Raw genomic sequence first — 144179 nt, forward strand, 5'->3', positions numbered from 1 at the left:
AGATAACATCAAACACTGTATGAATCCTATATTCATTACTTAAAGAACACTAGAGGAAAAATGTGTTTTATACAAGGCAGAATACCATTGAAATAGAGAAAAAAACACGTTCGGCAGCTATGGAAAGCTTTACACTTCACTGAAATGTAGTACTACACTCTATAACACAGTTGAGAGAAAATGTTCCCGAGCTGCCTCAGTTCATAACAGTGTGTAGGAAGTTGTTTGATAAAGTGGGCAAAGCTTATACTTGGACCAGAAGGCAGAATATAGGAAACTACATGAAAACATGATTAATTCAGTGAAAATGACTGTAAACAGATGAGAACTTGCTTAGAACAGCTGAAAGAGAATCTCCAAGTCAGTTCTTAGTGTAGAAAAGGTAGCTAAGATAAGGGAAATCCTTAATTCTATTTAAAATAACATCAAACACTGTATGAATCCTATATTCATTACTTAAAGGAGACTAGAGTGGTAAATGTGTGTTATACAAGGCAGAATACCATTGAAATAGAGAAAGAAACACGTTCGGCAGCTTTGGAAAGCCTTACACTACACTGAAATGTAGTACTACACTCTATAACACAGTTGAGAGACAATGTTCCCGAGCTGCCTCAGTTCATAACAGTGTGTAGGAATTAGTTTGATAAAGTGGGCAAGGCTTATACTTGGACCAGAAGGCAGAATATAGGAAACTACATGAAAACATGATTAATTCAGTGAAAATGACTGTCAACAGATGAGAACTTGTTTAGAACAGCTGAAAGAGATTCTCCAAGTCAGTTCTCAGTGTAGAAAAGGTAGCTAAGATACGGGAAATCCTTAATTCGAGTTAAGATCACATGAAACACTGTATGAATCCTATATTCTTTACTTAAAGGAGACTAGAGTGGTTATGTGTGTTATACAAGGCAGAATACCATTGAAATAGAGAAAGAAACACGTTCGGCAGCTTTGGAAAGCCTTACACTTCACTGAAATGTAGTACTACACTCTATAACACAGTTGAGAGACAATGTTCCCGAGCTGCCTCAGTTCATAACAGTGTGTAGGAAGTTGTTTGATAAAGTGGGCAAAGCTTATACTTGGACCAGAAGGCAGAATATAGGAAACTACATGAAAACATGATTAATTCAGTGAAAATGACTGTAAACAGATGAGAACTTGCTTAGAACAGCTGAAAGAGAATCTCCAAGTCAGTTCTTAGTGTAGAAAAGGTAGCTAAGATAAGGGAAATCCTTAATTCTATTTAAGATAACATCAAACACTGTATGAATCCTATATTCATTACTTAAAGGAGACTAGAGTGGTAAATGTGTGTTATACAAGGCAGAATACCATTGAAATAGAGAAAGAAACACGTTCGGCAGCTTTGGAAAGCCTTACACTTCACTGAAATGTAGTACTACACTCTATAACACAGTTGAGAGACAATGTTCCCGAGCTGCCTCAGTTCATAACAGTGTGTAGGAAGTTGTTTGATAAAGTGGGCAAAGCTTATACTTGGACCAGAAGGCAGAATATAGGAAACTACATGAAAACATGAATAATTCAGTGAAAATGACTGTATACAGATGAGAACTTGTTTAGAACAGCTGAAAGAGAATCTCCAAGTCAGTTATTAGTGTAGAAAAGGTAGCTAAGATAAGGGAAATCCTTAATGAGAGTTAAGATAACATCAAACACTGTATGAATCCTATATTCATGTCTTAAAGGAGACTAGAGTGGTAAATGTGTGTTATACAAGGCAGAATACCATTGAAATAGAGAAATAAACACGTTCGGCAGCTTTGGAAAGCCTTACACTACACTGAAATGTAGTACTACACTCTATAACACAGTTGAGAGACAATGTTCCTGAGCTGCCTCATTTCATAACAGTGTGTAGGAAGTTGTTTGATAAAGTGGGCAAAGCTTATACTTGGACCAGAAGGCAGAATATAGGAAACTACATGAAAACATGGATAATTCAGAGAAAATGACTGTAAACAGATGAGAACTTGTTTAGAACAGCTGAAAGAGATTCTCCAAGTCAGTTCTTAGTGTAGAAAAGGTAGCTAAGATCCGGGAAATCCTTAATTTAAGTTAAGATGACATGAAACACTGTATGAATCCTATCTCCTTTACTTAAAGGAGACTAGAGTGGTAAATGTGTGTTATACAAGGCAGAATAACATTGAAAAAGAGAAAGAAACACGTTCGGCAGCTTTGAAAGCCTTACACTTCACTGAAATGTAGTACTACACTCTATAACACAGTTGAGAGACAATGTTCCCGAGCTGCCTCAGTTCATAACAGTGTGTAGGAAGTTGTTTGATAACGTGGGCAAAGCTTATACTTGTGCCAGAAAGAAGAATATAGGAAACTACATGAAAACATGACTAATTCAGTGAAAATGACTTTATACAGATGAGAACTTGTTTAGAACAGCTGAAAGAGAATCTCCAAGTCACTTCTAAGAGTAGAAAAGGTAGCTAAGATAAGGGAAATCCTTAATTCGAGTTAAGATAACATCAAACACTGTATGAATCCTATATTCATTACTTAAAGAACACTAGAGTGATAAATGTGTGTTATACAAGGCAGAATACCATTGAAATAGAGAAAAAAACACGTTCGGCAGCTTTGGAAAGCTTTACACTTCACTGAAATGTAGTACTACACTCTATAACACAGTTGAGAGACAATGTTCCCGAGCTGCCTCAGTTCATAACAGTGTGTAGGAAGTTGTTTGATAAAGTGGGCAAAGCTTATACTTGGACCAGAAGGCAGAATATAGGAAACTACATGAAAACATGAATAATTCAGTGAAAATGACTGTAAACAGATGAGAACTTGCTTAGAACAGCTGAAAGAGAATCTCCAAATCAGTTCTTAGTGTAGAAAAGGTAGCTAAGATAAGGGAAATCCTTAATTCTAGTTAAGATAACATCAAACACTGTATGAATCCTATATTCATTACTTAAAGGAGACTAGATTGGTAAATGTGTGTTACACAAGGCAGAATACCATTGAAATAGAAAAAGAAACAAGTTCGGCAGCTTTGAAAAGCCTTACTCTTCACTGAAATGTAGTACTACACTCTATAACACAGTTGAGAGACAATGTTCCCGAGCTGCGTCAGTTCATAACAGTGTGTAGGAAGTTGTTTGATAAAGTGGGCAAAGCTTATACTTGGACCAGAAGGCAGAATATAGGAAACTACATGAAAACATGAATAATTCAGTGAAAATGACTGTAAACAGATGAGAACTTGCTTAGAACAGCTGAAAGAGAATCTCCAAGTCAGTTCTTAGTGTAGAAAAGGTAGCTAAGATAAGGGAAATCCTTAATTCTATTTAAGATAACATCAAACACTGTATGAATCCTATATTCATTACTTAAAGGAGACTAGAGTGGTAAATGTGTGTTATACAAGGCAGAATACCATTGAAATAGAGAAAGAAACACGTTCGGCAGCTTTGGAAAGCCTTACACTTCACTGAAATGTAGTACTACACTCTATAACACAGTTGAGAGACAATGTTCCCGAGCTGCCTCAGTTCATAACAGTGTGTAGGAAGTTGTTTGATAAAGTGGGCAAAGCTTATACTTGGACCAGAAGGCAGAATATAGGAAACTACATGAAAACATGATTAATTCAGTGAAAATGACTGTAAACAGATGAGAACTTGTTTAGAACAGCTGAAAGAGATTCTCCAAGTCAGTTCTCAGTGTAGAAAAGGTAGCTAAGATAAGGGAAATCCTTAATTCGAGTTAAGATAACATCAAACACTGTATGAATCCTATATTCATGTCTTAAAGGAGACTAGAGTGGTAAATGTGTGTTATACAAGGCAGAATACCATTGAAATAGAGAAATAAACACGTTTGGCAGCTTTGGAAAGCCTTACACTACACTGAAATGTAGTACTACACTCTATAACACAGTTGAGAGACAATGTTCCCGAGCTGCCTCAGTTCATAACAGTGTGTAGGAATTAGTTTGATAAAGTGGGCAAGGCTTATACTTGGACCAGAAGGCAGAATATAGGAAACTACATGAAAACATGATTAATTCAGTGAAAATGACTGTAAACAGATGAGAACTTGTTTAGAACAGCTGAAAGAGATTCTCCAAGTCAGTTCTCAGTGTAGAAAAGGTAGCTAAGATCCGGGAAATCCTTAATTCGAGTTAAGATCACATGAAACACTGTATGAATCCTATATTCTTTACTTAAAGGAGACTAGAGTGGTAAATGTGTGTTATACAAGGCAGAATACCATTGAAATAGAGAAAGAAACACGTTCGGCAGCTTTGGAAAGCCTTACACTTCACTGAAATGTAGTACTACACTCTATAACACAGTTGAGAGACAATGTTCCCGAGCTGCCTCAGTTCATAACAGTGTGTAGGAAGTTGTTTGATAAAGTGGGCAAAGCTTATACTTGGACCTAAACGCAAAATATAGGAAACTACATGAAAACATGATTAATTCAGTGAAAATGACTGTAAACAGATGAGAACTTGCTTAGAACAGCTGAAAGAAAATCTCCAGGTCAGTTCTTAGTGTAGAAAAGGTAGCTAAGATAAGGGAAATCCTTAATTCTATTTAAGATAACATCAAACACTGTATGAATCCTATATTCATTACTTAAAGGAGACTAGAGTGGTAAATGTGTGTTATACAAGGCAGAATACCATTGAAATAGAGAAAGAAACACGTTCGGCAGCTTTGGAAAGCCTTACACTTCACTGAAATGTAGTACTACACTCTATAACACAGTTGAGAGACAATGTTCCCGAGCTGCCTCAGTTCATAACAGTGTGTAGGAAGTTGTTTGATAAAGTGGGCAAAGCTTATACTTGCACCAGAAGGCAGAATATAGGAAACTACATGAAAACATGAATAATTCAGTGAAAATGACTGTATACAGATGAGAACTTGTTTAGAACAGCTGAAAGAGAATCTCCAAGTCATTTATTACTGTAGAAAAGGTAGCTAAGATAAGAGAAATCCTTAATGAGAGTTAAGATAACATCAAACACTGTATGAATCCTATATTCATGTCTTAAAGGAGACTAGAGTGGTAAATATGTGTTATACAAGGCAGAATACCATTGAAATAGAGAAATAAACACGTTCGGCAGCTTTGGAAAGCCTTACACTACACTGAAATGTAGTACTACACTCTATAACACAGTTGAGAGACAATGTTCCTGAGCTGCCTCATTTCATAACAGTGTGTAGGAAGTTGTTTGATAAAGTGGGCAAAGCTTATACTTAGACCAGAAGGCAGAATATAGGAAACTACATGAAAACATGGATAATTCAGAGAAAATGACTGTAAACAGATGAGAACTTGTTTAGAACAGCTGAAAGAGATTCTCCAAGTCAGTTCTTAGTGTAGAAAAGGTAGCTAAGATCCGGGAAATCCTTAATTTAAGTTAAGATGACATGAAACACTGTATGAATCCTATCTTCTTTACTTAAAGGAGACTAGAGTGGTAAATGTGTGTTATACAAGGCAGAATACCATTGAAATAGAGAAAGAAACACGTTCGGCAGCTTTGAAAGCCTTACACTTCACTGAAATGTAGTACTACACTCTATAACACAGTTGATAGACAATGTTCCCGAGCTGCCTCAGTTCATAACAGTGTGTAGGAAGTTGTTTGATAAAGTGGGCAAAGCTTATACTTGGACCAGAAGGCAGAATATAGGAAACTACATGAAAACATGAATAATTTAGTGAAAATAACTGTAAACAGATGAGAACTTTTTTAGAACAGCTGAAAGAGAATCTCCAAATCAGTTCTTAGTGTAGAAAAGGTAGCTAAGATAAGGGAAATCCTTAATTCTAGTTAAGATAACATCAAACACTGTATGAATCCTATATTCATTACTTAAAGGAGACTAGATTGGTAAATGTGTGTTATACAAGGCAGAATACCATTGAAATAGAAAAAGAAACACGTTCGGCAGCTTTGAAAAGCCTTACACTTCACTGAAATGTAGTACTACACTCTATAACACAGTTGAGAGACAATGTTCCCGAGCTGCCTCAGTTCATAAAAGTGTGTAGGAAGTTGTTTGATAAAGTGGGCAAAGCTTATACTTGGACCAGAAGGCAGAATATAGGAAACTACATGAAAACATGAATAATTCAGTGAAAATGACTGTAAACAGATGAGAACTTGCTTAGAACAGCTGAAAGACAATCTCCAAGTCAGTTCTTAGTGTAGAAAAGGTAGCTATTATAAGGGAAATCCTTAATTCTATTTAAGATAACATCAAACACTGTATGAATCCTATATTCATTACTTAAAGGAGACTAGAGTGGTAAATGTGTGTTATACAAGGCAGAATACCATTGAAATAGAGAAAGAAACACGTTCGGCAGCTTTGGAAAGCCTTACACTTCACTGAAATGTAGTACTACACTCTATAACACAGTTGAGAGACAATGTTCCCGAGCTGCCTCAGTTCATAACAGTGTGTAGGAAGTTGTTTGATAAAGTGGGCAAAGCTTATACTTGGACCAGAAGGCAGAATATAGGAAACTACATGAAAACATGATTAATTCAGTGAAAATGACTGTAAACAGATGAGAACTTGTTTAGAACAGCTGAAAGAGATTCTCCAAGTCAGTTCTCAGTGTAGAAGAGGTAGCTAAGATAAGGGAAATCCTTAATTTGAGTTAAGATAACATCAAACACTGTATGAATCCTATATTCATGTCTTAAAGGAGACTAGAGTGGTAAATGTGTCTTATACAAGGCAGAATACCATTGAAATAGAATAATAAACACGTTTGGCAGCTTTGGAAAGCTTTACACTACACTGAAATGTAGTACTACACTCTATAACACAGTTGAGAGACAATGTTCCCGAGCTGCCTCAGTTCATAACAGTGTGTACGAATTAGTTTGATAAAGTGGGCAAGGCTTATACTTGGACCAGAAGGCAGAATATAGGAAACTACATGAAAACATGATTAATTCAGTGAAAATGACTGTAAACAGATGAGAACTTGTTTAGAACAGCTGAAAGAGATTCTCCAAGTCAGTTCTCAGTGTAGAAAAGGTAGCTAAGATCCGGGAAATCCTTAATTCGAGTTAAGATCACATGAAACACTGTATGAATCCTATATTCTTTACTTAAAGGAGACTAGAGTGGTAAATGTGTGTTATACAAGGCAGAATACCATTGAAATAGAGAAAGAAACACGTTCGGCAGCTTTGGAAAGCCTTACACTTCACTGAAATGTAGTACTACACTCTATATCACAGTTGAGAGACAATGTTCCCGAGCTGCCTCAGTTCATAACAGTGTGTAGGAAGTTGTTTGATAAAGTGGGCAAAGCTTATACTTGGACCTAAAGGCAAAATATAGGAAACTACATGAAAACATGATTAATTCAGTGAAAATGACTGTAAACAGATGAGAACTTGCTTAGAACAGCTGAAAGAGAATCTCCAAGTCAGTTCTTAGTGTAGAAAAGGTAGCTAAGATAAGGGAAATTCTTAATTCGACTTATTATTACATGAAACACTGTATGAATCCTATATTCATTACTTAAAGGAGACTAGAGTGGTAAATGTGTGTTATACAAGGCAGAATACCATTGAAATAGAGAAAGAAACACGTTCGGCAGCTTTGGAAAGCCTTACACTTCACTGAAATGTAGTACTACACTCTATAACACAGTTGAGAGACAATGTTCCCGAGCTGCCTCAGTTCATAACAGTGTGTAGGAAGTTGTTTGATAAAGTGGGCAAAGCTTATACTTGCACCAGAAGGCAGAATATACGAAACTACATGAAAACATGAATAATTCAGTGAAAATGACTGTATACAGATGAGAACTTGTTTAGAACAGCTGAAAGAGAATCTCCAAGTCAGTTATTAGTGTAGAAAAGGTAGCTAAGATAAGGGAAATCCTTAATGAGAGTTAAGATAACATCAAACACTGTATGAATCCTATATTCATGTCTTAAAGGAGACTAGAGTGGTAAATGTGTGTTATACAAGGCAGAATACCATTGAAATAGAGAAATAAACACGTTCGGCAGCTTTCGAAAGCCTTACACTACACTGAAATGTAGTACTACACTCTATAACACAGTTGAGAGACAATGTTCCTGAGCTGCCTCATTACATAACAGTGTGTAGGAAGTTGTTTGATAAAGTGGGCAAAGCTTATACTTGGACCAGAAGGGAGAATATAGGAAACTACATGAAAACATGGATAATTCAGAGAAAATGACTGTAAACAGATGAGAACTTGTTTAGAACAGCTGAAAGAGATTCTCCAAGTCAGTTCTCAGTGTAGAAAAGGTAGCTAAGATCCGGGAAATCCTTAATTTAAGTTAAGATGACATGAAACACTGTATGAATCCTATCTTCTTTACTTAAAGGAGACTAGAGTGGTAAATGTGTGTTATACAAGGCAGAATACCATTGAAATAGAGAAAGAAACACGTTCGGCAGCTTTGAAAGCCTTACACTTCACTGAAATGTAGTACTACACTCTATAACACAGTTGAGAGACAATGTTCCCGAGCTGCCTCAGTTCATAACAGTGTGTAGGAAGTTGTTTGATAAAGTGGGCAAAGCTTATACTTGGACCAGAAAGCAGAATATAGGAAACTACATGAAAACATGAAAAATTCAGTGAAAATGACTGTATACAGATGAGAACTTGTTTAGAACAGCTGAAAGAGAATCTCCAAGTCAGTTCTAAGTGTAGAAAAGGTAGCTAAGATAAGGGAAATCCTTAATTCTAGTTAAGATAACATCAAACACTGTATGAATCCTATATTCATGTCTTAAAGGACACTAGAGTGGTAAATGTGTGTTATACAAGGCAGAATACCATTGAAATAGAAAAAGAAAAACGTTCGGCAGCTTTGAAAAGCCTTACACTTCACTGAAATGTAGTACTACACTCTATAACACAGTTGAGAGACAATGTTCCCGAGCTGCCTCAGTTCATAACAGTGTGTAGGAAGTTGTTTGATAAAGTGGGCAAAGCTTATACTTGGACCAGAAGGCAGAATATAGGAAACTACATGAAAACATGAATAATTCAGTGAAAATGACTAAACAGATGAGAACTTGTTTAGAACAGCTAAAAGAGAATCTCCAAGTCAGTTCTTAGTATAGAAAAGGTAGCTAAGATAAGGGAAATCCTTAATTCGAGTTAAGATAACATCAAACACTGTATGAATCCTATATTCATTACTTAAAGGAGACTAGATTGGTAAATGTGTGTTATACAAGGCAGAATACCATTGAAATAGAGAAGGAAACACGTTCCGCAGCTTTGAAAAGCCTTACTCTTCACTGAAATGTAGTACTACACTCTATAACACAGTTGAGAGACAATGTTCCCGAGCTGCCTCAGTTCATAACAGTGTGTAGGAAGTTGTTTGATAAAGTGGGCAAAGCTTATACTTGGACCAGAAGGCAGAATATAGGAAACTACATGAAAACATGATTAATTCAGTGAAAATGACTGTAAACAGATGAGAACTTGTTTAGAACAGCTGAAAGAGATTCTCCAAGTCAGTTCTCAGTGTAGAAGAGGTAGCTAAGATAAGGGAAATCCTTAATTTGAGTTAAGATAACATCAAACACTGTATGAATCCTATATTCATGTCTTAAAGGAGACTAGAGTGGTAAATGTGTCTTATACAAGGCAGAATACCATTGAAATAGATTAATAAACACGTTTGGCAGCTTTGGAAAGCTTTACACTACACTGAAATGTAGTACTACACTCTATAACACAGTTGAGAGACAATGTTCCCGAGCTGCCTCAGTTCATAACAGTGTGTAGGAATTAGTTTGATAAAGTGGGCAAGGCTTATACTTGGACCAGAAGGCAGAATATAGGAAACTACATGAAAACATGATTAATTCAGTGAAAATGACTGTAAACAGATGAGAACTTGTTTAGAATAGCTGAAAGAGATTCTCCAAGTCAGTTCTCAGTGTAGAAAAGGTAGCTAAGATCCGGGAAATCCTTAATTCGAGTTAAGATCACATGAAACACTGTATGAATCCTATATTCTTTACTTAAAGGAGACTAGAGTGGTAAATGTGTGTTATACAAGGCAGAATACCATTGAAATAGAGAAAGAAACACGTTCGGCAGCTTTGGAAAGCCTTACACTTCACTGAAATGTAGTACTACACTCTATAACACAGTTGAGAGACAATGTTCCCGAGCTGCCTCAGTTCATAACAGTGTGTAGGAAGTTGTTTGATAAAGTGGGCAAAGCTTATACTTGGACCTAAAGGCAAAATATAGGAAACTACATGAAAACATGATTAATTCAGTGAAAATGACTGTAAACAGATGAGAACTTGCTTAGAACAGCTGAAAGAGAATCTCCAAGTCAGTTCTTAGTGTAGAAAAGGTAATAAGATAAGGGAAATTCTTAATTCGACTTATTATTACATGAAACACTGTATGAATCCTATATTCATTACTTAAAGGAGACTAGAGTGGTAAATGTGTGTTATACAAGGCAGAATACCATTGAAATAGAGAAAGAAACACGTTCGGCAGCTTTGGAAAGCCTTACACTTCACTGAAATGTAGTACTACACTCTATAACACAATTGAGAGACAATGTTCCCGAGCTGCCTCAGTTCATAACAGTGTGTAGGAAGTTGTTTGATAAAGTGGGCAAAGCTTATACTTGCACCAGAAGGCAGAATATACGAAACTACATGAAAACATGAATAATTCAGTGAAAATGACTGTATACAGATGAGAACTTGTTTAGAACAGCTGAAAGAGAATCTCCAAGTCAGTTATTAGTGTAGAAAAGGTAGCTAAGATAAGGGAAATCCTTAATGAGAGTTAAGATAACATCAAACACTGTATGAATCCTATATTCATGTCTTAAAGGAGACTAGAGTGGTAAATGTGTGTTATACAAGGCAGAATACCATTGAAATAGAGAAATAAACACGTTCGGCAGCTTTCCAAAGCCTTACACTACACTGAAATGTAGTACTACACTCTATAACACAGTTGAGAGACAATGTTCCTGAGCTGCCTCATTACATAACAGTGTGTAGGAAGTTGTTTGATAAAGTGGGCAAAGCTTATACTTGGACCAGAAGGGAGAATATAGGAAACTACATGAAAACATGGATAATTCAGAGAAAATGACTGTAAACAGATGAGAACTTGTTTAGAACAGCTGAAAGAGATTCTCCAAGTCAGTTCTCAGTGTAGAAAAGGTAGCTAAGATCCGGGAAATCCTTAATTTAAGTTAAGATGACATGAAACACTGTATGAATCCTATCTTCTTTACTTAAAGGAGACTAGAGTGGTAAATGTGTGTTATACAAGGCAGAATACCATTGAAATAGAGAAAGAAACACGTTCGGCAGCTTTGAAAGCCTTACACTTCACTGAAATGTAGTACTACACTCTATAACACAGTTGAGAGACAATGTTCCCGAGCTGCCTCAGTTCATAACAGTGTGTAGGAAGTTGTTTGATAAAGTGGGCAAAGCTTATACTTGGACCAGAAAGCAGAATATAGGAAACTACATGAAAACATGAAAAATTCAGTGAAAATGACTGTATACAGATGAGAACTTGTTTAGAACAGCTGAAAGAGAATCTCCAAGTCAGTTCTAAGTGTAGAAAAGGTAGCTAAGATAAGGGAAATCCTTAATTCTAGTTAAGATAACATCAAACACTGTATGAATCCTATATTCATGTCTTAAAGGACACTAGAGTGGTAAATGTGTGTTATACAAGGCAGAATACCATTGAAATAGAAAAAGAAAAACGTTCGGCAGCTTTGAAAAGCCTTACACTTCACTGAAATGTAGTACTACACTCTATAACACAGTTGAGAGACAATGTTCCCGAGCTGCCTCAGTTCATAACAGTGTGTAGGAAGTTGTTTGATAAAGTGGGCAAAGCTTATACTTGGACCAGAAGGCAGAATATAGGAAACTACATGAAAACATGAATAATTCAGTGAAAATGACTAAACAGATGAGAACTTGTTTAGAACAGCTAAAAGAGAATCTCCAAGTCAGTTCTTAGTATAGAAAAGGTAGCTAAGATAAGGGAAATCCTTAATTCGAGTTAAGATAACATCAAACACTGTATGAATCCTATATTCATTACTTAAAGGAGACTAGATTGGTAAATGTGTGTTATACAAGGCAGAATACCATTGAAATAGAGAAGGAAACACGTTCCGCAGCTTTGAAAAGCCTTACACTTCACTGAAATGTAATACTACACTCTATAACACAGTTGAGAAACAATGTTCCCGAGCTGCCTCAGTTCATAACAGTGTGTAGGAAGTTGTTTGATAAAGTGGGCAAAGCTTATACTTGGACCAGAAGGCAGAATATAGGAAACTACATGAAAACATGATTAATTCAGTGAAAATGACTGTATACAGATGAGAACTTGTTTAGAACAGCTGAAAGAGAATCTCCAAGTCAGTTCTAAGTGTAGAAAAGGTAGCTAAGATAAGGGAAATCCTTAATTCTAGTTAAGATAACATCAAACACTGTATGAATCCTATATTCATGTCTTAAAGGACACTAGAGTGGTAAATGTGTGTTATACAAGGCAGAATACCATTGAAATAGAAGAGGAAAAACGTTCGGCAGCTTTGAAAAGCCTTACACTTCACTGAAATGTAGTACTACACTCTATAACACAGTTGAGAGACAATGTTCCCGAGCTGCCTCAGTTCATAACAGTGTGTAGGAAGTTGTTTGATAAAGTGGGCAAAGCTTATACTTGGACCAGAAGGCAGAATATAGGAAACTACATGAAAACATGAATAATTCAGTGAAAATGACTAAACAGATGAGAACTTGTTTAGAACAGCTAAAAGAGAATCTCCAAGTCAGTTCTTAGTATAGAAAAGGTAGCTAAGATAAGGGAAATCCTTAATTCGAGTTAAGATAACATCAAACACTGTATGAATCCTATATTCATTACTTAAAGGAGACTAGATTGGTAAATGTGTGTTATACAAGGCAGAATACCATTGAAATAGAGAAGGAAACACGTTCCGCAGCTTTGAAAAGCCTTACACTTCACTGAAATGTAATACTACACTCTATAACACAGTTGAGAAACACTGTTCCCGAGCTGCCTCAGTTCATAACAGTGTGTAGGAAGTTGTTTGATAAAGTGGGCAAAGCTTATACTTGGACCAGAAGGCAGAATATAGGAAACTACATGAAAACATGATTAATTCAGTGAAAATGACTGTAAACAGATGAGAACTTGCTTAGAACAGCTGAAAGAGAATCTCCAAGTCAGTTCTTAGTGTAGAAAAGGTAGCTAAGATAAGGGAAATTCTTAATTCGAGTTAATATTACATGAAACACTGTATGAATCCTATATTCATTACTTAAAGGAGACTAGAGTGGTAAATGTGTGTTATACAAGGCAGAATACCATTGTAATAGAGAAAGAAACACGTTCGGCAGCTTTGGAAAGCCTTACACTTCACTGAAATGTAGTACTACACTCTATAACACAGTTGAGAGACAATGTTCCCGAGCTGCCTCAGTTCATAACAGTGTGTAGGAAGTTGTTTGATAAAGTGGGCAAAGCTTATACTTGCACCAGAAGGCAGAATATAGGAAACTACATGAAAACATGGATAATTCAGAGAAAATGACTATAAACAGATGAGAACTTGTTTAGAACAGCTGAAAGAGAATGTCCAAGTCAGTTCTTAGTGTAGAAAAGGTAGCTAAGATCCGGGAAATCCTTAATTTAAGTTAAGATAACATCAAACACTGTATGAATCCTATATTCATTACTTAAAGAACACTAGAGTGATAAATGTGTGTCATACAAGGCAGAATACCATTGAAATAGAGAAAAAAACACGTTCGGCAGCTTTGGAAAGCTTTACACTTCACTGAAATGTAGTACTACACTCTAAAACACAGTTGAGAGACAATGTTCCCGAGCTGCCTCAGTTCATAACAGTGTGTAGGAAGTTGTTTGATAAAGTGGGCAAAGCTTATACTTGGACCAGAAGGCAGAATATAGGAAACTACATGAAAACATGAATAATTTAGTGAAAATAACTGTAAACAGATGAGAACTTTTTTAGAACAGCTGAAAGAGAATCTCCAAATCAGTTCTTAGTGTAGAAAAGGTAGCTAAGATAAGGGAAATCCTTAATTCTAGTTAAGATAACATCAAACACTGTATGAATCCTATATTCATGTCTTAAAGGACACTAGAGTGGTAAATGTGTGTTATACAAGGCAGAATACCATTGAAATAGAAAAAGAAACACGTGCGGCAGCTTTGAAAAGCCTTACACTTCACTGAAATGTAGTACTACACTCTATAACACAGTTGAGAGACAATGTTCCCGAGCTGCCTCAGTTCATAACAGTGTGTAGGAAGTTGTTTGATAAAGTGGGCAAAGCTTATACTTGGACCAGAAGGCAGAACATAGGAAACTACATGAAAACATGAATAATTCAGTGAAAATGACTAAACAGATGAGAACTTGTTTAGAACAGCTAAAAGAGAATCTCCAAGTCAGTTCTTAGTATAGAAAAGGTAGCTAAGATAAGGGAAATCCTTAATTCGAGTTAAGATAACATCAAACACTGTATGAATCCTATATTCATTACTTAAAGGAGACTAGATTGGTAAATGTGTGTTATACAAGGCAGAATACCATTGAAATAGAGAAGGAAACACGTTCCGCAGCTTTGAAAAGCCTTACTCTTCACTGAAATGTAGTACTACACTCTATAACACAGTTGAGAGACAATGTTCCCGAGCTGCCTCAGTTCATAACAGTGTGTAGGAAGTTGTTTGATAAAGTGGGCAAAGCTTATACTTGGACCAGAAGGCAGAATATAGGAAACTACATGAAAACATGATTAATTCAGTGAAAATGACTGTAAACAGATGAGAACTTGTTTAGAACAGCTGAAAGAGATTCTCCAAGTCAGTTCTCAGTGTAGAAGAGGTAGCTAAGATAAGGGAAATCCTTAATTTGAGTTAAGATAACATCAAACACTGTATGAATCCTATATTCATGTCTTAAAGGAGACTAGAGTGGTAAATGTGTCTTATACAAGGCAGAATACCATTGAAATAGATTAATAAACACGTTTGGCAGCTTTGGAAAGCTTTACACTACACTGAAATGTAGTACTACACTCTATAACACAGTTGAGAGACAATGTTCCCGAGCTGCCTCAGTTCATAACAGTGTGTAGGAATTAGTTTGATAAAGTGGGCAAGGCTTATACTTGGACCAGAAGGCAGAATATAGGAAACTACATGAAAACATGATTAATTCAGTGAAAATGACTGTAAACAGATGAGAACTTGTTTAGAATAGCTGAAAGAGATTCTCCAAGTCAGTTCTCAGTGTAGAAAAGGTAGCTAAGATCCGGGAAATCCTTAATTCGAGTTAAGATCACATGAAACACTGTATGAATCCTATATTCTTTACTTAAAGGAGACTAGAGTGGTAAATGTGTGTTATACAAGGCAGAATACCATTGAAATAGAGAAAGAAACACGTTCGGCAGCTTTGGAAAGCCTTACACTTCACTGAAATGTAGTACTACACTCTATAACACAGTTGAGAGACAATGTTCCCGAGCTGCCTCAGTTCATAACAGTGTGTAGGAAGTTGTTTGATAAAGTGGGCAAAGCTTATACTTGGACCTAAAGGCAAAATATAGGAAACTACATGAAAACATGATTAATTCAGTGAAAATGACTGTAAACAGATGAGAACTTGCTTAGAACAGCTGAAAGAGAATCTCCAAGTCAGTTCTTAGTGTAGAAAAGGTAATAAGATAAGGGAAATTCTTAATTCGACTTATTATTACATGAAACACTGTATGAATCCTATATTCATTACTTAAAGGAGACTAGAGTGGTAAATGTGTGTTATACAAGGCAGAATACCATTGAAATAGAGAAAGAAACACGTTCGGCAGCTTTGGAAAGCCTTACACTTCACTGAAATGTAGTACTACACTCTATAACACAATTGAGAGACAATGTTCCCGAGCTGCCTCAGTTCATAACAGTGTGTAGGAAGTTGTTTGATAAAGTGGGCAAAGCTTATACTTGCACCAGAAGGCAGAATATACGAAACTACATGAAAACATGAATAATTCAGTGAAAATGACTGTATACAGATGAGAACTTGTTTAGAACAGCTGAAAGAGAATCTCCAAGTCAGTTATTAGTGTAGAAAAGGTAGCTAAGATAAGGGAAATCCTTAATGAGAGTTAAGATAACATCAAACACTGTATGAATCCTATATTCATGTCTTAAAGGAGACTAGAGTGGTAAATGTGTGTTATACAAGGCAGAATACCATTGAAATAGAGAAATAAACACGTTCGGCAGCTTTCGAAAGCCTTACACTACACTGAAATGTAGTACTACACTCTATAACACAGTTGAGAGACAATGTTCCTGAGCTGCCTCATTACATAACAGTGTGTAGGAAGTTGTTTGATAAAGTGGGCAAAGCTTATACTTGGACCAGAAGGGAGAATATAGGAAACTACATGAAAACATGGATAATTCAGAGAAAATGACTGTAAACAGATGAGAACTTGTTTAGAACAGCTGAAAGAGATTCTCCAAGTCAGTTCTCAGTGTAGAAAAGGTAGCTAAGATCCGGGAAATCCTTAATTTAAGTTAAGATGACATGAAACACTGTATGAATCCTATCTTCTTTACTTAAAGGAGACTAGAGTGGTAAATGTGTGTTATACAAGGCAGAATACCATTGAAATAGAGAAAGAAACACGTTCGGCAGCTTTGAAAGCCTTACACTTCACTGAAATGTAGTACTACACTCTATAACACAGTTGAGAGACAATGTTCCCGAGCTGCCTCAGTTCATAACAGTGTGTAGGAAGTTGTTTGATAAAGTGGGCAAAGCTTATACTTGGACCAGAAAGCAGAATATAGGAAACTACATGAAAACATGAAAAATTCAGTGAAAATGACTGTATACAGATGAGAACTTGTTTAGAACAGCTGAAAGAGAATCTCCAAGTCAGTTCTAAGTGTAGAAAAGGTAGCTAAGATAAGGGAAATCCTTAATTCTAGTTAAGATAACATCAAACACTGTATGAATCCTATATTCATGTCTTAAAGGACACTAGAGTGGTAAATGTGTGTTATACAAGGCAGAATACCATTGAAATAGAAAAAGAAAAACGTTCGGCAGCTTTGAAAAGCCTTACACTTCACTGAAATGTAGTACTACACTCTATAACACAGTTGAGAGACAATGTTCCCGAGCTGCCTCAGTTCATAACAGTGTGTAGGAAGTTGTTTGATAAAGTGGGCAAAGCTTATACTTGGACCAGAAGGCAGAATATAGGAAACTACATGAAAACATGAATAATTCAGTGAAAATGACTAAACAGATGAGAACTTGTTTAGAACAGCTAAAAGAGAATCTCCAAGTCAGTTCTTAGTATAGAAAAGGTAGCTAAGATAAGGGAAATCCTTAATTCGAGTTAAGATAACATCAAACACTGTATGAATCCTATATTCATTACTTAAAGGAGACTAGATTGGTAAATGTGTGTTATACAAGGCAGAATACCATTGAAATAGAGAAGGAAACACGTTCCGCAGCTTTGAAAAGCCTTACACTTCACTGAAATGTAATACTACACTCTATAACACAGTTGAGAAACAATGTTCCCGAGCTGCCTCAGTTCATAACAGTGTGTAGGAAGTTGTTTGATAAAGTGGGCAAAGCTTATACTTGGACCAGAAGGCAGAATATAGGAAACTACATGAAAACATGATTAATTCAGTGAAAATGACTGTATACAGATGAGAACTTGTTTAGAACAGCTGAAAGAGAATCTCCAAGTCAGTTCTAAGTGTAGAAAAGGTAGCTAAGATAAGGGAAATCCTTAATTCTAGTTAAGATAACATCAAACACTGTATGAATCCTATATTCATGTCTTAAAGGACACTAGAGTGGTAAATGTGTGTTATACAAGGCAGAATACCATTGAAATAGAAAAAGAAAAACGTTCGGCAGCTTTGAAAAGCCTTACACTTCACTGAAATGTAGTACTACACTCTATAACACAGTTGAGAGACAATGTTCCCGAGCTGCCTCAGTTCATAACAGTGTGTAGGAAGTTGTTTGATAAAGTGGGCAAAGCTTATACTTGGACCAGAAGGCAGAATATAGGAAACTACATGAAAACATGAATAATTCAGTGAAAATGACTAAACAGATGAGAACTTGTTTAGAACAGCTAAAAGAGAATCTCCAAGTCAGTTCTTAGTATAGAAAAGGTAGCTAAGATAAGGGAAATCCTTAATTCGAGTTAAGATAACATCAAACACTGTATGAATCCTATATTCATTACTTAAAGGAGACTAGATTGGTAAATGTGTGTTATACAAGGCAGAATACCATTGAAATAGAGAAGGAAACACGTTCCGCAGCTTTGAAAAGCCTTACACTTCACTGAAATGTAATACTACACTCTATAACACAGTTGAGAAACACTGTTCCCGAGCTGCCTCAGTTCATAACAGTGTGTAGGAAGTTGTTTGATAAAGTGGGCAAAGCTTATACTTGGACCAGAAGGCAGAATATAGGAAACTACATGAAAACATGATTAATTCAGTGAAAATGACTGTAAACAGATGAGAACTTGCTTAGAACAGCTGAAAGAGAATCTCCAAGTCAGTTCTTAGTGTAGAAAAGGTAGCTAAGATAAGGGAAATTCTTAATTCGAGTTAATATTACATGAAACACTGTATGAATCCTATATTCATTACTTAAAGGAGACTAGAGTGGTAAATGTGTGTTATACAAGGCAGAATACCATTGTAATAGAGAAAGAAACACGTTCGGCAGCTTTGGAAAGCCTTACACTTCACTGAAATGTAGTACTACACTCTATAACACAGTTGAGAGACAATGTTCCCGAGCTGCCTCAGTTCATAACAGTGTGTAGGAAGTTGTTTGATAAAGTGGGCAAAGCTTATACTTGCACCAGAAGGCAGAATATAGGAAACTACATGAAAACATGGATAATTCAGAGAAAATGACTATAAACAGATGAGAACTTGTTTAGAACAGCTGAAAGAGAATGTCCAAGTCAGTTCTTAGTGTAGAAAAGGTAGCTAAGATCCGGGAAATCCTTAATTTAAGTTAAGATAACATCAAACACTGTATGAATCCTATATTCATTACTTAAAGAACACTAGAGTGATAAATGTGTGTCATACAAGGCAGAATACCATTGAAATAGAGAAAAAAACACGTTCGGCAGCTTTGGAAAGCTTTACACTTCACTGAAATGTAGTACTACACTCTAAAACACAGTTGAGAGACAATGTTCCCGAGCTGCCTCAGTTCATAACAGTGTGTAGGAAGTTGTTTGATAAAGTGGGCAAAGCTTATACTTGGACCAGAAGGCAGAATATAGGAAACTACATGAAAACATGAATAATTTAGTGAAAATAACTGTAAACAGATGAGAACTTTTTTAGAACAGCTGAAAGAGAATCTCCAAATCAGTTCTTAGTGTAGAAAAGGTAGCTAAGATAAGGGAAATCCTTAATTCTAGTTAAGATAACATCAAACACTGTATGAATCCTATATTCATGTCTTAAAGGACACTAGAGTGGTAAATGTGTGTTATACAAGGCAGAATACCATTGAAATAGAAAAAGAAACACGTGCGGCAGCTTTGAAAAGCCTTACACTTCACTGAAATGTAGTACTACACTCTATAACACAGTTGAGAGACAATGTTCCCGAGCTGCCTCAGTTCATAACAGTGTGTAGGAAGTTGTTTGATAAAGTGGGCAAAGCTTATACTTGGACCAGAAGGCAGAACATAGGAAACTACATGAAAACATGAATAATTCAGTGAAAATGACTAAACAGATGAGAACTTGTTTAGAACAGCTAAAAGAGAATCTCCAAGTCAGTTCTTAGTATAGAAAAGGTAGCTAAGATAAGGGAAATCCTTAATTCGAGTTAAGATAACATCAAACACTGTATGAATCCTATATTCATTACTTAAAGGAGACTAGATTGGTAAATGTGTGTTATACAAGGCAGAATACCATTGAAATAGAGAAGGAAACACGTTCCGCAGCTTTGAAAAGCCTTACTCTTCACTGAAATGTAGTACTACACTCTATAACACAGTTGAGAGACAATGTTCCCGAGCTGCCTCAGTTCATAACAGTGTGTAGGAAGTTGTTTGATAAAGTGGGCAAAGCTTATACTTGGACCAGAAGGCAGAATATAGGAAACTACATGAAAACATGATTAATTCAGTGAAAATGACTGTAAACAGATGAGAACTTGTTTAGAACAGCTGAAAGAGATTCTCCAAGTCAGTTCTCAGTGTAGAAGAGGTAGCTAAGATAAGGGAAATCCTTAATTTGAGTTAAGATAACATCAAACACTGTATGAATCCTATATTCATGTCTTAAAGGAGACTAGAGTGGTAAATGTGTCTTATACAAGGCAGAATACCATTGAAATAGAATAATAAACACGTTTGGCAGCTTTGGAAAGCTTTACACTACACTGAAATGTAGTACTACACTCTATAACACAGTTGAGAGACAATGTTCCCGAGCTGCCTCAGTTCATAACAGTGTGTAGGAATTAGTTTGATAAAGTGGGCAAGGCTTATACTTGGACCAGAAGGCAGAATATAGGAAACTACATGAAAACATGATTAATTCAGTGAAAATGACTGTAAACAGATGAGAACTTGTTTAGAATAGCTGAAAGAGATTCTCCAAGTCAGTTCTCAGTGTAGAAAAGGTAGCTAAGATCCGGGAAATCCTTAATTCGAGTTAAGATCACATGAAACACTGTATGAATCCTATATTCTTTACTTAAAGGAGACTAGAGTGGTAAATGTGTGTTATACAAGGCAGAATACCATTGAAATAGAGAAAGAAACACGTTCGGCAGCTTTGGAAAGCCTTACACTTCACTGAAATGTAGTACTACACTCTATAACACAGTTGAGAGACAATGTTCCCGAGCTGCCTCAGTTCATAACAGTGTGTAGGAAGTTGTTTGATAAAGTGGGCAAAGCTTATACTTGGACCTAAAGGCAAAATATAGGAAACTACATGAAAACATGATTAATTCAGTGAAAATGACTGTAAACAGATGAGAACTTGCTTAGAACAGCTGAAAGAGAATCTCCAAGTCAGTTCTTAGTGTAGAAAAGGTAATAAGATAAGGGAAATTCTTAATTCGACTTATTATTACATGAAACACTGTATGAATCCTATATTCATTACTTAAAGGAGACTAGAGTGGTAAATGTGTGTTATACAAGGCAGAATACCATTGAAATAGAGAAAGAAACACGTTCGGCAGCTTTGGAAAGCCTTACACTTCACTGAAATGTAGTACTACACTCTATAACACAATTGAGAGACAATGTTCCCGAGCTGCCTCAGTTCATAACAGTGTGTAGGAAGTTGTTTGATAAAGTGGGCAAAGCTTATACTTGCACCAGAAGGCAGAATATACGAAACTACATGAAAACATGAATAATTCAGTGAAAATGACTGTATACAGATGAGAACTTGTTTAGAACAGCTGAAAGAGAATCTCCAAGTCAGTTATTAGTGTAGAAAAGGTAGCTAAGATAAGGGAAATCCTTAATGAGAGTTAAGATAACATCAAACACTGTATGAATCCTATATTCATGTCTTAAAGGAGACTAGAGTGGTAAATGTGTGTTATACAAGGCAGAATACCATTGAAATAGAGAAATAAACACGTTCGGCAGCTTTCGAAAGCCTTACACTACACTGAAATGTAGTACTACACTCTATAACACAGTTGAGAGACAATGTTCCTGAGCTGCCTCATTACATAACAGTGTGTAGGAAGTTGTTTGATAAAGTGGGCAAAGCTTATACTTGGACCAGAAGGGAGAATATAGGAAACTACATGAAAACATGGATAATTCAGAGAAAATGACTGTAAACAGATGAGAACTTGTTTAGAACAGCTGAAAGAGATTCTCCAAGTCAGTTCTCAGTGTAGAAAAGGTAGCTAAGATCCGGGAAATCCTTAATTTAAGTTAAGATGACATGAAACACTGTATGAATCCTATCTTCTTTACTTAAAGGAGACTAGAGTGGTAAATGTGTGTTATACAAGGCAGAATACCATTGAAATAGAGAAAGAAACACGTTCGGCAGCTTTGAAAGCCTTACACTTCACTGAAATGTAGTACTACACTCTATAACACAGTTGAGAGACAATGTTCCCGAGCTGCCTCAGTTCATAACAGTGTGTAGGAAGTTGTTTGATAAAGTGGGCAAAGCTTATACTTGGACCAGAAAGCAGAATATAGGAAACTACATGAAAACATGAAAAATTCAGTGAAAATGAATGTATACAGATGAGAACTTGTTTAGAACAGCTGAAAGAGAATCTCCAAGTCAGTTCTAAGTGTAGAAAAGGTAGCTAAGATAAGGGAAATCCTTAATTCTAGTTAAGATAACATCAAACACTGTATGAATCCTATATTCATGTCTTAAAGGACACTAGAGTGGTAAATGTGTGTTATACAAGGCAGAATACCATTGAAATAGAAAAAGAAAAACGTTCGGCAGCTTTGAAAAGCCTTACACTTCACTGAAATGTAGTACTACACTCTATAACACAGTTGAGAGACAATGTTCCCGAGCTGCCTCAGTTCATAACAGTGTGTAGGAAGTTGTTTGATAAAGTGGGCAAAGCTTATACTTGGACCAGAAGGCAGAATATAGGAAACTACATGAAAACATGAATAATTCAGTGAAAATGACTAAACAGATGAGAACTTGTTTAGAACAGCTAAAAGAGAATCTCCAAGTCAGTTCTTAGTATAGAAAAGGTAGCTAAGATAAGGGAAATCCTTAATTCGAGTTAAGATAACATCAAACACTGTATGAATCCTATATTCATTACTTAAAGGAGACTAGATTGGTAAATGTGTGTTATACAAGGCAGAATACCATTGAAATAGAGAAGGAAACACGTTCCGCAGCTTTGAAAAGCCTTACACTTCACTGAAATGTAATACTACACTCTATAACACAGTTGAGAAACAATGTTCCCGAGCTGCCTCAGTTCATAACAGTGTGTAGGAAGTTGTTTGATAAAGTGGGCAAAGCTTATACTTGGACCAGAAGGCAGAATATAGGAAACTACATGAAAACATGATTAATTCAGTGAAAATGACTGTATACAGATGAGAACTTGTTTAGAACAGCTGAAAGAGAATCTCCAAGTCAGTTCTAAGTGTAGAAAAGGTAGCTAAGATAAGGGAAATCCTTAATTCTAGTTAAGATAACATCAAACACTGTATGAATCCTATATTCATGTCTTAAAGGACACTAGAGTGGTAAATGTGTGTTATACAAGGCAGAATACCATTGAAATAGAAAAAGAAAAACGTTCGGCAGCTTTGAAAAGCCTTACACTTCACTGAAATGTAGTACTACACTCTATAACACAGTTGAGAGACAATGTTCCCGAGCTGCCTCAGTTCATAACAGTGTGTAGGAAGTTGTTTGATAAAGTGGGCAAAGCTTATACTTGGACCAGAAGGCAGAATATAGGAAACTACATGAAAACATGAATAATTCAGTGAAAATGACTAAACAGATGAGAACTTGTTTAGAACAGCTAAAAGAGAATCTCCAAGTCAGTTCTTAGTATAGAAAAGGTAGCTAAGATAAGGGAAATCCTTAATTCGAGTTAAGATAACATCAAACACTGTATGAATCCTATATTCATTACTTAAAGGAGACTAGATTGGTAAATGTGTGTTATACAAGGCAGAATACCATTGAAATAGAGAAGGAAACACGTTCCGCAGCTTTGAAAAGCCTTACACTTCACTGAAATGTAATACTACACTCTATAACACAGTTGAGAAACACTGTTCCCGAGCTGCCTCAGTTCATAACAGTGTGTAGGAAGTTGTTTGATAAAGTGGGCAAAGCTTATACTTGGACCAGAAGGCAGAATATAGGAAACTACATGAAAACATGATTAATTCAGTGAAAATGACTGTAAACAGATGAGAACTTGCTTAGAACAGCTGAAAGAGAATCTCCAAGTCAGTTCTTAGTGTAGAAAAGGTAGCTAAGATAAGGGAAATTCTTAATTCGAGTTAATATTACATGAAACACTGTATGAATCCTATATTCATTACTTAAAGGAGACTAGAGTGGTAAATGTGTGTTATACAAGGCAGAATACCATTGTAATAGAGAAAGAAACACGTTCGGCAGCTTTGGAAAGCCTTACACTTCACTGAAATGTAGTACTACACTCTATAACACAGTTGAGAGACAATGTTCCCGAGCTGCCTCAGTTCATAACAGTGTGTAGGAAGTTGTTTGATAAAGTGGGCAAAGCTTATACTTGCACCAGAAGGCAGAATATAGGAAACTACATGAAAACATGGATAATTCAGAGAAAATGACTATAAACAGATGAGAACTTGTTTAGAACAGCTGAAAGAGAATGTCCAAGTCAGTTCTTAGTGTAGAAAAGGTAGCTAAGATCCGGGAAATCCTTAATTTAAGTTAAGATAACATCAAACACTGTATGAATCCTATATTCATTACTTAAAGAACACTAGAGTGATAAATGTGTGTCATACAAGGCAGAATACCATTGAAATAGAGAAAAAAACACGTTCGGCAGCTTTGGAAAGCTTTACACTTCACTGAAATGTAGTACTACACTCTAAAACACAGTTGAGAGACAATGTTCCCGAGCTGCCTCAGTTCATAACAGTGTGTAGGAAGTTGTTTGATAAAGTGGGCAAAGCTTATACTTGGACCAGAAGGCAGAATATAGGAAACTACATGAAAACATGAATAATTTAGTGAAAATAACTGTAAACAGATGAGAACTTTTTTAGAACAGCTGAAAGAGAATCTCCAAATCAGTTCTTAGTGTAGAAAAGGTAGCTAAGATAAGGGAAATCCTTAATTCTAGTTAAGATAACATCAAACACTGTATGAATCCTATATTCATGTCTTAAAGGACACTAGAGTGGTAAATGTGTGTTATACAAGGCAGAATACCATTGAAATAGAAAAAGAAACACGTGCGGCAGCTTTGAAAAGCCTTACACTTCACTGAAATGTAGTACTACACTCTATAACACAGTTGAGAGACAATGTTCCCGAGCTGCCTCAGTTCATAACAGTGTGTAGGAAGTTGTTTGATAAAGTGGGCAAAGCTTATACTTGGACCAGAAGGCAGAACATAGGAAACTACATGAAAACATGAATAATTCAGTGAAAATGACTAAACAGATGAGAACTTGTTTAGAACAGCTAAAAGAGAATCTCCAAGTCAGTTCTTAGTATAGAAAAGGTAGCTAAGATAAGGGAAATCCTTAATTCGAGTTAAGATAACATCAAACACTGTATGAATCCTATATTCATTACTTAAAGGAGACTAGAGTGGTAAATGTGTGTTATACAAGGCAGAATACCATTGAAATAGAGAAAGAAACACGTTCGGCAGCTTTGGAAAGCCTTACACTTCACTGAAATGTAGTACTACACTCTATAACACAGTTGAGAGACAATGTTCCCGAGCTGCCTCAGTTCATAACAGTGTGTAGGAAGTTGTTTGATAAAGTGGGCAAAGCTTATACTTGGACCTAAAGGCAAAATATAGGAAACTACATGAAAACATGATTAATTCAGTGAAAATGACTGTAAACAGATGAGAACTTGCTTAGAACAGCTGAAAGAGAATCTCCAAGTCAGTTCTTAGTGTAGAAAAGGTAGCTAAGATAAGGGAAATTCTTAATTCGACTTATTATTACATGAAACACTGTATGAATCCTATATTCATTACTTAAAGGAGACTAGAGTGGTAAATGTGTGTTATACAAGGCAGAATACCATTGAAATAGAGAAAGAAACACGTTCGGCAGCTTTGGAAAGCCTTACACTTCACTGAAATGTAGTACTACACTCTATAACACAGTTGAGAGACAATGTTCCCGAGCTGCCTCAGTTCATAACAGTGTGTAGGAAGTTGTTTGATAAAGTGGGCAAAGCTTATACTTGCACCAGAAGGCAGAATATAGGAAACTACATGAAAACATGAATAATTCAGTGAAAATGACTGTATACAGATGAGAACTTGTTTAGAACAGCTGAAAGAGAATCTCCAAGTCAGTTATTAGTGTAGAAAAGGTAGCTAAGATAAGGGAAATCCTTAATGAGAGTTAAGATAACATCAAACACTGTATGAATCCTATATTCATGTCTTAAAGGAGACTAGAGTGGTAAATGTGTGTTATACAAGGCAGAATACCATTGAAATAGAGAAATAAACACGTTCGGCAGCTTTCGAAAGCCTTACACTACACTGAAATGTAGTACTACACTCTATAACACAGTTGAGAGACAATGTTCCTGAGCTGCCTCATTTCATAACAGTGTGTAGGAAGTTGTTTGATAAAGTGGGCAAAGCTTATACTTGGACCAGAAGGCAGAATATAGGAAACTACATGAAAACATGGATAATTCAGAGAAAATGACTGTAAACAGATGAGAACTTGTTTAGAACAGCTGAAAGAGATTCTCCAAGTCAGTTCTTAGTGTAGAAAAGGTAGCTAAGATCCGGGAAATCCTTAATTTAAGTTAAGATGACATGAAACACTGTATGAATCCTATCTTCTTTACTTAAAGGAGACTAGAGTGGTAAATGTGTGTTATACAAGGCAGAATACCATTGAAATAGAGAAAGAAACACGTTCGGCAGCTTTGAAAGCCTTACACTTCACTGAAATGTAGTACTACACTCTATAACACAGTTGAGAGACAATGTTCCCGAGCTGCCTCAGTTCATAACAGTGTGTAGGAAGTTGTTTGATAAAGTGGGCAAAGCTTATACTTGGACCAGAAAGCAGAATATAGGAAACTACATGAAAACATGAAAAATTCAGTGAAAATGACTGTATACAGATGAGAACTTGTTTAGAACAGCTGAAAGAGAATCTCCAAGTCAGTTCTAAGTGTAGAAAAGGTAGCTAAGATAAGGGAAATCCTTAATTCTAGTTAAGATAACATCAAACACTGTATGAATCCTATATTCATGTCTTAAAGGACACTAGAGTGGTAAATGTGTGTTATACAAGGCAGAATACCATTGAAATAGAAAAAGAAAAACGTTCGGCAGCTTTGAAAAGCCTTACACTTCACTGAAATGTAGTACTACACTCTATAACACAGTTGAGAGACAATGTTCCCGAGCTGCCTCAGTTCATAACAGTGTGTAGGAAGTTGTTTGATAAAGTGGGCAAAGCTTTTACTTTACCAGAAGGCAGAATATAGGAAACTACATGAAAACATGAATAATTCAGTGAAAATGACTAAACAGATGAGAACTTGTTTAGAACAGCTAAAAGAGAATCTCCAAGTCAGTTCTTAGTATAGAAAAGGTAGCTAAGATAAGGGAAATCCTTAATTCGAGTTAAGATAACATCAAACACTGTATGAATCCTATATTCATTACTTAAAGGAGACTAGATTGGTAAATGTGTGTTATACAAGGCAGAATACCATTGAAATAGAGAAGGAAACACGTTCCGCAGCTTTGAAAAGCCTTACACTTCACTGAAATGTAATACTACACTCTATAACACAGTTGAGAAACAATGTTCCCGAGCTGCCTCAGTTCATAACAGTGTGTAGGAAGTTGTTTGATAAAGTGGGCAAAGCTTATACTTGGACCAGAAGGCAGAATATAGGAAACTACATGAAAACATGATTAATTCAGTGAAAATGACTGTAAACAGATGAGAACTTGCTTAGAACAGCTGAAAGAGAATCTCCAAGTCAGTTCTTAGTGTAGAAAAGGTAGCTAAGATAAGGGAAATTCTTAATTCGAGTTAATATTACATGAAACACTGTATGAATCCTATATTCATTACTTAAAGGAGACTAGAGTGGTAAATGTGTGTTATACAAGGCAGAATACCATTGAAATAGAGAAAGAAACACGTTCGGCAGCTTTGGAAAGCCTTACACTTCACTGAAATGTAGTACTACACTCTATAACACAGTTGAGAGACAATGTTCCCGAGCTGCCTCAGTTCATAACAGTGTGTAGGAAGTTGTTTGATAAAGTGGGCAAAGCTTATACTTGCACTAGAAGGCAGAATATAGGAAACTACATGAAAACATGAATAATTCAGTGAAAATGACTGTATACAGATGAGAACTTGTTTAGAACAGCTGAAAGAGAATGTCCAAGTCAGTTATTAGTGTAGAAAAGGTAGCTAAGATAAGGGAAATCCTTAATGAGAGTTAAGATAACATCAAACACTGTATGAATCCTATATTCATGTCTTAAAGGAGACTAGAGTGGTAAATGTGTGTTATACAAGGCAGAATACCATTGAAATAGAGAAAGAAACACGTTCGGCAGCTTTGGAAAGCCTTACACTACACTGAAATGTAGTACTACACTCTATAACACAGTTGAGAGACAATGTTCCTGAGCTGCCTCATTTCATAACAGTGTGTAGGAAGTTGTTTGATAAAGTGGGCAAAGCTTATACTTGGACCAGAAGGCAGAATATAGGAAACTACATGAAAACATGGATAATTCAGAGAAAATGACTGTAAACAGATGAGAACTTGTTTAGAACAGCTGAAAGAGATTCTCCAAGTCACTTCTTAGTGTAGAAAAGGTAGCTAAGATCCGGGAAATCCTTAATTTAAGTTAAGATGACATGAAACACTGTATGAATCCTATCTTCTTTACTTAAAGGAGACTAGAGTGGTAAATGTGTGTTATACAAGGCAGAATACCATTGAAATAGAGAAAGAAACACGTTCGGCAGCTTTGAAAGCCTTACACTTCACTGAAATGTAGTACTACACTCTATAACACAGTTGAGAGACAATGTTCCCGAGCTGCCTCAGTTCATAACAGTGTGTAGGAAGTTGTTTGATAAAGTGGGCAAAGCTTATACTTGGACCAGAAAGCAGAATATAGGAAACTACATGAAAACATGAATAATTCAGTGAAAATGACTGTATACAGATGAGAACTTGTTTAGAACAGCTGAAAGAGAATCTCCAAGTCACTTCTAAGTGTAGAAAAGGTAGCTAAGATAAGGGAAATCCTTAATTCGAGTTAAGATAACATCAAACACTGTATGAATCCTATATTCATTACTTAAAGAACACTAGAGTGATAAATGTGTGTCATACAAGGCAGAATACCATTGAAATAGAGAAAAAAACACGTTCGGCAGCTTTGGAAAGCTTTACACTTCACTGAAATGTAGTACTACACTCTATAACACAGTTGAGAGACAATGTTCCCGAGCTGCCTCAGTTCATAACAGTGTGTAGGAAGTTGTTTGATAAAGTGGGCAAAGCTTATACTTGGACCAGAAGGCAGAATATAGGAAACTACATGAAAACATGAATAATTTAGTGAAAATAACTGTAAACAGATGAGAACTTTTTTAGAACAGCTGAAAGAGAATCTCCAAATCACTTCTTAGTGTAGAAAAGGTAGCTAAGATAAGGGAAATTCTTAATTCTAGTTAAGATAACATCAAACACTGTATGAATCCTATATTCATGTCTTAAAGGACACTAGAGTGGTAAATGTGTGTTATACAAGGCAGAATACCATTGAAATAGAAAAAGAAACACGTTCGGCAGCTTTGAAAAGCCTTACACTTCACTGAAATGTAGTACTACACTCTATAACACAGTTGAGAGACAATGTTCCCGAGCTGCCTCAGTTCATAACAGTGTGTAGGAAGTTGTTTGATAAAGTGGGCAAAGCTTATACTTGGACCAGAAGGCAGAACATAGGAAACTACATGAAAACATGAATAATTCAGTGAAAATGACTAAACAGATGAGAACTTGTTTAGAACAGCTAAAAGAGAATCTCCAAGTCAGTTCTTAGTATAGAAAAGGTAGCTAAGATAAGGGAAATCCTTAATTCGAGTTAAGATAACATCAAACACTGTATGAATCCTATATTCATTACTTAAAGGAGACTAGAGTGGTAAATGTGTGTTATACAAGGCAGAATACCATTGAAATAGAGAAGGAAACACGTTCCGCAGCTTTGAAAAGCCTTACACTTCACTGAAATGTAATACTACACTCTATAACACAGTTGAGAGACAATGTTCCCGAGCTGCCTCAGTTCATAACAGTGTGTAGGAAGTTGTTTGATAAAGTGGGCAAAGCTTATACTTGGACCTAAAGGCAAAATATAGGAAACTACATGAAAACATGATTAATTCAGTGAAAATGACTGTAAACAGATGAGAACTTGCTTAGAACAGCTGAAAGAGAATCTCCCAGTCAGTTCTTAGTGTAGAAAAGGTAGCTAAGATAAGGGAAATTCTTAATTCGACTTATTATTACATGAAACACTGTATGAATCCTATATTCATTACTTAAAGGAGACTAGAGTGGTAAATGTGTGTTATACAAGCCAGAATACCATTGAAATAGAGAAAGAAACACGTTCGGCAGCTTTGGAAAGCCTTACACTTCACTGAAATGTAGTACTACACTCTATAACACAGTTGAGAGACAATGTTCCCGAGCTGCCTCAGTTCATAACAGTGTGTAGGAAGTTGTTTGATAAAGTGGGCAAAGCTTATACTTGCACCAGAAGGCAGAATATAGGAAACTACATGAAAACATGAATAATTCAGTGAAAATGACTGTATACAGATGAGAACTTGTTTAGAACAGCTGAAAGAGAATCTCCAAGTCAGTTATTAGTGTAGAAAAGGTAGCTAAGATAAGGGAAATCCTTAATGAGAGTTAAGATAACATCAAACACTGTATGAATCCTATATTCATGTCTTAAAGGAGACTAGAATGGTAAATGTGTGTTATACAAGGCAGAATACCATTGAAATAGAGAAATAAACACGTTCGGCAGCTTTCGAAAGCCTTACACTACACTGAAATGTAGTACTACACTCTATAACACAGTTGAGAGACAATGTTCCTGAGCTGCCTCATTTCATAACAGTGTGTAGGAAGTTGTTTGATAAAGTGGGCAAAGCTTATACTTGGACCAGAAGGCAGAATATAGGAAACTACATGAAAACATGGATAATTCAGAGAAAATGACTGTAAACAGATGAGAACTTGTTTAGAACAGCTGAAAGAGATTCTCCAAGTCAGTTCTTAGTGTAGAAAAGGTAGCTAAGATCCGGGAAATCCTTAATTTAAGTTAAGATGACATGAAACACTGTATGAATCCTATCTTCTTTACTTAAAGGAGACTAGAGTGGTAAATGTGTGTTATACAAGGCAGAATACCATTGAAATAGAGAAAGAAACACGTTCGGCAGCTTTGAAAGCCTTACACTTCACTGAAATGTAGTACTACACTCTATAACACAGTTGAGAGACAATGTTCCCGAGCTGCCTCAGTTCATAACAGTGTGTAGGAAGTTGTTTGATAAAGTGGGCAAAGCTTATACATGGACCAGAAAGCAGAATATAGGAAACTACATGAAAACATGAAAAATTCAGTGAAAATGACTGTATACAGATGAGAACTTGTTTAGAACAGCTGAAAGAGAATCTCCAAGTCAGTTCTAAGTGTAGAAAAGGTAGCTAAGATAAGGGAAATCCTTAATTCTAGTTAAGATAACATCAAACACTGTATGAATCCTATATTCATGTCTTAAAGGACACTAGAGTGGTAAATGTGTGTTATACAAGGCAGAATACCATTGAAATAGAAAAAGAAAAACGTTCGGCAGCTTTGAAAAGCCTTACACTTCACTGAAATGTAGTACTACACTCTATAACACAGTTGAGAGACAATGTTCCCGAGCTGCCTCAGTTCATAACAGTGTGTAGGAAGTTGTTTGATAAAGTGGGCAAAGCTTATACTTGGACCAGAAGGCAGAATATAGGAAACTACATGAAAACATGAATAATTCAGTGAAAATGACTAAACAGATGAGAACTTGTTTAGAACAGCTAAAAGAGAATCTCCAAGTCAGTTCTTAGTATAGAAAAGGTAGCTAAGATAAGGGAAATCCTTAATTCGAGTTAAGATAACATCAAACACTGTATGAATCCTATATTCATTACTTAAAGGAGACTAGATTGGTAAATGTGTGTTATACAAGGCAGAATACCATTGAAATAGAGAAGGAAACACGTTCCGCAGCTTTGAAAAGCCTTACACTTCACTGAAATGTAATACTACACTCTATAACACAGTTGAGAAACAATGTTCCCGAGCTGCCTCAGTTCATAACAGTGTGTAGGAAGTTGTTTGATAAAGTGGGCAAAGCTTATACTTGGACCAGAAGGCAGAATATAGGAAACTACATGAAAACATGATTAATTCAGTGAAAATGACTGTAAACAGATGAGAACTTGCTTAGAACAGCTGAAAGAGAATCTCCAAGTCAGTTCTTAGTGTAGAAAAGGTAGCTAAGATAAGGGAAATTCTTAATTCGAGTTAATATTACATGAAACACTGTATGAATCCTATATTCATTACTTAAAGGAGACTAGAGTGGTAAATGTGTGTTATACAAGGCAGAATACCATTGAAATAGAGAAAGAAACACGTTCGGCAGCTTTGGAAAGCCTTACACTTCACTGAAATGTAGTACTACACTCTATAACACAGTTGAGAGACAATGTTCCCGAGCTGCCTCAGTTCATAACAGTGTGTAGGAAGTTGTTTGATAAAGTGGGCAAAGCTTATACTTGCACCAGAAGGCAGAATATAGGAAACTACATGAAAACATGAATAATTCAGTGAAAATGACTGTATACAGATGAGAACTTGTTTAGAACAGCTGAAAGAGAATGTCCAAGTCAGTTATTAGTGTAGAAAAGGTAGCTAAGATAAGGGAAATCCTTAATGAGAGTTAAGATAACATCAAACACTGTATGAATCCTATATTCATGTCTTAAAGGAGACTAGAGTGGTAAATGTGTGTTATACAAGGCAGAATACCATTGAAATAGAGAAAGAAACACGTTCGGCAGCTTTGGAAAGCCTTACACTACACTGAAATGTAGTACTACACTCTATAACACAGTTGAGAGACAATGTTCCTGAGCTGCCTCATTTCATAACAGTGTGTAGGAAGTTGTTTGATAAAGTGGGCAAAGCTTATACTTGGACCAGAAGGCAGAATATAGGAAACTACATGAAAACATGGATAATTCAGAGAAAATGACTGTAAACAGATGAGAACTTGTTTAGAACAGCTGAAAGAGATTCTCCAAGTCAGTTCTTAGTGTAGAAAAGGTAGCTAAGATCCGGGAAATCCTTAATTTAAGTTAAGATGACATGAAACACTGTATGAATCCTATCTTCTTTACTTAAAGGAGACTAGAGTGGTAAATGTGTGTTATACAAGGCAGAATACCATTGAAATAGAGAAAGAAACACGTTCGGCAGCTTTGAAAGCCTTACACTTCACTGAAATGTAGTACTACACTCTATAACACAGTTGAGAGACAATGTTCCCGAGCTGCCTCAGTTCATAACAGTGTGTAGGAAGTTGTTTGATAAAGTGGGCAAAGCTTATACTTGGACCAGAAAGCAGAATATAGGAAACTACATGAAAACATGAATAATTCAGTGAAAATGACTGTATACAGATGAGAACTTGTTTAGAACAGCTGAAAGAGAATCTCCAAGTCACTTCTAAGTGTAGAAAAGGTAGCTAAGATAAGGGAAATCCTTAATTCGAGTTAAGATAACATCAAACACTGTATGAATCCTATATTCATTACTTAAAGAACACTAGAGTGATAAATGTGTGTCATACAAGGCAGAATACCATTGAAATAGAGAAAAAAACACGTTCGGCAGCTTTGGAAAGCTTTACACTTCACTGAAATGTAGTACTACACTCTATAACACAGTTGAGAGACAATGTTCCCGAGCTGCCTCAGTTCATAACAGTGTGTAGGAAGTTGTTTGATAAAGTGGGCAAAGCTTATACTTGGACCAGAAGGCAGAATATAGGAAACTACATGAAAACATGAATAATTTAGTGAAAATAACTGTAAACAGATGAGAACTTTTTTAGAACAGCTGAAAGAGAATCTCCAAATCACTTCTTAGTGTAGAAAAGGTAGCTAAGATAAGGGAAATCCTTAATTCTAGTTAAGATAACATCAAACACTGTATGAATCCTATATTCATGTCTTAAAGGACACTAGAGTGGTAAATGTGTGTTATACAAGGCAGAATACCATTGAAATAGAAAAAGAAACACGTTCGGCAGCTTTGAAAAGCCTTACACTTCACTGAAATGTAGTACTACACTCTATAACACAGTTGAGAGACAATGTTCCCGAGCTGCCTCAGTTCATAACAGTGTGTAGGAAGTTGTTTGATAAAGTGGGCAAAGCTTATACTTGGACCAGAAGGCAGAACATAGGAAACTACATGAAAACATGAATAATTCAGTGAAAATGACTAAACAGATGAGAACTTGTTTAGAACAGCTAAAAGAGAATCTCCAAGTCAGTTCTTAGTATAGAAAAGGTAGCTAAGATAAGGGAAATCCTTAATTCGAGTTAAGATAACATCAAACACTGTATGAATCCTATATTCATTACTTAAAGGAGACTAGAGTGGTAAATGTGTGTTATACAAGGCAGAATACCATTGAAATAGAGAAGGAAACACGTTCCGCAGCTTTGAAAAGCCTTACACTTCACTGAAATGTAATACTACACTCTATAACACAGTTGAGAGACAATGTTCCCGAGCTGCCTCAGTTCATAACAGTGTGTAGGAAGTTGTTTGATAAAGTGGGCAAAGCTTATACTTGGACCTAAAGGCAAAATATAGGAAACTACATGAAAACATGATTAATTCAGTGAAAATGACTGTAAACAGATGAGAACTTGCTTAGAACAGCTGAAAGAGAATCTCCAAGTCAGTTCTTAGTGTAGAAAAGGTAGCTAAGATAAGGGAAATTCTTAATTCGAGTTAATATTACATGAAACACTGTATGAATCCTATATTCATTATTTAAAGGAGACTAGAGTGGTAAATGTGTGTTATACAAGGCAGAATACCATTGAAATAGAGAAAGAAACACGTTCGGCAGCTTTGGAAAGCCTTACACTTCACTGAAATGTAGTACTACACTCTATAACACAGTTGAGAGACAATGTTCCCGAGCTGCCTCAGTTCATAACAGTGTGTAGGAAGTTGTTTGATAAAGTGGGCAAAGGTTATACTTGGGCCAGAAAGCAGAATATAGGAAACTACATGAAAACATGAATAATTCAGTGAAAATGACTAAACAGATGAGAACTTGTTTAGAAAAGCTAAAAGAGAATCTCCAAGTCAGTTCTTAGTATAGAAAAGGTAGCTAAGATAAGGGAAATCCTTAATTCGAGTTAAGATAACATCAAACACTGTATGAATCCTATATTCATTACTTAAAGGAGACTAGAGTGGTAAATGTGTGTTATACAAGGCAGAATACCATTGAAATAGAGAAAGAAACACGTTCGGCAGCTTTGAAAAGCCTTACACTTCAGTGAAATGTAGTACTACACTCTATAACACAGTTGAGAGACAATGTTCCCGAGCAGCCTCAGTTCATAACAGTGTGTAGGAAGTTGTTTGATAAAGTGGGCAAAGCTTATACTTGGACCAGAAGGCAGAATATAGGAAACTACATGAAAACATGAATAATTCAGAGAAAATGACTGTAAACAGATGAGAACTCGTTTAGAACAGAAAGAGATTCTCCAAGTCAGTTCTTAGTGTAGAAAAGGTAGCTAAGATCTGGGAAATCCTTAATTCGAGTTAAGATCACATGAAACACTGTTTGAATCCTATATTCATGACTTAAAGGAGACTAGAGTGGTAAATGTGTGTTATACAAGGCAGAATACCATTGAAATAGAGAAAGAAACACGTTCGGCAGCTTTGGAAAGCCTTACACTTCACTGAAATGTAGTACTACACTCTATAACACAGTTGAGAGACAATGTTCCTGAGCTGCCTCAGTTCATAACAGTGTGTAGGAAGTTGTTTGATAAAGTGGGCAAAGCTTATACTTGCACAAGAAGGCAAAATATAGGAAACTACATGAAAACATGAATAATTCAGTGAAAATAACTGTATACAGATGAGAACTTGTTTAGAACAGCTGAAAGAGAATCTCCAAGTCAGTTATTAGTGTAGAAAAGGTAGCAAAGATAAGGGAAATCCTTAATTCGAGTTAAGATAACATCAAACACTGTATGAATCCTATATTCATTACTTAAAGAACACTAGAGTGATAAATGTGTGTTATACAAGGCAGAATACCATTGAAATAGAGAAAAAAACACGTTCGGCAGCTTTGGAAAGCTTTACACTTCACTGAAATGTAGTACTACACTCTATAACACAGTTCAGAGACAATGTTCCCGAGCTGCCTCAGTTCATAACAGTGTGTAGGAAGTTGTTTGATAAAGTGGGCAAAGCTTAAACTTGGACCAGAAGGCAGAATATAGGAAACTACATGAAAACATGAATAATTTAGTGAAAATAACTGTAAACAGATGAGAACTTTTTTAGAACAGCTGAAAGAGAATCTCCAAATCAGTTCTTAGTGTAGAAAAGGTAGCTAAGATAAGGGAAATCCTTAATTCTAGTTAAGATAACATCAAACACAGTATGAATCCTATATTCATTACTTAAAGGAGACTAGATTGGTAAATGTGTGTTATACAAGGCAGAATACCATTGAAATAGAAAAAGAAACACGTTCGGCAGCTTTGAAAAGCCTTACACTTCACTGAAATGTAGTACTACACTCTATAACACAGTTGAGAGACAATGTTCCCGAGCTGCCTCAGTTCATAACAGTGTGTAGGAAGTTGTTTGATAAAGTGGGCAAAGCTTATACTTGGACCAGAAGGCAGAATATAGGAAACTACATGAAAACATGATTAATTCAGTGAAAATGACTGTAAACAGATGAGAACTTGCTTAGAACAGCTGAAAGAGAATCTCCAAATCAGTTCTTAGTGTAGAAAAGGTAGCTAACATAAGGGAAATCCTTAATTCTATTTAAGATAACATCAAACACTGTATGAATCCTATATTCATTATTTAAAGGAGACTAGAGTGGTAAATGTGTGTTATACAAGGCAGAATACCATTGAAATAGAGAAAGAAACACGTTCGGCAGCTTTGGAAAGCCTTACACATCACTGAAATGTAGTACTACACTCTATAACACAGTTGAGAGACAATGTTCCCGAGCTGCCTCAGTTCATAACAGTGTGTAGGAAGTTGTTTGATAACGTGGGCAAAGCTTATACTTGGGCCAGAAAGCAGAATATAGGAAACTACATGAAAACATGAATAATTCAGTCAAAATAACTGTATACAGATGAGAACTTGTTTAAAACAGCTGAAAGAGAATCTCCAAGTCAGTTCTTAGTGTAGAAAAGGTAGCTAAGATAAGGGAAATCCTTAATTCTAGTTAAGATAACATCAAACACTGTATGAATCCTATATTCATTACTTAAAGGAGACTAGAGTGGTAAATGTGTGTTATACAAGCCAGAATACCATTGAAATAGAGAAAGAAACACGTTCGGCAGCTTTGGAAAGCCTTACACTTCACTGAAATGTAGTACTACACTCTATAACACAGTTGAGAGACAATGTTCCCGAGCTGCCTCAGTTCATAACAGTGTGTAGGAATTTGTTTGATAAAGTGGGCAAAGCTTATACTTGGACCAGAAGGCAGAATATAGGAAACTACATGAAAACATGGATAATTCAGTGAAAATAACTGTATACAGATGAGAACTTGTTTAGAACAGCTGAAAGAGAATCTCCAAGTCAGTTATTAGTGTAGAAAAGGTAGCTAAGATAAGGGAAATCCTTAATTCGAGTTAAGATAACATCAAACACTGTATGAATCCTATATTCATTACTTAAAGAACACTAGAGTGGTAAATGTGTGTTATACAAGGCAGAATACCATTGAAATAGAGAAAGAAACACGTTCGGCAGCTTTGAAAAGCCTTACACTTCAGTGAAATGTAGTACTACACTCTATAACACAGTTGAGAGACAATGTTCCCGAGCAGCCTCAGTTCATAACAGTGTGTAGGAAGTTGTTTGATAAAGTGGGCAAAGCTTATACTTGGACCAGAAGGCAGAATATAGGAAACTACATGAAAACATGAATAATTCAGAGAAAATGACTGTAAACAGATGAGAACTCGTTTAGAACAGAAAGAGATTCTCCAAGTCAGTTCTTAGTGTAGAAAAGGTAGCTAAGATCTGGGAAATCCTTAATTCGAGTTAAGATCACATGAAACACTGTTTGAATCCTATATTCATGACTTAAAGGAGACTAGAGTGGTAAATGTGTGTTATACAAGGCAGAATACCATTGAAATAGAGAAAGAAACACGTTCGGCAGCTTTGGAAAGCCTTACACTTCACTGAAATGTAGTACTACACTCTATAACACAGTTGAGAGACAATGTTCCTGAGCTGCCTCAGTTCATAACAGTGTGTAGGAAGTTGTTTGATAAAGTGGGCAAAGCTTATACTTGCACAAGAAGGCAAAATATAGGAAACTACATGAAAACATGAATAATTCAGTGAAAATAACTGTATACAGATGAGAACTTGTTTAGAACAGCTGAAAGAGAATCTCCAAGTCAGTTATTAGTGTAGAAAAGGTAGCAAAGATAAGGGAAATCCTTAATTCGAGTTAAGATAACATCAAACACTGTATGAATCCTATATTCATTACTTAAAGAACACTAGAGTGATAAATGTGTGTTATACAAGGCAGAATACCATTGAAATAGAGAAAAAAACACGTTCGGCAGCTTTGGAAAGCTTTACACTTCACTGAAATGTAGTACTACACTCTATAACACAGTTCAGAGACAATGTTCCCGAGCTGCCTCAGTTCATAACAGTGTGTAGGAAGTTGTTTGATAAAGTGGGCAAAGCTTAAACTTGGACCAGAAGGCAGAATATAGGAAACTACATGAAAACATGAATAATTTAGTGAAAATAACTGTAAACAGATGAGAACTTTTTTAGAACAGCTGAAAGAGAATCTCCAAATCAGTTCTTAGTGTAGAAAAGGTAGCTAAGATAAGGGAAATCCTTAATTCTAGTTAAGATAACATCAAACACAGTATGAATCCTATATTCATTACTTAAAGGAGACTAGATTGGTAAATGTGTGTTATACAAGGCAGAATACCATTGAAATAGAAAAAGAAACACGTTCGGCAGCTTTGAAAAGCCTTACACTTCACTGAAATGTAGTACTACACTCTATAACACAGTTGAGAGACAATGTTCCCGAGCTGCCTCAGTTCATAACAGTGTGTAGGAAGTTGTTTGATAAAGTGGGCAAAGCTTATACTTGGACCAGAAGGCAGAATATAGGAAACTACATGAAAACATGATTAATTCAGTGAAAATGACTGTAAACAGATGAGAACTTGCTTAGAACAGCTGAAAGAGAATCTCCAAATCAGTTCTTAGTGTAGAAAAGGTAGCTAACATAAGGGAAATCCTTAATTCTATTTAAGATAACATCAAACACTGTATGAATCCTATATTCATTATTTAAAGGAGACTAGAGTGGTAAATGTGTGTTATACAAGGCAGAATACCATTGAAATAGAGAAAGAAACACGTTCGGCAGCTTTGGAAAGCCTTACACATCACTGAAATGTAGTACTACACTCTATAACACAGTTGAGAGACAATGTTCCCGAGCTGCCTCAGTTCATAACAGTGTGTAGGAAGTTGTTTGATAACGTGGGCAAAGCTTATACTTGGGCCAGAAAGCAGAATATAGGAAACTACATGAAAACATGAATAATTCAGTCAAAATAACTGTATACAGATGAGAACTTGTTTAAAACAGCTGAAAGAGAATCTCCAAGTCAGTTCTTAGTGTAGAAAAGGTAGCTAAGATAAGGGAAATCCTTAATTCTAGTTAAGATAACATCAAACACTGTATGAATCCTATATTCATTACTTAAAGGAGACTAGAGTGGTAAATGTGTGTTATACAAGCCAGAATACCATTGAAATAGAGAAAGAAACACGTTCGGCAGCTTTGGAAAGCCTTACACTTCACTGAAATGTAGTACTACACTCTATAACACAGTTGAGAGACAATGTTCCCGAGCTGCCTCAGTTCATAACAGTGTGTAGGAATTTGTTTGATAAAGTGGGCAAAGCTTATACTTGGACCAGAAGGCAGAATATAGGAAACTACATGAAAACATGGATAATTCAGTGAAAATAACTGTATACAGATGAGAACTTGTTTAGAACAGCTGAAAGAGAATCTCCAAGTCAGTTATTAGTGTAGAAAAGGTAGCTAAGATAAGGGAAATCCTTAATTCGAGTTAAGATAACATCAAACACTGTATGAATCCTATATTCATTACTTAAAGAACACTAGAGTGATAAATGTGTGTTATACAAGGCAGAATACCATTGAAATAGAGAAAAAAACACGTTCGGCAGCTATGGAAAGCCTTACACATCACTGAAATGTAGTACTACACTCTATAACACAGTTGAGAGACAATGTTCCCGAGCTGCCTCAGTTCATAACAGTGTGTAGGAAGTTGTTTGATAAAGTGGGCAAAGCTTAAACTTGGGCCAGAAAGCAGAATATAGGAAACTACATGAAAACATGAATAATTTGGTGAAAATAACTGTAAACAGATGAGAACTTTTTTAGAACAGCTGAAAGAGAATCTCCAAATCAGTTCTTAGTGTAGAAAAGGTAGCTAAGATAAGGGAAATCATTAATTCGAGTTAATATTACATGAAACACTGTATGAATCCTATATTCATTATTTAAAGGAGACTAGAGTGGTAAATGTGTGTTATACAAGGCAGAATACCATTGAAATAGAGAAAGAAACACGTTCGGCAGCTTTGGAAAGCCTTACACTTCACTGAAATGTAGTACTACACTCTATAACACAGTTGAGAGACAATGTTCCCGAGCTGCCTCAGTTCATAACAGTGTGTAGGAAGTTGTTTGATAAAGTGGGCAAAGGTTATACTTGGGCCAGAAAGCAGAATATAGGAAACTACATGAAAACATGAATAATTCAGTGAAAATGACTAAACAGATGAGAACTTGTTTAGAAAAGCTAAAAGAGAATCTCCAAGTCAGTTCTTAGTATAGAAAAGGTAGCTAAGATAAGGGAAATCCTTAATTCGAGTTAAGATAACATCAACCACTGTATGAATCCTATATTCATGACTTAAAGGAGACTAGAGTGGTAAATGTGTGTTATACAAGGCAGAATACCATTGAAATAGAGAAAGAAACATGTTCGGCAGCTTTGAAAAGCCTTACACTTCACTGAAATGTAGTACTACACTCTATAACACAGTTGAGAGACAATGTTCCCGAGCTGCCTCAGTTCATAACAGTGTGTAGGAAGTTGTTTGATAAAGTGGGCAAAGCTTATACTTGGACCAGAAGGCAGAATATAGGAAACTACATGAAAACATGATTAATTCAGTGAAAATGACTGTAAACAGATGAGAACTTGTTTAGAACAGCTGAAAGAGATTCTCCAAGTCAGTTCTCAGTGTAGAAAAGGTAGCTAAGATCCGGGAAATCCTTAATTCGAGTTAAGATCTCATGAAACACTGTATTAATCCTATATTCTTTACTTAAAGGAGACTAGAGTGGTAAATGTGTGTTATACAAGGCAGAATACCATTGAAATAGAGAAAGAAACACGTTCGGCAGCTTTGGAAAGCCTTACACTTCACTGAAATGTAGTACTACACTCTATAGCACAGTTGAGAGACAATGTTCCCGAGCTGCCTCAGTTCATAACAGTGTGTAGGAAGTTGTTTGATAAAGTGGGCAAAGCTTATACTTGGGCCAGAAAGCAGAATATAGGAAACTACATGAAAACATGAATAATTCAGTGAAAATGACTGTATACAGATGAGAACTTGTTTAAAACAGCTGAAAGAGAATCTCCAACTCAGTTCTTAGTGTAGAAAAGGTAGCTAAGATAAGGGAAATCCTTAATTCTAGTTAAGATAACATCAAACACGGTATGAATCCTATATTCATTACTTATAGGAGACTAGAGTGCTAAATGTGTGTTATACAAGCCAAAATACCATTGAAATAGAGAAAGATACACGTTCGCCAGCTTTGGAAAGCCTTACACTTCACTGAAATGTAGTACTACACTCTATAACACAGTTGAGAGACAATGTTCCCGAGCTGCCTCAGTTCATAACAGTGTGTAGGAAGTTGTTTGATAAAGTGGGCAAAGCTTATACTTGGACCAGAAGGCAGAATATAGGAAACTACATGAAAACATGATTAATTCAGTGAAAATGACTGTAAACAGATGAGAACTTGCTTAGAACAGCTGAAAGAGATTCTCCAAGTCAGTTCTTAGTGTAGAAAAGGTAGCTAAGATCCGGGAAATCCTTAATTTAAGTTAAGATGACATGAAACACTGTATAAATCCTATATTCTTTACTTAAAGGAGACTAGAGTGGTAAATGTGTGTTATACAAGGCAGAATACCATTGAAATTGAGAAAGAAACACGTTCGGCAGCTTTGGAAAGCCTTACACTTCAATGAAATGTAGTACTACACTCTATAACACAGTTGAGAGACAATGTTCCTGAGCTGCCTCAGTTCATAATAGTGTGTAGGAAGTTGTTTGATAACGTAGGCAAAGCTTATACTTGGGCCAGAAAGCAGAATATAGGAAACTACATGAAAACATGAATAATTCAGTGAAAATGACTGTATACAGATGAGAACTTGTTTAGAACAGCTGAAAGAGAATCTCCAAGTCAGTTCTTAGTGTAGAAAAGGTAGCTAAGATAAGGGAAATCCTTAATTCTAGTTAAGATAACATCAAACACTGTATGAATCCTATATTCATTACTTAAAGGAGACTAGAGTGGTAAATGTGTGTTATACAAGCCAGAATACCATTGAAATAGAGAAAGAAACACGTTCGGCAGCTTTGGAAAGCCTTACACTTCACTGAAATGTAGTACTACACTCTATAACACAGTTGAGAGACAATGTTCCCGAGCTGCCTCAGTTCATAACAGTGTGTAGGAAGTTGTTTGATAAAGTGGGCAAAGCTTAAACTTGGACCAGAAGGCAGAATATAGGAAACTACATGAAAACATGAATAATTTAGTGAAAATAACTGTAAACAGATGAGAACTTTTTTAGAACAGCTGAAAGAGAATCTCCAAATCAGTTCTTAGTGTAGAAAAGGTAGCTAAGATAAGGGAAATCCTTAATTCTAGTTAAGATAACATCAAACACAGTACGAATCCTATATTCATTACTTAAAGGAGACTAGATTGGTAAATGTGTGTTATACAAGGCAGAATACCATTGAAATAGAAAAAGAAACACGTTCGGCAGCTTTGAAAAGCCTTACACTTCACTGAAATGTAGTACTACACTCTATAACACAGTTGAGAGACAATGTTCCCGAGCTGCCTCAGTTCATAACAGTGTGTAGGAAGTTGTTTGATAAAGTGGGCAAAGCTTATACTTGGACCAGAAGGCAGAATATAGGAAACTACATGAAAACATGATTAATTCAGTGAAAATGACTGTAAACAGATGAGAACTTGCTTAGAACAGCTGAAAGAGAATCTCCAAATCAGTTCTTAGTGTAGAAAAGGTAGCTAACATAAGGGAAATCCTTAATTCTATTTAAGATAACATCAAACACTGTATGAATCCTATATTCATTATTTAAAGGAGACTAGAGTGGTAAATGTGTGTTATACAAGGCAGAATACCATTGAAATAGAGAAAGAAACACGTTCGGCAGCTTTGGAAAGCCTTACACATCACTGAAATGTAGTACTACACTCTATAACACAGTTGAGAGACAATGTTCCCAAGCTGCCTCAGTTCATAACAGTGTGTAGGAAGTTGTTTGATAACGTGGGCAAAGCTTATACTTGGGCCAGAAAGCAGAATATAGGAAACTACATGAAAACATGAATAATTCAGTCAAAATAACTGTATACAGATGAGAACTTGTTTAAAACAGCTGAAAGAGAATCTCCAAGTCAGTTCTTAGTGTAGAAAAGGTAGCTAAGATAAGGGAAATCCTTAATTCTAGTTAAGATAACATCAAACACTGTATGAATCCTATATTCATTACTTAAAGGAGACTAGAGTGGTAAATGTGTGTTATACAAGCCAGAATACCATTGAAATAGAGAAAGAAACACGTTCGGCAGCTTTGGAAAGCCTTACACTTCACTGAAATGTAGTACTACACTCTATAACACAGTTGAGAGACAATGTTCCCGAGCTGCCTCAGTTCATAACAGTGTGTAGGAATTTGTTTGATAAAGTGGGCAAAGCTTATACTTGGACCAGAAGGCAGAATATAGGAAACTACATGAAAACATGGATAATTCAGTGAAAATAACTGTATACAGATGAGAACTTGTTTAGAACAGCTGAAAGAGAATCTCCAAGTCAGTTATTAGTGTAGAAAAGGTAGCTAAGATAAGGGAAATCCTTAATTCGAGTTAAGATAACATCAAACACTGTATGAATCCTATATTCATTACTTAAAGAACACTAGAGTGATAAATGTGTGTTATACAAGGCAGAATACCATTGAAATAGAGAAAAAAACACGTTCGGCAGCTATGGAAAGCCTTACACATCACTGAAATGTAGTACTACACTCTATAACACAGTTGAGAGACAATGTTCCCGAGCTGCCTCAGTTCATAACAGTGTGTAGGAAGTTGTTTGATAAAGTGGGCAAAGCTTAAACTTGGGCCAGAAAGCAGAATATAGGAAACTACATGAAAACATGAATAATTTGGTGAAAATAACTGTAAACAGATGAGAACTTTTTCAGAACAGCTGAAAGAGAATCTCCAAATCAGTTCTTAGTGTAGAAAAGGTAGCTAAGATAAGGGAAATCATTAATTCGAGTTAATATTACATGAAACACTGTATGAATCCTATATTCATTATTTAAAGGAGACTAGAGTGGTAAATGTGTGTTATACAAGGCAGAATACCATTGAAATAGAGAAAGAAACACGTTCGGCAGCTTTGGAAAGCCTTACACTTCACTGAAATGTAGTACTACACTCTATAACACAGTTGAGAGACAATGTTCCCGAGCTGCCTCAGTTCATAACAGTGTGTAGGAAGTTGTTTGATAAAGTGGGCAAAGGTTATACTTGGGCCAGAAAGCAGAATATAGGAAACTACATGAAAACATGAATAATTCAGTGAAAATGACTAAACAGATGAGAACTTGTTTAGAAAAGCTAAAAGAGAATCTCCAAGTCAGTTCTTAGTATAGAAAAGGTAGCTAAGATAAGGGAAATCCTTAATTCGAGTTAAGATAACATCAACCACTGTATGAATCCTATATTCATGACTTAAAGGAGACTAGAGTGGTAAATGTGTGTTATACAAGGCAGAATACCATTGAAATAGAGAAAGAAACATGTTCGGCAGCTTTGAAAAGCCTTACACTTCACTGAAATGTAGTACTACACTCTATAACACAGTTGAGAGACAATGTTCCCGAGCTGCCTCAGTTCATAACAGTGTGTAGGAAGTTGTTTGATAAAGTGGGCAAAGCTTATACTTGGACCAGAAGGCAGAATATAGGAAACTACATGAAAACATGATTAATTCAGTGAAAATGACTGTAAACAGATGAGAACTTGTTTAGAACAGCTGAAAGAGATTCTCCAAGTCAGTTCTCAGTGTAGAAAAGGTAGCTAAGATCCGGGAAATCCTTAATTCGAGTTAAGATCTCATGAAACACTGTATTAATCCTATATTCTTTACTTAAAGGAGACTAGAGTGGTAAATGTGTGTTATACAAGGCAGAATACCATTGAAATAGAGAAAGAAACACGTTCGGCAGCTTTGGAAAGCCTTACACTTCACTGAAATGTAGTACTACACTCTATAGCACAGTTGAGAGACAATGTTCCCGAGCTGCCTCAGTTCATAACAGTGTGTAGGAAGTTGTTTGATAAAGTGGGCAAAGCTTATACTTGGGCCAGAAAGCAGAATATAGGAAACTACATGAAAACATGAATAATTCAGTGAAAATGACTGTATACAGATGAGAACTTGTTTAAAACAGCTGAAAGAGAATCTCCAACTCAGTTCTTAGTGTAGAAAAGGTAGCTAAGATAAGGGAAATCCTTAATTCTAGTTAAGATAACATCAAACACGGTATGAATCCTATATTCATTACTTATAGGAGACTAGAGTGCTAAATGTGTGTTATACAAGCCAAAATACCATTGAAATAGAGAAAGATACACGTTCGCCAGCTTTGGAAAGCCTTACACTTCACTGAAATGTAGTACTACACTCTATAACACAGTTGAGAGACAATGTTCCCGAGCTGCCTCAGTTCATAACAGTGTGTAGGAAGTTGTTTGATAAAGTGGGCAAAGCTTATACTTGGACCAGAAGGCAGAATATAGGAAACTACATGAAAACATGATTAATTCAGTGAAAATGACTGTAAACAGATGAGAACTTGCTTAGAACAGCTGAAAGAGATTCTCCAAGTCAGTTCTTAGTGTAGAAAAGGTAGCTAAGATCCGGGAAATCCTTAATTTAAGTTAAGATGACATGAAACACTGTATAAATCCTATATTCTTTACTTAAAGGAGACTAGAGTGGTAAATGTGTGTTATACAAGGCAGAATACCATTGAAATTGAGAAAGAAACACGTTCGGCAGCTTTGGAAAGCCTTACACTTCAATGAAATGTAGTACTACACTCTATAACACAGTTGAGAGACAATGTTCCTGAGCTGCCTCAGTTCATAATAGTGTGTAGGAAGTTGTTTGATAACGTAGGCAAAGCTTATACTTGGGCCAGAAAGCAGAATATAGGAAACTACATGAAAACATGAATAATTCAGTGAAAATGACTGTATACAGATGAGAACTTGTTTAGAACAGCTGAAAGAGAATCTCCAAGTCAGTTCTTAGTGTAGAAAAGGTAGCTAAGATAAGGGAAATCCTTAATTCTAGTTAAGATAACATCAAACACTGTATGAATCCTATATTCATTACTTAAAGGAGACTAGAGTGGTAAATGTGTGTTATACAAGCCAGAATACCATTGAAATAGAGAAAGAAACACGTTCGGCAGCTTTGGAAAGCCTTACACTTCACTGAAATGTAGTACTACACTCTATAACACAGTTGAGAGACAATGTTCCCGAGCTGCCTCAGTTCATAACAGTGTGTAGGAAGTTGTTTGATAAAGTGGGCAAAGCTTAAACTTGGACCAGAAGGCAGAATATAGGAAACTACATGAAAACATGAATAATTTAGTGAAAATAACTGTAAACAGATGAGAACTTTTTTAGAACAGCTGAAAGAGAATCTCCAAATCAGTTCTTAGTGTAGAAAAGGTAGCTAAGATAAGGGAAATCCTTAATTCTAGTTAAGATAACATCAAACACAGTACGAATCCTATATTCATTACTTAAAGGAGACTAGATTGGTAAATGTGTGTTATACAAGGCAGAATACCATTGAAATAGAAAAAGAAACACGTTCGGCAGCTTTGAAAAGCCTTACACTTCACTGAAATGTAGTACTACACTCTATAACACAGTTGAGAGACAATGTTCCCGAGCTGCCTCAGTTCATAACAGTGTGTAGGAAGTTGTTTGATAAAGTGGGCAAAGCTTATACTTGGACCAGAAGGCAGAATATAGGAAACTACATGAAAACATGATTAATTCAGTGAAAATGACTGTAAACAGATGAGAACTTGCTTAGAACAGCTGAAAGAGAATCTCCAAATCAGTTCTTAGTGTAGAAAAGGTAGCTAACATAAGGGAAATCCTTAATTCTATTTAAGATAACATCAAACACTGTATGAATCCTATATTCATTATTTAAAGGAGACTAGAGTGGTAAATGTGTGTTATACAAGGCAGAATACCATTGAAATAGAGAAAGAAACACGTTCGGCAGCTTTGGAAAGCCTTACACATCACTGAAATGTAGTACTACACTCTATAACACAGTTGAGAGACAATGTTCCCAAGCTGCCTCAGTTCATAACAGTGTGTAGGAAGTTGTTTGATAACGTGGGCAAAGCTTATACTTGGGCCAGAAAGCAGAATATAGGAAACTACATGAAAACATGAATAATTCAGTCAAAATAACTGTATACAGATGAGAACTTGTTTAAAACAGCTGAAAGAGAATCTCCAAGTCAGTTCTTAGTGTAGAAAAGGTAGCTAAGATAAGGGAAATCCTTAATTCTAGTTAAGATAACATCAAACACTGTATGAATCCTATATTCATTACTTAAAGGAGACTAGAGTGGTAAATGTGTGTTATACAAGCCAGAATACCATTGAAATAGAGAAAGAAACACGTTCGGCAGCTTTGGAAAGCCTTACACTTCACTGAAATGTAGTACTACACTCTATAACACAGTTGAGAGACAATGTTCCCGAGCTGCCTCAGTTCATAACAGTGTGTAGGAATTTGTTTGATAAAGTGGGCAAAGCTTATACTTGGACCAGAAGGCAGAATATAGGAAACTACATAAAAACATGGATAATTCAGTGAAAATAACTGTATACAGATGAGAACTTGTTTAGAACAGCTGAAAGAGAATCTCCAAGTCAGTTATTAGTGTAGAAAAGGTAGCTAAGATAAGGGAAATCCTTAATTCGAGTTAAGATAACATCAAACACTGTATGAATCCTATATTCATTACTTAAAGAACACTAGAGTGATAAATGTGTGTTATACAAGGCAGAATACCATTGAAATAGAGAAAAAAACACGTTCGGCAGCTATGGAAAGCCTTACACATCACTGAAATGTAGTACTACACTCTATAACACAGTTGAGAGACAATGTTCCCGAGCTGCCTCAGTTCATAACAGTGTGTAGGAAGTTGTTTGATAAAGTGGGCAAAGCTTAAACTTGGGCCAGAAAGCAGAATATAGGAAACTACATGAAAACATGAATAATTTAGTGAAAATAACTGTAAACAGATGAGAACTTTTTTAGAACAGCTGAAAGAGAATCTCCAAATCAGTTCTTAGTGTAGAAAAGGTAGCTAAGATAAGGGAAATCATTAATTCGAGTTAATATTACATGAAACACTGTATGAATCCTATATTCATTATTTAAAGGAGACTAGAGTGGTAAATGTGTGTTATACAAGGCAGAATACCTTTGAAATAGAGAAAGAAACACGTTCGGCAGCTTTGGAAAGCCTTACACTTCACTGAAATGTAGTACTACACTCTATAACACAGTTGAGAGACAATGTTCCCGAGCTGCCTCAGTTCATAACAGTGTTTAGGAAGTTGTTTGATAAAGTGGGCAAAGGTTATACTTGGGCCAGAAAGCAGAATATAGGAAACTACATGAAAACATGAATAATTCAGTGAAAATGACTAAACAGATGAGAACTTGTTTAGAAAAGCTAAAAGAGAATCTCCAAGTCAGTTCTTAGTATAGAAAAGGTAGCTAAGATAAGGGAAATCCTTAATTCGAGTTAAGATAACATCAACCACTGTATGAATCCTATATTCATGACTTAAAGGAGACTAGAGTGGTAAATGTGTGTTATACAAGGCAGAATACCATTGAAATAGAGAAAGAAACATGTTCGGCAGCTTTGAAAAGCCTTACACTTCACTGAAATGTAGTACTACACTCTATAACACAGTTGAGAGACAATGTTCCCGAGCTGCCTCAGTTCATAACAGTGTGTAGGAAGTTGTTTGATAAAGTGGGCAAAGCTTATACTTGGACCAGAAGGCAGAATATAGGAAACTACATGAAAACATGATTAATTCAGTGAAAATGACTGTAAACAGATGAGAACTTGTTTAGAACAGCTGAAAGAGATTCTCCAAGTCAGTTCTCAGTGTAGAACAGGTAGCTAAGATCCGGGAAATCCTTAATTCGAGTTAAGATCTCATGAAACACTGTATTAATCCTATATTCTTTACTTAAAGGAGACTAGAGTGGTAAATGTGTGTTATACAAGGCAGAATACCATTGAAATAGAGAAAGAAACACGTTCGGCAGCTTTGGAAAGCCTTACACTTCACTGAAATGTAGTACTACACTCTATAACACAGTTGAGAGACAATGTTCCCGAGCTGCCTCAGTTCATAACAGTGTGTAGGAAGTTGTTTGATAAAGTGGGCAAAGCTTATACTTGGGCCAGAAAGCAGAATATAGGAAACTACATGAAAACATGAATAATTCAGTGAAAATGACTGTATACAGATGAGAACTTGTTTAAAACAGCTGAAAGAGAATCTCCAAGTCAGTTCTTAGTGTAGAAAAGGTAGCTAAGATAAGGGAAATCCTTAATTCTAGTTAAGATAACATCAAACACGGTATGAATCCTATATTCATTACTTATAGGAGACTAGAGTGCTAAATGTGTGTTATACAAGCCAAAATACCATTGAAATAGAGAAAGATACACGTTCGCCAGCTTTGGAAAGCCTTACACTTCACTGAAATGTAGTACTACACTCTATAACACAGTTGAGAGACAATGTTCCCGAGCTGCCTCAGTTCATAACAGTGTGTAGGAAGTTGTTTGATAACGTGGGCAAAGCTTATACTTGGGCCAGAAAGCAGAATATAGGAAACTACATGAAAACATGAATAATTCAGTGAAAATGACTGTATACAGATGAGAACTTGTTTAGAACAGCTGAAAGAGAATCTCCAAGTCAGTTCTTAGTGTAGAAAAGGTAGCTAAGATAAGGGAAATCCTTAATTCGAGTTAAGATAACATCAAACACTGTATGAATCCTATATTCATTACTTAAAGGAGACTAGAGTGGTAAATGTGTGTTATACAAGCCAGAATACCATTGAAATAGAGAAAGAAACACGTTCGGCAGCTTTGGAAAGCCTTACACTTCACTGAAATGTAGTACTACACTCTATAACACAGTTGAGAGACAATGTTCCCGAGCTGCCTCAGTTCATAACAGTGTGTAGGAATTTGTTTGATAAAGTGGGCAAAGCTTATACTTGGACCAGAAGGCAGAATATAGGAAACTACATAAAAACATGGATAATTCAGAGAAAATGACTGTAAACAGATGAGAACTTGTTTAGAACAGCTGAAAGAGATTCTCCAAGTCAGTTCTTAGTGTAGAAAAGGTAGCTAAGATCCGGGAAATCCTTAATTTAAGTTAAGATGACATGAAACACTGTATGAATCCTATATTCTTTACCTAAAGGACACTAGAGTATAAAATGTGTGTTGTACAAGGCAGAATACCATTGAAATAGAGAAAGAAACACGTTCGGCAGCTTTTGTAAGCCTTACACTTCACTGAAATGTGGCACTATTATCTATAACACAGTTGAGAGACAACGTTCCAGAGCTGCCTCAGTTCATAACAGTGTGTAGGAAGTTGTTTGATAAAGTGGGCAAAGCTTATACTTGGAACAGAAGGCAGAATATAGGAAACTACATGAAAACATGAATAATTCAGAGAAAATGACTGTAAACAGATGAGAACTCGTTTAGAACAGAAAGAGATTCTCCAAGTGAGTTCTTAGTGTAGAAAAGGTAGCTAAGATCTGGGAAATCCTTAATTCGAGTTAAGATCACATGAAACACTGTTTGAATCCTATATTCTTTACTTAAAGGAGACTAGAGTGGTAAATGTGTGTTATACAAGGCAGAATACCATTGAAATAGAGAAAGAAACACGTTCGGCAGCTTTGGAAATCCTTACACTTCACTGAAATGTAGTACTACACTCTATAACACAGTTGAGAGACAATGTTCCTGAGCTGCCTCAGTTCATAACAGTGTGTAGGAATTTGTTTGATAAAGTGGGCAAAGCTTATACTTGCACCAGAAGGCAAAATATAGGAAACTACATGAAAACATGAATAATTCAGTGAAAATAACTGTATGCAGATGAGAACTTGTTTAGAACAGCTGAAAGAGAATCTCCAAGTCAGTTATTAGTGTAGAAAAGGTAGCTAAGATAAGGGAAATCCTTAATTCGAGTTAAGATAACATCAAACACTGTATGAATCCTATATTCATTACTTAAAGAACACTAGAGTGATAAATGTGTGTTATACAAGGCAGAATACCATTGAAATAGAGAAAAAAACACGTTCGGAAGCTATGGAAACCTTTACACTTCACTGAAATGTAGTACTACACTCTATAACACAGTTGAGAGACAATGTTCCCGAGCTGCCTCAGTTCATAACAGTGTGTAGGAAGTTGTTTGATAAAGTGGGCAAAGCTTAAACTTGGACCAGAAGGCAGAATATAGGAAACTACATGAAAACATGAATAATTTAGTGAAAATAACTGTAAACAGATGAGAACTTTTTTAGAACAGCTGAAAGAGAATCTCCAAATCAGTTCTTAGTGTAGAAAAGGTAGCTAAGATAAGGGAAATCCTTAATTCGAGTTAATATTACATGAAACACTGTATGAATCCTATATTCATTATTTAAAGGAGACTAGAGTGGTAAATGTGTGTTATACAAGGCAGAATACCTTTGAAATAGAGAAAGAAACACATTCGGCAGCTTTGGAAAGCCTTACACTTCACTGAAATGTAGTACTACACTCTATAACACAGTTGAGAGACAATGTTCCCGAGCTGCCTCAGTTCATAACAGTGTGTAGGAAGTTGTTTGATAAACTGGGCAAAGGTTATACTTGGGCCAGAAAGCAGAATATAGGAAACTACATGAAAACATGAATAATTCAGTGAAAATGACTAAACAGATGAGAACTTGTTTAGAAAAGCTAAAAGAGAATCTCCAAGTCAGTTCTTAGTATAGAAAAGGTAGCTAAGATAAGGGAAATCCTTAATTCGAGGTAAGATAACATCAACCACTGTATGAATCCTATATTCATTACTTAAAGGAGACTAGAGTGTTAAATGTGTGTTATACAAGGCAGAATACCATTGAAATAGAGAAAGAAACACGTTCGGCAGCTTTGAAAAGCCTTACACTTCACTGAAATGTAGTACTACACTCTATAACACAGTTGAGAGACAATGTTCCCGAGCTGCCTCAGTTCATAACAGTGTGTAGGAAGTTGTTTGATAAAGTGGGCAAAGCTTATACTTGGACCAGAAGGCAGAATATAGGAAACTACATGAAAACATGAATAATTTAGTGAAAATGACTAAACACATGAGAACTTGTTTAGAACAGCTAAAAGAGAATCTCCAAGTCAGTTCTTAGTATAGAAAAGGTAGCTAACATAAGGGAAATCCCTAATTCTATTTAAGATAATATCAAACACTGTATGAATCCTATATTCATTACTTAAAGGAGACAAGAGGGGTAAATGTGTGTTATACAAGGCAGAATACCATTGAAATAGAGAAAGAAACACGTTCGGCAGCTTTGGAAAGCCTTACACATCACTGAAATGTAGTACTACACTCTATAACACAGTTGAGAGACAATGTTCCCGAGCTGCCTCAGTTCATAACAGTGTGTAGGAAGTTGTTTGATAACGTGGGCAAAGCTTATACTTGGGCCAGAAAGCAGAATATAGGAAACTACATGAAAACATGAATAATTCAGTCAAAATGACTGTATACAGATGAGAACTTGTTTAAAACAGCTGAAAGAGAATCTCCAAGTCAGTTCTTAGTGTAGAAAAGGTAGCTAAGATAAGGGAAATCCTTAATTCTAGTTAAGATAACATCAAACACTGTATGAATCCTATATTCATTACTTAAAGGAGACTAGAGTGGTAAATGTGTGTTATACATGCCAGAATACCATTGAAATAGAGAAAGAAACACGTTCGGCAGCTTTGGAAAGCCTTACACTTCACTGAAATGTAGTACTACACTCTATAACACAGTTGAGAGACAATGTTCCCGAGCTGCCTCAGTTCATAACAGTGTGTAGAAAGTTGTTTGATAAAGTGGGCAAAGCTTATACTTGGACCAGAAGGCAGAATATAGGAAACTACATGAAAACATGGATAATTCAGAGAAAATGACTGTAAACAGATGAGAACTTGTTTAGAACAGCTGAAAGAGATTCTCCAAGTCAGTTCTTAGTGTAGAAAAGGTAGCTAAGATCCGGGAAATCCTTAATTTAAGTTAAGATGACATGAAACACTGTATAAATCCTATATTCTTTACTTAAAGGAGACTAGAGTGGTAAATGTGTGTTATACAAGGCAGAATACCATTGAAATAGAGAAAGAAACACTTTCGGCAGCTTTGGAAAGCCTTACACTTCAATGAAATGTAGTACTACACTCTATAACACAGTTGAGAGACAATGTTCCTGAGCTGCCTCAGTTCATAACAGTGTGTAGGAAGTTGTTTGATAACGTGGGCAAAGCTTATACTTGGGCCAGAAAGCAGAATATAGGAAACTACATGAAAACATGAATAATTCAGTGAAAATGACTGTATACAGATGAGAACTTGTTTAGAACAGCTGAAAGAGAATCTCCAAGTCAGTTCTTAGTGTAGAAAAGGTAGCTAAGATAAGGGAAATCCTTAATTCTAGTTAAGATAACATCAAACACTGTATGAATCCTATATTCATTACTTAAAGGAGACTAGAGTGGTAAATGTGTGTTATACAAGCCAGAATACCATTGAAATAGAGAAAGAAACACGGTCGGCAGCTTTGGAAAGCCTTACACTTCACTGAAATGTAGTACTACACTCTATAACACAGTTGAGAGACAATGTTCCCGAGCTGCCTCAGTTCATAACAGTGTGTAGGAAGTTGTTTGATAAAGTGGGCAAAGCTTATACTTGGACCTAAAGGCAAAATATAGGAAACTACATGAAAACATGATTAATTCAGTGAAAATGACTGTAAACAGATGAGAACTTGTTTAGAACAGCTGAAAGAGATTCTCCAAGTCAGTTCTTAGTGTAGAAAAGGTAGCTAAGATACAGGAAATCCTCAATTCGAGTTAAGATCACATGAAAGACTGTATGAATCCTATATTCTTTACTTAAAGGAGACTGGAGTGGTAAATGTGTGTTGTAGAAGGCAGAATACAATTGAAATAGAGAAAGAAACACGTTCGGCAGCTTTGGAAAGCCTTACACTTCACTGCAATGTAGTACTACACTCTATAACACAGTTGAGAGACACTGTTCCCAAGCTGCCTCAGTTCATAACAGTGTGTAGGAAGTTGTTTGATAAAGTGGGCAAAGCTTATACTTGGACCAGAAGGCAGAATATAGGAAACTACATGAAAATATGAATAATTCAGAGAAAATGACTGTAAACCCATGAGAACTGGTTTAGAACAGCTCAAAGAGATTCTCCAAGTCAGTTCTTAGTGTAGAAAAGGTAGCTAAGATCGGGGAAATCCTTAATTCGAGTTAAGATCACATGAAACAATTTATGAATCCTACATTCTTTACTTAAAGGAGACTGGAGTGGTAAATGTGTGTTATAGAAGGCAGAATACCATTGAAATTGAGAAAGAAACACGTTCGGCAGCTTTGGAAAGCCTTGCACTTCACTGAAATGTAGTACTACAGTCTATAACACAGTTGAGAGACAATGTTCCCGAGCTGCCTCAGTTCATAACACTGTGTAGGAAGTTGTTTGTATATGTGGGCAAAGCTTATACTTGGAGCAGAAGGCAGAATATAGGAAACTACATGAAAACATGAATAATTCCCAGAAAATGACTGTAAACAGATGAGAACTCTTTTAGAACTGTTGAAAGAGATTCTCCAAGTCAGTTCTTAGTGTAGAAAAGGTAGCTAAGATACAGTAAATCCTCAATTCGAGTTAAGATCACATGAAAGACTGTATGAATCCTATATTCTTTACTTAAAGGAGACTGGAGTGGTAAATGTGTGTTGTAGAAGGCAGAATACAATTGAAATAGAGAAAGAAACACGTTCGGCAGCTTTGGAAAGCCTTACACTTCACTGAAGTGTAGTACTACACTCTGTAACACAGTTGAGAGACAATGTTCCCATCCTGCCTCAGTTCATAACAGTGTGGCGGAAGTTGTTTGAATATGTGGGAAAGCTTATACATGGACCAGAACACAGAATATAGGAAACTACACGAAAACATGAATAATTCAAAGAAAATGACTGTAAACAGATGAGAACTCCTTTAGAACAGCTGAAACAGATTCTCCAAGTCAGTTCTTAGTGTAGAAAAGGAAGCTAACATCCAGGAAATCCTCAATTTGAGTTAAGATCACATGAAACACTGCATGAATCCTATATTCTTTCTTAAAGGAGACTGGAGTGGTAAATGTGTGTTATACAAGGCAGAATACCATTGAAATAGAGAAAGAAACACGTTCGGCAGCTTTGGAAAGCCTTACACTTCACTGCAATATAGTACTACACTCTATAGCACAGTTGAGAGAAAATATACCCGAGCTGCCTCAGTTCATAACAGTGTGTAGGAAGTTGTTTGATAAAGTGGGCAGAGCTTATATTTGTACCAGAAGGCAGAATATAGAAAACTACATGAAAACATGAATAATTCAGAGAAAATGACTGTAAACAGATGAGAACTCGTTTAGAATAGCTGAAAGGGATTCTCCACGTGAGTTCTTAGTGTAAAAAAGGTATCTAAGGTCCGGGAAATCCTTAATTCGAGTTAAGATCACATGAAACACTGTATGAATCCTATATTGTTTACTTAAAGGAAACTAGAGTGGTAAATGTGTGCTATACAAGGCAGAATACCATTGAAATAGACAAAGAAACACTTTCGGAAGCATTGGAAAGCCTTACACTTCACTGAAATGTAGTACTACACTCAATAACACAGTTGAGAGACAATATTCCCTAGCTGCCTCTGTTCATAACAGTGTGTAGGAAGTTGTTTGATAAAGTGGGCAAAGCTTATACTTGTACCAGAAGGCAGAATATAGGGAAATACATGAAAACATGATTAATTCAGTGAAAATGACTGTAAACAGATGAGAACTTACTTAGAACAGATGAAAGAGAATCTCCAAGTCAGTTCTTAGTGTAAAAAAGGTAGCTAAGATAAGGGAAATCCTTAATTCGAGTTAAGATCACATGAAACACTGTATGAATCATACATTCTTTACTTAAAAGACACTAGAGTGGTAAATGTGTGTTATACGAGGCCGGATACCATTGAAATAGAGAAAGAAACACGTTCGGCAGCTTTGGAAAGCCTTACCCTTCACTGAAATGTAGTACTACACTCTATAACACAGTTGAGAGACAATGTTCCCGAGCTGCCTCAGTTCATGACAGTGTGTAGGAAGTTGTTTGATAAAGTGGGCAAAGAGTATACTTGTACCAGAAGGCAGAATATAGGAAACTACATGGAAACATGGATAATTCAGAGAAAATGACTGTAAACAGAAGAGAACTCACTTAGAACAGCTGAAAAAGAATCTCCAAGTCAGTTCTTAGTGTAGAAAAGGTAGCTAATATCCGGGAAATCCTTAATTCTAGTTAAGATCACATGAAACACTGTCTGAATCCTATATTGTTTACTTAAAGGAGACTAGAGTGGTAAATGTGTATTATACAAGGCAGAATACCATTGAAATAGAGAAAGAAACACGTTCTGCAGCTTTGGAAAGCCTACTCCTCACTGAAATATAGTACTACACTCTATAACACAGTTGAGAAACAATGTTCCCGAGCTGCCTCAGTTCATAACAGTGTGTAGTAAGTTGTATGATAAAGTGGGCAAAGATTATATTTGTATCAGAAGGCAGAATATAGGAAACTACATGAAAACATGGATAATTCAGAGAAAATGACTGTAAACAGATGAGAGCTTGTTTAGAACAGCTGAAAGAGATTCTCCAAGTCAGTTCTTAGTTTAGAAAACGTAGCTAAGATACGGGAAATCCTTAGTTCGAGATCTGATCACATGAAACACTGTATGAATCCTATATTCTTTACTTACAGGAGACTAGAGTGGTAACTGTGTGTTATACAAGGCAGAATACCATTGAAATAGAGAAAGAAACACGTTCGGGAGCTTTGGAAAGCCTTACACTTCACTGAAATGTAGTACTACACTCTATAACACAGTTGAGGGACAATGTTCCCGAGCTGCCTCAGTTCATGACAGTGTGTAGGAAGTTGTTTGATAAAGTGGGCAAAGAGTATACTTGTACCAGAAGGCAGAATATAGGAAACTACATGGAAACATGGATAATTCAGAGAAAATGACTGTAAACAGAAGAGAACTCACTTAGAACAGCTGAAAAAGAATCTCCAAGTCAGTTCTTAGTGTAGAAAAGGTAGCTAATATCCGGGAAATCCTTAATTCTAGTTAAGATCACATGAAACACTGTATGAATCCTATATTGTTTACTTAAAGGAGACTAGAGTGGTAAATGTGTATTATACAAGGCAGAATACCATTGAAATAGAGAAAGAAACACGTTCAGCAGCTTTGGAAAGCCTACTCCTCACTGAAATATAGTACTACACTCTATAACACAGTTGAGAAACAATGTTCCCGAGCTGCCTCAGTTCATAACAGTGTGTAGCAAGTTGTTTGATAAAGTGGGCAAAGATTATATTTGTATCAGAAGGCAGAATATAGGAAACTACATGAAAACATGGATAATTCAGAGAAAATGACTGTAAACAGATGAGAAATTGTTTAGAACAGCTGAAAGAGATTCTCCAAATCAGTTCTTAGTGTAAAAAAGGTAGCTAAGATTCTGGAAATCCTTAATTCGAGTGATGATCACATGAAACACTGTATGAATCCTATATTTTTTACTTAAAGGAGACTAGAGTGGTAAATGTGTATTATACAAGGCAGAATACCATTGAAATAGAGAAAGAAACACGTTCGGCAGCTTTGGAAAGCCTTACCCTTCACTGAAATGTAGTACTATACTCTATAACACAGTTGAGCGACAATGTTCCCGAGCAGCCTCAGTTCATGACAGTGTGTGGGAAGTTGTTTGATAAAGTGGGCAAAGCTGATACTTGGACCAGAAGGCAGAATATAGGAAACTACATGAAAACATGGATAATTCAAAGAAAATGACTGTAGACAGATGAGAACTCATTTAGAACAGCTGAAAGAGATTCTCCAAGTCAGTTCTTAGTGTAGAAAAGGTAGTTGAGAGACAATATTCCCGCGCTGCCTCAGTTCATAACAGTGTGTAGGATGTTGTTTGATAAAGTGGGCAAAGATTATACTTGGACCAGAAGGCAGAATATAGGAAACTACATGAAAACATGAATAATTCGGAGAAAATTATTGTAAACTGATGAGAACTCGTTTAGAACAACTGAAAGAGATTCTCCAAGTCAGTTCTTAGTGTAGAAAAGGTAGTTAAGATAAGGGAAATCCTTAATTCGAGTTAAGGTCACATGAAACACTGTATGAATCCTATATTCTTTACTTAAAGGAGACTAGAGTGGTAAATATTTGTTACACAAGGCAAAATACCATTGAAATAGAGAAAAAAACACGTTCGGCAGCTTTGGAAAGCCTTACACTTCACTGCAATGTAGTACTACACTCTATAACACAGTTGAGAGACACTGTTCCCAAGCTGCCTCAGTTCATAACAGTGTGTAGGAAGTTGTTTGATAAAGGGGGCAAAGCTGATACTTGTTCCAGAAGGCAGAATATAGGAAAATACATGTAAACATGAATAATTCAGAGAAAATGACTGTGAAAAGATGAGAACTCGTTTAGAACAGTTGAGATTCTCCAAGTCAACTCTTACTGTAGAAAAGGTAGCTAAGATTAGGGAAATCCTTAATTTGAGGTAAGATCACATGGAACACTGTATGATTCCTATATTCTTTACTTAAAGGAGACTAGAGTGGTAAATGTTTGTTATACAAGGCAGAATACCATTGAAATAAAGAAACACGTTCGCCAGCTTTGGAAAGCCTTACACTTCACTGAAGTGTAGTACTACACTCTGTAACACAGTTGAGAGACAATGTTCCCATCCTCCCTCAGTTCATAACAGTGTGGCGGAAGTTGTTTGAATATGTGGGAAAGCTTATACATGGACCAGAACACAGAATATAGGAAACTACACGAAAACATGAATAATTCAAAGAAAATGACTGTAAACAGATGAGAACTCCTTTAGAACTGCTGAAACAGATTCTCCAAGTCAGTTCTTAGTGTAGAAAAGGAAGCTAATATCCAGGAAATCCTCAATTTGAGTTAAGATCACATGAAAAACTGCATGAATCCTATATTCTTTCTTAAAGGAGACTGGAGTGGTAAATGTGTGTTATACAAGGCAGAATACCATTGAAATAGAGAAAGAAACACGTTCGGCAGCTTTGGAAAGCCTTACACTTCACTGCAATATAGTACTACACTCTATAGCACAGTTGAGAGAAAATATACCCGAGCTGCCTCAGTTCATAACAGTGTGTAGGAAGTTGTTTGATAAAGTGGGCAAAGCTTATATTTGTACCAGAAGGCAGAATATAGAAAACTACATGAAAACATGAATAATTCAGAGAAAATGACTGTAAACAGATGAGAACTCGTTTAGAATAGCTGAAAGGGATTCTCCACGTGAGTTCTTAGTGTAAAAAAGGTATCTAAGGTCCGGGAAATCCTTAATTCGAGTTAAGATCACATGAAACACTGTATGAATCCTATATTGTTTACTTAAAGGAAACTAGAGTGGTAAATGTGTGCTATAAAAGGCAGAATACCATTGAAATAGACAAAGAAACACTTTCGGAAGCATTGGAAAGCCTTACACTTCACTGAAATGTAGTACTACACTCAATAACACAGTTGAGAGACAATATTCCCTAGCTGCCTCTGTTCATAACAGTGTGTAGGAAGTTGTTTGATAAAGTGGGCAAAGCTTATACTTGTACCAGAAGGCAGAATATAGGGAAATACATGAAAACATGATTAATTCATTGAAAATGACTGTAAACAGATGAGAACTTACTTAGAACAGATGAAAGAGAATCTCCAAGTCAGTTCTTAGTGTAAAAAAGGTAGCTAAGATAAGGGAAATCCTTAATTCGAGTTAAGATCACATGAAACACTGTATGAATCATACATTCTTTACTTAAAAGACACTAGAGTGGTAAATGTGTGTTATACATGGCCGAATACCATTGAAATAGAGAAAGGAACACGTTCAGCAGCTTTGGAAAGCCTTACACTTCACTGAAATGTAGTACTACACTCTATAACACAGTTGAGAGACAATGTTCCCGAGCTGCCTCAGTTCATAACAGTGTGTAGGAAGTTGTTTGATATGTGGGCAAAGCTTATACTTGGTCCAGAAGGCAGAATATAGGAAACTACATGAAAACATGATTAATTCAGTGAAAATGACTGTAAACAGAAGAGAACTCCTTTAGAACAGCTGAAAGAGATTCTCCAAGTCAGTTCTTAGTGTAAAAAAGGTAGCTAAGATAAGGGAAATCCTTAATTCAATTTAAGATAACATCAAACACTGTATGAATCCTATATTCATTACTTAAAGGAGACTAGAGTGGTAAATGTGTGTTATACAAGGCAGAATACCATTGAAATAGAGAAAGCAACACGTTCGGCAGCTTTGGAAAGCCTTACACTTCGCTGCAATGTAGTACTACACTCTATAACACAGTTGAGAGAGAATGTTCCTGAGCTGCCAATGTTCATAACAGTGTGTAAAAAGTTTTTGTATATGTGGGCAAAGCTTATAAATGGACAAGAAGGAGGAATAGAGGAAACTACATGAAAACCTGAATAATTCAGACAAACTTACTGTAAAATCATTTAGAACAGCTGAAAGAGATTCTCCAAGTCAGTTCTTAGTGTAGAAAAGTTATGTAAAGTCCGGGAAATCATTAATTCGAGTTAAGATCACATGAAACACTGTATGAATCATATATTCTTTACTTAAAAGACACTAGAGTGGTAAATGTGTGTTATACAAGGCCGGATACCATTGAAATAGAGAAAGAAACACTTTTGGCAGCATTGGAAAGCCTTACATTTCACTGCAATGTAGTACTACACTCAATAACACAGTTGAGAGACAATATTCCCTAGCTGCCTCTGTTCATAACAGTGTGTAGGAAGTTGTTTGATAAAGTGGGCAAAGCTTATACTTGTAGCAGAAGGCAGAATATAGGGAAATACATGAAAACATGAATAATTCAGAGAAAATGACTGTAAACTGATGAAAACTCGTTCAGAACACTTGAAAGAGATTCTACAAGTCAGTTCTTAGTGTAGAAAAGGTAGCTAAGGTCCGGGAAATCCTTAATTCGAGTTAAGATCACATGAAACACTGAATGAATCATACATTCTTTACTTCAAAGACACTAGAGTGGTAAATGTGTGTTATACATGGCCGAATACCATTGAAATAGAGAAAGGAACACGTTCAGCAGCTTTGGAAAGCCTTACACTTCACTGAAATGTAGTACTACACTCTATAACACAGTTGAGAGACAATGGTCCCGAGCTGCGTCAGTTCATAACAGTGTGTAGGAAGTTGTTTGATAAAGTGGGCAAAGCTTATACTTGGACCAGAAGGCAGAATATAGGAAACTACATGAAAACATGGATAATTCAGAGAAAATGACTGTAAACAGATGAGAACTTGTTTAGAACAGCTGAAAGAGATTCTCCAAGTCAGTTCTTAGTGTAGAAAAGGTAGCTAAGATCCGGGAAATCCTTAATTTAAGTTAAGATGACATGAAACACTGTATGAATCCTATTTTCTTTACTTAAAGACCACTAGAGTGGTAAATGTGTGTTATACAAGGCAGAATACCATTGAAATAGAGAAAGAAACATGTTCGTCAGCTTTGGAAAGCATTACACTTCACTGAAATGTAGTACTACACTCTATAACACAGTTGAGAGACAATGTTCCCAAGCTGCCTCAGTTCATAACAGTTTGTAAGAAGTTGTTTGATAAAGTGGGCAAAGGTTATACTTGTACCAGAAGGCAGAATATAGGAAACTACATGAAAACATGAATAATTCAGGGAAAATGACTGAAAACAGATGAGAACTCGTTTAGAACAGCTCAAAGAGATTCTCCAAGTCAGTTCTTAGTGTAGAAAAGGTAGCTAAGATCCGGGACATCCTTAATTCGAGTTAAGATCACATGAAACACTGTATGAATCCTATATTCTTTACTTAAAGGACACTAGAGTAGTAAATGTGTGTTGTACAAGGCAGAATACCATTGAAATAGAGAAAGAAAAACGTTCGGCAGCTTTTGTAAGCCTTACACTTCACTGAAATGTGGCACTACTGTCTATAACACAGTTGAGAGACAACGTTCCAGAGCTGCCTCAGTTCATAACAGTGTGTAGGAAGTTGTTTGATAAAGTGGGCAAAGCTTATACTTGGACGAGAAGGCAGAATATAGGAAACTACATGCAAACATGAATAATTCAGAGAAAATTACTGTAACCAGAAGAGAACTGGTTTAGAACAGCTGAAAGACATTCTCCAAGTCAGTTCTTATGTAGAAAAGGTAGCTAACATAAGGGAAATCCTTAATTCGAGTTAGGATCACATGAAAAACTGTATGAATCCTATATTCTTTACTTAAAGGACACTAGAGTAGTAAATGTGTGTTGTACAAGGCAGAATACCATTGAAATAGAGAAAGAAAAACGTTCGGCAGCTTTTGTAAGCCTTACACTTCACTGAAATGTGGCACTACTGTCTATAACACAGTTGAGAGACAACGTTCCAGAGCTGCCTCAGTTCATAACAGTGTGTAGGAAGTTGTTTGATAAAGTGGGCAAAGCTTATACTTGCACGAGAAGGCAGAATATAGGAAACTACATGAAAACATGAATAATTCAGAGAAAATGACTGTAAAAAGATGAGAACTCGTTTAGAACAGAAAGAGATTCTCCAAGTCAGTTCTTAGTGTAGAAAAGGTAGCTAAGATCTGGGAAATCCTTAATTCGAGTTCAGATCACATGAAACACTGTTTGAATCCTATATTCTTTACTTAAAGGAGACTAGAGTGGTAAATGTGTGTTATACAAGGCAGAATACCATTGAAATAGAGAAAGAAACACGTTCGGCAGCTTTGGAAAGCCTTACACTTCACTGAAATGTAGTACTACACTCTATAACACAGTTGAGAGACAATGTTCCTGAGCTGCCTCAGTTCATAACAGTGTGTAGGAAGTTGTTTGATAAAGTGGGCAAAGCTTATACTTGGAACAGAAGGCAGAATATAGGAAAATACATGAAAACATGGATAATTAAGAGAAAATGACTGTAAACAGATGAGAACTTGTTTAGAACAGCTGAAAAAGATTCTCCAAGTCAGTTCTTAGTGTAGAAAAGGTAGCTGAGATCCGGGAAATCCTTAATTCAAGTTAAGATGACATGAAACACTGTATGAATCCTATATTCATTACTTAAAGGAGACTAGAGTGGTAAATGTGTGTTATACAAGGCAGAATACCATTGAAATAGAGAAAGAAACAGTTTCGGCAGCTTTAGAAAGCCTTACACTTCACTGAAATATAGTATTACACTCTATAAAACAGTTGAGAGACAATGTTCACGAGCTGCCTCAGTTCATAACAGTGGGTAGGAAGTTTTTTGATAAAGTGGGCAAAACTTATACTTGGACCAGTAGGCAGAATATAGGAAACTACATGAAAACATGAATAATTCAGAGAAAATGACTGTAAACAGATGAGAACTCGTTTACGACAGCTGAAAGAGATTCTCCAAGTCAGTTCTTAGTGTAGAAAAGGTAGATAAGATAAGGGAAATCCTTAATTCGAGTTAAGATCACATGAAACACTGTATGAATCCTATATTTTTTACTTAAAGACAACAAGAGTGGTAAATGTGTGTTGTACAAGGCAGAATACCATTGAAATAGAGAAAGAAACACGTTCGGCAGCTTTGGTAAGCCTTACACTTCACTGAAATGTTGCACTACTGTCTATAACACAGTTGAGAGACAACGTTCCAGAGCTGCCTCAGTTCATAACAGTGTGTAGGAAGTTGTTTGATAAAGTTGGCAAAGCTTATACTTGGACCAGAAGGCAGAATATAGGAAACTACATGAAACCATGAATAATTCAGAGAAAATGACTGTAAACAGATGAGAACTCATTTAGGACAGCTGAAAGTGATTCTCCAAGTCAGTTCTTAGCGTAGAAAAGGTAGCTAAGATAAGGGAAATCCTTAATTCGCGTTAAGATCACCTGAAACAATGTATGAATCCTATATTCTTTACTTAAAGGAGACTGGAGTGGTAAATGTGTGTTATACAAGGCAGAATACCATTGAAATAGAGAAAGAAACATGTTCGGCAGCTTTTGAAAGCCTAACACTTCACTGAAATGTAGTACTATACTCTATAACACAGTTGAGAGACAATGTTCCCAAGCTGCCTCAGTTCATAACAGTGTGTAGGAAGTTGTTTGATAAAGTGGGAAAAGGTTATACTTGTACCAGAAGGCAGAATATAGGAAACTACATGAAAACATGAATAATTCAGGGAAAATGACTGAAAACAGATGAGAACTCATTTAGAACAGCTCAAAGAGATTCTCCAGTCAGTTCCTGGTGTAGAAATGGTAGCTAAGATCTGCGAAGTCCTTAATTCGACTTAAGATAACATGAAACACTGTATGAATCCTATATTCTTTACTTAAAGGACAGTAGACTGGTAAATGTGTGTTATACAAGGCAGAATACCATTGAAATAGAGAAAGAAACAAGTTCGACAGCTTTGGAAAGCCTTAAACTTCATTGAAATGTAGCACTACACTCTATTACACAGTTGAGAGACAATGTTCCCGAGCTGCCTCAGTTCATAACTGTGTGTAGGAAGTTGTTCGATAAAGTGGGCAAAGCTTATACTTGGACCAGAAGGCAGAATATAGGAAACTACATGAAAACATGGATAATTCAGAGAAAATGACTGTAAACAGATGAGAACTTGTTTAGAACAGCTCAAAGAGATTCTCCAGTCAGTTCTTAGTGTAGAAAAGGTAGATAAGATCCGGGACATCCTTAATTTGAGTAAAGATCACATGAAACACTGTATGAATCCTATTTTCTTTACTTAAAGGACACTAGAGTGGTAAATGTGTGTTATACAAGGCAGAATACCATTGAAATAGAGAAAGAAACACGTTAGGAAGCTTTGGAAAGCCTTACTCTTCACTGAAATGTAGCACTACACTCTATAACACAGTTGAGGGACAATGTTCGAGAGCTGCCTCAGTTCATAACAGTGTGTAGGAAGTTGTTTGATAAAGTGGACAAAGCTTATACTTGGACCAGAAGGCAGAATATAGGAAACTACATGAAAACATGAATAATTCAGAGAAAATTACTGTAACCAGAAGAGAACTGGTTTAGAACAGCTGAAAGAGATTCTCCAAGTCAGTTCTTATGTAGAAAAGGTAGCTAACATAAGGGCAATCCTTAATTCGAGTTAGGATCACATGAAAAACTGTATGAATCCTATATTCTTTACTTAAAGGACACTAGAGTAGTAAATGTGTGTTGTACAAGGCAGAATACCATTGAAATAGAGAAAGAAACACGTTCGGCAGCTTTTGTAAGCCTTACACTTCACTGAAATGTGGCACTACTGTCTATAACACAGTTGAGAGACAACGTTCCAGAGCTGCCTCAGTTCATAACAGTGTGTAGGAAGTTGTTTGATAAAGTGGGCAAAGCTTATACTTGGACCAGAAGGCAGAATATAGGAAACTACATGAAAACATGAATAATTCAGAGAAAATGACTGTAAACAGATGAGAACTCGTTTAGAACAGAAAGAGATTCTCCAAGTCAGTTCTTAGTATAGAAAAGGTAGCTAAGATCTGGGAAATCCTTAATTCGAGTTAAGATCACATGAAACACTGTTTGAATCCTATATTCTTTACTTAAAGGAGACTAGAGTGGTAAATGTGTGTTATACAAGGCAGAATACCATTGAAATAGAGAAGGAAACACGTTCGGCAGCTTTGGAAAGCCTTACACTTCACTGAAATGTAGTACTACACTCTATAACACAGTTGAGAGACAATGTTCCTGAGCTGCCTCAGTTCATAACAGTGTGTAGGAAGTTGTTTGATAAAGTGGGCAAAGCTTATACTTGGAACAGAAGGCAGAATATAGGAAAATACATGAAAACATGGATAATTAAGAGAAAATGACTGTAAACAGATGAGAACTTGTTTAGAACAGCTGAAAAAGATTCTCCAAGTCAGTTCTTAGTGTAGAAAAGGTAGCTGAGATCCGGGAAATCCTTAATTCAAGTTAAGATGACATGAAACACTGTATGAATCCTATATTCATTACTTAAAGGAGACTAGAGTGGTAAATGTGTGTTATACAAGGCAGAATACCATTGAAATAGAGAAAGAAACAGTTTCGGCAGCTTTAGAAAGCCTTACACTTCACTGAAATATAGTATTACACTCTATAAAACAGTTGAGAGACAATGTTCACGAGCTGCCTCAGTTCATAACAGTGGGTAGGAAGTTTTTTGATAAAGTGGGCAAAACTTATACTTGGACCAGTAGGCAGAATATAGGAAACTACATGAAAACATGAATAATTCAGAGAAAATGACTGTAAACAGATGAGAACTCGTTTACGACAGCTGAAAGAGATTCTCCAAGTCAGTTCTTAGTGTAGAAAAGGTAGATAAGATAAGGGAAATCCTTAATTCGAGTTAAGATCACATGAAACACTGTATGAATCCTATATTTTTTACTTAAAGACAACAAGAGTGGTAAATGTGTGTTGTACAAGGCAGAATACCATTGAAATAGAGAAAGAAACACGTTCGGCAGCTTTGGTAAGCCTTACACTTCACTGAAATGTTGCACTACTGTCTATAACACAGTTGAGAGACAACGTTCCAGAGCTGCCTCAGTTCATAACAGTGTGTAGGAAGTTGTTTGATAAAGTTGGCAAAGCTTATACTTGGACCAGAAGGCAGAATATAGGAAACTACATGAAACCATGAATAATTCAGAGAAAATGACTGTAAACAGATGAGAACTCATTTAGGACAGCTGAAAGTGATTCTCCAAGTCAGTTCTTAGCGTAGAAAAGGTAGCTAAGATAAGGGAAATCCTTAATTCGCGTTAAGATCACCTGAAACAATGTATGAATCCTATATTCTTTACTTAAAGGAGACTGGAGTGGTAAATGTGTGTTATACAAGGCAGAATACCATTGAAATAGAGAAAGAAACATGTTCGGCAGCTTTTGAAAGCCTAACACTTCACTGAAATGTAGTACTATACTCTATAACACAGTTGAGAGACAATGTTCCCAAGCTGCCTCAGTTCATAACAGTGTGTAGGAAGTTGTTTGATAAAGTGGGAAAAGGTTATACTTGTACCAGAAGGCAGAATATAGGAAACTACATGAAAACATGAATAATTCAGGGAAAATGACTGAAAACAGATGAGAACTCATTTAGAACAGCTCAAAGAGATTCTCCAGTCAGTTCCTGGTGTAGAAATGGTAGCTAAGATCTGCGAAGTCCTTAATTCGACTTAAGATAACATGAAACACTGTATGAATCCTATATTCTTTACTTAAAGGACAGTAGACTGGTAAATGTGTGTTATACAAGGCAGAATACCATTGAAATAGAGAAAGAAACAAGTTCGACAGCTTTGGAAAGCCTTAAACTTCATTGAAATGTAGCACTACACTCTATTACACAGTTGAGAGACAATGTTCCCGAGCTGCCTCAGTTCATAACTGTGTGTAGGAAGTTGTTCGATAAAGTGGGCAAAGCTTATACTTGGACCAGAAGGCAGAATATAGGAAACTACATGAAAACATGGATAATTCAGAGAAAATGACTGTAAACAGATGAGAACTTGTTTAGAACAGCTCAAAGAGATTCTCCAGTCAGTTCTTAGTGTAGAAAAGGTAGATAAGATCCGGGACATCCTTAATTTGAGTAAAGATCACATGAAACACTGTATGAATCCTATTTTCTTTACTTAAAGGACACTAGAGTGGTAAATGTGTGTTATACAAGGCAGAATACCATTGAAATAGAGAAAGAAACACGTTAGGAAGCTTTGGAAAGCCTTACTCTTCACTGAAATGTAGCACTACACTCTATAACACAGTTGAGGGACAATGTTCGAGAGCTGCCTCAGTTCATAACAGTGTGTAGGAAGTTGTTTGATAAAGTGGACAAAGCTTATACTTGGACCAGAAGGCAGAATATAGGAAACTACATGAAAACATGAATAATTCAGAGAAAATTACTGTAACCAGAAGAGAACTGGTTTAGAACAGCTGAAAGAGATTCTCCAAGTCAGTTCTTATGTAGAAAAGGTAGCTAACATAAGGGCAATCCTTAATTCGAGTTAGGATCACATGAAAAACTGTATGAATCCTATATTCTTTACTTAAAGGACACTAGAGTAGTAAATGTGTGTTGTACAAGGCAGAATACCATTGAAATAGAGAAAGAAACACGTTCGGCAGCTTTTGTAAGCCTTACACTTCACTGAAATGTGGCACTACTGTCTATAACACAGTTGAGAGACAACGTTCCAGAGCTGCCTCAGTTCATAACAGTGTGTAGGAAGTTGTTTGATAAAGTGGGCAAAGCTTATACTTGGACCAGAAGGCAGAATATAGGAAACTACATGAAAACATGAATAATTCAGAGAAAATGACTGTAAACAGATGAGAACTCGTTTAGAACAGAAAGAGATTCTCCAAGTCAGTTCTTAGTATAGAAAAGGTAGCTAAGATCTGGGAAATCCTTAATTCGAGTTAAGATCACATGAAACACTGTTTGAATCCTATATTCTTTACTTAAAGGAGACTAGAGTGGTAAATGTGTGTTATACAAGGCAGAATACCATTGAAATAGAGAAGGAAACACGTTCGGCAGCTTTGGAAAGCCTTACACTTCACTGAAATGTAGTACTACACTCTATAACACAGTTGAGAGACAATGTTCCTGAGCTGCCTCAGTTCATAACAGTGTGTAGGAAGTTGTTTGATAAAGTGGACAAAGCTTATACTTGGACCAGAAGGCAGAATATAGAAAAATACATGAAAACATGGATAATTAAGAGAAAATGACTGTAAACAGACGAGAACTTGTTTAGAACAGCTGAAAAAGATTCTCCAAGTCAGTTCTTAGTGTAGAAAAGGTAGCTGAGATCCGGGAAATGCTTAATTCAAGTTAAGATGACATGAAACACTGTATGAATCCTATATTCTTTACTTAAAGGAGACTAGAGTGGTAAATGTGTGTTATACAAGGAAGAATACCATTGAAATAGAGAAAGAAACAGGTTCGGCAGCTTTAGAAAACCTTACACTTCACTGAAATATAGTATTACATTCTATAAAACAGTTGAGAGACAATGTTCACGAGCTGCCTCAGTTCATAACAGTGGGTAGGAAGTTTTTTGATAAAGTGGGCAAAACTTATACTTGGACCAGTAGGCAGAATATAGGAAACTACATGAAAAAAAGAATAATTCAGAGAAAATGACTGTAAACAGATGAGAACTCGTTTACGACAGCTGAAAGAGATTCTCCAAGTCAGTTCTTAGTGTAGAAAAGGTAGCTAAGATAAGGGAAATCCTTAATTCGAGTTAAGATCACATGAAACACTGTATGAATCCTATATTCTTTACTTAAAGACCACTAGAGTGGTAAATGTGTATTGTACAAGGCAGAATACAATTGAAATAGAGAAAGAAACACGTTCGGCAGCTTTGGTAAGCCTTACACTTCACTGAAATTTTGCACTACTGTCTATAACACAGTTGAGAGACAACGTTCCAGAGCTGCCTCAGTTCATAACAGTGTGTAGGAAGTTGTTTGATCAAGTGGGCAAAGCTTATACTTGGACCAGAAGGCAGAATATAGGAAACTACATGAAAACATGAATAATTCAGAGAAAATGACGGTAAACAGATGAGAACTCATTTAGGACAGCTGAAAGTGATTCTCCAAGTCAGTTCTTAGCGTAGAAAAGGTAGCTAAGATAAGGGAAATCCTTAATTCGCGTTAAGATCACCTGAAACAATGTATGAATCCTATATTCTTTACTTAAAGGAGACTGGAGTGGTAAATGTGTGTTATACAAGGCAGAATACCATTGAAATAGAGAAAGAAACATGTTCGGCAGCTTTTGAAAGCCTAACACTTCACTGAAATGTAGTACTATACTCTATAACACAGTTGAGAGACAATGTTCCCAAGCTGCCTCAGTTCATAACAGTGTGTAGGAAGTTGTTTGATAAAGTGGGAAAAGGTTATACTTGTACCAGAAGGCAGAATATAGGAAACTACATGAAAACATGAATAATTCAGGGAAAATGACTGAAAACAGATGAGAACTCATTTAGAACAGCTCAAAGAGATTCTCCAGTCAGTTCCTGGTGTAGAAATGGTAGCTAAGATCTGCGAAGTCCTTAATTCGACTTAAGATAACATGAAACACTGTATGAATCCTATATTCTTTACTTAAAGGACAGTAGACTGGTAAATGTGTGTTATACAAGGCAGAATACCATTGAAATAGAGAAAGAAACAAGTTCGACAGCTTTGGAAAGCCTTAAACTTCATTGAAATGTAGCACTACACTCTATTACACAGTTGAGAGACAATGTTCCCGAGCTGCCTCAGTTCATAACTGTGTGTAGGAAGTTGTTCGATAAAGTGGGCAAAGCTTATACTTGGACCAGAAGGCAGAATATAGGAAACTACATGAAAACATGGATAATTCAGAGAAAATGACTGTAAACAGATGAGAACTTGTTTAGAACAGCTCAAAGAGATTCTCCAGTCAGTTCTTAGTGTAGAAAAGGTAGATAAGATCCGGGACATCCTTAATTTGAGTAAAGATCACATGAAACACTGTATGAATCCTATTTTCTTTACTTAAAGGACACTAGAGTGGTAAATGTGTGTTATACAAGGCAGAATACCATTGAAATAGAGAAAGAAACACGTTAGGAAGCTTTGGAAAGCCTTACTCTTCACTGAAATGTAGCACTACACTCTATAACACAGTTGAGGGACAATGTTCGAGAGCTGCCTCAGTTCATAACAGTGTGTAGGAAGTTGTTTGATAAAGTGGACAAAGCTTATACTTGGACCAGAAGGCAGAATATAGGAAACTACATGAAAACATGAATAATTCAGAGAAAATTACTGTAACCAGAAGAGAACTGGTTTAGAACAGCTGAAAGAGATTCTCCAAGTCAGTTCTTATGTAGAAAAGGTAGCTAACATAAGGGCAATCCTTAATTCGAGTTAGGATCACATGAAAAACTGTATGAATCCTATATTCTTTACTTAAAGGACACTAGAGTAGTAAATGTGTGTTGTACAAGGCAGAATACCATTGAAATAGAGAAAGAAACACGTTCGGCAGCTTTTGTAAGCCTTACACTTCACTGAAATGTGGCACTACTGTCTATAACACAGTTGAGAGACAACGTTCCAGAGCTGCCTCAGTTCATAACAGTGTGTAGGAAGTTGTTTGATAAAGTGGGCAAAGCTTATACTTGGACCAGAAGGCAGAATATAGGAAACTACATGAAAACATGAATAATTCAGAGAAAATGACTGTAAACAGATGAGAACTCGTTTAGAACAGAAAGAGATTCTCCAAGTCAGTTCTTAGTATAGAAAAGGTAGCTAAGATCTGGGAAATCCTTAATTCGAGTTAAGATCACATGAAACACTGTTTGAATCCTATATTCTTTACTTAAAGGAGACTAGAGTGGTAAATGTGTGTTATACAAGGCAGAATACCATTGAAATAGAGAAGGAAACACGTTCGGCAGCTTTGGAAAGCCTTACACTTCACTGAAATGTAGTACTACACTCTATAACACAGTTGAGAGACAATGTTCCTGAGCTGCCTCAGTTCATAACAGTGTGTAGGAAGTTGTTTGATAAAGTGGACAAAGCTTATACTTGGACCAGAAGGCAGAATATAGAAAAATACATGAAAACATGGATAATTAAGAGAAAATGACTGTAAACAGACGAGAACTTGTTTAGAACAGCTGAAAAAGATTCTCCAAGTCAGTTCTTAGTGTAGAAAAGGTAGCTGAGATCCGGGAAATGCTTAATTCAAGTTAAGATGACATGAAACACTGTATGAATCCTATATTCTTTACTTAAAGGAGACTAGAGTGGTAAATGTGTGTTATACAAGGCAGAATACCATTGAAATAGAGAAAGAAACAGGTTCGGCAGCTTTAGAAAACCTTACACTTCACTGAAATATAGTATTACATTCTATAAAACAGTTGAGAGACAATGTTCACGAGCTGCCTCAGTTCATAACAGTGGGTAGGAAGTTTTTTGATAAAGTGGGCAAAACTTATACTTGGACCAGTAGGCAGAATATAGGAAACTACATGAAAAAAAGAATAATTCAGAGAAAATGACTGTAAACAGATGAGAACTCGTTTACGACAGCTGAAAGAGATTCTCCAAGTCAGTTCTTAGTGTAGAAAAGGTAGCTAAGATAAGGGAAATCCTTAATTCGAGTTAAGATCACATGAAACACTGTATGAATCCTATATTCTTTACTTAAAGACCACTAGAGTGGTAAATGTGTATTGTACAAGGCAGAATACAATTGAAATAGAGAAAGAAACACGTTCGGCAGCTTTGGTAAGCCTTACACTTCACTAAAATTTTGCACTACTGTCTATAACACAGTTGAGAGACAACGTTCCAGAGCTGCCTCAGTTCATAACAGTGTGTAGGAAGTTGTTTGATCAAGTGGGCAAAGCTTATACTTGGACCAGAAGGCAGAATATAGGAAACTACATGAAAACATGAATAATTCAGAGAAAATGACGGTAAACAGATGAGAACTCATTTAGGACAGCTGAAAGTGATTCTCCAAGTCAGTTCTTAGCTTAGAAAAGGTAGCTAAGATAAGGGAAATCCTTAATTCGAGTTAAGATCACATGAAACAATGTATGAATCCTATATTCTTTACTTAAAGGAGACTAGAGTGGTAAATGTGTGTTATGCAAGGCAGAATACCATTGAAATAGAGACAGAAACATGTTCGGCAGCTTTGGAAAGCCTAACACTTCACTGAAATGAAGTACTACACTCTATAGCACAGTTGAGAGACAATGTTCCCAAGCTGCCTCAGTTCATAACAGTGTGTAGGAAGTTGTTTGATAAAGTGGGAAAAGGTTATACTTGTACCAGAAGGCAGAATATAGGAAAATACCTGAAAACATGGAAAATTCAGAGAAAATGACTGTAAACAGATGAGACCTCGTTTAGAACAGCTGAAAGAGATTCTCCAAGTCAGTTCTTAGTTTAAAAAAGGTAGCTAAGAACCAGGAAATCCTTAATTCGAGTTAAGATCACATGAAACACTCTATGAATCCAATATTCGTTATTTAAAGGAGACTAGAGTGGTAAATGTGTAATACAAGGCAGAATACCATTGAAATAGAGAAAGAAACACGTTCGTCAGCTTTGGAAAGCCTTACACTTCACTGAAATGTAGAGCTACACTCTATAACACAGTTGAGAGACAATGTTCCCGAGCTGCCTCAATTCATAACAGTGTGTAGGAAGTTTTTGATAAAGTGGGCGAAGCCTATACTTGGACCAGAAGGCAGAATATAGGAAGCTACATGAAAACAAGAATAATTCAGTGAAAATGACTGTAAACCGATGAGAACTTTTTTAGAACAGGTGAAAGAGATTCTGCAAGTCAGTTCTTAGCATAGAAAAGCTGGCTAAGATCCGGGAAATCCTTAATTCGAGTTAAAATCACATGAAAAACTGTATGAATCCTATATTCTTTACTTAAAGGAGACTAGAGTGGTAAATGTGTGTTATACAAGACAGAATACCATTGAAATAGAGAAAGAAAAACGTTCAGCAGCTTTGGAAAGCCTTACACTTCACTGAAATGTAGTACTACACTCTATAACACAGTTGAGAGACAATGTTCCGGAGCTGCCTCAGTTCATGACCGTGTGTAGGACGTTGTTTGATAAAGTGGAGAAAGATTATACTTGTACCAGAAGGCAGAATATAGAAAACTACCTGAAAACATGAATAATTCAGTGAAAATGACTGTAAAGAGATGAGAGCTTGTTTAGAACAGCTGAAAGAGATTCTCCAAGTCAGTTCTTAGTATAGAAAAGGTAGCTAAGATCCGGGAAATCCTTAATTCGAGTTAAGATCACATGTAACAATTTATGAATCCTATATTCTTTACTTAAAGGAGACTGGAGTATTAAATGTGTGTTATAGAAGGCAGAATACCATTGAAATAGAGAAAGAAACACGTTCGGCAGCTTTGGAATGCCTTCCACTTCACTGAAATGTAGTACTACACTCTATGACACAGTTGAGAGACAATGTTCCCAAGCTGCCTCAGTTCATAACAGTGTGTAGCAAGTTCTTGATAAAGTGGGAAAAGCTTATACTTGGACCAGAAGGCAGAATATAGGAAACTACATGAAAACATGAATAATTCAGAGAAAATGACTGTAAACAGATGAGAACTCGTTTAGAACAGCTCAAAGAGATTCTCCAAGTCAGCTCTTAGTGTAGAAAAGGTAGCTAAGATCCGGGAAATCCTTAATTCGAGTTCAGATCACATGAAACACTGTATGAATCTTATATTCTTTACTTAAAGGAGACTAGCGTGGTAAATGTGTGTTATACAAGGCAGAATACCATTGAAATAGAAAACTAAACACGTTAAGAAGCTTTGGAAAGCCTTACACTTCACTGAAATGTAGTACTACACTCTATAAAAGAGTTGAGAGAGAATGTTCCCGAGCTGCCTCAGTTTAAAACAGCGTGTAGGAAGTTGTTTGATAAAGTGGGCAAAGCCTATACTTGTACCAGAAGGCAGAATATAGGAAACTACATGAAAACATGGATAATTCAGAGAAAATGACTGTGAACAGATGAGAGCTCGTTTAGAACAGCTGAAAGAGAATCTCCAAGTCAGTTCTTAGTATAGAAAAGGTAGCTAAGATCCGGGAAATCCTCAATTAGAGTTAAGATCACATGAAACACTGTATGAATCCTATATTCTTTACTTAAAGGAGACTGGAGTGTTAAATGTGTGTTATAGAAGGCAGAATACCATTGAAATAGTGAAAGAAACACGTTCGTCAGCTTTGGTATGCCTTGCACTTCACTGAAATGTAGTACTACACTCTATAACACAGTTGAGAGACAATGTTCCCAAGCTGCCTCAGTTCATAACAGTGTGTAGGAAGTTGTTTGATAAACTGGGCAAAGCTTATACTTGGACCAGAAGGCAGAATATAGGAAACTACATGAAAACATGAATAATTCATAGAAAATGACTGTAAACATATAAAAACTCGTTTAGAACTGCTGAAAGAGATTCTCCAAGTCAGTTCTTAGTATAGAAAAGGTAGCTAAGATCGGGGAAATCCTTAATTCGAATTAAGATCACATGAAACAATTTATGAATCCTATATTCTTTACTTAAAGGAGACTGGAGTGGTAAATGTGTGTTATAGAAGGCAGAATACCATTGAAATAGAGAAAGAAACACGTTCGGCAGCTTTGAAAAGCCTTACATTCACTGAAATGTAGTACTACACTCTATAACACAGTTGAGAGACACTGTTCCCAAGCTGCCTCAGTTCATAACAGTGTGTAGGAAGTTGTTTGATAAAGTGGGCAAAGCTGATACTTGTTCCAGAAGGCAGAATATAGGAAACTACATGAAAACATGAATAATTCAGTGAAAATGACTGTAAACAGATGAGAGCTTGTTTAGAACAGCTGAAAGAGATTCTCCAAGTCAGTTCTTAGTATAGAAAACGTAGCTAAGATACAGGAAATCCTTAGTTCGAGATCTGATCACATGAAACACTGTATGAATCCTATATTCTTTACTTACAGGAGACTAGAGTGGTAACTGTGTGTTATACAAGGCAGAATACCATTGAAATAGAGAAAGAAACACGTTCGGCAGCTTTGGAAAGCCTTACCCTTCACTGAAATGTAGTACTACACTCTATAACACAGTTGAGAGACAATGTTCCCGAGCTGCCTCAGTTCATGACAGTGTGTAGGAAGTTGTTTGATAAAGTGGGCAAAGAGTATACTTGTACCAGAAGGCAGAATATAGGAAACTACATGGAAACATAAATAATTCAGAGAAAATGACTGTAAACAGAAGAGAACTCACTTAGAACAGCTGAAAAAGAATCTCCAAGTCAGTTCTTAGTGTAGAAAAGGTAGCTAATATCCGGGAAATCCTTAATTCTAGTTAAGATCACATGAAACACTGTATGAATCCTATATTCTTTACTTAAAGGAGACTAGAGTGGTAAATGTGTGTTATACAAGGCAGAATACCATTGAAATAGAGAAAGAAACAGGTTCGGCAGCTTTAGAAAACCTTACACTTCACTGAAATATAGTATTACATTCTATAAAACAGTTGAGAGACAATGTTCACGAGCTGCCTCAGTTCATAACAGTGGGTAGGAAGTTTTTTGATAAAGTGGGCAAAACTTATACTTGGACCAGTAGGCAGAATATAGGAAACTACATGAAAAAAAGAATAATTCAGAGAAAATGACTGTAAACAGATGAGAACTCGTTTACGACAGCTGAAAGAGATTCTCCAAGTCAGTTCTTAGTGTAGAAAAGGTAGCTAAGATAAGGGAAATCCTTAATTCGAGTTAAGATCACATGAAACACTGTATGAATCCTATATTCTTTACTTAAAGACCACTAGAGTGGTAAATGTGTATTGTACAAGGCAGAATACAATTGAAATAGAGAAAGAAACACGTTCGGCAGCTTTGGTAAGCCTTACACTTCACTGAAATTTTGCACTACTGTCTATAACACAGTTGAGAGACAACGTTCCAGAGCTGCCTCAGTTCATAACAGTGTGTAGGAAGTTGTTTGATCAAGTGGGCAAAGCTTATACTTGGACCAGAAGGCAGAATATAGGAAACTACATGAAAACATGAATAATTCAGAGAAAATGACGGTAAACAGATGAGAACTCATTTAGGACAGCTGAAAGTGATTCTCCAAGTCAGTTCTTAGCGTAGAAAAGGTAGCTAAGATAAGGGAAATCCTTAATTCGAGTTAAGATCACATGAAACAATGTATGAATCCTATATTCTTTACTTAAAGGAGACTAGAGTGGTAAATGTGTGTTATGCAAGGCAGAATACCATTGAAATAGAGACAGAAACATGTTCGGCAGCTTTGGAAAGCCTAACACTTCACTGAAATGTAGTACTACACTCTATAGCACAGTTGAGAGACAATGTTCCCAAGCTTCCTCAGTTCATAACAGTGTGTAGGAAGTTGTTTGATAAAGTGGGAAAAGGTTATACTTGTACCAGAAGGCAGAATATAGGAAAATACATGAAAACAAGAATAATTCAATGAAAATGACTGTAAACAGATGAGAACGTTTTTAGAACAGGTGAAAGAGATTCTGCAAGTCAGTTCTTAGCGTAGAAAAGCTGGCTAAGATCCGGGAAATCCTTAATTCGAGTTAAGATCACATGAAACACTGTATGAATCCTATATTCTTTACTTAAAGGAGACTAGAGTGGTAAATGTGTAATACAAGGCAGAATACCATTGAAATAGAGAAAGAAACACGTTCGGCAGCTTTGGAAAGCCTTACACTTCACTGAAATGTAGTACTACACTCTATAACACAGTTGAGAGACAATGTTCCGGAGCTGCCTCAGTTCATGACCGTGTGTAGGACGTTGTTTGATAAAGTGGAGAAAGATTATACTTGTACCAGAAGGCAAAATATAGAAAACTACCTGAAAACATGGAAAATTCAGAGAAAATGACTGTAAACAGATGAGACCTCGTTTAGAACAGCTGAAAGAGATTCTCCAAGTCAGTTCTTAGTTTAAAAAAGGTAGCTAAGAACCAGGAAATCCTTAATTCGAGTTAAGATCACATGAAACACTCTATGAATCCAATATTCGTTATTTAAAGGAGACTAGAGTGGTAAATGTGTAATACAAGGCAGAATACCATTGAAATAGAGAAAGAAACACGTTCGTCAGCTTTGGAAAGCCTTACACTTCACTGAAATGTAGAGCTACACTCTATAACACAGTTGAGAGACAATGTTCCCGAGCTGCCTCAATTCATAACAGTGTGTAGGAAGTTTTTGATAAAGTGGGCGAAGCCTATACTTGGACCAGAAGGCAGAATATAGGAAGCTACATGAAAACAAGAATAATTCAGTGAAAATGACTGTAAACCGATGAGAACTTTTTTAGAACAGGTGAAAGAGATTCTGCAAGTCAGTTCTTAGCATAGAAAAGCTGGCTAAGATCCGGGAAATCCTTAATTCGAGTTAAAATCACATGAAAAACTGTATGAATCCTATATTCTTTACTTAAAGGAGACTAGAGTGGTAAATGTGTGTTATACAAGACAGAATACCATTGAAATAGAGAAAGAAAAACGTTCAGCAGCTTTGGAAAGCCTTACACTTCACTGAAATGTAGTACTACACTCTATAACACAGTTGAGAGACAATGTTCCGGAGCTGCCTCAGTTCATGACCGTGTGTAGGACGTTGTTTGATAAAGTGGAGAAAGATTATACTTGTACCAGAAGGCAGAATATAGAAAACTACCTGAAAACATGAATAATTCAGTGAAAATGACTGTAAAGAGATGAGAGCTTGTTTAGAACAGCTGAAAGAGATTCTCCAAGTCAGTTCTTAGTATAGAAAAGGTAGCTAAGATCCGGGAAATCCTTAATTCGAGTTAAGATCACATGTAACAATTTATGAATCCTATATTCTTTACTTAAAGGAGACTGGAGTATTAAATGTGTGTTATAGAAGGCAGAATACCATTGAAATAGAGAAAGAAACACGTTCGGCAGCTTTGGAATGCCTTCCACTTTACTGAAATGTAGTACTACACTCTATGACACAGTTGAGAGACAATGTTCCCAAGCTGCCTCAGTTCATAACAGTGTGTAGCAAGTTCTTGATAAAGTGGGAAAAGCTTATACTTGGACCAGAAGGCAGAATATAGGAAACTACATGAAAACATGAATAATTCAGAGAAAATGACTGTAAACAGATGAGAACTCGTTTAGAACAGCTCAAAGAGATTCTCCAAGTCAGCTCTTAGTGTAGAAAAGGTAGCTAAGATCCGGGAAATCCTTAATTCGAGTTCAGATCACATGAAACACTGTATGAATCTTATATTCTTTACTTAAAGGAGACTAGCGTGGTAAATGTGTGTTATACAAGGCAGAATACCATTGAAATAGAAAACTAAACACGTTAAGAAGCTTTGGAAAGCCTTACACTTCACTGAAATGTAGTACTACACTCTATAAAAGAGTTGAGAGAGAATGTTCCCGAGCTGCCTCAGTTTAAAACAGCGTGTAGGAAGTTGTTTGATAAAGTGGGCAAAGCCTATACTTGTACCAGAAGGCAGAATATAGGAAACTACATGAAAACATGGATAATTCAGAGAAAATGACTGTGAACAGATGAGAGCTCGTTTAGAACAGCTGAAAGAGAATCTCCAAGTCAGTTCTTAGTATAGAAAAGGTAGCTAAGATCCGGGAAATCCTCAATTAGAGTTAAGATCACATGAAACACTGTATGAATCCTATATTCTTTACTTAAAGGAGACTGGAGTGTTAAATGTGTGTTATAGAAGGCAGAATACCATTGAAATAGTGAAAGAAACACGTTCGTCAGCTTTGGTATGCCTTGCACTTCACTGAAATGTAGTACTACACTCTATAACACAGTTGAGAGACAATGTTCCCAAGCTTCCTCAGTTCATAACAGTGTGTAGGAAGTTGTTTGATAAAGTGGGAAAAGGTTATACTTGTACCAGAAGGCAGAATATAGGAAAATACATGAAAACAAGAATAATTCAATGAAAATGACTGTAAACAGATGAGAACGTTTTTAGAACAGGTGAAAGAGATTCTGCAAGTCAGTTCTTAGCGTAGAAAAGCTGGCTAAGATCCGGGAAATCCTTAATTCGAGTTAAGATCACATGAAACACTGTATGAATCCTATATTCTTTACTTAAAGGAGACTAGAGTGGTAAATGTGTAATACAAGGCAGAATACCATTGAAATAGAGAAAGAAACACGTTCGGCAGCTTTGGAAAGCCTTACACTTCACTGAAATGTAGTACTACACTCTATAACACAGTTGAGAGACAATGTTCCGGAGCTGCCTCAGTTCATGACCGTGTGTAGGACGTTGTTTGATAAAGTGGAGAAAGATTATACTTGTACCAGAAGGCAAAATATAGAAAACTACCTGAAAACATGGAAAATTCAGAGAAAATGACTGTAAACAGATGAGACCTCGTTTAGAACAGCTGAAAGAGATTCTCCAAGTCAGTTCTTAGTTTAAAAAAGGTAGCTAAGAACCAGGAAATCCTTAATTCGAGTTAAGATCACATGAAACACTCTATGAATCCAATATTCGTTATTTAAAGGAGACTAGAGTGGTAAATGTGTAATACAAGGCAGAATACCATTGAAATAGAGAAAGAAACACGTTCGTCAGCTTTGGAAAGCCTTACACTTCACTGAAATGTAGAGCTACACTCTATAACACAGTTGAGAGACAATGTTCCCGAGCTGCCTCAATTCATAACAGTGTGTAGGAAGTTTTTGATAAAGTGGGCGAAGCCTATACTTGGACCAGAAGGCAGAATATAGGAAGCTACATGAAAACAAGAATAATTCAGTGAAAATGACTGTAAACCGATGAGAACTTTTTTAGAACAGGTGAAAGAGATTCTGCAAGTCAGTTCTTAGCATAGAAAAGCTGGCTAAGATCCGGGAAATCCTTAATTCGAGTTAAAATCACATGAAAAACTGTATGAATCCTATATTCTTTACTTAAAGGAGACTAGAGTGGTAAATGTGTGTTATACAAGACAGAATACCATTGAAATAGAGAAAGAAAAACGTTCAGCAGCTTTGGAAAGCCTTACACTTCACTGAAATGTAGTACTACACTCTATAACACAGTTGAGAGACAATGTTCCGGAGCTGCCTCAGTTCATGACCGTGTGTAGGACGTTGTTTGATAAAGTGGAGAAAGATTATACTTGTACCAGAAGGCAGAATATAGAAAACTACCTGAAAACATGAATAATTCAGTGAAAATGACTGTAAAGAGATGAGAGCTTGTTTAGAACAGCTGAAAGAGATTCTCCAAGTCAGTTCTTAGTATAGAAAAGGTAGCTAAGATCCGGGAAATCCTTAATTCGAGTTAAGATCACATGTAACAATTTATGAATCCTATATTCTTTACTTAAAGGAGACTGGAGTATTAAATGTGTGTTATAGAAGGCAGAATACCATTGAAATAGAGAAAGAAACACGTTCGGCAGCTTTGGAATGCCTTCCACTTTACTGAAATGTAGTACTACACTCTATGACACAGTTGAGAGACAATGTTCCCAAGCTGCCTCAGTTCATAACAGTGTGTAGCAAGTTCTTGATAAAGTGGGAAAAGCTTATACTTGGACCAGAAGGCAGAATATAGGAAACTACATGAAAACATGAATAATTCAGAGAAAATGACTGTAAACAGATGAGAACTCGTTTAGAACAGCTCAAAGAGATTCTCCAAGTCAGCTCTTAGTGTAGAAAAGGTAGCTAAGATCCGGGAAATCCTTAATTCGAGTTCAGATCACATGAAACACTGTATGAATCTTATATTCTTTACTTAAAGGAGACTAGCGTGGTAAATGTGTGTTATACAAGGCAGAATACCATTGAAATAGAAAACTAAACACGTTAAGAAGCTTTGGAAAGCCTTACACTTCACTGAAATGTAGTACTACACTCTATAAAAGAGTTGAGAGAGAATGTTCCCGAGCTGCCTCAGTTTAAAACAGCGTGTAGGAAGTTGTTTGATAAAGTGGGCAAAGCCTATACTTGTACCAGAAGGCAGAATATAGGAAACTACATGAAAACATGGATAATTCAGAGAAAATGACTGTGAACAGATGAGAGCTCGTTTAGAACAGCTGAAAGAGAATCTCCAAGTCAGTTCTTAGTATAGAAAAGGTAGCTAAGATCCGGGAAATCCTCAATTAGAGTTAAGATCACATGAAACACTGTATGAATCCTATATTCTTTACTTAAAGGAGACTGGAGTGTTAAATGTGTGTTATAGAAGGCAGAATACCATTGAAATAGTGAAAGAAACACGTTCGTCAGCTTTGGTATGCCTTGCACTTCACTGAAATGTAGTACTACACTCTATAACACAGTTGAGAGACAATGTTCCCAAGCTGCCTCAGTTCATAACAGTGTGTAGGAAGTTGTTTGATAAACTGGGCAAAGCTTATACTTGGACCAGAAGGCAGAATATAGGAAACTACATGAAAACATGAATAATTCATAGAAAATGACTGTAAACATATAAAAACTCGTTTAGAACTGCTGAAAGAGATTCTCCAAGTCAGTTCTTAGTATAGAAAAGGTAGCTAAGATCGGGGAAATCCTTAATTCGAATTAAGATCACATGAAACAATTTATGAATCCTATATTCTTTACTTAAAGGAGACTGGAGTGGTAAATGTGTGTTATAGAAGGCAGAATACCATTGAAATAGAGAAAGAAACACGTTCGGCAGCTTTGAAAAGCCTTACATTCACTGAAATGTAGTACTACACTCTATAACACAGTTGAGAGACACTGTTCCCAAGCTGCCTCAGTTCATAACAGTGTGTAGGAAGTTGTTTGATAAAGTGGGCAAAGCTGATACTTGTTCCAGAAGGCAGAATATAGGAAACTACATGAAAACATGAATAATTCAGTGAAAATGACTGTAAACAGATGAGAGCTTGTTTAGAACAGCTGAAAGAGATTTTCCAAGTCAGTTCTTAGTATAGAAAACGTAGCTAAGATACAGGAAATCCTTAGTTCGAGATCTGATCACATGAAACACTGTATGAATCCTATATTCTTTACTTACAGGAGACTAGAGTGGTAACTGTGTGTTATACAAGGCAGAATACCATTGAAATAGAGAAAGAAACACGTTCGGCAGCTTTGGAAAGCCTTACCCTTCACTGAAATGTAGTACTACACTCTATAACACAATTGAGAGACAATGTTCCCGAGCTGCCTCAGTTCATGACAGTGTGTAGGAAGTTGTTTGATAAAGTGGGCAAAGAGTATACTTGTACCAGAAGGCAGAATATAGGAAACTACATGGAAACATAAATAATTCAGAGAAAATGACTGTAAACAGAAGAGAACTCACTTAGAACAGCTGAAAAAGAATCTCCAAGTCAGTTCTTAGTGTAGAAAAGGTAGCTAATATCCGGGAAATCCTTAATTCTAGTTAAGATCACATGAAACACTGTATGAATCCTATATTCTTTACTTAAAGGAGACTAGAGTGGTAAATGTGTAATACAAGGCAGAATACCATTGAAATAGAGAAAGAAACACGTTCGGCAGCTTTGGAAAGCCTTACACTTCACTGAAATGTAGTACTACACTCTATAACACAGTTGAGAGACAATGTTCCGGAGCTGCCTCAGTTCATGACCGTGTGTAGGACGTTGTTTGATAAAGTGGAGAAAGATTATACTTGTACCAGAAGGCAAAATATAGAAAACTACCTGAAAACATGGAAAATTCACAGAAAATGACTGTAAACAGATGAGACCTCGTTTAGAACAGCTGAAAGAGATTCTCCAAGTCAGTTCTTAGTTTAAAAAAGGTAGCTAAGAACCAGGAAATCCTTAATTCGAGTTAAGATCACATGAAACACTCTATGAATCCAATATTCGTTATTTAAAGGAGACTAGAGTGGTAAATGTGTAATACAAGGCAGAATACCATTGAAATAGAGAAAGAAACACGTTCGTCAGCATTGGAAAGCCTTACACATCACTGAAATGTAGAGCTACACTCTATAACACAGTTGAGAGACAATGTTCCCGAGCTGCCTCAATTCATAACAGTGTGTAGGAAGTTTTTGATAAAGTGGGCGAAGCCTATACTTGGACCAGAAGGCAGAATATAGGAAGCTACATGAAAACAAGAATAATTCAGTGAAAATGACTGTAAACCGATGAGAACTTTTTTAGAACAGGTGAAAGAGATTCTGCAAGTCAGTTCTTAGCATAGAAAAGCTGGCTAAGATCCGGGAAATCCTTAATTCGAGTTAAAATCACATGAAAAACTGTATGAATCCTATATTCTTTACTTAAAGGAGACTAGAGTGGTAAATGTGTGTTATACAAGACAGAATACCATTGAAATAGAGAAAGAAAAACGTTCAGCAGCTTTGGAAAGCCTTACACTTCACTGAAATGTAGTACTACACTCTATAACACAGTTGAGAGACAATGTTCCGGAGCTGCCTCAGTTCATGACCGTGTGTAGGACGTTGTTTGATAAAGTGGAGAAAGATTATACTTGTACCAGAAGGCAGAATATAGAAAACTACCTGAAAACATGAATAATTCAGTGAAAATGACTGTAAAGAGATGAGAGCTTGTTTAGAACAGCTGAAAGAGATTCTCCAAGTCAGTTCTTAGTATAGAAAAGGTAGCTAAGATCCGGGAAATCCTTAATTCGAGTTAAGATCACATGTAACAATTTATGAATCCTATATTCTTTACTTAAAGGAGACTGGAGTATTAAATGTGTGTTATAGAAGGCAGAATACCATTGAAATAGAGAAAGAAACACGTTCGGCAGCTTTGGAATGCCTTCCACTTTACTGAAATGTAGTACTACACTCTATGACACAGTTGAGAGACAATGTTCCCAAGCTGCCTCAGTTCATAACAGTGTGTAGCAAGTTCTTGATAAAGTGGGAAAAGCTTATACTTGGACCAGAAGGCAGAATATAGGAAACTACATGAAAACATGAATAATTCAGAGAAAATGACTGTAAACAGATGAGAACTCGTTTAGAACAGCTCAAAGAGATTCTCCAAGTCAGCTCTTAGTGTAGAAAAGGTAGCTAAGATCCGGGAAATCCTTAATTCGAGTTCAGATCACATGAAACACTGTATGAATCTTATATTCTTTACTTAAAGGAGACTAGCGTGGTAAATGTGTGTTATACAAGGCAGAATACCATTGAAATAGAAAACTAAACACGTTAAGAAGCTTTGGAAAGCCTTACACTTCACTGAAATGTAGTACTACACTCTATAAAAGAGTTGAGAGAGAATGTTCCCGAGCTGCCTCAGTTTAAAACAGCGTGTAGGAAGTTGTTTGATAAAGTGGGCAAAGCCTATACTTGTACCAGAAGGCAGAATATAGGAAACTACATGAAAACATGGATAATTCAGAGAAAATGACTGTGAACAGATGAGAGCTCGTTTAGAACAGCTGAAAGAGAATCTCCAAGTCAGTTCTTAGTATAGAAAAGGTAGCTAAGATCCGGGAAATCCTCAATTAGAGTTAAGATCACATGAAACACTGTATGAATCCTATATTCTTTACTTAAAGGAGACTGGAGTGTTAAATGTGTGTTATAGAAGGCAGAATACCATTGAAATAGTGAAAGAAACACGTTCGTCAGCTTTGGTATGCCTTGCACTTCACTGAAATGTAGTACTACACTCTATAACACAGTTGAAAGACAATGTTCCCAAGCTGCCTCAGTTCATAACAGTGTGTAGGAAGTTGTTTGATAAACTGGGCAAAGCTTATACTTGGACCAGAAGGCAGAATATAGGAAACTACATGAAAACATGAATAATTCATAGAAAATGACTGTAAACATATAAAAACTCGTTTAGAACTGCTGAAAGAGATTCTCCAAGTCAGTTCTTAGTATAGAAAAGGTAGCTAAGATCGGGGAAATCCTTAATTCGAATTAAGATCACATGAAACAATTTATGAATCCTATATTCTTTACTTAAAGGAGACTGGAGTGGTAAATGTGTGTTATAGAAGGCAGAATACCATTGAAATAGAGAAAGAAACACGTTCGGCAGCTTTGAAAAGCCTTACATTCACTGAAATGTAGTACTACACTCTATAACACAGTTGAGAGACACTGTTCCCAAGCTGCCTCAGTTCATAACAGTGTGTAGGAAGTTGTTTGATAAAGTGGGCAAAGCTGATACTTGTTCCAGAAGGCAGAATATAGGAAACTACATGAAAACATGAATAATTCAGTGAAAATGACTGTAAACAGATGAGAGCTTGTTTAGAACAGCTGAAAGAGATTCTCCAAGTCAGTTCTTAGTATAGAAAACGTAGCTAAGATACAGGAAATCCTTAGTTCGAGATCTGATCACATGAAACACTGTATGAATCCTATATTCTTTACTTACAGGAGACTAGAGTGGTAACTGTGTGTTATACAAGGCAGAATACCATTGAAATAGAGAAAGAAACACGTTCGGCAGCTTTGGAAAGCCTTACACTTCACTGAAATGTAGTACTACACTCTATAACACAGTTGAGAGACAATGTTCCCGAGCTGCCTCAGTTCATGACAGTGTGTAGGAAGTTGTTTGATAAAGTGGGCAAAGAGTATACTTGTACCAGAAGGCAGAATATAGGAAACTACATGGAAACATAAATAATTCAGAGAAAATGACTGTAAACAGAAGAGAACTCACTTAGAACAGCTGAAAAAGAATCTCCAAGTCAGTTCTTAGTGTAGAAAAGGTAGCTAATATCCGGGAAATCCTTAATTCTAGTTAAGATCACATGAAACACTGTATGAATCCTATATTGTTTACTTAAAGGAGACTAGAGTGGTAAATGTGTATTATACAAGGCAGAATACCATTGAAATAGAGAAAGAAACACGTTCTGCAGCTTTGGAAAGCCTACTCCTCACTGAAATATAGTACTACACTCTATAACACAGTTGAGAAACAATGTTCCCGAGCTGCCTCAGTTCATAACAGTGTGTAGCAAGTTGTTTGATAAAGTGGGCAAAGATTATATTTGTATCAGAAGGCAGAATATAGGAAACTACATGAAAACATGGATAATTCAGAGAAAATGACTGTAAAAAGATGAGAAATTGTTTAGAACAGCTGAAAGAGATTCTCCAAATCAGTTCTTAGTGTAAAAAAGGTAGCTAAGATTCTGGAAATCCTTAATTCGAGTGAAGATCACATGAAAAACTGTATGAATCCTATATTTTTTACTTAAAGGAGACTAGAGTGGTAAATGTGTATTATACAAGGCAGAATACCATTGAAATAGAGAAAGAAACACGTTCGGCAGCTTTGGAAAGCCTTACCCTTCACTGAAATGTAGTACTACACTCTATAACACAGTTGAGAGACAATGTTCCCGAGCAGCCTCAGTTCATGACAGTGTGTGGGAAGTTGTTTGATAAAGTGGGCAAAGCTGATACTTGGACCAGAAGGCAGAATATAGGAAACTACATGAAAACATGGATAATTCAAAGAAAATGACTGTAGACAGATGAGAACTCATTTAGAACAGCTGAAAGAGATTCTCCAAGTCAGTTCTTAGTGTAGAAAAGGTAGTTGAGAGACAATATTCCCGCGCTGCCTCAGTTCATAACAGTGTGTAGGATGTTGTTTGATAAAGTGGGCAAAGATTATACTTGGACCAGAAGGCAGAATATAGGAAACTACATGAAAACATGAATAATTCAGAGAAAATTATTGTAAACTGATGAGAACTCGTTTAGAACAGCTGAAAGAGATTCTCCAAGTCAGTTCTTAGTGTAGAAAAGGTAGCTAAGATAAGGGAAATCCTTAATTCGAGTTAAGGTCACATGAAACACTGTATGAATCCTATATTCTTTACTTAAAGGAGACTAGAGTGGTAAATATTTGTTACACAAGGCAAAATACCATTGAAATAGAGAAAGAAACAGGTTCGGCAGCTTTGGAAAGCCTTACACTTCACTGCAATGTAGTACTACACTCTATAACACAGTTGAGAGACAATATTCCCTAGCTGCCTCTGTTCATAACAGTGTGTAGGAAGTTGTTTGATAAAGTGGGCAAAGCTTATACTTGTACCAGAAGGCAGGATATAGGAAAATACATGTAAACATGAATAATTCAGAGAAATTGACTGTGAAAAGATGAGAACTCGTTTAGAACAGTTGAGATTCTCCAAGTCAACTCTTACTGTAGAAAAGGTAGCTAAGATTAGGGAAATCCTTAATTTGAGGTAAGATCACATGAAACACTGTATGATTCCTATATTCTTTACTTAAAGGAGACTAGAGTGGTAAATGTGTGCTATACAAGGCAGAATACCTTGTATAATTCAAAGAAAATGACTGTAGACAGATAAGAACTCATTTAGAACAGCTGAAAGAGATTCTCCAAGTCAGTTCTTAGTGTAGAAAAGGTAGCTAAGGTCCGGGAAATCTTTAATTCGAGTTAAGATCACATGAAACACTGTATGAATCATATATTCTTTACTTAAAAGACACTAGAGTGGTAAATGTGTGTTATACAAGGCCGGATACCATTGAAATAGAGAAAGAAACACTTTTGGCAGCATTGGAAAGCCTTACATTTCACTGCAATGTAGTACTACACTCTATAGCACAGTTGAGAGAAAATATACCCGAGCTGCCTCAGTTCATAACAATGTGTAGGAAGTTTTTTGATAAAGTGGGCAAAGCTTATACTTGGACCAGAAGGCAGAATATAGGAAACTACATGAAACCATGAATAATTCAGAGAAAATGACTGTAAACAGATGAGAACTCCTGTAGAACAGCTGAAAGAGATTCTCCAAGTCAGTTCTTAGTGTAGAAAAGGTAGCTAAGGTCCGGGAAATCCTTAATTCGAATTAAGATCACATGAAACACTGTATGAATCCTATATTGTTTACTTAAAGGAAACTAGAGTGGTAAATGTGTGCTATAAAAGGCAGAATACCATTGAAATGGACAAAGAAACACTTTCGGAAGCATTGGAAAGCCTTACACTTCACTGAAATGTAGTACTACACTCAATAACACAGTTGAGAGACAATATTCCCTAGCTGCCTCTGTTCATAACAGTGTGTAGGAAGTTGTTTGATAAAGTGGGCAAAGCTTATACTTGTACCAGAAGGCAGAATATAGGGAAATACATGAAAACATGATTAATTCAGTGAAAATGACTGTAAACAGATGAGAACTTACTTAGAACAGATGAAAGAGAATCTCCAAGTCAGTTCTTAGTGTAAAAAAGGTAGCTAAGATAAGGGAAATCCTTAATTCGAGTTAAGATCACATGAAACACTGTATGAATCATACATTCTTTACTTAAAAGACACTAGAGTGGTAAATGTGTGTTATACATGGCCGAATACCATTGAAATAGAGAAAGGAACACGTTCAGCAGCTTTGGAAAGCCTTACACTTCACTGAAATGTAGTACTACACTCTATAACACAGTTGAGAGACAATGTTCCCGAGCTGCCTCAGTTCATAACAGTGTGTAGGAAGTTGTTTGATATGTGGGCAAAGCTTATACTTGGTCCAGAAGGCAGAATATAGGAAACTACATGAAAACATGATTAATTCAGTGAAAATGACTGTAAACAGAAGAGAACTCCTTTAGAACAGCTGAAAGAGATTCTCCAAGTCAGTTCTTAGTGTAAAAAAGGTAGCTAAGATAAGGGAAATCCTTAATTCAATTTAAGATAACATCAAACACTGTATGAATCCTATATTCATTACTTAAAGGAGACTAGAGTGGTAAATGTGTGTTATACAAGGCAGAATACCATTGAAATAGAGAAAGCAACACGTTCGGCAGCTTTGGAAAGCCTTACACTTCGCTGCAATGTAGTACTACACTCTATAACACAGTTGAGAGAGAATGTTCCTGAGCTGCCAATGTTCATAACAGTGTGTAAAAAGTTTTTGTATATGTGGGCAAAGCTTATAAATGGACAAGAAGGAGGAATAGAGGAAACTACATGAAAACCTGAATAATTCAGACAAACTTACTGTAAAATCATTTAGAACAGCTGAAAGAGATTCTCCAAGTCAGTTCTTAGTGTAGAAAAGTTATGTAAAGTCCGGGAAATCATTAATTCGAGTTAAGATCACATGAAACACTGTATGAATCATATATTCTTTACTTAAAAGACACTAGAGTGGTAAATGTGTGTTATACAAGGCCGGATACCATTGAAATAGAGAAAGAAACACTTTTGGCAGCATTGGAAAGCCTTACATTTCACTGCAATGTAGTACTACACTCAATAACACAGTTGAGAGACAATATTCCCTAGCTGCCTCTGTTCATAACAGTGTGTAGGAAGTTGTTTGATAAAGTGGGCAAAGCTTATACTTGTAGCAGAAGGCAGAATATAGGGAAATACATGAAAACATGAATAATTCAGAGAAAATGACTGTAAACTGATGAAAACTCGTTCAGAACACTTGAAAGAGATTCTACAAGTCAGTTCTTAGTGTAGAAAAGGTAGCTAAGGTCCGGGAAATCCTTAATTCGAGTTAAGATCACATGAAACACTGAATGAATCATACATTCTTTACTTCAAAGACACTAGAGTGGTAAATGTGTGTTATACATGGCCGAATACCATTGAAATAGAGAAAGGAACACGTTCAGCAGCTTTGGAAAGCCTTACACTTCACTGAAATGTAGTACTACACTCTATAACACAGTTGAGAGACAATGGTCCCGAGCTGCGTCAGTTCATAACAGTGTGTAGGAAGTTGTTTGATAAAGTGGGCAAAGCTTATACTTGGACCAGAAGGCAGAATATAGGAAACTACATGAAAACATGGATAATTCAGAGAAAATGACTGTAAACAGATGAGAACTTGTTTAGAACAGCTGAAAGAGATTCTCCAAGTCAGTTCTTAGTGTAGAAAAGGTAGCTAAGATCCGGGAAATCCTTAATTTAAGTTAAGATGACATGAAACACTGTATGAATCCTATTTTCTTTACTTAAAGACCACTAGAGTGGTAAATGTGTGTTATACAAGGCAGAATACCATTGAAATAGAGAAAGAAACATGTTCGTCAGCTTTGGAAAGCATTACACTTCACTGAAATGTAGTACTACACTCTATAACACAGTTGAGAGACAATGTTCCCAAGCTGCCTCAGTTCATAACAGTTTGTAAGAAGTTGTTTGATAAAGTGGGCAAAGGTTATACTTGTACCAGAAGGCAGAATATAGGAAACTACATGAAAACATGAATAATTCAGGGAAAATGACTGAAAACAGATGAGAACTCGTTTAGAACAGCTCAAAGAGATTCTCCAAGTCAGTTCTTAGTGTAGAAAAGGTAGCTAAGATCCGGGACATCCTTAATTCGAGTTAAGATCACATGAAACACTGTATGAATCCTATATTCTTTACTTAAAGGACACTAGAGTAGTAAATGTGTGTTGTACAAGGCAGAATACCATTGAAATAGAGAAAGAAAAACGTTCGGCAGCTTTTGTAAGCCTTACACTTCACTGAAATGTGGCACTACTGTCTATAACACAGTTGAGAGACAACGTTCCAGAGCTGCCTCAGTTCATAACAGTGTGTAGGAAGTTGTTTGATAAAGTGGGCAAAGCTTATACTTGCACGAGAAGGCAGAATATAGGAAACTACATGAAAACATAAATAATTCAGAGAAAATGACTGTAAAAAGATGAGAACTCGTTTAGAACAGAAAGAGATTCTCCAAGTCAGTTCTTAGTGTAGAAAAGGTAGCTAAGATCTGGGAAATCCTTAATTCGAGTTCAGATCACATGAAACACTGTTTGAATCCTATATTCTTTACTTAAAGGAGACTAGAGTGGTAAATGTGTGTTATACAAGGCAGAATACCATTGAAATAGAGAAAGAAACACGTTCGGCAGCTTTGGAAAGCCTTACACTTCACTGAAATGTAGTACTACACTCTATAACACAGTTGAGAGACAATGTTCCTGAGCTGCCTCAGTTCATAACAGTGTGTAGGAAGTTGTTTGATAAAGTGGGCAAAGCTTATACTTGGACCAGAAGGCAGAATATAGGAAAATACATGAAAACATGGATAATTAAGAGAAAATGACTGTAAACAGATGAGAACTTGTTTAGAACAGCTGAAAAAGATTCTCCAAGTCAGTTCTTAGTGTAGAAAAGGTAGCTGAGATCCGGGAAATCCTTAATTCAAGTTAAGATGACATGAAACACTGTATGAATCCTATATTCATTACTTAAAGGAGACTAGAGTGGTAAATGTGTGTTATACAAGGCAGAATACCATTGAAATAGAGAAAGAAACAGTTTCGGCAGCTTTAGAAAGCCTTACACTTCACTGAAATATAGTATTACACTCTATAAAACAGTTGAGAGACAATGTTCACGAGCTGCCTCAGTTCATAACAGTGGGTAGGAAGTTTTTTGATAAAGTGGGCAAAACTTATACTTGGACCAGTAGGCAGAATATAGGAAACTACATGAAAACATGAATAATTCAGAGAAAATGACTGTAAACAGATGAGAACTCGTTTAGGACAGCTGAAAGAGATTCTCCAAGTCAGTTCTTAGTGTAGAAAAGGTAGATAAGATAAGGGAAATCCTTAATTCGAGTTAAGATCACATGAAACACTGTATGAATCCTATATTCTTTACTTAAAGACAACTAGAGTGGTAAATGTGTGTTGTACAAGGCAGAATACCATTGAAATAGAGAAAGAAACACGTTCGGCAGCTTTGGTAAGCCTTACACTTCACTGAAATGTTGCACTACTGTCTATAACACAGTTGAGAGACAACGTTCCAGAGCTGCCTCAGTTCATAACAGTGTGTAGGAAGTTGTTTGATAAAGTTGGCAAAGCTTATACTTGGACCAGAAGGCAGAATATAGGAAACTACATGAAACCATAAATAATTCAGAGAAAATGACTGTAAACAGATGAGAACTCATTTAGGACAGCTGAAAGTGATTCTCCAAGTCAGTTCTTAGCGTAGAAAAGGTAGCTAAGATAAGGGAAATCCTTAATTCGCGTTAAGATCACCTGAAACAATGTATGAATCCTATATTCTTTACTTAAAGGAGACTGGAGTGGTAAATGTGTGTTATACAAGGCAGAATACCATTGAAATAGAGAAAGAAACATGTTCGGCAGCTTTTGAAAGCCTAACACTTCACTGAAATGTAGTACTATACTCTATAACACAGTTGAGAGACAATGTTCCCAAGCTGCCTCAGTTCATAACAGTGTGTAGGAAGTTGTTTGATAAAGTGGGAAAAGGTTATACTTGTACCAGAAGGCAGAATATAGGAAACTACATGAAAACATGAATAATTCAGGGAAAATGACTGAAAACAGATGAGAACTCATTTAGAACAGCTCAAAGAGATTCTCCAGTCAGTTCCTGGTGTAGAAATGGTAGCTAAGATCTGCGAAGTCCTTAATTCGACTTAAGATAACATGAAACACTGTATGAATCCTATATTCTTTACTTAAAGGACAGTAGACTGGTAAATGTGTGTTATACAAGGCAGAATACCATTGAAATAGAGAAAGAAACAAGTTCGACAGCTTTGGAAAGCCTTAAACTTCATTGAAATGTAGCACTACACTCTATTACACAGTTGAGAGACAATGTTCCCGAGCTGCCTCAGTTCATAACTGTGTGTAGGAAGTTGTTCGATAAAGTGGGCAAAGCTTATACTTGGACCAGAAGGCAGAATATAGGAAACTACATGAAAACATGGATAATTCAGAGAAAATGACTGTAAACAGATGAGAACTTGTTTAGAACAGCTCAAAGAGATTCTCCAGTCAGTTCTTAGTGTAGAAAAGGTAGATAAGATCCGGGACATCCTTAATTTGAGTAAAGATCACATGAAACACTGTATGAATCCTATTTTCTTTACTTAAAGGACACTAGAGTGGTAAATGTGTGTTATACAAGGCAGAATACCATTGAAATAGAGAAAGAAACACGTTAGGAAGCTTTGGAAAGCCTTACTCTTCACTGAAATGTAGCACTACACTCTATAACACAGTTGAGGGACAATGTTCGAGAGCTGCCTCAGTTCATAACAGTGTGTAGGAAGTTGTTTGATAAAGTGGACAAAGCTTATACTTGGACCAGAAGGCAGAATATAGGAAACTACATGAAAACATGAATAATTCAGAGAAAATTACTGTAACCAGAAGAGAACTGGTTTAGAACAGCTGAAAGAGATTCTCCAAGTCAGTTCTTATGTAGAAAAGGTAGCTAACATAAGGGCAATCCTTAATTCGAGTTAGGATCACATGAAAAACTGTATGAATCCTATATTCTTTACTTAAAGGACACTAGAGTAGTAAATGTGTGTTGTACAAGGCAGAATACCATTGAAATAAGAAAGAAACACGTTCGGCAGCTTTTGTAAGCCTTACACTTCACTGAAATGTGGCACTACTGTCTATAACACAGTTGAGAGACAACGTTCCAGAGCTGCCTCAGTTCATAACAGTGTGTAGGAAGTTGTTTGATAAAGTGGGCAAAGCTTATACTTGGACCAGAAGGCAGAATATAGGAAACTACATGAAAACATGAATAATTCAGAGAAAATGACTGTAAACAGATGAGAACTCGTTTAGAACAGAAAGAGATTCTCCAAGTCAGTTCTTAGTGTAGAAAAGGTAGCTAAGATCTGGGAAATCCTTAATTCGAGTTAAGATCACATGAAACACTGTTTGAATCCTATATTCTTTACTTAAAGGAGACTAGAGTGGTAAATGTGTGTTATACAAGGCAGAATACCATTGAAATAGAGAAAGAAACACGTTCGGCAGCTTTGGAAAGCCTTACACTTCACTGAAATGTAGTACTACACTCTATAACACAGTTGAGAGACAATGTTCCTGAGCTGCCTCAGTTCATAACAGTGTGTAGGAAGTTGTTTGATAAAGTGGGCAAAGCTTATACTTGGACCAGAAGGCAGAATATAGGAAAATACATGAAAACATGGATAATTAAGAGAAAATGACTGTAAACAGATGAGAACTTGTTTAGAACAGCTGAAAAAGATTCTCCAAGTCAGTTCTTAGTGTAGAAAAGGTAGCTGAGATCCGGGAAATCCTTAATTCAAGTTAAGATGACATGAAACACTGTATGAATCCTATATTCATTACTTAAAGGAGACTAGAGTGGTAAATGTGTGTTATACAAGGCAGAATACCATTGAAATAGAGAAAGAAACAGTTTCGGCAGCTTTAGAAAGCCTTACACTTCACTGAAATATAGTATTACACTCTATAAAACAGTTGAGAGACAATGTTCACGAGCTGCCTCAGTTCATAACAGTGGGTAGGAAGTTTTTTGATAAAGTGGGCAAAACTTATACTTGGACCAGTAGGCAGAATATAGGAAACTACATGAAAACATGAATAATTCAGAGAAAATGACTGTAAACAGATGAGAACTCGTTTAGGACAGCTGAAAGAGATTCTCCAAGTCAGTTCTTAGTGTAGAAAAGGTAGATAAGATAAGGGAAATCCTTAATTCGAGTTAAGATCACATGAAACACTGTATGAATCCTATATTCTTTACTTAAAGACAACTAGAGTGGTAAATGTGTGTTGTACAAGGCAGAATACCATTGAAATAGAGAAAGAAACACGTTCGGCAGCTTTGGTAAGCCTTACACTTCACTGAAATGTTGCACTACTGTCTATAACACAGTTGAGAGACAACGTTCCAGAGCTGCCTCAGTTCATAACAGTGTGTAGGAAGTTGTTTGATAAAGTTGGCAAAGCTTATACTTGGACCAGAAGGCAGAATATAGGAAACTACATGAAACCATAAATAATTCAGAGAAAATGACTGTAAACAGATGAGAACTCATTTAGGACAGCTGAAAGTGATTCTCCAAGTCAGTTCTTAGCGTAGAAAAGGTAGCTAAGATAAGGGAAATCCTTAATTCGCGTTAAGATCACCTGAAACAATGTATGAATCCTATATTCTTTACTTAAAGGAGACTGGAGTGGTAAATGTGTGTTATACAAGGCAGAATACCATTGAAATAGAGAAAGAAACATGTTCGGCAGCTTTTGAAAGCCTAACACTTCACTGAAATGTAGTACTATACTCTATAACACAGTTGAGAGACAATGTTCCCAAGCTGCCTCAGTTCATAACAGTGTGTAGGAAGTTGTTTGATAAAGTGGGAAAAGGTTATACTTGTACCAGAAGGCAGAATATAGGAAACTACATGAAAACATGAATAATTCAGGGAAAATGACTGAAAACAGATGAGAACTCATTTAGAACAGCTCAAAGAGATTCTCCAGTCAGTTCCTGGTGTAGAAATGGTAGCTAAGATCTGCGAAGTCCTTAATTCGACTTAAGATAACATGAAACACTGTATGAATCCTATATTCTTTACTTAAAGGACAGTAGACTGGTAAATGTGTGTTATACAAGGCAGAATACCATTGAAATAGAGAAAGAAACAAGTTCGACAGCTTTGGAAAGCCTTAAACTTCATTGAAATGTAGCACTACACTCTATTACACAGTTGAGAGACAATGTTCCCGAGCTGCCTCAGTTCATAACTGTGTGTAGGAAGTTGTTCGATAAAGTGGGCAAAGCTTATACTTGGACCAGAAGGCAGAATATAGGAAACTACATGAAAACATGGATAATTCAGAGAAAATGACTGTAAACAGATGAGAACTTGTTTAGAACAGCTCAAAGAGATTCTCCAGTCAGTTCTTAGTGTAGAAAAGGTAGATAAGATCCGGGACATCCTTAATTTGAGTAAAGATCACATGAAACACTGTATGAATCCTATTTTCTTTACTTAAAGGACACTAGAGTGGTAAATGTGTGTTATACAAGGCAGAATACCATTGAAATAGAGAAAGAAACACGTTAGGAAGCTTTGGAAAGCCTTACTCTTCACTGAAATGTAGCACTACACTCTATAACACAGTTGAGGGACAATGTTCGAGAGCTGCCTCAGTTCATAACAGTGTGTAGGAAGTTGTTTGATAAAGTGGACAAAGCTTATACTTGGACCAGAAGGCAGAATATAGGAAACTACATGAAAACATGAATAATTCAGAGAAAATTACTGTAACCAGAAGAGAACTGGTTTAGAACAGCTGAAAGAGATTCTCCAAGTCAGTTCTTATGTAGAAAAGGTAGCTAACATAAGGGCAATCCTTAATTCGAGTTAGGATCACATGAAAAACTGTATGAATCCTATATTCTTTACTTAAAGGACACTAGAGTAGTAAATGTGTGTTGTACAAGGCAGAATACCATTGAAATAAGAAAGAAACACGTTCGGCAGCTTTTGTAAGCCTTACACTTCACTGAAATGTGGCACTACTGTCTATAACACAGTTGAGAGACAACGTTCCAGAGCTGCCTCAGTTCATAACAGTGTGTAGGAAGTTGTTTGATAAAGTGGGCAAAGCTTATACTTGGACCAGAAGGCAGAATATAGGAAACTACATGAAAACATGAATAATTCAGAGAAAATGACTGTAAACAGATGAGAACTCGTTTAGAACAGAAAGAGATTCTCCAAGTCAGTTCTTAGTATAGAAAAGGTAGCTAAGATCTGGGAAATCCTTAATTCGAGTTAAGATCACATGAAACACTGTTTGAATCCTATATTCTTTACTTAAAGGAGACTAGAGTGGTAAATGTGTGTTATACAAGGCAGAATACCATTGAAATAGAGAAGGAAACACGTTCGGCAGCTTTGGAAAGCCTTACACTTCACTGAAATGTAGTACTACACTCTATAACACAGTTGAGAGACAATGTTCCTGAGCTGCCTCAGTTCATAACAGTGTGTAGGAAGTTGTTTGATAAAGTGGACAAAGCTTATACTTGGACCAGAAGGCAGAATATAGAAAAATACATGAAAACATGGATAATTAAGAGAAAATGACTGTAAACAGATGAGAACTTGTTTAGAACAGCTGAAAAAGATTCTCCAAGTCAGTTCTTAGTGTAGAAAAGGTAGCTGAGATCCGGGAAATCCTTAATTCAAGTTAAGATGACATGAAACACTGTATGAATCCTATATTCTTTACTTAAAGGAGACTAGAGTGGTAAATGTGTGTTATACAAGGCAGAATACCATTGAAATAGAGAAAGAAACAGGTTCGGCAGCTTTAGAAACCTTACACTTCACTGAAATATAGTATTACACTCTATAAAACAGTTGAGAGACAATGTTCACGAGCTGCCTCAGTTCATAACAGTGGGTAGGAAGTTTTTTGATAAAGTGGGCAAAACTTATACTTGGACCAGTAGGCAGAATATAGGAAACTACATGAAAACATGAATAATTCAGAGAAAATGACTGTAAACAGATGAGAACTCGTTTACGACAGCTGAAAGAGATTCTCCAAGTCAGTTCTTAGTGTAGAAAAGGTAGATAAGATAAGGGAAATCCTTAATTCGAGTTAAGATCACATGAAACACTGTATGAATCCTATATTCTTTACTTAAAGACAACTAGAGTGGTAAATGTGTGTTGTACAAGGCAGAATACCATTGAAATAGAGAAAGAAACACGTTCGGCAGCTTTGGTAAGCCTTACACTTCACTGAAATGTTGCACTACTGTCTATAACACAGTTGAGAGACAACGTTCCAGAGCTGCCTCAGTTCATAACAGTGTGTAGGAAGTTGTTTGATAAAGTTGGCAAAGCTTATACTTGGACCAGAAGGCAGAATATAGGAAACTACATGAAACCATAAATAATTCAGAGAAAATGACTGTAAACAGATGAGAACTCATTTAGGACAGCTGAAAGTGATTCTCCAAGTCAGTTCTTAGCGTAGAAAAGGTAGCTAAGATAAGGGAAATCCTTAATTCGCGTTAAGATCACCTGAAACAATGTATGAATCCTATATTCTTTACTTAAAGGAGACTGGAGTGGTAAATGTGTGTTATACAAGGCAGAATACCATTGAAATAGAGAAAGAAACATGTTCGGCAGCTTTTGAAAGCCTAACACTTCACTGAAATGTAGTACTATACTCTATAACACAGTTGAGAGACAATGTTCCCAAGCTGCCTCAGTTCATAACAGTGTGTAGGAAGTTGTTTGATAAAGTGGGAAAAGGTTATACTTGTACCAGAAGGCAGAATATAGGAAACTACATGAAAACATGAATAATTCAGGGAAAATGACTGAAAACAGATGAGAACTCATTTAGAACAGCTCAAAGAGATTCTCCAGTCAGTTCCTGGTGTAGAAATGGTAGCTAAGATCTGCGAAGTCCTTAATTCGACTTAAGATAACATGAAACACTGTATGAATCCTATATTCTTTACTTAAAGGACAGTAGACTGGTAAATGTGTGTTATACAAGGCAGAATACCATTGAAATAGAGAAAGAAACAAGTTCGACAGCTTTGGAAAGCCTTAAACTTCATTGAAATGTAGCACTACACTCTATTACACAGTTGAGAGACAATGTTCCCGAGCTGCCTCAGTTCATAACTGTGTGTAGGAAGTTGTTCGATAAAGTGGGCAAAGCTTATACTTGGACCAGAAGGCAGAATATAGGAAACTACATGAAAACATGGATAATTCAGAGAAAATGACTGTAAACAGATGAGAACTTGTTTAGAACAGCTCAAAGAGATTCTCCAGTCAGTTCTTAGTGTAGAAAAGGTAGATAAGATCCGGGACATCCTTAATTTGAGTAAAGATCACATGAAACACTGTATGAATCCTATTTTCTTTACTTAAAGGACACTAGAGTGGTAAATGTGTGTTATACAAGGCAGAATACCATTGAAATAGAGAAAGAAACACGTTAGGAAGCTTTGGAAAGCCTTACTCTTCACTGAAATGTAGCACTACACTCTATAACACAGTTGAGGGACAATGTTCGAGAGCTGCCTCAGTTCATAACAGTGTGTAGGAAGTTGTTTGATAAAGTGGACAAAGCTTATACTTGGACCAGAAGGCAGAATATAGGAAACTACATGAAAACATGAATAATTCAGAGAAAATTACTGTAACCAGAAGAGAACTGGTTTAGAACAGCTGAAAGAGATTCTCCAAGTCAGTTCTTATGTAGAAAAGGTAGCTAACATAAGGGCAATCCTTAATTCGAGTTAGGATCACATGAAAAACTGTATGAATCCTATATTCTTTACTTAAAGGACACTAGAGTAGTAAATGTGTGTTGTACAAGGCAGAATACCATTGAAATAAGAAAGAAACACGTTCGGCAGCTTTTGTAAGCCTTACACTTCACTGAAATGTGGCACTACTGTCTATAACACAGTTGAGAGACAACGTTCCAGAGCTGCCTCAGTTCATAACAGTGTGTAGGAAGTTGTTTGATAAAGTGGGCAAAGCTTATACTTGGACCAGAAGGCAGAATATAGGAAACTACATGAAAACATGAATAATTCAGAGAAAATGACTGTAAACAGATGAGAACTCGTTTAGAACAGAAAGAGATTCTCCAAGTCAGTTCTTAGTATAGAAAAGGTAGCTAAGATCTGGGAAATCCTTAATTCGAGTTAAGATCACATGAAACACTGTTTGAATACTATATTCTTTACTTAAAGGAGACTAGAGTGGTAAATGTGTGTTATACAAGGCAGAATACCATTGAAATAGAGAAGGAAACACGTTCGGCAGCTTTGGAAAGCCTTACACTTCACTGAAATGTAGTACTACACTCTATAACACAGTTGAGAGACAATGTTCCTGAGCTGCCTCAGTTCATAACAGTGTGTAGGAAGTTGTTTGATAAAGTGGACAAAGCTTATACTTGGACCAGAAGGCAGAATATAGAAAAATACATGAAAACATGGATAATTAAGAGAAAATGACTGTAAACAGATGAGAACTTGTTTAGAACAGCTGAAAAAGATTCTCCAAGTCAGTTCTTAGTGTAGAAAAGGTAGCTGAGATCTGGGAAATCCTTAATTCAAGTTAAGATGACATGAAACACTGTATGAATCCTATATTCTTTACTTAAAGGAGACTAGAGTGGTAAATGTGTGTTATACAAGGCAGAATACCATTGAAATAGAGAAAGAAACAGGTTCGGCAGCTTTAGAAAACCTTACACTTCACTGAAATATAGTATTACACTCTATAAAACAGTTGAGAGACAATGTTCACGAGCTGCCTCAGTTCATAACAGTGGGTAGGAAGTTTTTTGATAAAGTGGGCAAAACTTATACTTGGACCAGTAGGCAGAATATAGGAAACTACATGAAAAAAAGAATAATTCAGAGAAAATGACTGTAAACAGATGAGAACTCGTTTACGACAGCTGAAAGAGATTCTCCAAGTCAGTTCTTAGTGTAGAAAAGGTAGCTAAGATAAGGGAAATCCTTAATTCGAGTTAAGATCACATGAAACACTGTATGAATCCTATATTCTTTACTTAAAGACCACTAGAGTGGTAAATGTGTATTGTACAAGGCAGAATACAATTGAAATAGAGAAAGAAACACGTTCGGCATCTTTGGTAAGCCTTACACTTCACTGAAATTTTGCACTACTGTCTATAACACAGTTGAGAGACAACGTTCCAGAGCTGCCTCAGTTCATAACAGTGTGTAGGAAGTTGTTTGATCAAGTGGGCAAAGCTTATACTTGGACCAGAAGGCAGAATATAGGAAACTACATGAAAACATGAATAATTCAGAGAAAATGACGGTAAACAGATGAGAACTCATTTAGGACAGCTGAAAGTGATTCTCCAAGTCAGTTCTTAGCGTAGAAAAGGTAGCTAAGATAAGGGAAATCCTTAATTCGAGTTAAGATCACATGAAACAATGTATGAATCCTATATTCTTTACTTAAAGGAGACTAGAGTGGTAAATGTGTGTTATGCAAGGCAGAATACCATTGAAATAGAGACAGAAACATGTTCGGCAGCTTTGGAAAGCCTAACACTTCACTGAAATGTAGTACTACACTCTATAGCACAGTTGAGAGACAATGTTCCCAAGCTGCCTCAGTTCATAACAGTGTGTAGGAAGTTGTTTGATAAAGTGGGAAAAGGTTATACTTGTACCAGAAGGCAGAATATAGGAAAATACATGAAAACAAGAATAATTCAATGAAAATGACTGTAAACAGATGAGAACGTTTTTAGAACAGGTGAAAGAGATTCTGCAAGTCAGTTCTTAGCGTAGAAAAGCTGGCTAAGATCCGGGAAATCCTTAATTCGAGTGAAGATCACATGAAACACTGTATGAATCCTATATTCTTTACTTAAAGGAGACTAGAGTGGTAAATGTGTAATACAAAGAAGAATAACATTGAAATAGAGAAAGAAACACGTTCGGCAGCTTTGGAAAGCCTTACACTTCACTGAAATGTAGTACTACACTCTATAACACAGTTGAGAGACAATGTTCCGGAGCTGCCTCAGTTCATGACCGTGTGTAGGACGTTGTTTGATAAAGTGGAGAAAGATTATACTTGTACCAGAAGGCAAAATATAGAAAACTACCTGAAAACATGGAAAATTCAGAGAAAATGACTGTAAACAGATGAGACCTCGTTTAGAACAGCTGAAAGAGATTCTCCAAGTCAGTTCTTAGTTTAAAAAAGGTAGCTAAGAACCAGGAAATCCTTAATTCGAGTTAAGATCACATGAAACACTCTATGAATCCAATATTCGTTATTTAAAGGAGACTAGAGTGGTAAATGTGTAATACAAGGCAGAATACCATTGAAATAGAGAAAGAAACACGTTCGTCAGCTTTGGAAAGCCTTACACTTCACTGAAATGTAGAGCTACACTCTATAACACAGTTGAGAGACAATGTTCCCGAGCTGCCTCAATTCATAACAGTGTGTAGGAAGTTTTTGATAAAGTGGGCGAAGCCTATACTTGGACCAGAAGGCAGAATATAGGAAGCTACATGAAAACAAGAATAATTCAGTGAAAATGACTGTAAACCGATGAGAACTTTTTTAGAACAGGTGAAAGAGATTCTGCAAGTCAGTTCTTAGCATAGAAAAGCTGGCTAAGATCCGGGAAATCCTTAATTCGAGTTAAAATCACATGAAAAACTGTATGAATCCTATATTCTTTACTTAAAGGAGACTAGAGTGGTAAATGTGTGTTATACAAGACAGAATACCATTGAAATAGAGAAAGAAAAACGTTCAGCAGCTTTGGAAAGCCTTACACTTCACTGAAATGTAGTACTACACTCTATAACACAGTTGAGAGACAATGTTCCCGAGCTGCCTCAGTTCATGACCGTGTGTAGGAAGTTGTTTGATAAAATGGGCAAAGATTATACTTGTACCAGAAGGCAGAATATAGAAAACTGCATGAAAACATGGATAATTCAGAAAAAATGACTGTAAACAGATGAGAACTCGTTTAGAACAGCTGAGAGAGATTCTCCAAGTCAGTTCTTAGTGTATTAAAGGTAGCTGAGATCAGGGAAATCCTTAATTCGAGTTAAGATCACATGAAACACTGTATAAATCCTACATTCTTTACTTAAAGGAGACTAGAGTGGTAAATGTGTGTTATACAAGGCAGACTACCATTAAAATAGAGAAAGTAACACGTTCGGCAGCTTTGGAAAGCCTTACACTTCAGTGAAATGTAGTACTACAGTCTATAACACAGTTGAGAGACAATGTTCCCGAGCTGCCTCAGTTCATAACAGTGTGTAGGAAGTTGTTTGATAAAGTGGGCAAAGAATATACTTGTACCGGAGAGCAGAATATAGGAAAATACATGAAAACGAGAATAATTCAATGAAAATGACTGTAAACAGATGAGAACTTTTTTAAAACAGGTGAAAGAGATTCTGCAAGTCAGTTCTTACCATAGAAAAGCTGGCTAAGATCCGCGAAATCCTTAATTCGAGTTAAGATCACATGAAACACTGTATGAATCCTATATTCTTTACTTAAAGGAGATTAGAGTGGTAAATGTGTAATACAAGGCAGAATACCATTGAAATAGAGAGAGAAACACGTTCGGCAGCTTTGGAAAGCCTTACACTTCACTGAAATGTAGTACTACACTCTATAACACAGTTGAGAGACAATGTTCCGGAGCTGCCTCAGTTCATGACCGTGTGTAGGACGTTGTTTGATAAAGTGGAGAAAGATTATACTTGTACCAGAAGGCAGAATATAGAAAACTACCTGAAAACATGAATAATTCAGTGAAAATGACTGTAAAGAGATGATTGCTTGTTTAGAACAGCTGAAAGAGATTCTCCAAGTCAGTTCTTAGTATAGAAAAGGTAGCTAAGATCCGGGAAATCCTTAATTCGAGTTAAGATCACATGTAACAATTTATGAATCCTATATTCTTTACTTAAAGGAGACTGGAGTATTAAATGTGTGTTATAGAAGGCAGAATACCATTGAAATAGAGAAAGAAACACGTTCGGCAGCTTTGGAATGCCTTCCACTTTACTGAAATGTAGTACTACACTCTATGACACAGTTGAGAGACAATGTTCCCAAGCTGCCTCAGTTCATAACAGTGTGTAGCAAGTTCTTGATAAAGTGGGAAAAGCTTATACTTGGACCAGAAGGCAGAATATAGGAAACTACATGAAAACATGAATAATTCAGAGAAAATGACTGTAAACAGATGAGAACTCGTTTAGAACAGCTCAAAGAGATTCTCCAAGTCAGCTCTTAGTGTAGAAAAGGTAGCTAAGATCCGGGAAATCCTTAATTCGAGTTCAGATAACATGAAACACTGTGAATCTTATATTCTTTACTTAAAGGAGACTAGCGTGGTAAATGTGTGTTATACAAGGCAGAATACCATTGAAATAGAAAACTAAACACGTTAAGAAGCTTTGGAAAGCCTTACACTTCACTGAAATGTAGTACTACACTCTATAAAAGAGTTGAGAGAGAATGTTCCCGAGCTGCCTCAGTTTAAAACAGCGTGTAGGAAGTTGTTTGATAAAGTGGGCAAAGCCTATACTTGTACCAGAAGGCAGAATATAGGAAACTACATGAAAACATGGATAATTCAGAGAAAATGACTGTGAACAGATGAGAGCTCGTTTAGAACAGCTGAAAGAGAATCTCCAAGTCAGTTCTTAGTATAGAAAAGGTAGCTAAGATCCGGGAAATCCTCAATTAGAGTTAAGATCACATGAAACACTGTATGAATCCTATATTCTTTACTTAAAGGAGACTGGAGTGTTAAATGTGTGTTATAGAAGGCAGAATACCATTGAAATAGTGAAAGAAACACGTTCGTCAGCTTTGGTATGCCTTGCACTTCACTGAAATGTAGTACTACACTCTATAACACAGTTGAGAGACAATGTTCCCAAGCTGCCTCAGTTCATAACAGTGTGTAGGAAGTTGTTTGATAAACTGGGCAAAGCTTATACTTGGACCAGAAGGCAGAATATAGGAAACTACATGAAAACATGAATAATTCATAGAAAATGACTGTAAACATATAAAAACTCGTTTAGAACTGCTGAAAGAGATTCTCCAAGTCAGTTCTTAGTGTAGAAAAGGTAGCTAAGATACAGGAAATCCTCAATTCGAGTTAAGATCACATGAAAGACTGTATGAATCCTATATTCTTTACTTAAAGGAAACTGGAGTGGTAAATGTGTGTTGTAGAAGGCAGAATACAATTAAAATAGAGAAAGAAACACGTTCGGCAGCTTTGGAAAGCCTTACACTTCACTGCAATGTAGTACTACACTCTATAACACAGTTGAGAGACACTGTTCCCAAGCTGCCTCAGTTCATAACAGTGTGTAGGAAGTTGTTTGATAAAGTGGGCAAAGCTTATACTTGGACCAGAAGGCAGAATATAGGAAACTACATGAAAATATGAATAATTCAGAGAAAATGACTGTAAACCCATGAGAACTGGTTTAGAACAGCTCAAAGAGATTCTCCAAGTCAGTTCTTAGTGTAGAAAAGGTAGCTAAGATCGGGGAAATCCTTAATTCGAATTAAGATCACATGAAACAATTTATGAATCCTATATTCTTTACTTAAAGGAGACTGGAGTTGTAAATGTGTGTTATAGAAGGCAGAATACCATTGAAATAGAGAAAGAAACACGTTCGGCAGCTTTGGAAAGCCTTGCACTTCACTGAAATGTAGTACTACAGTCTATAACACAGTTGAGAGACAATGTTCCCGAGCTGCCTCAGTTCATAACAGTGTGTAGGAAGTTGTTTGTATATGTGGGCAAAGCTTATACTTGGAGCAGAAGGCTGAATATAGGAAACTACATGAAAACATGAATAATTCCCAGAAAATGACTGTAAAGAGATGAGAACTCTTTTAGAACTGCTGAAAGAGATTCTCCAAGTCAGTTCTTAGTGTAGAAAAGGTAGCTAAGATACAGTAAATCCTCAATTCGAGTTAAGATCACATGAAAGACTGTATGAATCCTATATTCTTTACTTAAAGGAGACTGGAGTGGTAAATGTGTGTTGTAGAAGGCAGAATACAATTGAAATAGAGAAAGAAACACGTTCGGCAGCTTTGGAAAGCCTTACACTTCACTGCAATGTAGTACTACACTCTATAACACAGTTGAGAGACACTGTTCCCAAGCTGCCTCAGTTCATAACAGTTTGTAGGAAGTTGTTTGATAAAGTGGGCAAAGCTGATACTTGTTCCAGAAGGCAGAATATAGGAAACTACATGAAAACATGAATAATTCAGTGAAAATGACTGTAAACAGATGAGAGCTTGTTTAGAACAGCTGAAAGAGATTCTCCAAGTCAGTTCTTAGTATAGAAAACGTAGCTAAGATACAGGAAATCCTTAGTTCGAGATCTGATCACATGAAACACTGTATGAATCCTATATTCTTTACTTACAGGAGACTAGAGTGGTAACTGTGTGTTATACAAGGCAGAATACCATTGAAATAGAGAAAGAAACACGTTCGGCAGCTTTGGAAAGCCTTACCCTTCACTGAAATGTAGTACTACACTCTATAACACAGTTGAGAGACAATGTTCCCGAGCTGCCTCAGTTCATGACAGTGTGTAGGAAGTTGTTTGATAAAGTGGGCAAAGAGTATACTTGTACCAGAAGGCAGAATATAGGAAACTACATGGAAACATAAATAATTCAGAGAAAATGACTGTAAACAGAAGAGAACTCACTTAGAACAGCTGAAAAAGAATCTCCAAGTCAGTTCTTAGTGTAGAAAAGGTAGCTAATATCCGGGAAATCCTTAATTCTAGTTAAGATCACATGAAACACTGTATGAATTCTATATTGTTTACTTAAAGGGGACTAGAGTGGTAAATGTGTATTATACAAGGCAGAATACCATTGAAATAGAGAAAGAAACACGTTCTGCAGCTTTGGAAAGCCTACTCCTCACTGAAATATAGTACTACACTCTATAACACAGTTGAGAAACAATGTTCCCGAGCTGCCTCAGTTCATAACAGTGTGTAGCAAGTTGTTTGATAAAGTGGGCAAAGATTATATTTGTATCAGAAGGCAGAATATAGGAAACTACATGAAAACATGGATAATTCAGAGAAAATGACTGTAAACAGATGAGAAATTGTTTAGAACAGCTGAAAGAGATTCTCAAAATCAGTTCTTAGTGTAAAAAAGGTAGCTAAGATTCTGGAAATCCTTAATTCGAGTGAAGATCACATGAAAAACTGTATGAATCCTATATTTTTTACTTAAAGGAGACTAGAGTGGTAAATGTGTATTATACAAGGCAGAATACCATTGAAATAGAGAAAGAAACACGTTCGGCAGCTTTGGAAAGCCTTACCCTTCACTGAAATGTAGTACTACACTCTATAACACAGTTGAGAGACAATGTTCCCGAGCAGCCTCAGTTCATGACAGTGTGTGGGAAGTTGTTTGATAAAGTGGGCAAAGCTGATACTTGGACCAGAAGGCAGAATATAGGAAACTACATGAAAACATGGATAATTCAAAGAAAATGACTGTAGACAGATGAGAACTCATTTAGAACAGCTGAAAGAGATTCTCCAAGTCAGTTCTTAGTGTAGAAAAGGTAGTTGAGAGACAATATTCCCGCGCTGCCTCAGTTCATAACAGTGTGTAGGATGTTGTTTGATAAAGTGGGCAAAGATTATACTTGGACCAGAAGGCAGAATATAGGAAACTACATGAAAACATGAATAATTCAGAGAAAATTATTGTAAACTGATGAGAACTCGTTTAGAACAGCTGAAAGAGATTCTCCAAGTCAGCTCTTAGTGTAGAAAAGGTAGCTAAGATAAGGGAAATCCTTAATTCGAGTTAAGGTCACATGAAACACTGTATGAATCCTATATTCTTTACTTAAAGGAGACTAGAGTGGTAAATATTTGTTACACAAGGCAAAATACCATTGAAATAGAGAAAGAAACAGGTTCGGCAGCTTTGGAAAGCCTTACACTTCACTGCAATGTAGTACTACACTCTATAACACAGTTGAGAGACAATGTTCCCAAGCTGCCTCAGTTCATAACAGTGTGTAGGAAGTTGTTTGATAAACTGGGCAAAGCTTATACTTGGACCAGAAGGCAGAATATAGGAAACTACATGAAAACATGAATAATTCATAGAAAATGACTGTAAACATATAAAAACTCGTTTAGAACTGCTGAAAGAGATTCTCCAAGTCAGTTCTTAGTGTAGAAAAGGTAGCTAAGATACAGGAAATCCTCAATTCGAGTTAAGATCACATGAAAGACTGTATGAATCCTATATTCTTTACTTAAAGGAAACTGGAGTGGTAAATGTGTGTTGTAGAAGGCAGAATACAATTGAAATAGAGAAAGAAACACGTTCGGCAGCTTTGGAAAGCCTTACACTTCACTGCAATGTAGTACTACACTCTATAACACAGTTGAGAGACACTGTTCCCAAGCTGCCTCAGTTCATAACAGTGTGTAGGAAGTTGTTTGATAAAGTGGGCAAAGCTGATACTTGTTCCAGAAGGCAGAATATAGGAAACTACATGAAAACATGAATAATTCAGTGAAAATGACTGTAAACAGATGAGAGCTTGTTTAGAACAGCTGAAAGAGATTCTCCAAGTCAGTTCTTAGTATAGAAAACGTAGCTAAGATACAGGAAATCCTTAGTTCGAGATCTGATCACATGAAACACTGTATGAATCCTATATTCTTTACTTACAGGAGACTAGAGTGGTAACTGTGTGTTATACAAGGCAGAATACCATTGAAATAGAGAAAGAAACACGTTCGGCAGCTTTGGAAAGCCTTACCCTTCACTGAAATGTAGTACTACACTCTATAACACAGTTGAGAGACAATGTTCCCGAGCTGCCTCAGTTCATGACAGTGTGTAGGAAGTTGTTTGATAAAGTTGGCGAAGAGTATACTTGTACCAGAAGGCAGAATATAGGAAACTACATGGAAACATAAATAATTCAGAGAAAATGACTGTAAACAGAAGAGAACTCACTTAGAACAGCTGAAAAAGAATCTCCAAGTCAGTTCTTAGTGTAGAAAAGGTAGCTAATATCCGGGAAATCCTTAATTCTAGTTAAGATCACATGAAACACTGTATGAATCCTATATTGTTTACTTAAAGGAGACTAGAGTGGTAAATGTGTATTATACAAGGCAGAATACCATTGAAATAGAGAAAGAAACAGGTTCTGCAGCTTTGGAAAGCCTACTCCTCACTGAAATATAGTACTACACTCTATAACACAGTTGAAAAACAATGTTCCCGAGCTGCCTCAGTTCATAACAGTGTGTAGCAAGTTGTTTGATAAAGTGGGCAAAGATTATATTTGTATCAGAAGGCAGAATATAGGAAACTACATGAAAACTTGGATAATTCAGAGAAAATGACTGTAAACAGATGAGAAATTGTTTAGAACAGCTGAAAGAGATTCTCCAAATCAGTTCTTAGTGTAAAAAAGGTAGCTAAGATTCTGGAAATCCTTAATTCGAGTGAAGATCACATGAAAAACTGTATGAATCCTATATTTTTTACTTAAAGGAGACTAGAGTGGTAAATGTGTATTATACAAGGCAGAATACCATTGAAATAGAGAAAGAAACACGTTCGGCAGCTTTGGAAAGCCTTACCCTTCACTGAAATGTAGTACTACACTCTATAACACAGTTGAGAGACAATGTTCCCGAGCAGCCTCAGTTCATGACAGTGTGTGGGAAGTTGTTTGATAAAGTGGGCAAAGCTGATACTTGGACCAGAAGGCAGAATATAGGAAACTACATGAAAACATGGATAATTCAAAGAAAATGACTGTAGACAGATGAGAACTCATTTAGAACAGCTGAAAGAGATTCTCCAAGTCAGTTCTTAGTGTAGAAAAGGTAGTTGAGAGACAATATTCCCGCGCTGCCTCAGTTCATAACAGTGTGTAGTATGTTGTTTGATAAAGTGGGCAAAGATTATACTTGGACCAGAAGGCAGAATATAGGAAACTACATGAAAACATGAATAATTCAGAGAAAATTATTGTAAACTGATGAGAACTCGTTTAGAACAGCTGAAAGAGATTCTCCAAGTCAGCTCTTAGTGTAGAAAAGGTAGCTAAGATAAGGGAAATCCTTAATTCGAGTTAAGGTCACATGAAACACTGTATGAATCCTATATTCTTTACTTAAAGGAGACTAGAGTGGTAAATATTTGTTACACAAGGCAAAATACCATTGAAATAGAGAAAGAAACAGGTTCGGCAGCTTTGGAAAGCCTTACACTTCACTGCAATGTAGTACTACACTCTATAACACAGTTGAGAGACAATGTTCCCAAGCTGCCTCAGTTCATAACAGTGTGTAGGAAGTTGTTTGATAAACTGGGCAAAGCTTATACTTGGACCAGAAGGCAGAATATAGGAAACTACATGAAAACATGAATAATTCATAGAAAATGACTGTAAACATATAAAAACTCGTTTAGAACTGCTGAAAGAGATTCTCCAAGTCAGTTCTTAGTGTAGAAAAGGTAGCTAAGATACAGGAAATCCTCAATTCGAGTTAAGATCACATGAAAGACTGTATGAATCCTATATTCTTTACTTAAAGGAAACTGGAGTGGTAAATGTGTGTTGTAGAAGGCAGAATACAATTGAAATAGAGAAAGAAACACGTTCGGCAGCTTTGGAAAGCCTTACACTTCACTGCAATGTAGTACTACACTCTATAACACAGTTGAGAGACACTGTTCCCAAGCTGCCTCAGTTCATAACAGTGTGTAGGAAGTTGTTTGATAAAGTGGGCAAAGCTTATACTTGGACCAGAAGGCAGAATATAGGAAACTACATGAAAATATGAATAATTCAGAGAAAATGACTGTAAACCCATGAGAACTGGTTTAGAACAGCTCAAAGAGATTCTCCAAGTCAGTTCTTAGTGTAGAAAAGGTACCTAAGATCCGCGAAGTCCTTAATTCGAATTAAGATCACATGAAACACTGTATGAATCCTATATTCTTTACTTAAAGGACACTAGAGTGGTAAATGTGTGTTATACAAGGCAGAAAACCATTGAAATATAGAAAGAAACAAGTTCGACAGCTTTTGAAAGCCTTAAACTTCATTGAAATGTAGCACTACACTCTATTACACAGTTGAGAGACAATGTTCCCGAGCTGCCTCAGTTCATAACTGTGTGTAGGAAGTTGTTCGATAAAGTGGGCAAAGCTTATACTTGGACCAGAAGGCAGAATATAGGAAACTACATGAAAACATGGATAATTCAGAGAAAATGACTGTAAACAGATGAGAACTTGTTTAGAACAGCTCAAAGAGATTCTCCAGTCAGTTCTTAGTGTAGAAAAGGTAGATAAGATCCGGGACATCCTTAATTTGAGTAAAGATCACATGAAACACTGTATGAATCCTATTTTCTTTACTTAAAGGACACTAGAGTGGTAAATGTGTGTTATACAAGGCAGAATACCATTGAAATAGAGAAAGAAACACGTTAGGAAGCTTTGGAAAGCCTTACTCTTCACTGAAATGTAGCACTACACTCTATAACACAGTTGAGGGACAATGTTCGAGAGCTGCCTCAGTTCATAACAGTGTGTAGGAAGTTGTTTGATAAAGTGGACAAAGCTTATACTTGGACCAGAAGGCAGAATATAGGAAACTACATGAAAACATGAATAATTCAGAGAAAATTACTGTAACCAGAAGAGAACTGGTTTAGAACAGCTGAAAGAGATTCTCCAAGTCAGTTCTTATGTAGAAAAGGTAGCTAACATAAGGGCAATCCTTAATTCCAGTTAGGATCACATGAAAAACTGTATGAATCCTATATTCTTTACTTAAAGGACACTAGAGTAGTAAATGTGTGTTGTACAAGGCAGAATACCATTGAAATAGAGAAAGAAACACGTTCGGCAGCTTTTGTAAGCCTTACACTTCACTGAAATGTGGCACTACTGTCTATAACACAGTTGAGAGACAACGTTCCAGAGCTGCCTCAGTTCATAACAGTGTGTAGGAAGTTGTTTGATAAAGTGGGCAAAGCTTATACTTGGACCAGAAGGCAGAATATAGGAAACTACATGAAAACATGAATAATTCAGAGAAAATGACTGTAAACAGATGAGAACTCGTTTAGAACAGAAAGAGATTCTCCAAGTCAGTTCTTAGTATAGAAAAGGTAGCTAAGATCTGGGAAATCCTTAATTCGAGTTAAGATCACATGAAACACTGTTTGAATCCTATATTCTTTACTTAAAGGAGACTAGAGTGGTAAATGTGTGTTATACAAGGCAGAATACCATTGAAATAGAGAAGGAAACACGTTCGGCAGCTTTGGAAAGCCTTACACTTCACTGAAATGTAGTACTACACTCTATAACACAGTTGAGAGACAATGTTCCTGAGCTGCCTCAGTTCATAACAGTGTGTAGGAAGTTGTTTGATAAAGTGGACAAAGCTTATACTTGGACCAGAAGGCAGAATATAGAAAAATACATGAAAACATGGATAATTAAGAGAAAAGGACTGTAAACAGACGAGAACTTGTTTAGAACAGCTGAAAAAGATTCTCCAAGTCAGTTCTTAATGTAGAAAAGGTAGCTGAGATCCGGGAAATCCTTAATTCAAGTTAAGATGACATGAAACACTGTATGAATCCTATATTCTTTACTTAAAGGAGACTAGAGTGGTAAATGTGTGTTATACAAGGCAGAATACCATTGAAATAGAGAAAGAAACAGGTTCGGCAGCTTTAGAAAACCTTACACTTCACTGAAATATAGTATTACATTCTATAAAACAGTTGAGAGACAATGTTCACGAGCTGCCTCAGTTCATAACAGTGTGTAGGAAGTTTTTTGATAAAGTGGGCAAAACTTATACTTGGACCAGTAGGCAGAATATAGGAAACTACATGAAAAAAAGAATAATTCAGAGAAAATGACTGTAAACAGATGAGAACTCGTTTACGACAGCTGAAAGAGATTCTCCAAGTCAGTTCTTAGTGTAGAAAAGGTAGCTAAGATAAGGGAAATCCTTAATTCGAGTTAAGATCACATGAAACACTGTATGAATCCTATATTCTTTACTTAAAGACCACTAGAGTGGTAAATGTGTATTGTACAAGGCAGAATACAATTGAAATAGAGAAAGAAACACGTTCGGCAGCTTTGGTAAGCCTTACACTTCACTGAAATTTTGCACTACTGTCTATAACACAGTTGAGAGACAACGTTCCAGAGCTGCCTCAGTTCATAACAGTGTGTAGGAAGTTGTTTGATCAAGTGGGCAAAGCTTATACTTGGACCAGAAGGCAGAATATAGGAAACTACATGAAAACATGAATAATTCAGAGAAAATGACGGTAAACAGATGAGAACTCATTTAGGACAGCTGAAAGTGATTCTCCAAGTCAGTTCTTAGCGTAGAAAAGGTAGCTAAGATAAGGGAAATCCTTAATTCGAGTTAAGATCACATGAAACAATGTATGAATCCTATATTCTTTACTTAAAGGAGACTAGAGTGGTAAATGTGTGTTATGCAAGGCAGAATACCATTGAAATAGAGACAGAAACATGTTCGGCAGCTTTGGAAAGCCTAACACTTCACTGAAATGTAGTACTACACTCTATAGCACAGTTGAGAGACAATGTTCCCAAGCTGCCTCAGTTCATAACAGTGTGTAGGAAGTTGTTTGATAAAGTGGGAAAAGGTTATACTTGTACCAGAAGGCAGAATATAGGAAAATACATGAAAACAAGAATAATTCAATGAAAATGACTGTAAACAGATGAGAACGTTTTTAGAACAGGTGAAAGAGATTCTGCAAGTCAGTTCTTAGCGTAGAAAAGCTGGCTAAGATCCGGGAAATCCTTAATTCGAGTTAAGATCACATGAAACACTGTATGAATCCTATATTCTTTACTTAAAGGAGACTAGAGTGGTAAATGTGTAATACAAGGCAGAATACCATTGAAATAGAGAAAGAAACACGTTCGGAAGCTTTGGAAAGCCTTACACTTCACTGAAATGTAGTACTACACTCTATAACACAGTTGAGAGACAATGTTCCGGAGCTGCCTCAGTTCATGACCGTGTGTAGGACGTTGTTTGATAAAGTGGAGAAAGATTATACTTGTACCAGAAGGCAAAATATAGAAAACTACCTGAAAACATGGAAAATTCAGAGAAAATGACTGTAAACAGATGAGACCTCGTTTAGAACAGCTGAAAGAGATTCTCCAAGTCAGTTCTTAGTTTAAAAAAGGTAGCTAAGAACCAGGAAATCCTTAATTCGAGTTAAGATCACATGAAACACTCTATGAATCCAATATTCGTTATTTAAAGGAGACTAGAGTGGTAAATGTGTAATACAAGGCAGAATACCATTGAAATAGAGAAAGAAACACGTTCGTCAGCTTTGGAAAGCCTTACACTTCACTGAAATGTAGAGCTACACTCTATAACACAGTTGAGAGACAATGTTCCCGAGCTGCCTCAATTCATAACAGTGTGTAGGAAGTTTTTGATAAAGTGGGCGAAGCCTATACTTGGACCAGAAGGCAGAATATAGGAAGCTACATGAAAACAAGAATAATTCAGTGAAAATGACTGTAAACCGATGAGAACTTTTTTAGAACAGGTGAAAGAGATTCTGCAAGTCAGTTCTTAGCATAGAAAAGCTGGCTAAGATCCGGGAAATCCTTAATTCTAGTTAAAATCACATGAAAAACTGTATGAATCCTATATTCTTTACTTAAAGGAGACTAGAGTGGTAAATGTGTGTTATACAAGACAGAATACCATTGAAATAGAGAAAGAAAAACGTTCAGCAGCTTTGGAAAGCCTTACACTTCACTGAAATGTAGTACTACACTCTATAACACAGTTGAGAGACAATGTTCCCGAGCTGCCTCAGTTCATGACCGTGTGTAGGAAGTTGTTTGATAAAATGGGCAAAGATTATACTTGTACCAGAAGGCAGAATATAGAAAACTGCATGAAAACATGGATAATTCAGAAAAAATGACTGTAAACAGATGAGAACTCGTTTAGAACAGCTGAGAGAGATTCTCCAAGTCAGTTCTTAGTGTATTAAAGGTAGCTGAGATCAGGGAAATCCTTAATTCGAGTTAAGATCACATGAAACACTGTATAAATCCTACATTCTTTACTTAAAGGAGACTAGAGTGGTAAATGTGTGTTATACAAGGCAGACTACCATTAAAATAGAGAAAGTAACACGTTCGGCAGCTTTGGAAAGCCTTACACTTCAGTGAAATGTAGTACTACACTCTATAACACAGTTGAGAGACAATGTTCCCGAGCTGCCTCAGTTCATAACAGTGTGTAGGAAGTTGTTTGATAAAGTGGGCAAAGAATATACTTGTACCGGAGAGCAGAATATAGGAAAATACATGAAAACGAGAATAATTCAATGAAAATGACTGTAAACAGATGAGAACTTTTTTAGAACAGGTGAAAGAGATTCTGCAAGTCAGTTCTTAGCATAGAAAAGCTGGCTAAGATCCGCGAAATCCTTAATTCGAGTTAAGATCACATGAAACACTGTATGAATCCTATATTCTTTACTTAAAGGAGATTAGAGTGGTAAATGTGTAATACAAGGCAGAATACCATTGAAATAGAGAAAGAAACACGTTCGGCAGCTTTGGAAAGCCTTACACTTCACTGAAATGTAGTACTACACTCTATAACACAGTTGAGAGACAATGTTCCGGAGCTGCCTCAGTTCATGACCGTGTGTAGGACGTTGTTTGATAAAGTGGAGAAAGATTATACTTGTACCAGAAGGCAGAATATAGAAAACTACCTGAAAACATGAATAATTCAGTGAAAATGACTGTAAAGAGATGAGAGCTTGTTTAGAACAGCTGAAAGAGATTCTCCAAGTCAGTTCTTAGTATAGAAAAGGTAGCTAAGATCCGGGAAATCCTTAATTCGAGTTAAGATCACATGTAACAATTTATGAATCCTATATTCTTTACTTAAAGGAGACTGGAGTATTAAATGTGTGTTATAGAAGGCAGAATACCATTGAAATAGAGAAAGAAACACGTTCGGCAGCTTTGGAATGCCTTCCACTTTACTGAAATGTAGTACTACACTCTATGACACAGTTGAGAGACAATGTTCCCAAGCTGCCTCAGTTCATAACAGTGTGTAGCAAGTTCTTGATAAAGTGGGAAAAGCTTATACTTGGACCAGAAGGCAGAATATAGGAAACTACATGAAAACATGAATAATTCAGAGAAAATGACTGTAAACAGATGAGAACTCGTTTAGAACAGCTCAAAGAGATTCTCCAAGTCAGCTCTTAGTGTAGAAAAGGTAGCTAAGATCCGGGAAATCCTTAATTCGAGTTCAGATCACATGAAACACTGTATGAATCTTATATTCTTTACTTAAAGGAGACTAGCGTGGTAAATGTGTGTTATACAAGGCAGAATACCATTGAAATAGAAAACTAAACACGTTAAGAAGCTTTGGAAAGCCTTACACTTCACTGAAATGTAGTACTACACTCTATAAAAGAGTTGAGAGAGAATGTTCCCGAGCTGCCTCAGTTTAAAACAGCGTGTAGGAAGTTGTTTGATAAAGTGGGCAAAGCCTATACTTGTACCAGAAGGCAGAATATAGGAAACTACATGAAAACATGGATAATTCAGAGAAAATGACTGTGAACAGATGAGAGCTCGTTTAGAACAGCTGAAAGAGAATCTCCAAGTCAGTTCTTAGTATAGAAAAGGTAGCTAAGATCCGGGAAATCCTCAATTAGAGTTAAGATCACATGAAACACTGTATGAATCCTATATTCTTTACTTAAAGGAGACTGGAGTGTTAAATGTGTGTTATAGAAGGCAGAATACCATTGAAATAGTGAAAGAAACACGTTCGTCAGCTTTGGTATGCCTTGCACTTCACTGAAATGTAGTACTACACTCTATAACACAGTTGAGAGACAATGTTCCCAAGCTGCCTCAGTTCATAACAGTGTGTAGGAAGTTGTTTGATAAACTGGGCAAAGCTTATACTTGGACCAGAAGGCAGAATATAGGAAACTACATGAAAACATGAATAATTCATAGAAAATGACTGTAAACATATAAAAACTCGTTTAGAACTGCTGAAAGAGATTCTCCAAGTCAGTTCTTAGTGTAGAAAAGGTAGCTAAGATACAGGAAATCCTCAATTCGAGTTAAGATCACATGAAAGACTGTATGAATCCTATATTCTTTACTTAAAGGAAACTGGAGTGGTAAATGTGTGTTGTAGAAGGCAGAATACAATTGAAATAGAGAAAGAAACACGTTCGGCAGCTTTGGAAAGCCTTACACTTCACTGCAATGTAGTACTACACTCTATAACACAGTTGAGAGACACTGTTCCCAAGCTGCCTCAGTTCATAACAGTGTGTAGGAAGTTGTTTGATAAAGTGGGCAAAGCTTACACTTGGACCAGAAGGCAGAATATAGGAAACTACATGAAAATATGAATAATTCAGAGAAAATGACTGTAAACCCATGAGAACTGGTTTAGAACAGCTCAAAGAGATTCTCCAAGTCAGTTCTTAGTGTAGAAAAGGTAGCTAAGATCGGGGAAATCCTTAATTCGAATTAAGATCACATGAAACAATTTATGAATCCTATATTCTTTACTTAAAGGAGACTGGAGTGGTAAATGTGTGTTATAGAAGGCAGAATACCATTGAAATAGAGAAAGAAACACGTTCGGCAGCTTTGGAAAGCCTTGCACTTCACTGAAATGTAGTACTACAGTCTATAACACAGTTGAGAGACAATGTTCCCGAGCTGCCTCAGTTCATAACAGTGTGTAGGAAGTTGTTTGTATATGTGGGCAAAGCTTATACTTGGAGCAGAAGGCTGAATATAGGAAACTACATGAAAACATGAATAATTCCCAGAAAATGACTGTAAAGAGATGAGAACTCTTTTAGAACTGCTGAAAGAGATTCTCCAAGTCAGTTCTTAGTGTAGAAAAGGTAGCTAAGATACAGTAAATCCTCAATTCGAGTTAAGATCACATGAAAGACTGTATGAATCCTATATTCTTTACTTAAAGGAGACTGGAGTTGTAAATGTGTGTTGTAGAAGGCAGAATACAATTGAAATAGAGAAAGAAACACGTTCGGCAGCTTTGGAAAGCCTTACACTTCACTGCAATGTAGTACTACACTCTATAACACAGTTGAGAGACACTGTTCCCAAGCTGCCTCAGTTCATAACAGTGTGTAGGAAGTTGTTTGATAAAGTGGGCAAAGCTGATACTTGTTCCAGAAGGCAGAATATAGGAAACTACATGAAAACATGAATAATTCAGTGAAAATGACTGTAAACAGATGAGAGCTTGTTTAGAACAGCTGAAAGAGATTCTCCAAGTCAGTTCTTAGTATAGAAAACGTAGCTAAGATACAGGAAATCCTTAGTTCGAGATCTGATCACATGAAACACTGTATGAATCCTATATTCTTTACTTACAGGAGACTAGAGTGGTAACTGTGTGTTATACAAGGCAGAATACCATTGAAATAGAGAAAGAAACACGTTCGGCAGCTTTGGAAAGCCTTACCCTTCACTGAAATGTAGTACTACACTCTATAACACAGTTGAGAGACAATGTTCCCGAGCTGCCTCAGTTCATGACAGTGTGTAGGAAGTTGTTTGATAAAGTGGGCAAAGAGTATACTTGTACCAGAAGGCAGAATATAGGAAACTACATGGAAACATAAATAATTCAGAGAAAATGACTGTAAACAGAAGAGAACTCACTTAGAACAGCTGAAAAAGAATCTCCAAGTCAGTTCTTAGTGTAGAAAAGGTAGCTAATATCCGGGAAATCCTTAATTCTAGTTAAGATCACATGAAACACTGTATGAATTCTATATTGTTTACTTAAAGGGGACTAGAGTGGTAAATGTGTATTATACAAGGCAGAATACCATTGAAATAGAGAAAGAAACACGTTCTGCAGCTTTGGAAAGCCTACTCCTCACTGAAATATAGTACTACACTCTATAACACAGTTGAGAGACAATGTTCCCGAGCAGCCTCAGTTCATGACAGTGTGTGGGAAGTTGTTTGATAAAGTGGGCAAAGCTGATACTTGGACCAGAAGGCAGAATATAGGAAACTACATGAAAACATGGATAATTCAAAGAAAATGACTGTAGACAGATGAGAACTCATTTAGAACAGCTGAAAGAGATTCTCCAAGTCAGTTCTTAGTGTAGAAAAGGTAGTTGAGAGACAATATTCCCGCGCTGCCTCAGTTCATAACAGTGTGTAGGATGTTGTTTGATAAAGTGGGCAAAGATTATACTTGGACCAGAAGGCAGAATATAGGAAACTACATGAAAACATGAATAATTCAGAGAAAATTATTGTAAACTGATGAGAACTCGTTTAGAACAGCTGAAAGAGATTCTCCAAGTCAGCTCTTAGTGTAGAAAAGGTAGCTAAGATAAGGGAAATCCTTAATTCGAGTTAAGGTCACATGAAACACTGTATGAATCCTATATTCTTTACTTAAAGGAGACTAGAGTGGTAAATATTTGTTACACAAGGCAAAATACCATTGAAATAGAGAAAGAAACAGGTTCGGCAGCTTTGGAAAGCCTTACACTTCACTGCAATGTAGTACTACACTCTATAACACAGTTGAGAGACAATGTTCCCAAGCTGCCTCAGTTCATAACAGTGTGTAGGAAGTTGTTTGATAAACTGGGCAAAGCTTATACTTGGACCAGAAGGCAGAATATAGGAAACTACATGAAAACATGAATAATTCATAGAAAATGACTGTAAACATATAAAAACTCGTTTAGAACTGCTGAAAGAGATTCTCCAAGTCAGTTCTTAGTGTAGAAAAGGTAGCTAAGATACAGTAAATCCTCAATTCGAGTTAAGATCACATGAAAGACTGTATGAATCCTATATTCTTTACTTAAAGGAAACTGGAGTGGTAAATGTGTGTTGTAGAAGGCAGAATACAATTGAAATAGAGAAAGAAACACGTTCGGCAGCTTTGGAAAGCCTTACACTTCACTGCAATGTAGTACTACACTCTATAACACAGTTGAGAGACACTGTTCCCAAGCTGCCTCAGTTCATAACAGTGTGTAGGAAGTTGTTTGATAAAGTGGGCAAAGCTTACACTTGGACCAGAAGGCAGAATATAGGAAACTACATGAAAATATGAATAATTCAGAGAAAATGACTGTAAACCCATGAGAACTGGTTTAGAACAGCTCAAAGAGATTCTCCAAGTCAGTTCTTAGTGTAGAAAAGGTAGCTAAGATCGGGGAAATCCTTAATTCGAATTAAGATCACATGAAACAATTTATGAATCCTATATTCTTTACTTAAAGGAGACTGGAGTGGTAAATGTGTGTTATAGAAGGCAGAATACCATTGAAATAGAGAAAGAAACACGTTCTGCAGCTTTGGAAAGCCTACTCCTCACTGAAATGTAGTACTACACTCTATAACACAGTTGAGAGACAATGTTCCCGAGCAGCCTCAGTTCATGACAGTGTGTGGGAAGTTGTTTGATAAAGTGGGCAAAGCTGATACTTGGACCAGAAGGCAGAATATAGGAAACTACATGAAAACATGGATAATTCAAAGAAAATGACTGTAGACAGATGAGAACTCATTTAGAACAGCTGAAAGAGATTCTCCAAGTCAGTTCTTAGTGTAGAAAAGGTAGTTGAGAGACAATATTCCCGCGCTGCCTCAGTTCATAACAGTGTGTAGGATGTTGTTTGATAAAGTGGGCAAAGATTATACTTGGACCAGAAGGCAGAATATAGGAAACTACATGAAAACATGAATAATTCAGAGAAAATTATTGTAAACTGATGAGAACTCGTTTAGAACAGCTGAAAGAGATTCTCCAAGTCAGCTCTTAGTGTAGAAAAGGTAGCTAAGATAAGGGAAATCCTTAATTCGAGTTAAGGTCACATGAAACACTGTATGAATCCTATATTCTTTACTTAAAGGAGACTAGAGTGGTAAATATTTGTTACACAAGGCAAAATACCATTGAAATAGAGAAAGAAACAGGTTCGGCAGCTTTGGAAAGCCTTACACTTCACTGCAATGTAGTACTACACTCTATAACACAGTTGAGAGACAATGTTCCCAAGCTGCCTCAGTTCATAACAGTGTGTAGGAAGTTGTTTGATAAACTGGGCAAAGCTTATACTTGGACCAGAAGGCAGAATATAGGAAACTACATGAAAACATGAATAATTCATAGAAAATGACTGTAAACATATAAAAACTCGTTTAGAACTGCTGAAAGAGATTCTCCAAGTCAGTTCTTAGTGTAGAAAAGGTAGCTAAGATACAGGAAATCCTCAATTCGAGTTAAGATCACATGAAAGACTGTATGAATCCTATATTCTTTACTTAAAGGAAACTGGAGTGGTAAATGTGTGTTGTAGAAGGCAGAATACAATTGAAATAGAGAAAGAAACACGTTCGGCAGCTTTAGAAAGCCTTACACTTCACTGCAATGTAGTACTACACTCTATAACACAGTTGAGAGACACTGTTCCCAAGCTGCCTCAGTTCATAACAGTGTGTAGGAAGTTGTTTGATAAAGTGGGCAAAGCTGATACTTGTTCCAGAAGGCAGAATATAGGAAACTACATGAAAACATGAATAATTCAGTGAAAATGACTGTAAACAGATGAGAGCTTGTTTAGAACAGCTGAAAGAGATTCTCCAAGTCAGTTCTTAGTATAGAAAACGTAGCTAAGATACAGGAAATCCTTAGTTCGAGATCTGATCACATGAAACACTGTATGAATCCTATATTCTTTACTTACAGGAGACTAGAGTGGTAACTGTGTGTTATACAAGGCAGAATACCATTGAAATAGAGAAAGAAACACGTTCGGCAGCTTTGGAAAGCCTTACCCTTCACTGAAATGTAGTACTACACTCTATAACACAGTTGAGAGACAATGTTCCCGAGCTGCCTCAGTTCATGACAGTGTGTAGGAAGTTGTTTGATAAAGTGGGCAAAGAGTATACTTGTACCAGAAGGCAGAATATAGGAAACTACATGGAAACATAAATAATTCAGAGAAAATGACTGTAAACAGAAGAGAACTCACTTAGAACAGCTGAAAAAGAATCTCCAAGTCAGTTCTTAGTGTAGAAAAGGTAGCTAATATCCGGGAAATCCTTAATTCTAGTTAAGATCACATGAAACACTGTATGAATCCTATATTGTTTACTTAAAGGAGACTAGAGTGGTAAATGTGTATTATACAAGGCAGAATACCATTGAAATAGAGAAAGAAACACGTTCTGCAGCTTTGGAAAGCCTACTCCTCACTGAAATATAGTACTACACTCTATAACACAGTTGAGAAACAATGTTCCCGAGCTGCCTCAGTTCATAACAGTGTGTAGCAAGTTGTTTGATAAAGTGGGCAAAGATTATATTTGTATGAGAAGGCAGAATATAGGAAACTACATGAAAACATGGATAATTCAGAGAAAATGACTGTAAACAGATGAGAAATTGTTTAGAACAGCTGAAAGAGATTCTCCAAATCAGTTCTTAGTGTAAAAAAGGTAGCTAAGATTCTGGAAATCCTTAATTCGAGTGAAGATCACATGAAAAACTGTATGAATCCTATATTTTTTACTTAAAGGAGACTAGAGTGGTAAATGTGTATTATACAAGGCAGAATACCATTGAAATAGAGAAAGAAACACGTTCGGCAGCTTTGGAAAGCCTTACCCTTCACTGAAATGTAGTACTACACTCTATAACACAGTTGAGAGACAATGTTCCCGAGCAGCCTCAGTTCATGACAGTGTGTGGGAAGTTGTTTGATAAAGTGGGCAAAGCTGATACTTGGACCAGAAGGCAGAATATAGGAAACTACATGAAAACATGGATAATTCAAAGAAAATGACTGTAGACAGATGAGAACTCATTTAGAACAGCTGAAAGAGATTCTCCAAGTCAGTTCTTAGTGTAGAAAAGGTAGTTGAGAGACAATATTCCCGCGCTGCCTCAGTTCATAACAGTGTGTAGGATGTTGTTTGATAAAGTGGGCAAAGATTATACTTGGACCAGAAGGCAGAATATAGGAAACTACATGAAAACATGAATAATTCAGTGAAAATGACTGTAAACAGATGAGAGCTTGTTTAGAACAGCTGAAAGAGATTCTCCAAGTCAGTTCTTAGTATAGAAAACGTAGCTAAGATACAGGAAATCCTTAGTTCGAGATCTGATCACATGAAACACTGTATGAATCCTATATTCTTTACTTACAGGAGACTAGAGTGGTAACTGTGTGTTATACAAGGCAGAATACCATTGAAATAGAGAAAGAAACACGTTCGGCAGCTTTGGAAAGCCTTACCCTTCACTGAAATGTAGTACTACACTCTATAACACAGTTGAGAGACAATGTTCCCGAGCTGCCTCAGTTCATGACAGTGTGTAGGAAGTTGTTTGATAAAGTGGGCAAAGAGTATACTTGTACCAGAAGGCAGAATATAGGAAACTACATGGAAACATAAATAATTCAGAGAAAATGACTGTAAACAGAAGAGAACTCACTTAGAACAGCTGAAAAAGAATCTCCAAGTCAGTTCTTAGTGTAGAAAAGGTAGCTAATATCCGGGAAATCCTTAATTCTAGTTAAGATCACATGAAACACTGTATGAATCCTATATTGTTTACTTAAAGGAGACTAGAGTGGTAAATGTGTATTATACAAGGCAGAATACCATTGAAATAGAGAAAGAAACACGTTCTGCAGCTTTGGAAAGCCTACTCCTCACTGAAATATAGTACTACACTCTATAACACAGTTGAGAAACAATGTTCCCGAGCTGCCTCAGTTCATAACAGTGTGTAGCAAGTTGTTTGATAAAGTGGGCAAAGATTATATTTGTATGAGAAGGCAGAATATAGGAAACTACATGAAAACATGGATAATTCAGAGAAAATGACTGTAAACAGATGAGAAATTGTTTAGAACAGCTGAAAGAGATTCTCCAAATCAGTTCTTAGTGTAAAAAAGGTAGCTAAGATTCTGGAAATCCTTAATTCGAGTGAAGATCACATGAAAAACTGTATGAATCCTATATTTTTTACTTAAAGGAGACTAGAGTGGTAAATGTGTATTATACAAGGCAGAATACCATTGAAATAGAGAAAGAAACACGTTCGGCAGCTTTGGAAAGCCTTACCCTTCACTGAAATGTAGTACTACACTCTATAACACAGTTGAGAGACAATGTTCCCGAGCAGCCTCAGTTCATGACAGTGTGTGGGAAGTTGTTTGATAAAGTGGGCAAAGCTGATACTTGGACCAGAAGGCAGAATATAGGAAACTACATGAAAACATGGATAATTCAAAGAAAATGACTGTAGACAGATGAGAACTCATTTAGAACAGCTGAAAGAGATTCTCCAAGTCAGTTCTTAGTGTAGAAAAGGTAGTTGAGAGACAATATTCCCGCGCTGCCTCAGTTCATAACAGTGTGTAGGATGTTGTTTGATAAAGTGGGCAAAGATTATACTTGGACCAGAAGGCAGAATATAGGAAACTACATGAAAACATGAATAATTCAGAGAAAATTATTGTAAACTGATGAGAACTCGTTTAGAACAGCTGAAAGAGATTCTCCAAGTCAGCTCTTAGTGTAGAAAAGGTAGCTAAGATAAGGGAAATCCTTAATTCGAGTTAAGGTCACATGAAACACTGTATGAATCCTATATTCTTTACTTAAAGGAGACTAGAGTGGTAAATATTTGTTACACAAGGCAAAATACCATTGAAATAGAGAAAGAAACAGGTTCGGCAGCTTTGGAAAGCCTTACACTTCACTGCAATGTAGTACTACACTCTATAACACAGTTGAGAGACAATGTTCCCAAGCTGCCTCAGTTCATAACAGTGTGTAGGAAGTTGTTTGATAAACTGGGCAAAGCTTATACTTGGACCAGAAGGCAGAATATAGGAAACTACATGAAAACATGAATAATTCATAGAAAATGACTGTAAACATATAAAAACTCGTTTAGAACTGCTGAAAGAGATTCTCCAAGTCAGTTCTTAGTGTAGAAAAGGTAGCTAAGATACAGGAAATCCTCAATTCGAGTTAAGATCACATGAAAGACTGTATGAATCCTATATTCTTTACTTAAAGGAAACTGGAGTGGTAAATGTGTGTTGTAGAAGGCAGAATACAATTGAAATAGAGAAAGAAACACGTTCGGCAGCTTTGGAAAGCCTTACACTTCACTGCAATGTAGTACTACACTCTATAACACAGTTGAGAGACAATGTTCCCAAGCTGCCTCAGTTCATAACAGTGTGTAGGAAGTTGTTTGATAAACTGGGCAAAGCTTATACTTGGACCAGAAGGCAGAATATAGGAAACTACATGAAAACATGAATAATTCATAGAAAATGACTGTAAACATATAAAAACTCGTTTAGAACTGCTGAAAGAGATTCTCCAAGTCAGTTCTTAGTGTAGAAAAGGTAGCTAAGATACAGGAAATCCTCAATTCGAGTTAAGATCACATGAAAGACTGTATGAATCCTATATTCTTTACTTAAAGGAAACTGGAGTGGTAAATGTGTGTTGTAGAAGGCAGAATACAATTGAAATAGAGAAAGAAACACGTTCGGCAGCTTTGGAAAGCCTTACACTTCACTGCAATGTAGTACTACACTCTATAACACAGTTGAGAGACACTGTTCCCAAGCTGCCTCAGTTCATAACAGTGTGTAGGAAGTTGTTTGATAAAGTGGGCAAAGCTGATACTTGTTCCAGAAGGCAGAATATAGGAAACTACATGAAAACATGAATAATTCAGTGAAAATGACTGTAAACAGATGAGAGCTTGTTTAGAACAGCTGAAAGAGATTCTCCAAGTCAGTTCTTAGTATAGAAAACGTAGCTAAGATACAGGAAATCCTTAGTTCGAGATCTGATCACATGAAACACTGTATGAATCCTATATTCTTTACTTACAGGAGACTAGAGTGGTAACTGTGTGTTATACAAGGCAGAATACCATTGAAATAGAGAAAGAAACACGTTCGGCAGCTTTGGAAAGCCTTACCCTTCACTGAAATGTAGTACTACACTCTATAACACAGTTGAGAGACAATGTTCCCGAGCTGCCTCAGTTCATGACAGTGTGTAGGAAGTTGTTTGATAAAGTGGGCAAAGAGTATACTTGTACCAGAAGGCAGAATATAGGAAACTACATGGAAACATAAATAATTCAGAGAAAATGACTGTAAACAGAAGAGAACTCACTTAGAACAGCTGAAAAAGAATCTCCAAGTCAGTTCTTAGTGTAGAAAAGGTAGCTAATATCCGGGAAATCCTTAATTCTAGTTAAGATCACATGAAACACTGTATGAATCCTATATTGTTTACTTAAAGGAGACTAGAGTGGTAAATGTGTATTATACAAGGCAGAATACCATTGAAATAGAGAAAGAAACACGTTCTGCAGCTTTGGAAAGCCTACTCCTCACTGAAATATAGTACTACACTCTATAACACAGTTGAGAAACAATGTTCCCGAGCTGCCTCAGTTCATAACAGTGTGTAGCAAGTTGTTTGATAAAGTGGGCAAAGATTATATTTGTATGAGAAGGCAGAATATAGGAAACTACATGAAAACATGGATAATTCAGAGAAAATGACTGTAAACAGATGAGAAATTATTTAGAACAGCTGAAAGAGATTCTCCAAATCAGTTCTTAGTGTAAAAAAGGTAGCTAAGATTCTGGAAATCCTTAATTCGAGTGAAGATCACATGAAAAACTGTATGAATCCTATATTTTTTACTTAAAGGAGACTAGAGTGGTAAATGTGTATTATACAAGGCAGAATACCATTGAAATAGAGAAAGAAACACGTTCGGCAGCTTTGGAAAGCCTTACCCTTCACTGAAATGTAGTACTACACTCTATAACACAGTTGAGAGACAATGTTCCCGAGCAGCCTCAGTTCATGACAGTGTGTGGGAAGTTGTTTGATAAAGTGGGCAAAGCTGATACTTGGACCAGAAGGCAGAATATAGGAAACTACATGAAAACATGGATAATTCAAAGAAAATGACTGTAGACAGATGAGAACTCATTTAGAACAGCTGAAAGAGATTCTCCAAGTCAGTTCTTAGTGTAGAAAAGGTAGTTGAGAGACAATATTCCCGCGCTGCCTCAGTTCATAACAGTGTGTAGGATGTTGTTTGATAAAGTGGGCAAAGATTATACTTGGACCAGAAGGCAGAATATAGGAAACTACATGAAAACATGAATAATTCAGAGAAAATTATTGTAAACTGATGAGAACTCGTTTAGAACAGCTGAAAGAGATTCTCCAAGTCAGCTCTTAGTGTAGAAAAGGTAGCTAAGATAAGGGAAATCCTTAATTCGAGTTAAGGTCACATGAAACACTGTATGAATCCTATATTCTTTACTTAAAGGAGACTAGAGTGGTAAATATTTGTTACACAAGGCAAAATACCATTGAAATAGAGAAAGAAACAGGTTCGGCAGCTTTGGAAAGCCTTACACTTCACTGCAATGTAGTACTACACTCTATAACACAGTTGAGAGACAATGTTCCCAAGCTGCCTCAGTTCATAACAGTGTGTAGGAAGTTGTTTGATAAACTGGGCAAAGCTTATACTTGGACCAGAAGGCAGAATATAGGAAACTACATGAAAACATGAATAATTCATAGAAAATGACTGTAAACATATAAAAACTCGTTTAGAACTGCTGAAAGAGATTCTCCAAGTCAGTTCTTAGTGTAGAAAAGGTAGCTAAGATACAGGAAATCCTCAATTCGAGTTAAGATCACATGAAAGACTGTATGAATCCTATATTCTTTACTTAAAGGAAACTGGAGTGGTAAATGTGTGTTGTAGAAGGCAGAATACAATTGAAATAGAGAAAGAAACACGTTCGGCAGCTTTGGAAAGCCTTACACTTCACTGCAATGTAGTACTACACTCTATAACACAGTTGAGAGACACTGTTCCCAAGCTGCCTCAGTTCATAACAGTGTGTAGGAAGTTGTTTGATAAAGTGGGCAAAGCTGATACTTGTTCCAGAAGGCAGAATATAGGAAACTACATGAAAACATGAATAATTCAGTGAAAATGACTGTAAACAGATGAGAGCTTGTTTAGAACAGCTGAAAGAGATTCTCCAAGTCAGTTCTTAGTATAGAAAACGTAGCTAAGATACAGGAAATCCTTAGTTCGAGATCTGATCACATGAAACACTGTATGAATCCTATATTCTTTACTTACAGGAGACTAGAGTGGTAACTGTGTGTTATACAAGGCAGAATACCATTGAAATAGAGAAAGAAACACGTTCGGCAGCTTTGGAAAGCCTTACCCTTCACTGAAATGTAGTACTACACTCTATAACACAGTTGAGAGACAATGTTCCCGAGCTGCCTCAGTTCATGACAGTGTGTAGGAAGTTGTTTGATAAAGTGGGCAAAGAGTATACTTGTACCAGAAGGCAGAATATAGGAAACTACATGGAAACATAAATAATTCAGAGAAAATGACTGTAAACAGAAGAGAACTCACTTAGAACAGCTGAAAAAGAATCTCCAAGTCAGTTCTTAGTGTAGAAAAGGTAGCTAATATCCGGGAAATCCTTAATTCTAGTTAAGATCACATGAAACACTGTATGAATCCTATATTGTTTACTTAAAGGAGACTAGAGTGGTAAATGTGTATTATACAAGGCAGAATACCATTGAAATAGAGAAAGAAACACGTTCTGCAGCTTTGGAAAGCCTACTCCTCACTGAAATATAGTACTACACTCTATAACACAGTTGAGAAACAATGTTCCCGAGCTGCCTCAGTTCATAACAGTGTGTAGCAAGTTGTTTGATAAAGTGGGCAAAGATTATATTTGTATGAGAAGGCAGAATATAGGAAACTACATGAAAACATGGATAATTCAGAGAAAATGACTGTAAACAGATGAGAAATTGTTTAGAACAGCTGAAAGAGATTCTCCAAATCAGTTCTTAGTGTAAAAAAGGTAGCTAAGATTCTGGAAATCCTTAATTCGAGTGAAGATCACATGAAAAACTGTATGAATCCTATATTTTTTACTTAAAGGAGACTAGAGTGGTAAATGTGTATTATACAAGGCAGAATACCATTGAAATAGAGAAAGAAACACGTTCGGCAGCTTTGGAAAGCCTTACCCTTCACTGAAATGTAGTACTACACTCTATAACACAGTTGAGAGACAATGTTCCCGAGCAGCCTCAGTTCATGACAGTGTGTGGGAAGTTGTTTGATAAAGTGGGCAAAGCTGATACTTGGACCAGAAGGCAGAATATAGGAAACTACATGAAAACATGGATAATTCAAAGAAAATGACTGTAGACAGATGAGAACTCATTTAGAACAGCTGAAAGAGATTCTCCAAGTCAGTTCTTAGTGTAGAAAAGGTAGTTGAGAGACAATATTCCCGCGCTGCCTCAGTTCATAACAGTGTGTAGGATGTTGTTTGATAAAGTGGGCAAAGATTATACTTGGACCAGAAGGCAGAATATAGGAAACTACATGAAAACATGAATAATTCAGAGAAAATTATTGTAAACTGATGAGAACTCGTTTAGAACAGCTGAAAGAGATTCTCCAAGTCAGCTCTTAGTGTAGAAAAGGTAGCTAAGATAAGGGAAATCCTTAATTCGAGTTAAGGTCACATGAAACACTGTATGAATCCTATATTCTTTACTTAAAGGAGACTAGAGTGGTAAATATTTGTTACACAAGGCAAAATACCATTGAAATAGAGAAAGAAACAGGTTCGGCAGCTTTGGAAAGCCTTACACTTCACTGCAATGTAGTACTACACTCTATAACACAGTTGAGAGACAATGTTCCCAAGCTGCCTCAGTTCATAACAGTGTGTAGGAAGTTGTTTGATAAACTGGGCAAAGCTTATACTTGGACCAGAAGGCAGAATATAGGAAACTACATGAAAACATGAATAATTCATAGAAAATGACTGTAAACATATAAAAACTCGTTTAGAACTGCTGAAAGAGATTCTCCAAGTCAGTTCTTAGTGTAGAAAAGGTAGCTAAGATACAGGAAATCCTCAATTCGAGTTAAGATCACATGAAAGACTGTATGAATCCTATATTCTTTACTTAAAGGAAACTGGAGTGGTAAATGTGTGTTGTAGAAGGCAGAATAAAATTGAAATAGAGAAAGAAACACGTTCGGCAGCTTTGGAAAGCCTTACACTTCACTGCAATGTAGTACTACACTCTATAACACAGTTGAGAGACACTGTTCCCAAGCTGCCTCAGTTCATAACAGTGTGTAGGAAGTTGTTTGATAAAGTGGGCAAAGCTGATACTTGTTCCAGAAGGCAGAATATAGGAAACTACATGAAAACATGAATAATTCAGTGAAAATGACTGTAAACAGATGAGAGCTTGTTTAGAACAGCTGAAAGAGATTCTCCAAGTCAGTTCTTAGTATAGAAAACGTAGCTAAGATACAGGAAATCCTTAGTTCGAGATCTGATCACATGAAACACTGTATGAATCCTATATTCTTTACTTACAGGAGACTAGAGTGGTAACTGTGTGTTATACAAGGCAGAATACCATTGAAATAGAGAAAGAAACACGTTCGGCAGCTTTGGAAAGCCTACTCCTCACTGAAATATAGTACTACACTCTATAACACAGTTGAGAAACAATGTTCCCGAGCTGCCTCAGTTCATAACAGTGTGTAGCAAGTTGTTTGATAAAGTGGGCAAAGATTATATTTGTATCAGAAGGCAGAATATAGGAAACTACATGAAAACATGGATAATTCAGAGAAAATGACTGTAAACAGATGAGAAATTGTTTAGAACAGCTGAAAGAGATTCTCCAAATCAGTTCTTAGTGTAAAAAAGGTAGCTAAGATTCTGGAAATCCTTAATTCGAGTGAAGATCACATGAAAAACTGTATGAATCCTATATTTTTTACTTAAAGGAGACTAGAGTGGTAAATGTGTATTATACAAGGCAGAATACCATTGAAATAGAGAAAGAAACACGTTCGGCAGCTTTGGAAAGCCTTACCCTTCACTGAAATGTAGTACTACACTCTATAACACAGTTGAGAGACAAGGTTCCCGAGCAGCCTCAGTTCATGACAGTGTGTGGGAAGTTGTTTGATAAAGTGGGCAAAGCTGATACTTGGACCAGAAGGCAGAATATAGGAAACTACATGAAAACATGGATAATTCAAAGAAAATGACTGTAGACAGATGAGAACTCATTTAGAACAGCTGAAAGAGATTCTCCAAGTCAGTTCTTAGTGTAGAAAAGGTAGTTGAGAGACAATATTCCCGCGCTGCCTCAGTTCATAACAGTGTGTAGGATGTTGTTTGATAAAGTGGGCAAAGATTATACTTGGACCAGAAGGCAGAATATAAGAAACTACATGAAAACATGAATAATTCAGAGAAAATTATTGTAAACTGATGAGAACTCGTTTAGAACAGCTGAAAGAGATTCTCCAAGTCAGTTCTTAGTGTAGAAAAGGTAGCTAAGATAAGGGAAATCCTTAATTCGAGTTAAGGTCACATGAAACACTGTATGAATCCTATATTCTTTACTTAAAGGAGACTAGAGTGGTAAATATTTGTTACACAAGGCAAAATACCATTGAAATAGAGAAAGAAACAGGTTCGGCAGCTTTGGAAAGCCTTACACTTCACTGCAATGTAGTACTACACTCTATAACACAGTTGAGAGACAATATTCCCTAGCTGCCTCTGTTCATAACAGTGTGTAGGAAGTTGTTTGATAAAGTGGGCAAAGCTTATACTTGTACCAGAAGGCAGGATATAGGAAAATACATGTAAACATGAATAATTCAGAGAAAATGACTGTGAAAAGATGAGAACTCGTTTAGAACAGTTGAGATTCTCCAAGTCAACTCTTACTGTAGAAAAGGTAGCTAAGATTAGGGAAATCCTTAATTTGAGGTAAGATCACATGAAACACTGTATGATTCCTATATTCTTTACTTAAAGGAGACTAGAGTGGTAAATGTGTGCTATACAAGGCAGAATACCTTGTATAATTCAAAGAAAATGACTGTAGACAGATAAGAACTCATTTAGAACAGCTGAAAGAGATTCTCCAAGTCAGTTCTTAGTGTAGAAAAGGTAGCTAAGGTCCGGGAAATCCTTAATTCGAGTTAAGATCACATGAAACACTGTATGAATCATATATTCTTTACTTAAAAGACACTAGAGTGGTAAATGTGTGTTATACAAGGCCGGATACCATTGAAATAGAGAAAGAAACACTTTTGGCAGCATTGGAAAGCCTTACATTTCACTGCAATGTAGTACTACACTCTATAGCACAGTTGAGAGAAAATATACCCGAGCTGCCTCAGTTCATAACAATGTGTAGGAAGTTTTTTGATAAAGTGGGCAAAGCTTATACTTGGACCAGAAGGCAGAATATAGGAAACTACATGAAAACATGAATAATTCAGAGAAAATGACTGTAAACAGATGAGAACTCCTGTAGAACAGCTGAAAGAGATTCTCCAAGTCAGTTCTTAGTGTAGAAAAGGTAGCTAAGGTCAGGGAAATCCTTAATTCGAGTTAAGATCACATGAAACACTGTATGAATCCTATATTGTTTACTTAAAGGAAACTAGAGTGGTAAATGTGTGCTATAAAAGGCAGAATACCATTGAAATAGACAAAGAAACACTTTCGGAAGCATTGGAAAGCCTTACACTTCACTGAAATGTAGTACTACACTCAATAACACAGTTGAGAGACAATATTCCCTAGCTGCCTCTGTTCATAACAGTGTGTAGGAAGTTGTTTGATAAAGTGGGCAAAGCTTATACTTGTACCAGAAGGCAGAATATAGGGAAATACATGAAAACATGATTAATTCAGTGAAAATGACTGTAAACAGATGAGAACTTACTTAGAACAGATGAAAGAGAATCTCCAAGTCAGTTCTTAGTGTAAAAAAGGTAGCTAAGATAAGGGAAATCCTTAATTCGAGTTAAGATCACATGAAACACTGTATGAATCATACATTCTTTACTTAAAAGACACTAGAGTGGTAAATGTGTGTTATACATGGCCGAATACCATTGAAATAGAGAAAGGAACACGTTCAGCAGCTTTGGAAAGCCTTACACTTCACTGAAATGTAGTACTACACTCTATAACACAGTTGAGAGACAATGTTCCCGAGCTGCCTCAGTTCATAACAGTGTGTAGGAAGTTGTTTGATATGTGGGCAAAGCTTATACTTGGTCCAGAAGGCAGAATATAGGAAACTACATGAAAACATGATTAATTCAGTGAAAATGACTGTAAACAGAAGAGAACTCCTTTAGAACAGCTGAAAGAGATTCTCCAAGTCAGTTCTTAGTGTAAAAAAGGTAGCTAAGATAAGGGAAATCCTTAATTCAATTTAAGATAACATCAAACACTGTATGAATCCTATATTCATTACTTAAAGGAGACTAGAGTGGTAAATGTGTGTTATACAAGGCAGAATACCATTGAAATAGAGAAAGCAACACGTTCGGCAGCTTTGGAAAGCCTTACACTTCGCTGCAATGTAGTACTACACTCTATAACACAGTTGAGAGAGAATGTTCCTGAGCTGCCAATGTTCATAACAGTGTGTAAAAAGTTTTTGTATATGTGGGCAAAGCTTATAAATGGACAAGAAGGAGGAATAGAGGAAACTACATGAAAACCTGAATAATTCAGACAAACTTACTGTAAAATCATTTAGAACAGCTGAAAGAGATTCTCCAAGTCAGTTCTTAGTGTAGAAAAGTTATGTAAAGTCCGGGAAATCATTAATTCGAGTTAAGATCACATGAAACACTGTATGAATCATATATTCTTTACTTAAAAGACACTAGAGTGGTAAATGTGTGTTATACAAGGCCGGATACCATTGAAATAGAGAAAGAAACACTTTTGGCAGCATTGGAAAGCCTTACATTTCACTGCAATGTAGTACTACACTCAATAACACAGTTGAGAGACAATATTCCCTAGCTGCCTCTGTTCATAACAGTGTGTAGGAAGTTGTTTGATAAAGTGGGCAAAGCTTATACTTGTAGCAGAAGGCAGAATATAGGGAAATACATGAAAACATGAATAATTCAGAGAAAATGACTGTAAACTGATGAAAACTCGTTCAGAACACTTGAAAGAGATTCTCCAAGTCAGTTCTTAGTGTAGAAAAGGTAGCTAAGGTCCGGGAAATCCTTAATTCGAGTTAAGATCACATGAAACACTGTATGAATCCTATATTCTTTACTTAAAGGAGACTAGAGTGGTAAATGTGTGTTATACGAGGCCGGATACCATTGAAATAGAGAAAGAAACACGTTCGGCAGCTTTGGAAAGCCTTACACTTCACTGAAGTGTAGTACTACACTCTGTAACACAGTTGAGAGACAATGTTCCCAACCTGCCTCAGTTCATAACACTGTAGCGGTAGTTGTTTGAATATGTGGGAAAGCTTATACATGGACCAGAAAACAGAATATAGGAAACTACATGAAAACATGAATAATTCAAAGAAAATGACTGTAAACAGATGAGAACTCCTTTAGAACAGCTGAAAAAGATTCTCCAAGTCAGTTCTTAGTGTAGAAAAGGAAGCTAACATCCAGGAAATCCTCAATTTGAGTTAAGATCACATGAAACACTGCATGAATCCTATATTCTTTCTTAAAGGAGACTGGAGTGGTAAATGTGTGTTATACAAGGCAAAATACCATTGAAATAGTGAAAGAAACACGTTCGGCAGCTTTGGAAAGCCTTACACTTCACTGCAATATAGTACTACACTCTATAGCACAGTTGAGAGAAAATATACCCGAGCTGCCTCAGTTCATAACAGTGTGTAGGAAGTTGTTTGATAAAGTGGGCAAAGCTTATACTTGGACCAGAAGGCAGAATATAGGGAAATACATGAAAACATGAATAATTCAGAGAAAATGACTGTAAACTGATGAAAACTCGTTCAGAACACTTGAAAGAGATTCTCCAAGTCAGTTCTTAGTGTAGAAAAGGTAGCTAAGGTCCGGGAAATCCTTAATTCGAGTTAAGATCACATGAAACACTGTATGAATCATACATTCTTTACTTAAAAGACACTAGAGTGGTAAATGTGTGTTATACATGGCCGAATACCATTGAAATAGAGAAAGGAACACGTTCAGCAGCTTTGGAAAGCCTTACACTTCACTGAAATGTAGTAATACACTCTATAACACAGTTGAGAGACAATGTTCCCGAGCTGCCTCAGTTCATAACAGTGTGTAGGAAGTTGTTTGATAAAGTGGGCAAAGCTTATACTTGGTCCAGAAGGCAGAATATAGGAAACTACATGAAAACATGATTAATTCAGTGAAAATGAGTGTAAACAGATGAGAACTTACTTAGAACAGATGAAAGAGAATCTCCAAGTCAGTTCTTAGTGTAGAAAAGGTAGCTAAGATAAGGGAAATCCTTAATTCTAGTTAAGATCACATGAAACACTGTATGAATCCTATATTCTTTACTTAAAGGAGACTAGAGTGGTAAATGTGTGTTATACAAGGCCGGATACCATTGAAATAGAGAAAGAAACATGTTCGGCAGCTTTGGAAAGCCTTACACTTCACTAAAATGTAGTACTACACTCTGTAACACAGTTGAGAGACAATGTTCTCAAGCTGCCTCAGTTCATAACAATGTGTAGGAAGTCGTTTGATAAAGTGGGCAAAGCTTATACTTGTACCAGAAGGCAGAATATAGGAAACTACATGAAAACATGAATAATTCAGAGAAAATGACTGTAAACAGAAGAGAACTCCTTTAGAACAGCTGAAAGAGATTCTCCAAGTCAGTTCTTAGTGTAGAAAAGGTAGCTAAGGTCCGGGAAATCCCTAATTCGAGTTAAGATCACATGAAACACTGTATGAATCCTATATTCTTTACTTAAAGGAGACTAGAGTGGTAAATGTGTGTTATACGGGGCCGGATACCATTGAAATAGAGAAAGAAACACGTTCGGCAGGTTTGGAAAGCCTTACACTTCACTGAAGTGTAGTACTACACTCTGTATCACAGTTGAGAGACAATGTTCCCAACCTGCCTCAGTTCATAACAGTGTGGCGGAAGTTGTTTGAATATGTGGGAAAGCTTATACATGGACCAGAACGCAGAATATAGAAAACTACATGAAAACATGAATAATTCAGAGAAAATGACTGTAAACAGATGAGAACTCCTTTAGAACAGCTGAAAGAGATTCTCCAAGTCAGTTCTTAGTGTAGAAAAGTTAGCTAAGGTCAGGGAAATCCTTAATTCGAGTTGAAATCACATGAAACACTGTATGAATCCTATATTCTTTACTTAAAGGAGACTAGAGTGGTAAATGAGTGTTACACAAGGCAGAATACCATTGAAATAAAGAAACACGTTCGCCAGCTTTGGAAAGCCTTACACTTCACTGAAGTGTAGTACTACACTCTGTAACACAGTTGAGAGACAATGTTCACATCCTGCCTCAGTTCATAACAGTGTGGCGGAAGTTGTTTGAATATGTGGGAAAGCTTATACATGGACCAGAACGCAGAATATAGGAAACTACATGAAAACATGAATTGTTCAGAGAAAATGACTGTAGACAGATGAGAACTCATTTAGAACAGCTGAAAGAGATTCTCCAAGTCAGTTCTTAGTGTACAAAAGGTAGCTAAGGTCCGGGAAATCCTTAATTCGAGTTAAGATCACATGAAACACTGTATGAATCATATATTCCTTACTTAAAAGACACTAGAGTGGTAAATGTGTGTTATACAAGGCCGAATACCATTGAAATATAGAAAGAAACACGTTCGGCAGCTTTGGAAAGCCTTACACTTCGCTGCAATGTAGTACTACACTCTATAACACAGTTGAGAGATTATGTTCCTGAGCTGCCAATGTTCATAACAGTGTGTAAGAAGTTTTTGTATATGTGGGCAAAGCTTATAAATGGACAAGAAGGCAGAATAGAGGAAACTACATGAAAACCTGAATAATTCAGACAAACTTACTGTAAACTCATTTAGAACAGCTGAAAGAGATTCTCCAAGTCAGTTCTTAGTGTAGAAATGGTAGCTAAGGTCCGGGAAATCCTTAATTCGAGTTAAGATCACATGAAACACTGTATGAATCCTATATTCTTTACTTAAAGGAGACTAGAGTGGTAAATGTGTGTCATACAAGGCAGAATACCATTGAAATAGAGAAAGAAACACGTTCAGCAGCTTTGGAAAGCCTTACACTTCACTGAAATGTAGTACTACACTCTATAGCATAGTTGAGAGACAATGTTCCGGATGTTCCTCTGTTCATAATAGTCTGTAGGGAGTTGTTTGTATATGTGGGCAAAGCTTATAAATGGACAAGAAGGCAGAATATAGGAAACTACATGAAAACATGGATAATTCAGAGAAAATGACTGTAAACAGATGAGAACTCCTTTAGAACAGCTGAAAGAGATTCTCCAAGTCAGTTCTTAGTGTAGACAAGGTAGCTAAGATCTCGGAAATCCTTAGCTCCAGTTAAGATCACATGAAACACTGTATGAATCCTATATTCTTTACATAATGGAGACTAGAGTGGTAAATGTGTGTTATACAAGGCAGAATGCCCTTCAAATAGAGAAAGAAAGACGTTCGGCAGCTTTGGAAAGCCTTACACTTCACTGAAATGTAGTACTACACTCTATAACACAGTTGAGAGACAATGTTCCTGAGCTGCCTCAGTTCATAACAGTGTGTAGGAAGTTGTTTGATAAAGTGGCAAAGCTTACACTTGGACCAGAAGGTAGAATATAGGAAACTACATGAAAACATGGATAATTAAGAGAAAATGACTGTAAACAGAGGAGAACTTGTTTAGAACAGCTCAAAGAGATTCTCCAGTCAGTTCTTAGTGTAGAAAAGGTAGCTAAGACCCGGGAAATCCTTAATTCGAGTTAAGATCACATGAAACACTGTATGAATACTATATTATTTACATAATGGAGACTAGAGTGGTAAATGTGTGTTATACAGGGCAGAATGCCCTTGAAATAGAGAAAGAAACACGTTCGGCAGCTTTGGAAAGCCTTACACTTCGCTGCAATGTAGTACTACACTCTATAACACAGTTGAGAGAGAATGTTCTCGAGCTGCCAATGTTCGTAACAGTGTGTAAGAAGTCTTTGTATATGTGGGCAAAGCTTATAAATGGACAAGACGGCAGAATAGAGGAAACTGCATGAAAACCTGAATAATTCAGACAAACTTACTGTAAACTCATTTAGAACAGCTGATAGAGATTCTACAAGTCAGTTCTTAGTGTAGAAAAGGTAGCTAACGCCAGGGAAATCCTTAATTCGAGTTAAGATCACGTGAAACACTGTAGGAATCCTATATTCTTTACATAATGGAGACTAGAGTGGTAAATGTGTGTTATACAAGGCAGAATGCCCTTTAAATAGAGAAAGAAAGACGTTCGGCAGCTTTGGAAAGCCTTACACTTCACTGCAATGTAGTACTATACTCTATAACACAGTTGAGAGACAATTTTCCCAAGCTGCCTCAGTTCATAACAGTGTGTAGGAAGTTATTTGATAGAGTGGGCAAAGCTTATACTTGGACCAAAAGGCAGAATATAGGAAACTACATGAAAACATGAATAATTCAGAGAAAATGATTGTAAAGAGATGAGAACTCGTTTAGAACTGCTGAAAGAAATTCTCCAAGTCAGTTCTTAGTATAGAAAAGGTACCTAAGATCCGGGAAATCCTTAATTGGAGTTAAGATCACATGAAACACTGTATGAATCCTATATTCTTTACTTAAAGGAGACTAGAGTGGTAAATGTGTGTTATACAAGGCAGAATACCATTGAAATAGAGAAAGAAACACGTTCGGCAGCTTTGGAAAGCCTTACACTTCACTGAAATGTAGCACTACACTCTATAACACAGTTGAAAGACAATGTTCCCGAGCCGCCTCAGTTCATAACAGTGTGTAGGAAGTTGTTTGATAAAGTGGGCAAAGCTTATACTTGGACCAGAAGGCAGAATATAGGAAACTACATGAAAACATGAATAATTCAGAGAAAATAACTGTAAACAGATGAGAACTCATTTAGAACAGCTGAAAGAGATTCCCCAAGTCAGTTCTTAGTGTAGAAATCGTAGCTAACATCTCAGAAATCCTTAATTCGAGTTCAGATCACATGAAACACTGTATGAATCCTATATTATTTACATAATGGAGACTAGAGTGGTAAATGTGTGTTATACAAGGCAGAATGCCATTGCAATAGAGAAAGAAACACTTTCGGCAGCTTTGGAAAGCCTTACACTTCACTGAAATGTAGTACTACCCTCTATAACACAGTTGAGAGACAATGTTCCCTTGCTGCCTCTGTTCATAACAGTGTGTAGGAAGTTGATTGTATATGTGGGCAAAGCTTATACATGGACCGGAAGGCAGAATATAGGAAACTACATGAAAACATGAATAATTCAGACAAAATGACTGTAAACAGTTGAGAACTCGTTTAGAACAGCTGAAAGAGATTCTCCCAGTCAGTTCATAGTGTAGAAAAGGTAGCTAAGGTCCGGGAAATCCTTAATTCGAGTTAAGATCACATGAAACACTGTATGAATCCTATATTCTTTACTTAAAGGAGACTAGAGTGGTAAATGTGTGTTATACAAGGCAGAATACCATTGAAATAGAGAAAGAAACAAGTTCGGAAGCTTTGGAAAGCCTTAGACTTCACTGAAATGTAGTACTACACTCTATAACACAGTTGAGAGACAATGTTCCCGAGCTGCCTCAGTTCATAACAGTGTGTAGGAAGTTCTTTGATAAAGTGGGCAAAGCTTATACTAGGACCAGAAGGCAGAATATAGGAAACTACATGAAAACATGAATAATTCAGACAAAATTACTGTAAACTCATTTAGAACAGCTGAAAGAGATTCTCCAAGTCAGTTCTTAGTTTAGAAAAGGTACGTAAGGTCCGGGAAATAATTAATTCGAGTTAAGATCACATGAAACACTGTATGAGTCCTATATTCTTTACTTAAAGGAGACTAGAGTGGTAAATGTGTGTTATACAAGGCAGAATACCATTGAAATAGAGAAAGAAACACGTGCGGCAGCTTTGGAAAGCCTTACACTTCACTGAAATGTAGTACTACCCTCTATAACACAGTTGAGAGACAATGTTCCCTTGCTGCCTCTGCTCATAACAGTGTGTAGGAAGTTGATTGTATATGTGGGCAAAGCTTATACATGGACCAGAAGGCAGAATATAGGAAACTACATGAAAACATGAATAATTCAGAGAAAATGACCGTAAACAGATGAGAACTCCTTTAGAAGAGCTGAAAGAGATTCTCCAAGTCAGTTCTTAGTGTAGAAAAGGTACCTAAGATAAGGGAAATCCGTAATTCGAGTTAAGATCAAATGAAACACTGTATGAATCCTATATTCCTTACTTAAAGGAGACTAGAGTGGTAAATGTGTGTTATACAAGGCAGAATGCCATTGCAATAGAGAAAGAAACACTTTCGGCAGCTTTGGAAAGCCTTACACTTCACTGAAATGTAGTACTACCCTCTATAACACAGTTGAGAGACAATGTTCCCTTGCTGCCTCTGCTCATAACAGTGTGTAGGAAGTTGATTGTATATGTGGGCAAAGCTAATACATGGACCAGAAGGCAGAATATAGGAAACTACATGAAAACATGAATAATTCAGAGAAAATGACAGTAAACAGTTGAGAACTCGTTTAGAACAGCTGAAAGAGATTCTCCAAGTCAGTTCATAGTGTAGAAAAGGTAGCTAAGATCCGGGAAATCCTTAATTCCAGTTAAGATCACATGAAATACTGTATGAATCCTATATTCTTTATTTAAATGAGACTAGAGTGGTAAATGTGTGTTATACAAGGCAGAATGCCCTTCAAATAGAGAAAGAAAGACGTTCGGCAGCTTTGGAAAGCCTTACACTTCACAGCAATGTAGTACTATACTCTATAACACAGTTGAGAGACAATGTTCCCGAGCTGCCTCAGTTCATAACAGTGTGTAGGAAGTTATTTGATAGAGTGAGCAAAGCTTATACTTGGACCAGAAGGTAGAATATAGGAAACTACATGAAAACATGAATAATTCAGAGAAAATGACTGTAAACAGATGAGAACTTGTTTAGAACTGCTGGAAGTGATTCTCCAAGTCTGTTCTTAGTGTAAAAAAGGTAGCTAAGATCCGGGAAATCCTTAATTCGAGTTAAGATCACATGAAACACTGTATGAATCCTATATTCTTTACTTAAAGGACACTAGAGTGGTAAATGTGTGTTATACAAGGCAGAATACCATTGAAATAGAGAAAGAAACACGTTCGTTAGCTTTGGAAAGCCTTACACTTCACTGAAATGTAGTACTACACTCTATAACACAGTTGAGAGACAATGTTCCCGAGCTGCCTCAGTTCATAACAGTGTGTAGGAAGTTGTTTGATAAAGTTTGCAAAGCTTATACTTGGACCAGAAGGCAGAATATAGGAAACTACATGAAAACATGAATAATTCAGAGAAAATAACTGTAAACAGATGAGAACTCATTTAGAACAGCTGAAAGAGATTCTCCAAGTCATTTCTTAGTGTAGAAATCGTAGCTAACATCTCATAAATCTTTAATTCAAGTTCAGATCACATGAAACACTGTATGAATACTATATTATTTACATAATGGAGACTAGAGTGGTAAATATGTGTTATACAGGGCAGAATGCCCTTGAAATAGAGAAAGAAACACGTTCGGCAACTTTGGAAAGCCTTACACTTCGCTGCAATGTGGTACTACACTCTATAACACAGTTGAGAGAGAATGTTCCCGAGCTGCCAATGTTCGTAACAGTGTGTAAGAAGTCTTTGTATATGTGGGCAAAGCTTATAAATGGACAAGACGGCAGAATAGAGGAAACTACATGAAAACCTGAATAATTCATTCAAACTTACTGTAAACTCATTTACAACAGCTGAAAGAGATTCTCCAAGTCAGTTCTTAGTGTAGAAAAGGTAGCTAACGCCTGGGAAATCCTTAATTCGAGTTAAGATCACATGAAACACTGTATGAATCTTATATTCTTTACATAATGGAGACTGGAGTGGTAAATGTGTGTTATACAAGGCAGAATGCCCTTCAAATAGAGAAAGAAAGACGTTCGGCAGCTTTGGAAAGGCTTACACTTCACTGAAATGTAGTACTACCCTCTATAAAACAGTTGAGAGACAATGTACCCTTGCTGCCTCTGTTCATAACAGTGTGTAGGAAGTTGATTGTATATGTGGGCAAAGCTTATACATGGACCGGAAGGCAGAATATAGGAAACTACATGAAAACATGAAAAATTCAAAGAAAATGACTGTAAAAAGATGAGAACTCCTTTAGAACAGCTGAAAGGGATTCTCCAAGTCAGTTCT

This window comes from Pipistrellus hanaki (assembly GCF_964339955.1).
Source record: "Pipistrellus hanaki genome assembly, contig: scaffold_24, whole genome shotgun sequence".
NCBI lineage: Eukaryota > Metazoa > Chordata > Mammalia > Chiroptera > Vespertilionidae > Pipistrellus > Pipistrellus hanaki.